The sequence below is a fragment of the Salmo trutta genome, chromosome 3 (genome assembly GCF_901001165.1).
Source record: "Salmo trutta chromosome 3, fSalTru1.1, whole genome shotgun sequence".
NCBI classification, from domain to species: Eukaryota; Metazoa; Chordata; class Actinopteri; order Salmoniformes; family Salmonidae; genus Salmo; species Salmo trutta.
Window position 1 is genome coordinate 40,843,271 of NC_042959.1, and position 144,179 is coordinate 40,987,449.

Sequence of the window (144,179 nt, forward strand, 5' to 3'; positions counted from 1 at the left end):
GAATAGCAATCATGACGGCAAATTTAGTGACGCTAGTTAGCTAACAGCAAGCAGACAATATTGAAATGCTCATGTTGGGTATGGTAAGCTAGCCAGATCAATACAATTAGTGGGTGGGGTGGTTAAATTGTGTATTGTTGTGCACTCTGTTGTAGGTGGTACAGAGTCTGATCCCATGTTGAAAAATATTTACAAGCTGACGGCTAAGATAGCTTAATTTACAGTAAGCATGGTATAAACATGAATTAGGTAGTGTTTGTGTTATGGGGTTATCTTAGTAAAACTCTTATCTAGAGTCATTCCACAGTGCCCTGCTGAAAAATACCCCAAAGCGGTAGAATTTTGGGTACACAACTATGAGGGAGCAGACACATCTTGCGGTTATGGAGCACAACAAGATTGTAGGACAGAAACCAGCAAGGGTGTCACACCCTGACCTGAGAGAGCGTTTTTTATGTCTCTATTTAGGTTTGGTCAGGGTGTGATTTGGGTGGGTATTCTATGTCCTTTTTTCTATGCTTTGTATTTCTTGTATTTTAGCCTGTTTTCCTTTGGGGTTTGTGGGTAGTTAAATTCTGTTTAGTGTTTTGCACCTGACAGAACTCTTTGGCTGTCGGTTTCTTGTTTTTTTGTTTAAAGTGTTCTATGTTTAATAAATTCATGATGAGCACTAACCACGCTGCGCCTTGGTCTACTCTCTTCAACGACAGCCGTTACAAAGGGACGCTGAAAGGTATAACATCAAGACTACAACAGTAATGACACAACCACCTCATTGTTCTCTCTGCAGATTCTGAAAACACTATACAAATCCATGTCTACAAAAAGCCCCTGCAAAAGGCTACTATTGACAAGAATGATCTGTCAATGGGCTGAGGGAGATTTACAGACAATACTTTGAGATGAGGAAGGGGGTTTGGTTGTGAAGGGTTGTGCTTAGACCAGCGTTTCCCAAACTCTGTCGTAGGGACCCCAAGTGGTGCACGTTTTGGTTTTTGCCCTAGCACCACACAGCTGATTAAATTTATAAACTCATTATCAACATTTGGTTATTTGAATCAGCTCCTGTATAGTCCTCCACAATTAATGTGCCACCAACCTCCTGTGTTCAGAACGACACCTGTTGAGGCATTGCAGGTGGATAGTGGGGAACTGTCACTGAGGATAAGGCAGACAAACTTGCATTAGCATACTGGGCGAGTTTGAAAGGTTGTTCAGAAGGACATCCTGTGGTCACGGCAACTGGGGAATGCAGGGAGCGAGGAGTGGGAAAGCAGAGGGCGTACAGGTGGGCAATTGGGCAGAAGGTGGTAGAATATGGACTGGGGGAGAGAGAGATGGGGCCGGCTATTGCATTGGGGAACTTTCCTCTGGCTGTTTTGTAGATGTGGACATGATTGAGGGCAGGAGAGAATGGGGTGAGGATGTGAGATGGTGTTTGGAGAGATATATAGATTTTATTTGTTTTTAATTAGGGACAGACGTTCCGCTAGCGGAAAGCCTTTTTGATATCGGACAGTGTGGTTAGATAAAGGAGAGTCTTGTCTTTAAAATGGTGTAAAATTGTCATATGTTTGAGAAATTGAAGTTATTGCATTTTTGAGGTATTTGTATTTCGCGCCACGCTATGCCATTGGATATTGGTGAGGCGTTCCGCTAGCGGAACGTCTGTCCCTCTAACCACATTGTCCGATTTCAAAAAGGCTTTACAGCGAAAGCAAAACATTAGATTATGTCAGGAGAGTACCCTGCCAAAAATAATCACACAGCCATCACACAGCCATTTCAAAGCAAGCATATATGTCACAAAAACCAAAACCACAGCTAAATGCAGCACTAACCTTTGACGATCTTCATCAGATGACACTCCTAGGACATTATGTTATACAATACATGCATGTTTTGTTCAATCAAGTTCATATTTATATCAAAAACCAGCTTTTTACATTAGCATGTGATGTTCAAAACTAGCATACCCACCGCAAACCTCCGGTGAATTTACTAAATTACTCATGATAAACGTTCACAAAAAACACAATTATTTTAAGAATTATAGATACAGAACTCCTTTATGCAATCGCGGTGTCAGATTTTAAAATAGCTTTCGGCGAAAGCACATTTTGCAATATTCTGAGTAGATAGCACGGCCAAAACAATCTAGCTAATTTGACACCCACCAAGTTTGGTGCTCACTAAACTCAGAATTACTATAAGAAAAATTGGATTACCTTTGCTGTTCTTCGTCAGAATGCACTCCCAGGACTTCTACTTCAACAACAAATGTTGTTTACGTTCCAAATAATCCATAGTTATATCCAAATACCGCCGTTTTGTTCGTGCGTTGAGGTCACTATCCGAAGGGTGACGCGCGAGCACATTTTGTGACAAAAAAATTCCAAAAATTCCATTACCGTACTTCGAAGCATGTCAAACACTGTTTAAAATAAATTTTTATGCAATTTTTCTCGTAAAATAGCGCTAATATTCCAACCGGGCAACGTTGTATTCATTCAAAGGCTGAGAAAAAAAAATGGAGTAGTCTTGTGGACGCGCATCTCCAGTGTCACTGTTCCCAGGCTGACCACTAACAAATTATCCTGCTGTTCTTCGCCCAGAGACTGCAGACACCCCATTACACTTTCTGGCGCCTTCTGAGAGCCAATGGAAGCCTTAGAAAATGTCACGTTACAGCACAGATGCTGTATTTTCAATAGAGATGCTACAGAAGGACAATACATTGTCAGACAGGGCACTTCCTGTATGGAATCTTCTCAGGTTTTGGCCTGCCATATGAGTTCTGTTATACTCACAGACACCATTGTCTATTTCACTTTCTTGGAGGAACAGGACTAGTGAAAATAATTTAATTTAGGTAGGCCGTGACTGGCCTCACACTCCAGTACAGTAGGTGGCGGTGTATGCACCTTAAAAGTTGGCTGTGATCTGCCAACCCAATTCCAAAGGATAGAAGAAGCTGTCCTTCAAAAAGTGATTGAGAAGGTATGCTGCTAACTACCCTTAGTTTTAAAACTATATTATTTATCAGTTGATACATCTATGACCAGTCCCTCAAACAAAATGTTGAGTGATGGCAGAAGTGGATGCTGAGTTCGAATCAAGCAGCGCATCAAGCAAATTTGGTGACGGCAAATGTTCAGAATGGAAATTGATGGTGGAAGTGGAGGCTGAGTCCGAATCAAGCAGCGTGTCGAGCAAAGTTGGTGAAGACGAATGTTCTGAATAGACAACAGTAGTAGCGAAAACTGGAACAAAAAGGTCATTTTTAAAATTGGAGTGGAGGATACGTGTATGAATGATAATGAATCGCTTCTTGTTGGGATGTGTTTGTTGAGTAAGGATGCATATGTGGGAACCCCGTTTGAGGTGTCAACATTTGCGAAGTATGTGCTTGGAAAGTGGAGTCTGTCAGAGTGACCAGAGGTGGTCTTATTTTTATTTAATTGTACATCTGAAGAACAGAGGAAGATTGCAGTGAGCCTCAAAAGAATCCGGACAACAGAAGTTTTGTGTTTTGACTTTGTAGTAGAGCACCCGTCAAAGGAGTCATCTCAGGGGTGACAATGGATGTTCAGGTTGAATACCTGGTGACAATTCCTGGTGTGGCTGGTGCCTGGCATCTGACCCACTGGGTGAATGGAGAAAAGTAAGAAAGTCTGTTGGTCAATCAAATCTCCTACGCGGAGGAGATGAAAATAACTGAGAAAGCAAGTCATTCTAGTGAAGATATGGTAGTGGACGCACCACAGCCTGTAGTAAATGTTTGCTGCCAGTCAAAAGACACCCTGTGTGTTAAAAAGGTGGATTTTGTGGCATTCATTGCCACCGTTATAAACTGTACGGCACAAGTCTTGTGGCTGCGGCAGAAAGGTTTTTGGGACTTAAGGATTTTACATCTGAAGACTTGCAAAGTTGTACTAGCGCCGGAAGACCCTCCCTCCCAGGTCCCCCTTGAGCCTGTGCAGGGATCAGATCTGTTTTAACAGAAAGTTGTTTGATTTAGTTTCATTCATTTATTTTGGGGTATTTTGTTCCATTTTTGGGAATCCTGTTTCCATTCCCGCACAGTAGGTGGCGGGATGCACATTAAATTGTGCGATCTCCAATGTACCATCGAAGAGGTCAGATAAAGAAGAACATTAAGACGAAGCAGCTGCTTTACAAGTGGGATGCACTGTTGAGCACTACATCCCAAGAGGTTCGTGCTGATTGTACGGAGATTGTGACAGCCGGTTAAATGGCGTCCCTTGAGAAGGCAAGAACAAGATGTATTTCAGGAGAAGTGCAGTATTATCATAAGGAGAGTTATACAGAGGAAGAATGGAGGGAAAAAGAGAGGCAGAGGAGGTCTGAGAGAGAGAGGGAGGAAGAGGGTGAGCTTGAGTCAGTTATAAATGGTGGGAAAAAAAAGGAGATGGTTTGTTAAAGAAGAATGGTAGAAAGTGTAAGCAGAAAGAGTTGAAGACAGAAGGAGAAATGGAAGTGAATGAGGGCGAAGTATGGGAGGTATTAGGCATGTTGAAGTTCTTGGAGCCTGAGGCTTGCACCAAGGGTCAGGATAAAGATGAGGAGTGAAGGTTTTGGAAAAAGTGGACCCTTGCCTTTTGGCTGATCCATTTGAGGTTTCAGGGTGGGTGAAAACAGAGTTGGGTGCTGTTGAATCGGTGAGGGTATCCAGATGTGGTATTGTGATAATTATATGTTTCTGCTGGTCAGAGGGAGCAAGCACTCCATGTTAAACGAATGGGGGCAAGAGATGTGAATTGTTTTGCTCTCAAGAAAAGGGTGCCATTGAAAGGAGTGAATAATGGGGTAACGGTAAATGTGAAAGCTGACCAACTGAAGGGGAAGATTCCCGGTGTTTGTGATGCTCGTCATTTGGTGCGACGCAAACAGGGTGGCGTGAGTGGAGAAACATGGTTGTTGTCTGTTCTTTTGAGTTTAGATGTTGTCTTTGCCTGACAAAGTGATGTTAGGATATATAAGTTATCCTGTACAAGCTTTTATGCCGACTACATTACATTGTTACAGGTGTCAAGCTTATGGGCATGTGGCAGCAGTGTGTAGGAGGGAGGCTCCTAGGTGTGCAGAAGAGCATGAGACAAAGGAATGTGTAGCATTGGGGAAAGTAGTGGTTTGTGTTAATTGTAGGTGTGCGCATGGGGCTGGGGATCAGAAATGTCCTGTATGAGAGGGGCAGGTTGAGGTTTCCAGGGTTAGAGTAGTGCAGAAGTTGTCATATGCTGAGGCAGTGAAGAAAGTAGAGGAAGATGGGTCAAGGGGGAGGGATCCTGAGAGGAGTGGTGAGAGTAGTCGATCAGTAACAGTACATAGGGATCCACCAACAAGGTATATATGTTTCATTAAGATTTCATTTTTGGCATTTATAGTAATGGTTATCAACTGTACAGCAGGGATGGAATGTAAGTTGCAGAAATTAGAGGTTGTGGTGGCAGCTGTAGAGAACTATTTGGGTGTGCGAGACTTGACATCAGAAGAGTTACAGGGTGTGTTAAGTGGTGGTGTCCCATCATTCCAGGCTGTCAGCCTGAAGTAGGACTAAATACATTTAAATAGTGGAGTATGGTATTTATTTTTATTTTTTTGTGAGTGTAATGCTAGATGCTGGGGTATTTGTTGTATTTTCTTTTTTTGTAGAAAAAAAAATGAAGCAAAGTATAAGGGAGTTATACTCCAGTCTAGTAGGTGGCAGTAATGCAACATTTATTGGATGCCAACGGCCTTTAAATTTCATCAAGAAGGACCATAGAAGAAGTGATTGAGGAGGTAGGCTGCTGTTAACCACCCTTAGTTTTAAAACTAGATAATTTATCAGTTTATTCATCTATCACCAGTCCCTTATACAGATGTTGAATTGTGTTGTTGATGTTATGTAAAAGTAAAGCTGATCCCGTTTGTAAACCAGGAGCTAGAGCTTGCGTAGAGCTTGTTCGCATTGCTAGCTAAATTAGCTACCTTTGTTGGTTGCTATCTAGCTAGTTGTCTTTGCTTTGTTAGCTAACTAGCTCATATGTTAATTCTAGCTAGCTCATGTTTTGATTCGCCATTGCGTTTATTAATTGTATTGTTAGGTGCATGTCATGCTTAATACACCGTGTTAATTTCCATTTTGTCGTGATAAATCAACGCTTGATGAGCTTCCCAGCTCAGACCCAGCTAATATTAGCTAACTAACGTTATTGTAGCTGACAAGCAGTTTTGTGATCACAGCAGCTAAACGTTAGTTGTCAGCTTACTAGCTAAAACATTTTTTTTCGTTACGTTAAGCAGATGAACACAGAAAGAGAGGGGTTGCAGATTTGATTAATTTTACAAGCTAATATGTTACAAGTTGTCAACAACATTGTGCTTTGACTTTGTGGTTAGGGAGTGGATCTCTCAGAATACTGTTAACGACAGACTATGGTTTGTGTTCTTCAGCAGCTGTGTTGTGTTTATAATGGTGTTGTGTTCATCAGCTGTGTTGTGTTCATAATGGTTTGTTGTGTTCATAAAGGTTAGTTTTGGCCAATGGTTTATTGTTTATCAGATGTGCGATGGCTTTTTATGTAAGTTAATTGGTTTATTTTTCTCTCACCAGATTATTGTTAAATTGGTCCAAGAACTTTGGAATCAGAGTTGGAACGGATGTAGATTTTTCAGTGTGTACTACTACTTAACATTTGACCATTTCTGATTTCACTCACACCTTCCCTGTCGCAACATGAGCAGTACAGTAAGTCCTCACATGTGCACCCAGGGCCATGTGATAACCCTCCAACACCTTCAGTTTAATTTTCACAGACATTTAGCAAAGGTGTCTGGTTTCTAAGAAGCAGTGCTTTGTTGTCACAGACACAGAGGAAAAGAAGGACTGGAGTCCCCTCAAGTTCCAGACACACGGCCAAGAGTAGCAGAGTCACCACAACCAGTGTGCGACCTCGTGCTGCAGCTTCAGCAGCAGTCCCAGAGACCATTGATGTGCTGGAGAGCAGCAGGACTAGTAGTAAGTAGCAATGGCTTTGTGTTTTTCTCTGTCATTTTGGTTGATAATGGATATTCTAACCTGTCTATTGGCTGTGCAGGTGAGGAGGTGGTGGACTTGACATGTGAAGGTTCTGAGTTGACTGTGGTTGACTTGACCAACAATGATTCTGTGGTGGTGAGTTTGTGAGCTTTCTTTATGCAAATAAGGATGTATACATATAACTGTTTTTAATGTGTTTCTAAGAATATGCTTTTGTCACTGTTGTAAAGACTGAAATGTTGACATATTTGTTTCTTTTCCACCACTGCGTGATTGCGAATGGGGAAACCAGGTTGTCGATGAAGGTAATTCATTGCTTTTCCTCAATCGCAACAATTATATTTAGATTAAAATATGTTTTGGTCCTCTAATGAAGTAAGCATTTATTACTATGTCAAGCATGTCTTTTTCTGTGAGTTTGTCTATCTGCTTGTGTCTATCTCAGGGACTCGTGGCAGACGTGAAGCTGACAGTGAGAGTTACGTACTGAGCAGTGATGAGGAGGAGGATACTAATGGAGGCCTCAGTGCCGACCTCCTGTCCTCTCTACAGGCCAGCAGTAGAGCCAGGTACTAAGCATATCAAACTTTTTTTAAATCAATTTTATTTTAAAATTGAAGCACATAAAAGCAACGTCATCCTCATCCATCCATTTATCCACCCATAATATTGGCCATGTGACCACTGAAATCAAGACCTTGAGTTAGGGTAGACTCTGATGATCTCTTGTCCTCCATAGGTCTACTCCAGGGACAGTCAGCTGCCCAGTGTGTATGGACGCCTATGCTGAGGTAAGCTAAGCATAATTCAACGTGTGTGAAGGTGACTATGTCAAACTGTAATTGCTGTGTAGCTACCAGAATGTGAAGTTGTCCCTTCAACTAAGATGGAGCTCTTTCTCTTCTTCCTCTAGATCATTGAAAGTGGGAGACTAGTAGTCTCCACAAAATGTGGTCACCTGTTCTGCAGTCACTGCCTCCGTGACTCACTGTTGAGATCCCACACTTGCCCAACCTGTAGAAAGAAACTGACCCACAAGCAATGCCACCCCATATACATCTGACATCAAACACCCATAAGACTCACCCTCACCAAACCTGCAAGACTTTTAATCATACCTTCTCATATCACTGCCCCCTACTGGACTTAAGAATCATTTTTTACATTTACATACACATCTGACCGATGTCATGCTTTTGTCTTTCTTCTGCAATGAAAGAAGCAGGAGCATAGGGACGCACTCTTATGCCAGCACACATTCACTTAGATTTTTGCAATTTTCTTCCACTGATTCTCCTACTGCTCTCCATTCATTTAATAGTGAACAGATAATTGTAAAGCTGCATCCCCAGTAACCACAACCAAGAAAAGAACTAAGCTCAGAATCTATTTTTTTTTTTAGCTCTTAAGAAGTCACATGTGATGTTGTATTGGTAGCAATCACATGTGACTGGCACTCAATTGCAATGAGAACTCAACTCTAAAGTAGAAATGTCTTTCGATTTTTATTGCTGCTGAGTAGGTGGGTGTCTGAATGGTGGGTGTTGCTTGAATTTGGTCATCACCATTGTAAATATTGTTGTATGTTTTGTATATATGGTTGAATGACAAGTTAAGGTGCGCCTAATCTGTAAGGTTCAATAAAACAAATTTATGATTGTAAAGGTTTGTTACATGTTTTGCTCACCTGACCCAGATAGTTTATTCTCACAGCCAGCATGTCTCAGTGACAGAGACTGTGAGAAGAGACAAGCCCAAACGTAGGACGTTGCATTGTTGAGCCCTCATGCTGACTTGCTAAATAGCATTTTTTAATTACATGTTTTCACTGACTTTACATTTAATTTGTAAACTTTGAATTATTTTATATTCTATACTACATATAACTTGGCTGACTCTGTTGTGACACGCATCCCTTCAAATGTCCACTAAGGGGCAGTATCTTCTTGCGCATGCATGGTCTGTTGTCCAATAATGATCGATGATAATGCAGTTTCCTCTCCATTCTCAGTGCAAGGGGTGTGTTGCTTGATTAACATATTACCAAACACAGGGTTTATTTCTTGGACCCAGAATAAACCTAGTCCAGGACTAAATTATCTATGGAGATTTTACATGGAGTGTGTTTTAGTCCAGAACTAGGCTTAATCTGAGTATGAACAACTGTCCCTTTCTCATATATATAATTTTCTCATATGTTGTTGACCTATTTCCTAATGTTGGCAAAGTGTGTATTTATAACACCCAAACCATACCATTTTAATAAATAATCAGTGTCATATTACATAATGAAAATAGAAGTTCAATTTATCAACTGTGTTATTACTTTGGAATTACATAATGCATTCAGTACATTTAATTAGTGTTTTATTATTATGAATATTATATTTTTGTTTAATTTTTATGACGTAGTCCATGATGTTAATAGCAGAACTGCCCTAAGCGAAAGAGTTAATTCTTGAAATGTGTTGAGTAGCTACTTGGGCTACTCTGTGATTGGGCAAAAATTCCGAGGTCGGATGGGCCGCAGTTCCCACTAATGCGGTCGATTCCTGGATGGCAAGGTATGTTAGCTCAATTATTGCAGTAAATTATTTAGATGTAAATGGTATTTGGGATTAAAAAAGAGACAACTGCTTCTCTTCCAAAATGGATAATGGTAGGAGTTAACTGTAACGCGTGCATAGGGCTTATTAGTTTTGACGCACGCTCGGTCCGGTGTATTGGTCTCGCACGAGCGTGATGTGATGACCGTCAATTTAAATAAAACTAGCCATATTTTAGCTTCATGTTTGACATTCACGTTTTACAGTGTTAATTTTCTTAGAGGGTAACATTGTATCCAGTAACTGAGCCACGAATACTTTGAGCGAAAGTGCGTGCAGTTCAACTTTTAGTGGACATTGATATGTTAATTATTTGGATTAAATCACCTTTATTGATGCGAATGTAAAGACAATGTAATCATGATAAACTTGTCATTAGTGGGAAATCGATTCAAGACAAATCATTGCTGCTGGACGTTTCAGGTAAGTCCCTAACTTGTATTAATATGAACGTGTTATTGGCCCTGATCACAATGTGATTATTTATAAACAGCTGATTTTAGAAGGATGCAGGTTTGTTGTAGACCTGTAATAAAAAATGCATACGTAGCCAATTGGAATACTTTTTAACTTTCAATTTATACTACAGATTATTACTTATGTATTACTAATAGAATAGTACACAACTGTATTGCATAAATCAATATTGTGTTAATCATAATTATAGTTCTGCTATATTACCTTACAAAGCTATTATTTGTAGTCCACATCTGAGTGTAGAATGTTTTAATTCCACTGATTCCCCATTCATGGATCTATGTGTGTATGAGAGTGGATGGGGCTTGAGTCCTTGCTTTCTAACATGTTTAATAAGCAGGTAGATTAGCTGTAGCCTATACAACAGCATCTACACTATATATACAAAAGTATGTGGACATCCCATCAAATTAGTGGATTTGGCTATTTCAGCCACACATGTTGCTGACACATGGAAAAAACATGAGCACACATCCATGCGATCTCCATAGCCCAACATTGGCAGTAGAATGGCCTTACTGAAGAGCTCATTGACTTTCAACGTGGCACTGTCATAGGATGACACCTTTCCAACAAGTCATATTTCGGCCCTGCTAGAGCTGCCCCAGTCAACTGTGTTGTGCTGTTATTGTGAAGTGGAAACGTCTAGGGGCAACAACAGCTCAGCCGTGAAGTGGTAGGCCACACAAGTCGACAGAATGGAGCCACCTAGGGCTGAAGTGCGTAGCGCGTAAAAATCGTCTGTCCTCGGTTGCAACACTCACTACCGAGTTCCAAACTGCTTCTGGAAGCAACGTCAGCACAGGAACTGTTCGTTGGGAGCTTCATGAAATGAGTTTCCATGGCCGAGCAGCCACACACAAGCCTAAGATCACCATGCGCAATGCCAAGCGTCGGCTGGAGTGGTGTAAAGCTTGCCTACAGTGGAAACACTTTCTCTGGAGTGATGAATCACCATCTGGCAGTTTGACGGACAGATCTGGGTTTGGAGAATGCTACCTGCCCGAATGCGTAGTGCTAACTGTAAAATTTGGTGGAGAATAAATAATGTTTTGGGGCTGTTTTTCATGATTCAGGCTCCTTAGTTCCAGTGAAGGGAAATATTAACGCTACAGCACACAATGACATTCTAGACGATTTTGTGCTTCCAACAGTTTGGGGGGAGGGCCCTTTACTTTTTCAGCATGACGATGCCTCTGTGCACAGAGTGAGGTCCATACAGAAATAGTTTGTCGAGATCGGTGTGGAAGAACTTGACTGGCCTGCACAGAGCCCTGACCTCAACCCCATTGAAAACCTTTGGGATGAATTGGAACGCCGAGTGCAAGGCAGGACTAGTCGCCCAACATCAGTGCCTGACCTCACTAATGCTCTTGTGGCTGAATGGAAGCAAGTCCACTCAGCAACGTTCCAACATCTAGTGGAAAGCCTCCCCAGAAGAGTGGATGCTGTTATAGCAGCAAAGGGGGGACCAACTCCATAGCAATGCCCATGATTTTGGAATGAGATGTTCGACGAGAAGATCTACACATACTTTTGATCATGTAGTATGTAACCCATTCTAAGACAATGAGAGGAGGATATGTGTAGTTCCCCAATAGCTGATGATATAACAGTCAATTTAACACTTGTTATGTTGATGTATTTGATCAAAGATTAAATGGAAAACTTTTAAATGGATTAAATGGATTTTAATTTTGGATTTCAAATTACTTGTTTGTTGTGCAAACTGGCAGAAATAATAACTCCTCTAACCAGAAACATAGGGACATATGGACAAAATAAGAGTTCCTCATTTGATTTAAGTTCATGAATAAAAAGCCTATGTTGCTTTTCCGGAAACTAATTTTATAGTGTTGGGGACAGACGTCTTGTGTTTTTCAGTCTGTTAAATGATTAACAACTTATTTTATTGTTACTAGTTTCGACTGTAATTCTGTTATATTTCCTCAATGCTTTGACTATGGCACTTCCAAAAGAAACTTCTGTGAGAAATATCATTTGGTTGTAAAGCATAATATACAGTAGCTTAAGATGTGATATGGATAATAACAATGTGTTCTTGTGCCTCTCCTCACTGTGAATTGACTTTTTTCTTTCTCTAAGATTTCAAGTGTTGAAGCCTTCCATCCAGAAAGAATGGGACTTTTATGCATTTGCCTGCTCATTTGTGAGATAATCCTGTTGTCGGACTGTGCACGAGGTGAGTAGTAATTTAGTAGTAATTTAGAACAATAATAACTGAAAGTGTTTTAGTGGATCTGTAGGCAACCATCTTCAAAAAGTGCCTCACCACAATGAATGATATCTACTACAAGCTGTACACAATTGTGGTTGTGTAACTCCAAGTTGGTGGTATAGTCCATTCAGGCCAAGGCCTATCTTCCATTTTCTAACAGACCTTGCCTAGATTACACAGACTTTGGGACAGTAACCTTTGGGATACCTGGTGTGCAAGTGTCAAGTGAGGCATGCTGATAGAGTGTAGTCCTGACCCTCCTGCTGCACAATCTGAGCTGTCAAACCTAGACTCAACATGCCGCTGGTCTTCTGCTCTGGCCTGCCTGTCTGGGGAAAGCAAAGGGGCATGGGGGGACCCAAACACACGGCGCCCAGGAAGATTGGATCGGTGAGAGCCCTAGCCTGAACAATGCAGCATTCACAATCACACAGTCGAGCCGTCATGGAGACGCTTAGGCAAAAGTAAACAGAGACCCATAGAGAGCAATGTGATTAGATTAGGCAATTATGTTTGTTTGCTGTGCAATGCCACAGCGTTTCTGACCATGAATGGAGCAACACGGCAAGGAGTGCTGTGGGCTTAAAAAGTAGAAGAGACAATTTGTCTTCCTGGTGATGTTATTGGAGGGGTTTACTCACTAGCTTAGCCTAGCTAGCGCCTTATTGGGTACACAGAGGGAGAGAGAGACTAAACGTTTCTCTATCATGATGGCATGCGGATATTAGAGCAAGGAATTGTTTACCTTTTTTATAAAGTCTGATATGACACGTTTGATAAGACAGTGAAAAGCAGGGTGGTTGTGTTGAAAACAAAATACCTCAGAGGTAATGAGACCGACCAATTTTCCAATTGAATGTCAGATACTTTGCGCTCTATTTTTCCAAACACTGTGATTTTGACGTACTGTGGTGGGTCAACAACAGCTACTCAACATATAGTAGAAAAGGTTGAGTCCACATCAACACACTTCTTCTCATGGAAAACATTGCCTGACATTATATCAATATTTTGTGACCAGAGTTTGATACCTTCATATGTGAACTTTAGCAGAAGAAAAGGAATGGACATTCAAAACTACAGGACAATTAATACTTTTTTTTAGGATTTTTTTTCCAGAGGAAGAGTCCAGGTTGATTGCTATGATATGGAACGTGGAAAAAAATTATCCCCCAACCCCATTTGAGCGCTCCCCTACTGACTAAGTTTGCTGTTCCTGGTGTGTCCTTGTTGCACGGGGAATGCAGAACATCACGTCAGATGACAAATATTTTCCGCTGCAAGCGGAAGCACAGTTTGGGCCCGGCTGCCATAGAGGCATGTGAACCGTATACGCTTATGCAATGATTCAGGGTCTAAGTCTGAGCAGCTGAAAGGTGAGGATTTTACTCTGTTTGGTGCATGCCTGAGAGAGAGTATTCATGCATAAATGTGGGCATTAATGTCTGTGCTAACTTTTATTTATTTATTTTTATTTAACCTTTATATTTAACTAGGCAAGTCAGTTAAGAACAAATTCTTATTTACAATGACGGCCTACCCCGGCCAAACCCTAACCCGGACGACGCTGGGCCAATTGTGCGCTGCCCTATGCGACTCCTAATCACGGCAGGTTGTGAAACAGCCAGGAATCGAACCAGGGTCTGTAGTGACGCCTCTAGCACTGAGATGCAGTGCCTTAGACCGCTGTTCCACTCGGGAGCTCGACTAAATGGGGAAAACAACAAAGTCATGGGATGGTTGCCATAACGCAATTTAAAAAAAATATGATCACAAATGAAATTCAACTGCATTCATTTAGGTATCACTCCTTTGACTCCTTTTGACGCACATGATTAAACTAAGTACATTTAAAACTCCATCCACACTGGAGACAATATGTGGTGGGACCCAGCTATAAGCACAGGATCTTGGTGCAGCAAAGGTAGACTAAATATTACAGCATTGCATTTAAACAAAGGCGACAGGCAGCCATATGGACGTGTGGGGGCTATTGGAGGTGGAACTGATGGGTTTGTAGGGGCCTGCTGTGCACTGTACAAACTAGGACCACCCTGCAGCTACATGCTGGTGTGTCAGTGAGAGGCAGCCTTCCAGGATTCATGATTGAGCATCTGGACACGTCTTCATAGAGCAAACAACAAAGTGGGCTGATGCTCTAAACACATACACTGAGAAGAAGTACTGTCTGTTTATCTAACTTTCTTGTATTTGTCTGAGCCTTCTAAAAGTCAATAGAAACAGATGAGGAGTAGCAGCACATTTGTAGAGTCTGCTCTTTCTCTCCCTCAATCTCTCCCTCCTTCCATCCTTGAGCTCCCGAGTGGCACAGCAGTCTAAGGCACTGCATCTCAGTGCAAGAGGCATCATTACAGTCCCTGGTTCGAGTCCAGGCTGTGTCACATCAGGCCGTGATTGGGAGTCCCATAGGGCGGCGCAAAATTGGCCCAGCATCGTCCGGGTTTTCCCGGGGTAGGCCGTCATTGTAAATAAGAATTTGTTCTTAACTAGCTTGCCTAGTTAAAGGTCAAATAATACAAAATAATAAAATAATCTCTCCCTCTCCTCCTCACACTGCAGCAGTTTATGGCTAGGTCTAAGCCAGAGGAAATGTGTGAAGTTAATTTAGAGTGTTGGAGAAACATAGCTGACCCATTGGGTAGCCTTTTGTCACTTCACAATCCTTCGTAGCTCTGTAGTAAACTAGAGAATATCGACAGAGCCTGGGGTGTGGGTTTAAACAAACAGTAGTTAAAGTTTCAATAGGGATCAATGCATATGTCTAGGTAAAAGGCAATGCTATTAACAATGATCATAAAGTGTGTATGTTGAGACGTGCCATAAAATGTAAATGTTGCAATGTTATAATAAATTCCTAAAGAAATGTACATGTAATGGTGCAAACAAAATGTAAGGCACAAAACCATCAGGCAAATCTCACACACAAACTGTTTTCCAGACGTGACAAACATAGCTGTGTGTGAGTAAGGAATGAGAGATCGGCTCCAAATTCGTCTCAATGAGGAGGATGGATCCATAGAGAGAGGCTGCTGTCAGACTACAGGCCATAAAGTGGTTATTAGATTGCCAAATGGTGTTTACACAGCCACCATCTTTCTCTCACCCCTTCTCATTAGCATTGGGCTGCTAATCATATTCCTTAGTAATGAAGCTGTATTAGACAGGAGGTTGTACATTGATTTAAGACTGGGAACAGCATGTTGATGATGTGGTTATTAGTAAATCCTGGCTGGCTTCAAAAATAACTGAATTGTCCCATTAAATGGGAGCTCAGATAAAGTTAGCTTAGCACCCCTGGTGTTTGATTTTAATGTGTCCATCAAGACATCTCACGGGTAGGTTGATGGGATAGGTGTCGTGTGTGTGTGAGAGACCTACGTAGCATGCAGAGGCGCATGGAATGTAGAGTAGTGTGCCTATATTCTGAGGAGAGCTCCCAACACACAAGCACACACACACACAGAGCAAGAGAAATGAGGCATTTTAATGAGCAGGACAGCAGAAAGAGGGGAGGCATTTTACTGAGCCTGAAAGCAACTGAACAAAGTCTAAAGTAAATGATCTCACCATTTCACCCCATCCAACCTTTACCATCAGCCTCCACCTGGTAATTGCTAAGGCAACATGACTTCACAGGACTGAGGCTACAAATATTAACTGTGCCGAGAGTACGATAAAAATAAGAGTGAGATGGACAAAAATCCATATTACTATTTATCATGATAATGCTAAATTGAACGATAAGTTTATAACAATGTGTACCACTTTCTAAACTTTATATATTACCCTTAAAACTACTACTACTAATTTGAATGTTGTAGCTTTCAATTGTCCCATAAACAATCACCCATATTAGCAAACTTATTTTATTTAAAACTTCACATTTCTCTAGTAGGGCCCTATACGTTATATATCGTAAAGAACAATATCAGCAAAATGTCCACAATAAGTGGTCGGTTTGGCCGGTGTCAATCATTTTCGGTTTATCATCCCAGCTTTAGTGTACACACACATAGCCTTTGCAGTACATTTGGATAGAGGGAAAGAGGGAGAGTTCTCCAGCCAACAAGTCCAACTGGCCTACTATTTTCCTCAGTCCTCCCTGTAATCCTCCAGTCTTGTCTGACATGACTTCCACTTGGCTAGCCAACCTCTGGGCCAATCAATGTTGCAAAAACATCAACCACTGAAACTAATGCAGTGTTACATCTAAAAAAAAATGTGCCTGTTAATTTGTGAATATATTGGAATTGTGCCACTCACTCACTCACTCACTCACTCACTCACTCACTCACTCACTCACTCACTCACTCACTCACTCACTCACTCACTCACTCACTCATTGAGCAGTGTCTTTCCAGCCTGAAATAGCCACAGCATAGACAGACACACATACTTTCACGGACCGATCAATGCATTGTGTTGTGCTGGTGACATAATGGCTTATTGTTGGGGGGCCTGGAGCCTTTGTTTGGTTAGTGCTGGAGGGGTCAGAGGGCAATGGAGAGGACCAGGGAAAGGCCCCAGATTGGATCAGGGAGTGCGCATACCTGACCTCTTACCAGAGGGGCTTACAATAACACATCAGTACTCCTGCAGGTTCTGCTTTTCTTCTCTCTGCATTCATTCATCCCCCTATTTTTCAGATATGTATGTATAGATGTAAGCATGTACTTCCTTCCTTCCCAGCTGTTCTCCTGGTCACATTACAAATGAGATGTTGAAAAGCAGTCCCTGGACTGGAGACAGCTCTCCTTGTTTTCTTTTGTATTTTGCATGTCAGTTTGTGTTGGGGCCTGTGCCCCTGAGCAGCTGTGTGTGTGTCCCATGTCAGAGAGACAGAGAGGAGAGGGCTCCCCCAGCTGAGAGAGAGAGATGCCATTCTGGGACCTAAACAAACAGAGCATTAATGTGGTTGATGGATGGCAGACATTGTGTGTCCTCTACACCAGTGGTTTTCAAACCACTACTCTTGGACCCCCAGATGTTTCACAATTTTGTTGTAGTCCTAAACTAGCTAACCTAATTCACTTTATCAAGGGCTTGATAATTATTTAAATCAGGTGTGCTTTGCTCTGGAATAGTTAATTTACATGGAACGGCTGGCGGTCCCAGAGGAGAGATTTGAAAAAGTGTCCATTGATGTGTGTCCATTCCCTAGAATCAGGTTCTATTTGTGACACACCCATAGATTGAGTCAGTTGCTCTCACTCTTCGCTGCCTGGTTTGTTTGAAGTGTGGGACCGACCCAGTGCCCCCTGTGCTGTCTTCCTGAACATCCTGAACCATCAGCCTTCACAGGCATTTATTTTGGTGCTGAGGTGAAAGGTTAGCTGTATATCCTAAAAAAAACATAACAGAGGTGATAAAGACATTAAATTACTGAGAGGCCATGTCTGATGTATGTCTGAATGACTTCACAGAGCCCCCCCCATAAGCCCAGGTTGTTTTCTCCGGTGAAGTCCTTAAATCAGGATATACGTCACTCTCGTCAGAGATTGTATTTCATTATTATTTTGTGTGGTTCTGTTTGGCTTTGTGATGGTAAGCTGTTGAGCAGCACTAGATGAGTGGACTGACAATAGTTCTGTGGTGTTTTTGCCCGTAGCCACATGGATTGCGGTTGCCCGCAGGCAGAGAAACAGAGGCAAAGCACACACACACGGCTTGTTCATTACGCCAGCTGTTGGGGTGGAATCCACACTGCAGTCGGAATGTGTAAGGAGTGTGAGAGTTATGGGGGTGGTTTAAAAGTTGGGAATTTGAAGGCTTTAGCAACCGAGGAACTTTTGCTACTAGCTGCAGTGTTGTGTCTTTTTCAAACAGGTAGTTGGGACACAAACCCAGCCAAACCCATTGACTCCAGACAGAAAATCTGAACCACCTGACTGGTCCAGGCACAGAATTTAGTGAAGGAACTTTACGGTGTTAGGGTGTCTGTCTGGAGTGTCTAGGCCTACACCTGTGGGATTCTTCATCTGTTGCTGCTTCTTAAATCTCACCCCCAGCCCCATGGTGGATCAGGCCTGATTAAATGACCATGTGATATGACCATGGCTCACTATGAAAAGGTGTGGCTGTCTTTTTTCCCCCCAGTTTTGGAATCCTTTGTCTACTGGAGGTGTCACTGTCTCAGTGTTGGTCTCACAGTTGGTTTGTCTTTAAGTTTAGAACAGCGCAATCTATTGCCTCCCCCAGTCTTCCTCAATAGGATTTGAATGGGCCTGAGAAACATGTTTCTCTTGAGCATGAAATGAAAGACTTAAGCAAATCCTCCACAGGGTATTCAAACTCTGCACATTTGATGTCCTCCCCATTTCCTCCATCTTCCTTTCTCTCATTCTCTCTCTTTTCAGCATTGAATTCAGTTGAAGTCCTCTATTAACAAAATAAAATACTCATATTTTGCCTCCGATTTCTCAACCATTATCACGCTGAGATTTATGTCTGAATCAACAATAGCTCTATTCTTCAGGGTCCCCATTTCTAAATATATTAGCAGGACCTCTAAGTCTTTTTCCTGGCCAGCTTCCCTGGGTTTTAGGACTTTAGTTTTGAGAAGGGGCGTGAGTGGGAGATGGATGGGAGAGCAGAGGGGGGTGCTGTGTGACAGCGAAGGAGAGGAAACAGATCGCTCCTCTACCGGGGCTGAACCTCAGCCTCTACTGACAATTATAAGTGGCACAATGACTGATTTATTTGAAGTGATATTCTGGGACCATCTGCACTGTGAGTGTCTGGGGCTGCTAATGGACACTTTGTGGGCCCCGGCATTCATGTATAGTGGTGCAAATCCACACTGGCCCGCAACACACAGTCACACTCCAAGGACAGCATCGTTGGTGCGGTGTGCGCCAAGTACTGCCATCATCTCATATCTGGAGTTTGACTATTCAAAATGTTAATGAGATCATATTGTGTACATCACTTCTCTGTCTTAACCTATTTTCTTCTAAATTACATGTTGTCAATGCTTTCTATGTAGATTTGAGCTGACTGCTGCACTTCATAGTTTGTATGTACACCTCATTAAGATGTCAGTGAGTGCGAAATGAGAAAGGAAGATGCGCCTCAGTGCTTGTCTCCATCTGTAGACACACATCATTTTTGTGTTTCCCTGAGGAACAGTTAGCCTCAGTGTGTCAGGGCCAGGTTGACCCTGCACTCAATTGACTGTGGTTTTGGATCATACCTTTTTGAACAGAGACCTGCGCAGAACAAATTGAGTTAGTCATGGCTGAGACTCAGTGTGGAATGTGGGAGGGAGGCAAGGGTCTGGGGTACATATGGGCATGAGGTGGTGAGATGTGGGGGAGATCAGAGGGTGGAGTTGCAGGGGGAAGGAATGCTTGACTCCTCCAACCAGTGGAGGAGTAGGACACGTGGGAGAGAGAGAAGAGGAAGCACATCTCCATTTGTACCAATTACGACCTGTATTTTATTGTGCATTTTAATTGAAGTCATTTTTGGTGTGTGTTTTGCTTTTTTTAATTTTTTTAATTTACTTTTTGACAATACAAAAACATTCATAGATAAAAACAATAGACAACTTAACATTTACAAACATACATTTCAACGAACATTAATGGCATACATATGAAAACAACCATTTGCAATATTCTACCTCTAATGTAAAATCCATATCGCTCAAATCTATTTGGATGAAGATACCTGGTAAGATTTATTATTTATTTACTATTATTTTTATGGTGGGAAAGTATGGCTGCTCTAGTCTAATAGTCTATGCCTAAATCAATATTGACCTTTGATTGCTGGAGAGGTCCATGGCAGGTGCTGGTGTAGTCTACTGGCCTATCAGGAGTGGGGGCAGAGCCGGGAGGGCCATGTGCCTCTCAGATAAGCCCCAGGGGAAGTGGGATCCAGCGGGCTCAATCCAAGCCACTATCAGGCCTCTGGAGGCAGCTGCTGTTATACGTTAACATCCCTGATATCAAGCCTCTGTCTTTGGAGAAGGACACTCCACGCCCCCCACCACCCAATTTCAGACACTCAATAACACTTTCATTATGGCAGGTATCTTTGTTTTTTTCACTGTTGCAGTGATTCAGCAGCATGTACAATGCATTCGGAAAGTATTCACACCCTGTTCCCTTTTCCACATTTTGTTACGTTACTGCCTTATTCTAAAATTGATTAAATTATATTTGTGCCTCATCAATCTACACACAATATCCAATGTGAAAACAGGTCTTTAGAAATTTTTGCAAATGTATTAAAAATAAAAAACAGATACCTTATTTACATAAGTATTCAGAGCCTTTGCTATGAGACTAGAAATTGAGCTCAGGTGCATCCTGTTTCCATTGATCATCCTTGAGATGTTTCTACAATTTGATTGGAGTCCACCTGTGGTAAATTCAATTGGTTGGCCAGGATTTGTAAAGGCACTCATCTGTCTATTTTTTATTTATATATATATATTTTTTTCTTCACACATCTGTCTATGTAAGGTCCCACAGTTTGACAGTGTATGTCTGAGCAAAAACCAAGACATGAGGTTGAACAAATTGTCTGTAGAGCTCCGAGACAGGATTGTGTCGAGGCACAGATCTGGGGAAGGGTACCAAACATTTCTGCAGCATTGAAGGTCCCCAAGAACACAGTGGCCTCCATCATTCTTAAATGGAAGAAGTTTGGAACCACTAAAACTCTTCCTAGAGCTGGCAGCACGGCCAAACTGAGCAATCGGGGCAGAAGGGCTTTGGTCAGGGTGGTGACCAAGAACCCGATGGTCAATATGACAGAGCTCTAGGGTTCCTCTGTGGAGATTGGAGAACCTTCCAGAACGACAACTATCTCTGCAGCACTCCACCAATCAGGCCTTTATGGTAGTGGCCAGACGGAAGCCACTCCTCAGTAAAAGGAACATGACATCCCACTTGGAGTGACTCAATATTTGTATGACCATAACAAGATTCAACAACTGAGACATAAACTGAACAAGTTCCACAGACATGACTAACAGAAATTGAATAATGTGTCCCTGAACAAAGGTGGGGTCAAACTCAAAAGTAACTGTCAGTATCTGGTGTGGCCACCAGCTGCATTAAGTGCTGCAGTGCATCTCCTCCTCATGGACTGCACCAGATTTGCCAGTTCTTGCTGTGAGATGTACCCCACTCTTCCACCAAGGCACCTGCAAGTTCCCAGACATTTCTCGGGGGAATCGCCCTAGCCCTCACCCTGCGATCCAACAGGTCCCAGACGTGCTCAATGGGATTGGGATCTGGGCTCTTCGCTGGCCATGGCAGAACACTGACATTCCAGTCTTGCAGGAAATCACGCACAGAACGAGCAGTATGGTTGGTGGCATTGGCATGCTAGAGGGTCATGTCAGGATGAGCCTGCAGGAAGGGTACCACATGAAGGAGGAGGATGTCTTCCCTGTAACGCACAGCATTGAGATTGCCTGCAATGACAACAAGCTCAGTCCGATGATGCTGTAACACACTGCCCCAGACCATGACGGACCCTCCACCTCCAAGTTGATCCAGCTCCAGAGTACAGGCCTCGGTGTAACGCTCATTCCTTCGACGATAAACGCGAATCCGACCATCATCCCTGGTGAGACAAAACCACGACCCGTCAGTGAAGAGCACTTTTTGCCAGTCCTGTCTGGTCCAGCGACGGTGGGTTTGTGCCCATAAGCGACGTTGTTGCCAGTGATGTCTGGTGAGGACCTTCCTTACAACAGGCCTACAATCCCTCTATCCAGCCTCTCTCAGCCTATTGCAGACAGTCTGAGCACTGATGCAGGGAATGTGCGTTCCTGGTGTAACTCGGGCAGTTGTTGTTGCCATCCTGTACCTGTCCCGCAGGTGTGATGTCCAGATGTACCAATCCTGGGCAGGTGTTGTTACACGTGGTCTGCCACTGTGAGGACGATCAGCTGTCTGTCCTGTCTCCCTGTTGCACTGTCTTAGGCGTCTCACAGTACGGACATTGCAATTTATTGCCCTGGCCACATCGGCAGTCCTCATGCCTCCTTGCAGCATGCCCAAGGCACGTTCACGCAGATGAGCAGGGACCCTGGGCATCTTTCTTTTGGTCTTTTTCAGTCAGTAGAAAGGCCTCTTTAGTGTCCTAAGTTTTCATAACTGTGACCTTAATTGCCTACCGTCTGTAAGCTGTTAGTATCTTAACGACCATTCCACAGGTGCATGTTGATTAATTGTTTATGGTTCATTGAACAAGCATGGGAAACAGTGGTTACAGATCTTCATTGTAAAGAGTTTAACCTCTCTAGGGTATGTGGGACGAAATCGTCCCACCTACTCAACAGCCAGTGGAATCCCGTGGCGCGATATTCAAATACCTTAGAAATGCTATTACTTCAATTTCTCAAACATATGACTATTTTACACCATTTTAAAGACAAGACTCTCATTAATCTAACCACACTGTCCGATTTCAGAAAGGCTTTACAACGAAAGCAAAACATTAGAATATGTCAGCAGAGTACCCAGCCAGAAATAATCAGACACCCATTTTTCAAGCTAGCATATAATGTCACAAAAACCAAAACCACAGCTAAATGCAGCACTAACCTTTGATGATCTTCATCAGATGACACTCCTAGGACATTATGTTATACAATACATGCATGTTTTGTTCAATCAAGTTCATATTTATATCAAAAACCAGCTTTTTACATTAGCATGTGATGTTTAGAACTAGCATACCCACCGCAAACTTCCGGTGAATTTACTAAATTACTCACGATAAACGTTCACAAAAAGCATAACAATTATTTTAAGAATTATAGATACAGAACTCCTTTATGCAATCGCGGTGTCCGATTTTAAAATAGCTTTTCGGCAAAAGCACATTTTGCAATATTCTGAGTAGATAGCTCGCCATCACGGGCTAGCTATTTTGACACCCACCAAGTTTGGAACTCACCAAACTCAGATTTACTATAAGAAAAAATGGATTACCTTTGCTGGTCTTCGTCAGAATGCACTCCCAGGACTTCTACTTCATCCACAAATGTTGTTTTGGTTCAAAATAATCCATGGTTATGTTCAAATATCCTCTGTTTTGTTCTTGCGTTCAAGACACTATCCGAAGGTTGACGAAGGGTGACGTGCGGACGCGTATCGTGACAAAAAAATTCTAAATATTCCATTACCGTACTTCGAAGCATGTCAAACGCTGTTTAAAATCAATTTTTATGCGATTTTTCTCGTAAAAAAGCGATAATATTCCGACCGGGAAACCCTGTTTTCGTTCAAAGACTCAAAATCTAAAATGGACTCTTCATGTGCACGCGCGGCCCCGTCTCATTGTTCTCAGATCGACCACTTACCAAATGCGCTACTGTTTTTCAGCCATGGGCTGCAAAGTCATCATTAAACGTTCTGGCGCCTTCTGGGAGCCTATGAGAGCCTCAGAAAGTGTCACGTTACAGCAGAGATCCTTTGTTTTCAATAAAGAGAGTGTAGAAGGCCAAGAAATGGTCAGAGAGGGCACTTCCTGTACAGAATCTTCTCAGGTTTTTGCCTGCCATATGAGTTCTGTTATACTCACAGACACCATTCAAACAGTTTTAGAAACGTTAGGGTGTTTTCTATCCAAATCAAACAATTATATGCATACTCCTGCCCAGTAACTAGAATATGCATATAATTATGCTAGTTCTAAACATCACATGCTAATGTAAAAAGCTGGTTTTTGATATAAATATGAACTTGATTGAACAAAACATGCATGTATTGTATAACATAATGTCCTAGGAGTGTCATCTGATGAAGATCATCAAAGGTTAGTGCTGCATTTAGCTGTGGTTTTGTTTTTTGTGACATTATATGCTAGCTTGAAAAATGGGTGTCTGATTATTTCTGGCTGGGTACTCTGCTGACATATTCTAATGTTTTGCTTTCGTTGTAAAGCCTTTTTGAAATCGGACAGTGTGGTTAGATTAACGAGAGTCTTGTCTTTAAAATGGTGTAAAATAGTCATATGTTTGAGAAATTGAAGTAATAGCATTTCTAAGGTATTTGAATATCGCGCCACGGGATTCCACCGGCTGTTGAGTAGGTTGGACGATTTCGTCCCACATACCCTAGAGAGGTTAAACTCTATGGGCTAGCGTCCCACCTAGCCCATAGAGGTTAACACAGTGTCCAAAGTAAGGCCAGAAGTATACAGAATGGTGTCGTCTGCGTAGAGGTGGATCAGAGACTCACCAGCAGCAAGAGCGACATCATTGATGTATACAGAGAAGAGAGTCGGCCCAAGAATAGAACCCTGTGGCACCCCCATAGAGACTGCCAGAGGCCCGGACAACAGGCCCTCCGATTTGACACACTGAACTCTATCAGAGAAGTAGTTGGTGAACCAGGCGAGGCAATCATTTTAGAAACCAAGGCTATGGAGTCTGCCGATGAGGATGTGGTGATTGACAGAGTCGAAAGCCTTGGCCAGGTCAATGAATACGGCTGCACAGTATTGTTTCTTATCGATGGCAGTTAAGATATCATTTAGGACCTTGAGCGTGGCTGAGGTGCACCCTTGACCAGCTCTGAAACCAGATTGCATAGCGGAGAAGGTGCGGTGGGATTCAAAATGGTCGGTAATCTGTTTGTTGACTTGGCTTTCGAAGACCTTAGAAAGGCAGGGTAGGATAGATAGTCTGTAGCAGTTTGGGTCAAGAGTGTCCCCCCCTTTGAAGAGGGGGATGACCGCAGCTGCTTTCCAATCTTTGGGAATCTCAGACGACACGAAATAGAGATTGAACAGGCTAGTAATAGGGGTTGCAACAATTTCGGCAGATCATTTTAGAAAGAAAGGGTCCAGATTGTCTAGCCCGGCTGATTTGTGGGCGTCCAGATTTTGCACCTCTTTCAGAATATCAGCTGACTGGATTTGGGAGAAGGAGAAATGTGGAAGGCTTGGGCGAGTTGCTGTGCGGGGTGCAGTGCTGTTGACCGGGGGTAGGGGTAGCCAGGTGGAAAGCATGGCCAGCCGTAGAAAAATGCTTATTGAAATTCTCAATTATAGTGGATTTATCAGTGGGGATGGAGTTTCCTATCCTCAGTGCAGTGGGCAGCTGGGAGGAGGTGCTCTTTTTCTCCAAGGACTTTACAGTGTCCCAGAACTTTTTTGAGTTTGAGTTGCAGGAAGTACATTTCTGCTTGAAAAAGCTAGCCTTGGCTTTTCTAACTGCCTGTGTATATTGGTTTCTAACTTCCCTGAAAAGTTGCATATCACGGGAGCTGTTCGATGCTAATGCAGAACGCCACAGGATGTTTTTGTGTTTGTTAAGGGCAGTCAGGCCTGGAGAGAACCAAGGGCTATATCTGTTCCTGGTTCTAAATTTCTTGAATGGGGCATGCTTATTTAAGATGGTGAGGAAGGCATTTAAAAAAAATAACCAGGCAACCTCTACTGACAGGATGAGGTCAATATCCTTCCAGGATACCCGGGCCAGGTTGATTAGAAAGGCCTGCTCACTGAAGTGTTTCAGGGAGCGTTTGATAGTGATGAGTGGAGGTCGTTTGACCACTGACCCATTACGGATGCAGGCAATGGGGCAGTGATCGCTGAGATCTTGGTTGAAAACAGCAGAGGTGTATTTAGAGGACAAGTTGGTTAGGATGATATCTATGAGGGTGCCCCTGTTTACGGCTTTGGGGTGGTACCTGGTAGGTTCATTGATAATTTGGGTGAGATTGAGGGCATCAAGCATAGATTGTAGGATGGCTGGGGTGTTAAGCATGTCCCAGTTTAGGTCACCTAGCAGCACGAGCTCTGAAGATAGATGGGGTGAAATCAGTTCACATATGGTGTCCAGAGTACAGCTGGGGGCCGAGGGTGGTCTATAGCAGGCGGCAACGGTGAGAGACTTGTTTTTAGAGAGGTGGATTTTTAAAAGTAGAAGTTCAAATTGTTTGGGTAAAGACCTGGATAGTAGGACAGAACTCTGCAGGCTATCTCTGCAGTAGATTGCAACACCGCCCCCTTTGGCCGTTCTATCTTGTCTGAAAATGTTGTAGTTAGGGATGGAGATTTCAGAGTTTTTGGTGGTCTTCCTAAGCCAGCATTCAGACACGGCTAGGACATCCGGGTTGGCAGAGTGTGCTAAAGCAGTGAATAAAACAAACTTAGGGAGGAGGCTTCTAATGTTAACATGCATGAAACCAAGGCTATTATGGTTACAGAAGTTATCAAAAGAGAGCGCCTGGGGAATAGGAGTGGAGCTAGGCACTGCAGGGCCTGGATTAACCTCTATATCGCCAGAGGAACAGAGGAGGAGTAGGATAAGGGTACGGCTAAAAGCTATGAGAATTGGTTGTCTAGGACGTCTGGAACAGAGAGTAAAAGGAGCAGGTTTCTGGGGGCCATAAAATAGCTTCAAGGTATTTTTTACATTTACGTAATTTAGCAGACGCTCTTATCCAGAGCGACTTACAAATTGGTGCATTCACCTTATGATATCCAGTGGAACAACCACTTTACAATAGTACATCTATATAAAAAAATGTTTTTTGGGGGGGGGTTAGAAGGATTACTTTATCCTATCCCAGGTATTCCTTAAAGAGGTGGGGTTTCAGGTGTCTACGGAAGATGGTGATTGACTCCGCTGTCCTGGCGTTATGAGGGAGCTTGCTCCACCATTGGGGTGCCAGAGCAGCGAACAGTTTTGACTGGGCTGGGCGGTATAATGTACAGACAAAGGTATGGTAGGATGTGAATACAGTGGAGGTAAACCTAGGCATTGAGTGATGATGAGAGAGATATTGTCTCTAGAAACATCATTGAAACCAGGTGATGTCATCACATGTATGGGTGGTGGAACTGAAAGGTTGGATAAGGTATAATGAGCAGGGCTAGAAGCTCTACAGTGAAATAAGCCAATAAACACTAACCAGAACAGCAATGGACAAGGCATATTGACATTAACCTCTCTGGGAAATGTGGGACGCTTGCATACAACTATTATATCCCATTTTAAAGATACACTTCTCCTTAATCCAACCACATTGTCCGATTTCAAACGGCTTTATGGCGAAAGCATAACATTAGATTATGTTAGGACAGCGCCGAGACAAGAAAAACCACACAGCCATTTTCCAAGCAAGGAGAGGCGTCACAAAAACCAGAAATACAGCTAAAATTAATCACTAACCTTTGATGATCTTCATCAAATGGCACTCATATGACTTCATGTTACACAATACATGTATGTTTTGCTCGATATATTTCATATTTATATCCAAAAAAACCATTTTACATTGGTTTGTAATGTTCAGAAATGTTTTGCCTCCCAAAACTTCCAGTGAATGAGCACATCAATTTACAGAAATACTCATCATAAACGTTGATAAAATATTAAACTGTTAATAAAATAATTATAGATACACTTCTCCTTAATGCAACCGCTGTGTCAGATTTAAAAAAAACTTTATAGCGAAAGCACACTTTGCCTTAATCTGAGTACAGCGCTCAGACAACAACAACAAGCAATACAGATACCCGCCATTTTGGAGTCAACTAAAATCAGAAATAGCATTATAAATATTCACTTACCTTTGATGATCTTCATCAGAATGCACTCCCAGGATTCCCAGTGTGTTGGTGTGGTGGGAGCTCTGCTCAGAATATAGGCACACTACTACTGCTCTACATTCCATATGCCTTTGCATGCTAGGCCTAGGCTAGGGAGACAGAATACTTGGGTTATTTGTAGCCTACTCACGGCACAGTTACTCTTTGGGGCCCTGGTCCTGTGAAGTCCTGTTGCCCTATTAAGTAATAAGTAGAGGCCGATGGTCAAGGTTGGTTGTGGTGGAATTAGTTTGTTCAGTTGCTTCCCAGCTCAGTAAAATCGAGAGTTGGATGGGCTGATACTCATGGAGGGTCATTTTTAGCTACCCCCTGTGAAATACTGTATAAAGCCCCTATAGTGGCAGTGTAATAGTAGTTGTGGCCTTTAACACACTCTTCCTGCAACAGCTTTCCAGCTCCTATCCCTACTACACCCAGGTCACAGGCCTGGGAATTATCTGGACATTTTACATAGTTTTTTTATCACTCCGTTCCCTTCGAATACTTCTGGATAATTGTCATTCTGACCCAAGTTTTCTTCAACTGGGTTCCAGTAAAAGACTTAATAACCTTTTGGAAGAATGCTATCCATTAAACTCTACCTCAGGATATTGGCTTTTTGGTTGCTCTTTTAAAATGCTTCTGAATCTGTTCATCTTTTTTTCACTGATTTTTCAGTGCATGTTCCAGGTCTGATTGCAACATTTCTTTATTTTGCAATCTGTTTTGTTAACCCTAAAAAAAGACAGGTGTGTTTGTAGATGAATAGATTTTGGACAAAACAAGTGGTAATTGTGGGGGCTGGATTACTTCCAGTTCTCCGTTAACTCACTGCCATTACTCAGAGCTAGGACAATGGAGTTGGTATTGAGAAAGACCTCCTTGTGATTCTCTTGACATGGCCAGGCTTTTTGTCCAATGAATCCTATGGACACATGGCATCTTGTTTTCCCAAACAGGCAGTCGGAACGTTCTTACTCAGACAAATCAATAATGCATCACTTAAACAGCGCACATCATGACAGGGAAAAAATGGTGGAGTGGAGCATCACAGGAGCACTGATGTTTAATTTTGACTGCCTGAAACACGGACCTCAGACCTCGCCCCCTTTCTCAAAACAGCGAGTGGAACTTTAAGGATGGAATTTGCTGACTGGTCAGTGTGGCAACATGATCCGCTCAGTGCCCAACACCCCTCAGCTTTCCCAGAACCCTGTGCTAACACTGAGTCCATCCACCAGCCTAGAGCCGCAGGGCTGCTAAAGGGGGAAGGAGACGCAGGCTGGATTCATATGTCTTTTTCTCTCCCTCTTTCTGTCCCTCTCCCTCTATTCCTCTCTCTCTCCCTCTCACCCACCCTCTCTTCCTCTCCTTCTCTCTCTCTTATTTCTGCCATGTAACAAATATCAAGCGGTCAGAGAGGCACTGTAGTAACTACACCATGTGTGTTGATTGCAACTGATTATTATTCATTTATAATTCAGGAGGATCTCTGAAAAATTATTTTCAGATAAGTCACTTCAGTAAAGGTGTGAATAGTGGACACTCTGAGGAAAGTGTGGCTGTGATTTAAGTTCCCAGTGCTTAATGTAAACGTATCCACCTCCCAGCCCCGGGCTAGTGTTAACTGTTATGCTTTACCAATTGGGAACAATTGACCTATTGACAGCGGTTGACATTACCTGTCTAAAGGAGAGGCAGTGCGGTCTGTCTAAATGTGTAGTCATCACTCTGCCAGGTCACCCTAGGCTATGGGGAAGGAAGGAGTAAAAAGAGCGAGAGAATGAGGCTCTCAGGGGGTGTTTAGAAAGCTATGGGTAGATAAAAGAGAGAATGTGTGTCTTGGTTTTCCAACCAGGTGACGATTGTGGTGGGCCTTTCTGTTGGGAAATGAAATGTGCTGAAATGTATTGTCCTACCATCGTTCCCTAGCCTTTGTCTTTGCATTTGACCAGAGCCATGGGCCCTGGCCAGAAGTAGTGCACTGAATAGGGTGCTATTTGGGATGGAGCCTGCTCTGATGGGAGGGAGAGTGAGACCAAAAAGAGTGCTTGCTGGCTGGGCGCGATGGTCTGGTCTGTCTGAGATACAGTATGTTGCTGTTGGCTCTGCAAAGCCCATGGTGGCAACATGAGAAATCCCACCAGTCCCTCATTCCTCCCCTCCCCAGGGGAAGGTAAAGGTTAGAGACCCAATCATCATCTTTTCCTTTCGCCCCTCTGTCATCTTTTCTCTGCTCTCTTGGACCACTTCAGCAGACAGTCACAATAATCTGGGAGCTCAAGGAATTGATGTCAGTGAGCACTGTCCCTAATATGACCTTTACACCCACCTGGGATATTGATGCCTTATTAATACCTAAGGGTTGAAACGTTGTATAAATAAAATCACCTGGGATCATGAACAGCAGTGTGCAGAGTTGTATTTTTTATATTTCATGAGTTCACCTATAAACCTGCAAAAAGTACCTAGATGTGTATATGTTTTTTAGCTTTTGTAGATCGAGGACTGGGCTGGGTTAACCTCTCTGGGCCTACTCAACAGCCAGTTGAATCCTGTGGCGCGTTATTCAAATACCTTAGAAATGCTATTACTTCAATTTCTCAAACATATGACTATTTTACACCATTTTAAAGACAAGACTCTCGTTAATCTAACCACACTGTCCGATTTCAAAAAGGCTTTACAACGAAAGCAAAACATTAGATTATGTCAGCAGAGTACCCAGCCATAAATAATCAGACACCCATTTTTCAAGCTAGCATATAATGTCACATAAACCCAAACCACAGCTAAATGCAGCACTAACCTTTGATCATCTTCATCAGATGACAATCTTAGGACATTATGTTATACAATACATGCATGTCTGTTCAATCAAGTTCATATTTATATCAAAAACCAGCTTTTTACATTAGCAGGTGACTAGCATGTGACTAGCATTCCCACCGAACACTTCCGGTGAATTTACTAAATTACTCACGATAAACGTTCACAAAAAACATAACAATTCATTTAAGAATTATAGATACAGAACTCCTATATGCACTCGCTATGTCCGATTTTAAAATAGCTTTTCGGTGAAAGCACATTTTGCAATATTCTAAGTAGATAGCCCGGCATCACAGGGCTAGCTATTTAGACACCCAGCAAGTTTAGCACTCACCAAAGTCAGATTTACTATAAGAAAAATGTTATTACCTTTGCTGTTCTTCGTCAGAATGCACTCCCAGGACTTCTACTTCAATAACAAATGTTGGTTTGGTCCCAAATAATCCATTGTTATATCCAAATAGCGGCGTTTTGTTCGTGCGTTCAAGACACTATCCGAAAGGGTAAATAATGGTGACGAGCACGACGCATTTCGTGACCAAAAATTTCTAAATATTCCATTACCGTACTTCGAATCATGTCAACCGCTGTTTAAAATAAATTTTTCTGCAATTTTTCTCGTAAAAAAGCGATAATATTCCGACCGGGAAATAGTTTTTTAGTACAAAGAGAGCGAAAGTAAAAGCATGGGATCCCCTCATCATGCACGAGCTTCAGTCTGATGGCCCTCTGATAGAGCACTTGCCAAAAGCGCTAATGTGTTTCAGCCTGGGGCTGGAATTACATCATTCAGCTTTTTCCCGGGTTCTGAGAGCCTATGGGAGCCGTAGGAAGTGTCACGTTACAGCAAAGATCCTAAATGTTCAATAAACAGAGGCAAGAAGCCTAAGGAATGGTCAGAGAGGGTACTTCCTGTTTGGAATCTTCTCAGGTTTTTGCCTGCCATATGAGTTCTGTTATACTCACAGACACCATTCAAACAGTTTTAGAAACTTTAGGGTGTTTTCTATCCAAAGCTAATAATTATATGCATATTCTAGTTTCTGGGCAGGAGTAGTAACCAGATTAAATCGGGTACATTTTTTATCCAGCTGTGCAAATACTGCCCCCTATCCCCAACAGGTTAAGAGCTAAGGAGTTTACATGTTACGCATTGTGTAAGACCCGTGCCAGTGTTTCAAAGTATGCGCATGTATGCAAGATGACTTTTTCTTGAGCAGATGGTCAGGGGGCCCGGGACATAATTACAAATAATTGTAGACTGCAAGTTGACCGCAAGAAGCCCAAACAGAGATAACATTTGACTAAAACATTATCATTGAGTTGCACCTCCTTTTGCCCTCAGAACAGCCTCGATTTATCGGGGCATGGACTACAAGGTGTTGAAAGCGTTCCACATGGATGATGGCACATGTTGTCTCGAATGCTTGCCACAGTTGTCAAGTTGGCTGGATGTCCTTTGGGTGGTGGACCATTCTTGATACACACAGGAAACTGTTGAGCATGAAAAACTCAGCAGCGTTTTAGTTCTTGGCACACTCAAACTGGTAAACGCCATGGGACCATGCAGCCATCATACCGCTCAGGAAGGAGATGCGTTCTGTTTCCTAGAGATGAACATACTTTGGTGCGAAAAGTGCAAATCAATCCCAGAACAACAGCAAAGGACCTTGTGAAGATGCTTGAGGGAACAGGTACAAAATATCTATATCCACAGTAAAATGAGTCCTATATCGACATAACCTGAAAGGCCGCTCAGCAAGGAAGAAGCCACTGCTCCAAAACCACCATAAAAATAGCCGGACTACGGTTTGCAACTGCACAGATCGTACTTTTTGTAGAAATGTCCTCTGGTCTGATGAAACAAAAATAGAACTGTTTGGCCATAATGACCATCGTTATGTTTGGAGGAAAAAGGGGGAGTCTTGCAAGCCGAAGAACACCATCCCAACCGTGAAGCACGGGGGTGGCAGCATCATGTTGTGGGGGTGCTTTGCTGCAGGAGGGACTGGTGCACTTCACAAAATAGATGGCATCATGAGGGAGGAAAATTATGTGGATATATTGAAGCAACATCTCAAGGCATCAGTCAGGAAGTTTAAAGCTTGGTCGCAAACGGGTCTTCCAAATGGACAATGACCCCAAGAATACTTCCAAAGTTGTGGCAAAAAAAAAAAAAAAAAGGACAACAAAGTCAAGGTATTGGAGTGGCCATCACAAAGCCCTGACCTCAATCCTATAGAACATTTGTGGGCAGAACTGAAAAAGTGTGTGCGAGCAGGGAGGCCTACAAACCTGACTCAGTTACACCAGCTCTGTCAGGAGGAATGGGCCAAAATTCACCCAACTTATTGTGGGAAGCTTGTGGAAGGCTTCCCGAAACGTTTGACCCAAGTTAAACAATTTAAAGGCAATGCTACCAAATACTAATTGAGTGTATGTAAACTTCTGACCCACTGGGAATGTGATGAAAGACGTAAAAACCGAAATACATCATTCTCTCTACTATTATTCTGACATTTCACATTCTTAGAATAAAGTGGTGATCCTAACTGACCTAAGACAGGGAATTTTTACTAGGATTAAATGTCAGGAAATGTCAGGAATTGTGAGTTTAAATGTATTTGGCTAAGGTGTATGTAAACTTCCGACTTCAACTGTAGATTCACCTGGTCAGTCTATGTCATGGAAAGAGCAGGTGTTCCTAATGTTTTTTCACTGCTTACATACTTTGGAACAGATTTCCAAAATAAAAATCACTTGGAGCTGATTTGCTGGTGTTTTTGCAATTTTTTATGTCCAATATTGAAACATTGTTTTTTGCTCTGAACACTTGGGGGGCCAAATAAAATCACCAGGGGGCAAATGTGGACCACCAGTTGGGGAACCCTGCTTGAGAGGGAGCACAGTGTCATTGCCTAGGGAACTAGTGCTATTTTGCATCCCATGTCTATAGTCACCCAACAAAATCCAGGTTGTCAAGTTGGCTATTGTAAAATTGCAAATTTGCACACCGACCTTTGAAAAATGTGTTAATCTCATAAATGTATTGCTGTTTTCAACATTATTTTTCAATCATGCAATTCATTCCAGTGTTGTGTTTTATTAGTGATAACATATTGTAACCTATGGTAGGGGTAACTATGGTCTAGGAAGGTGTGGTAGGGTTAACCGATGGTCTAGGACAGTGGTACCCAACCTTTTTTGGTTACTGTACCACCAACTGAATTTTGCTCAGCCCGGAGTACCTCTGATGTACCCCCTCATGTGCGTCTTACCAGTAGCGCTATGGACTTATGAGTCTTCTCAAGTACTCCCGTGGATAGGCCAAGTACCCACAGGGTTCCTAGTACCCCTCGTTGGTAACCCCTGGTCTAGGATGATGTAGTAGGGTTTAACCTACAGTCTAGGGTGACGTGGTAGGGTTAATCTATGGTCTAGGATGGTGTGGGAGGCCTATCAGTTATCACCAGGCTCACCCTGAACTCCTCAAAGTGAAGACTCTGGCTCAGAGGACACATTAGCTCTAAGTCCTGCTTAATAATCAAAAGCATTCCACAGATCCCAACTCCCCTTCTCCAAGCCCTGATGCATGCCAGCAACAATATTGTGCATTGGACTCAGACCAAAGGTCCCTATCTGACTCACTGGCCAATAGACAGTGTATCTGCTGGGTAATTCTTCTTCCTCTTCAAGACTATGATCAGAGCCCAGACTCACAAGGATACAAGGACAGTCAGACCTCATTGACAATGTTGTCGTTGGTCAGTGGACATAGCCGAAAGGAATTATACTTTTGTTGTCATTAGTAGACATTCCAGACATGCGTGTCCCTTCCCTGCATACCTTAAGCCAGTATGCCATGAAAGGGAAGAAAGATAAATGGTAGTCTGCAGCTTAAAGAGAGATCTATTGAGAGACAGAGGAAAACAGGAGGCTGCTGCCTCTTTAAGGTACTTTAGATCCCGAGTGGAGCCAGCAGCAGCAGCATAGGGTAATGCATTTAGGTTGAAATGGACAAAACAGATTGTGTTTTAAAAGGTCCAGCCTGCAATTTCCTCTCCCCACAATTCCCTCTGCTCCCCCTCTAACAACTTTCTCTCACTCACTCTCTATCTCTCATACACACACACACACACACACACACACACACACACACACACACACACACACACACACACACACACACACAGACACAGAGACAGACATTTACATAAACACATCCACACAGATCCTAAACTCACTCTGACAGACAATCTCATTAAATAGTTTTTTGGTAGTTTCTGTGTCATTCCACCAGAGAGAGTTAAAAAAAAATATTCCAGGGCCTCCCGAGTGGCACAGCGGTCTAAGGCACTGCATCGCAGTGCTTGAGGCATCACTACAGCCCCGGGTTCGATCCCAGGTTGTGTCACAGCCGGCTGTGACTGGGAGACCCATGAGGCGGTGCACAATTGGCCCAGCGGTTAGGGAAGGCCCTGGATTTCCTTGTCCCATTACGCTCTAGCGACTCCTTGTGGCGGGCCGGGTGCCTGCAAGCTGACTTCGTTCGCCAGCTGGACAGTGTTTCCTCTGACACATTGGTGCATCTGGCTTCCGGGGTTAAGCGAGCAGTGTGTCAAGAAGCAGTGCGGATTGGCAGGGTCGTGTTTCGGCGGACGCATGGCTCTCGACCTTCGCCTCTCCTGAGTCCGTAGGGGAGTTGCAGCGATGGGACAAGACTTTAACTACCAATTTGGATATCACAAAAAAGGGGTAAAAGTACAATTATTTTTTTAAATAATAAAAAATATTCTAGAGCCAGTCCCTCCAACGTAAAGGAAAGCTCCTCAAAAATGTGTCTAATGTATGTTCAATTCGTCACTCTTGGCAAAAGAGGAGTGAAAAGCAGGGTTGTGCTTCTGTGATCTCTGGGAGGTGTGGTGATGTGGTACGGTTTTGTTGGGCCCCAGAGGCTCTCAGTATGAGCAATTCAATGGCTGCAATGAATTCCTGACTTTGACTAATTTATTTTCACACTTTCAAACATCCATCCGTCAAAATGGCGGTTCTCGTGCTCTCCTGTGAAAACAGTAGAGCGCTATCATCTTGGCAAGACTGGTAGTGCCCCCTCTAAACATTTTCCATAATTCTCTCTAGGATTATTCACGCATGATACCCATTTCTGTGACATGATTGTCTGAAACAGATTTGAGGATGAATGGACATGATAGGAAGGTGACAGTCAAAGCTGAACAAACATTGTATTGCTTGAGATTTTTTTTCTTTTCGCTTATGTTTCTCATCAAAGGCTTCATTGGACTGCATTTCATGCCAGTCATATCAATCAAATCTGGAATTAGCTTTAGGCTAATGGGCATTAGCATGACTCACAGCATGGTAGAGAGAGGGAGCTCTGGTAAGTGGTACTCTGGGGGGTTAACCCTGGAAGAATCAAATAACCACGGAGCACATTGTAGTGATACTGGCACACGCGCACACACACACACACACACATAGACACACACACACACACACACACACACACACACACACACACACACACACACACACACACACAAACAGAGTAGTAAGACCAGCACACAAACAACCCAGTGAGATCCACCCAGACACAGCACGGTAGGTGAGGAGGGTGACATGGCCAGCTGACAAGGGACGGTGGTTACCATTTCCCCACAGACATAAACAGTGACACTATCAATGTCCTGCCTCCAGACTCTGACGGGTGAGCCATGCAGTGTGTGGACTGGAGAAGCCAGCACTAAAGCCTCTCTCCGCACATCAACACGGCACAGCCAGCTCTATGGATGGCTAACACTAACCACATTAAACACTAGTTGTCCTGTAGTCAAACGTTTAATGTTAGCATTTTTCTTAGATTTATTTAACTTTGGCTATTAAAAAGGTTGACATTGGATGGTACGAGGGCTCAAGATGTGTGAGTTACGAGGCAGTAAAGGCTTGTTAACCTCTGGGGCCCAGGGACTGAACTCTGTGTAAATGTTACTGTGTATCAGCGTGATGTGATTTATGCAGAAAGATGAGCCAGGATTCAGACATGCTGCTCACATGGATCTGTTTTAGACTGCTGGGATCCATATCCAGCATCACATTTATTTAAGAGCAGAGAATGGAGATGAAAGAAGACTGATCCCTTCTGTCTTTTCTTTTTGTCTGTCTGCCTTTCTCCCACTCTCCTATGCATACTCTCCCTTTTTTAAATCACCCCCTCAAATTCCCCCTCTCCGCTCCACCTTTCATTTAATCTTAACATCTCCTCACAGACACACTTTTTCTAATTCTCAAATCAGGACACACCAGCTTCTGTTTAAGGTTGATGTTTTCATGGCTGGAACTTGATCTCAGTTCAGATTATAGTCGTTACCAGGCTCTGCTTTGTTCTGTTCTGTATGGCGGCCAATCTCTACCTGAAGTAGGACACTGTAGCTACATATTACTGATTGATTCAGTTTTCTGTAAAATACTGTATGTCCCATTGTAACACTCTTACATCTCCCTCTCCTGTCCCAGGCCCTCCCCGCGTGGCAGAGAAGATCGCCCACCGGCAGACGGTGCGGATCGGGCGCACCATGAAGCTGCAGTGCCCAGTGGAGGGCGACCCGCCACCCCTCATCATGTGGACCAAGGACGGCCGCAACATCCACAGCGGCTGGATGCGCTTCCGGGTGCTGCAGCAGGCACTGCGCATAAAAGATGTGGAGGCCGAGGACTCAGGCACCTTCATCTGCAAGGCCACCAATGGCTTCGGCAGCGTCAACATCAACTACACCCTCATCGTCATTGGTGAGTCCCCTCCCCATCCACCTAGCCTGATCTCAGATCTGCTGTCTTGGGGTGTGACAATGACCATAGGAGTTTGCAAGACAGTGAACAGATCTAAGACCAGGCTTCCATCCACTACCACACAGTCCAGTATCTCCTCCTCTCCCTGGATGGGAGCAAAGTGGCTCTAATATGTGTATGATTACACATGTCTGCTCTGCCATTGGTTAGTGGTTATAGTCATATCATGCTCATCAGTGGAATGGCTCTTCTTCCACATTCATGCTGTTGGAGAATCACAATCACCACCGTGACACCAGGCCAAGAAACGAGTGAACTTGACTTGAACAATAAGACACAGAAATACCCCTACATCTCTCCTCCTGTATTGTTCTCTGTGAACAGACAGGTCTAAAGAAACATGATAGGAAGAAACTGTCGTCTATTTTAGAAGAGAATAGCATACTGTGGCAGTCTAGGGGAGTCAGAGGTGAAATTCACAATAAAATAAAACATGCGGAGACCGTTTTGCGGTGCTTAAACCAAAGTTGCGGGGAGGGGCAGCAGTCGTGGCAAACTGGGGAGTAAACCGTTGATAATACCCCACCAACACAAGGAAAGTTTTTACCTGCTTCTTTGTGGTGGGCTAAGGCCAGGTTGAAAGAGCCTCCACCTTTTGCTGCTGAGGTCTCAATCTGGGGACCCAGCGGCACTTCTGGAAGCCTTGGGGAGGGGGGTACACCAGATAGGGCAGTCACTCTCTCCCGGGGAGGGGCATGCCACTGCTTTAGCAGGTTCAAGTGATATAACTAGGTGGGTTTGCATCGCCCTAGTTGCTTTACTTTGTAGTTCACCGCATTCACTCATTCTTCACTCGTTCCTGGCCACCTGGCCACTTGACCTTGGAGCATGTGTTCCTGCATCAGAGGCCAGACTCTCGCCATGTAGTGGCGCATCTCCTCCGCGTATTCAGTAACTGACTGGTGAGGGGAAAGTTGTTGCTCCCAGGCCTATTTTGCCAGGTCCAGCATGCCCGGGCCTGTCTGCCGTACAGGAGTTCGAAGGATGAGAATCTCATGGATGCCTGTGGGACCTCTCTGATGGAAAACAGAACAAAGGGTATTAGCTGGTCCCAATTTTTTCCTTCTGCGTCAATGGCTTTCCTTAACACAAGCCCATCGGTTTGGGGATGCTACGCAGAAATACGGATTTGGCTTACCTTTAACATCCTGCGCATTTCATTTCATTACCCGGGACATGAAGCACGATACTTTATCGGTCAGGACTTCTTCTGCAATCCCCACCCGACTGAAGAGAAGGAACAGTTCCCGTGCCACGGCACGGACGCTGGCGGCACGTAGTGGGATGGCCTCAGGATGGCGGGTGGCATAGTCAATGATTACCAAGATGTACCTATGTCCTCGATTGGACTTGGGCAGAGGTCCCACTATGTCCATGGCTATCCTCTGAAAAGGGATCTCGATCATTGGTAAAAGGATTTTGATAGGTTACCTTTTGGGGCTGTTTTCTGGCATTCGGCACACTGTCGGCAGTAATCCTGGACAGCCCTCTTCACTCTGGGCCAGCAGTGTCACAGGGGTCGTGAAATGGAGACCAAGACGCAGCGTGGATAGTGCTCATTTTCAATGCTTTTAATGACGACACTTGACAAAACAAGAAAACGACCAACAACAGTCCCGTCAGGTACTCTGACTAAAACGGAAAACAACTACCCACAACCCCAAAGGAAAAACAGGCTGCCTAAGTATGGCTTCCAATCAGAGACAACGAAAGATTCCTGCCTCTGATTGGAAACCATACCCGGCCAAAACATGGAAAACAAAACATAGAAATAGAATACTAGAAAAACCCCACATATAAACAGAAAACCCAAAACCACCCAACACAACCACCTGTCACGCCCTGACCACTCTACTATGGCAAATGACCTCTTACAAGGGTCAGGATGTGACAAGTAGAACCAAGCCAGTATCCGATCATAGGTTTTCTCCACTCCTAGGTGTGCTCAAAGCAAAGGTATAGTACTTTGGAGATGTAAAATTTGGGCACCACCATTTTGTCTCCCACTTTCACAACCTGATAAAATAAATTATTTTTGACCGCAAAATTTGGAAAGGCACGATCACTCACCCCATCTACTGGTTTTCCACCGACAGCTCTCATCCTCGCCTGCCCCGGGTTGGGATCGGTGAGTTGGGCACTGCCGAACTGTCCCGGGGAAGTTCCCTTTCCCTCCTCGGCAAAGGGAAACTCTGAAAACATTTCACCAGGGTAGTTCTCCTCCTCGGGGTTCTCTTTATCTCGGTCGGTGCCGGGGAGAGCCGAGGGGGGATCGGCTGGGGCCTCCACAGAGTCTGACGAGATGGGTGGGGAAGCAGCAGCACAGGCTGGTATGACGCTTCTATGTCGGGGAACCATTCCCCTTTTCCCCAAGCTGTTCTCCTTGGGGCTGTAACCCCTCTGCTCCAGAATCTCTGGAAAATTGGGCCTAGCCCAGTAGGACATCTACTGGGATTTTCTTTACTACCCCAGCTACAATCACAAAGCTACCTTGAGGGGTTTGCACCTCCCTCGTGGCAGGTGGGGTAACTTTTCGTATCTCCATGCATACAAGCCACTGTTATGGGTGGCCCTAAGGGGTCGGCAGCAAATTGATTTGGTTTCAGTAATAGGAGTCAGTCTTGAAGTGGGGTTCAAATAGGCGTCTCCCTTTCTACCACGTGTTCGTTCAGCCTTGACTTCAGGCCTACTGCTTCACAACATCTCTACACTAACTTGGTGATTTTCAAACAAAGCGACCAGGGCGTCAACTGACGGGGGGTTGCTTTGGGCACCATGGCGCTTTGCGTCAGTGGGGAGGCCCCAGATACATTGGTCCATTACCAGTCGATCTATTGCTGATGGCACATCCTCTGAGGTAAGCCAACTTCTAGTTAGTCTAACCAGCTCGGTTATCTAAGGTCTTACCGGGGCGTGGACATCATAGGCCCAGGAGTGGAAGCGATGGGCCCGGGTTGGTAGGTTGTGCCCATAATGGGCCAAGATGGCAGTTTTTAGAGCAGCATAGTTGTTGAAGTCCGCCAGTGCCAAGTCCCTCCAGGCCCTCTGGGCTTCTCCAGTCAGAAAGGGGCCACTTTACCAGTCCAGTCCTCCTTGAGCCATCGCTCTCTCTCTGCATTGCGCTCAAATACCAATGCCATCTTCAGCAGTTAGTTTGGTGAGGACATTGCCTGGTTCTGTCATTTGGTCCGGCTGTACCACGCCTTGGCTAAGATGTGTGACTGCCTCCTGAAGGGCAAGGAGGCTTTGGGCTTGCTACATTTGGGCTTGCACCTGCTGAGTTACAGCGTCTTCCATGATGGCCATCTGCTTCTTATTTTATTGGGAGTTCAGAGCATGGAAGGGTTGTGCCCACATTCTCCACCAACTGTGGCAGTCAAGGGGAATCAGAGATGAAATTCTGAATAAAATAGACAGTGGGAGACCTTTTTGCGGTGCTCAAACCAAAGTTGCTCTTTAATAAAGGTTGGGGGAATAGGGAGGGGAGTAATACAATTAAAAGGCCTCTCAGGTAACGGGTGGGTCACTCTGTGTCCGGCGTGGCGGCACCTCGGACCGCCTGTGTTAATGAACAAAAAAGAGAGAGAGAGAGAGCAATGAGTCCGGGGTTTCAAACCTTGATCTCAACTTGTGCCAACTCAGCTCTCAACTCAGCTGGTGCAAGCCCAAAGCCTCCTGAGATTGCATCATCTGTGCATCTTTGGGGTGGTATGCAAATTGGAGTGGGTCTAGGGTTTCTGGGATAATGGTGTTCATGTGAGCCATGCCCAAACTTTCAAATGATGCGACTCTAATGATGATTTAAAAAAAAGTTAATTGAAAGGCATGAGCTCTGCTTTGTTTTTGTGCAGGCTGTACACTCTCCCATCAGTCTCTCATTCACAATTTCACAAGCACTTGCTAATGCCTCGAATTTCCCGGCGGCATCCCCTTTGTGTGGTCGTAATGCACCCCAAAAGAAATCCATGCCTTATGCGGCCAGTGGCTGTTGTCCACATTTACTTTTCGTCAGCCAACAAGATCAGTATGCCAAATGAACAGCAAAAGCACTAACCTATGTCAATCTACAGTTGTGGCCAAACGTTTTGAGAATGAAACAAATATTAATTTTCACAAAGTCTGCTGCCTCAGTTTGTATGATGGCAATTTGCATATACTCCAGAATGTTATGAAGAGTGATCAGATGGATTGCAATTAATTGCAGTCCCTCTTCGCCATGCAAATGAACTGAATCCCCAAAAAAACATTTCCACTGCATTTCAGCCCTGCCAGAAAAGGACCAGCTGATATCATGTCAGTGATTCTGTGTTAGAGAAGGCTGGAGATCACTCTGTAATGCTGATTGAGTTTGAATAACAGACTGGAAGCTTCAAAAGGAGCGTGGTGCTTGGATTCATTGTTCTTCCTCTGTCAACCATGGTTAAGTGCATGGAAACATGTGCCGTCATCATTGCTTTGCACAAAAAAGGCTTCACAGGCAAGGATATTGCTGCCAGTAAGATTGCACTTAAATCAACCATATATCAGATCATCAAGAACTTCAAGGAGAGCGGTTCAATTGTTGTGAAGAAGGCTTCAGGGTGCCCAATAAAGTCCAGAAAGCACCAGGACTGTCTCCTAAAGTTGATTCAGCTGCGGGATTGGGGCACCACCAGTACAGAGCTTGATCAGGAATGGCAGCAGGCAGGTGTGAGTGCATCTGCTCGCACAGTTGAGGCGAAGACTTTTGAAGGATGGCCTGGTGTCAAGGGCAGCAAAGAAGCCACTTCTCTCCAGGAAAAACATCAGGGCCGGACTGATATTCTGCAAAAGGTACAGGGATTGGACTGCTGAGGACTGGGGTAAAGTCATTTTCTCTGATGAATCCCCTTTCCGATTGTTTGGGGCATCAGGAAAAAAGCTTGTCCGGAGAAGACAAGGTGAGCGCTACCATCACGCCTGTGTCATGCCAACAGTAAAGCATCCTGAGACCATTCATGTGTTGCTTCTCAGCCAAGGGAGTGGGCTCACTCACAATTTTGCCTAAGAACACAGCTATGAATAAAGAATGGTACCAACATCCTCCGAGAGCAACATCTCCCAACCATCCAGGAACAGTTTGGTGACGAACAATGCCTTTTCCAGCATGATGGAGCACCTTGCCATAAGGCAAAAGTGATAACTAAGTGGCTCGGGGAACAAAACATCAATATTTTTGGTCCATGGCCAGGAAACTCCCCAGACCTTAATCCCATTGAGAATGTGTGGTCAATCCTCAAGAGGCGGGTGGACAAACAAAAAGCCACAAATTCTGACAAACTCCAAGCATTGATTATGCAAGAATGGGCTGCCATCAGTCAGGATGTGGCCCAGAAGTTAATTGACAGCATGCCAGGGCGGATTGCAGAGGTCTTGAAAAAGAAGGGACAACACTGCAAATATTGACTCTTTGCATCAACTTCATGTAATTGTCAATAAAAGCATTTGACACTTATGAAATGCTTGTAATTATACTTCACTATTCCATAGTAACATCTGACAAAAATACCTAAAGACATTGACGCAGCAAACCTTGTCGAAATTAATATTTGTGTAATTCTCAATACTTTTGGCCACGTCTGTACTATCCCCATAGTACAAAAGTTGACCATTTCTGTGCGAGAAATCAGTATTCCAAACATAGTCTGGGAAATGTATTTTTTTACCTTTATTTAGCTAGGCAAGTCAGGCGATAGATCCCAAATTAATACAACCACTAGCAACAAAAAAAACTTTTTTTTATGCAATGTGGCTGACGCAACAGATCAGAACGTTTAGCTTAAAATGTTGAGAAAACTAATAGGCTTTTTCTTTACATTATAAATGCAGCAATGTGCACACAGCAGTAGGCTATTTGCGCGAATGTTCCATTAGCGGGAAAACACCATTTATCAAAAGTGACCGCAAATGCAATTATGCATGTAATGCTTTTATTATAAAGGTGCGTTTTTTGGTGAAAATTATCTTCCCCAAACTTGAAACTCACACGCTGCTTATGTATGCCATTTAGGCTTTACACCCCTTGTAAAGCGGATTGTGCCTAATTTTAAGAAGTTATTTGGCCACTTTAGTTGTGATACAAACCTTATCAAAACATATAGGCCTATGGGCTAGGCTACATGAGGTGTGCGACTATGATTTGAAAGTCGCAAGAAAAAGGCATTGTTTCTTGCGTTACGCTTGGCATCGTTTATAAGTATAATATATATTTCACAAGTGATAGGCTAATAATGTCACCCATCAGACTATTTATTATTATTTATTATTATTATTTATTTAATCTGGTCTTTACATATACTAAATAATATATGTGTGACATTTGTTTTGATTTAGAATGAACCATTATCATGCACCTGTCTCAAAGCAGGGGTAGGGGAAAAAATACATGTCATCTATGCACTTAAATAACGTATGGAGGACGCTTTTCCCGTGGTTCATTTTCATGCCAGCCAGGTAGGCTATACTCCTGTTGTAAAGATAAGCAATGTGTGTGCTTGCATATGAGTGAGTGTGATTATATTTAACTGTGTGTGTTCGAGGCCAGTGTGGAGCGTGTTCATTCCTACTGTCAGGGTTTGATCTTGCAGGGTTGTTTTCTTTAGCCAGTCCTTATTCACTAGTTTGACTAGTGTCCTAACAACTCAGGGAAATGTTGTAATGAACATGCTCTGACAGATGTCTGTAGACACATAACTAATATCATAAAAAGCCAAACTGGCATCAATTATTGCTGTGTTTGGAAACACAAGTCCTCGATTAGTCTAAACAGTACCGATGTTACAACATCAGGAACTGGGCTTTAGCGTACGTAGTCCCTGGCTGCTGGGCCAGAATGGCTGCCACTGGGACAAAGGAAGTAGGGTAATCCACTGACCCACCCTCAGCCTCACATTGTCTACGTCCCAAATGGCATACCTTTCAAATGTTGAGTTGCACCCCCTTTTGCCCTTATAACAGCCTCAATTTGTCAGGGCATGGACTCTACAAGGTGTCGAAAGCGTTCCACAGGGATGCTGGCCTATGTTGACTCAAATGCTTGCCACTGTTGTATCAAGTTGGTTGGATGTCCTTTGGGTGGTGGACCATTCTTGATACACACGGGAAACTGTTGAGCGTAAAAAAACCAGCAGCTTTGCAGTTCTTGACACACTCAAACCGGTGCGCCTAGCACCTACTACCATACCCTGTTCAAAGGCACATAAATCCTTTCTTTCCCATTCAACCTCTGAATGGCACACATACACAATCAATGTCTCAATTGTCTCAAGGCTTAAAAATAGTTATTTAACCCCTTCATCTACACTGATTGAAGTGGATTTAACAAGTGATATCAGTAAGGATCATAGCTTTCACTTGGATTCTCCTGGTCAATCTATGTCATGGAAAGTGCAGGTGTTCCTAATGTTTTGTACAGTGCATAGTGCACTACTTTTCACCAGGGCCCATAGAGAAAAGGGTGCCATTCGGGACGCAGAGATAGGCCCTGTTCACTGCCAGGCCCATATTAGCGTGGCTAGATTGATTGGCCTTTTATTTGTTGCCCTAATCCACTAGCTGTAATTCTAGACAAAAGGAGCAGAATTGAGGGGCGAGCGCTTCCAAAGGCTATGAATGGGGTGTTTGTGTTGGGCCTGTGCTGTGGTCATTTGGCATTGGCCGCAGTGTGTGGATGCACATGCCTATTATGGTGCCTGAATGAAGAACATGTCCAATAAATGTTATATTTAATCAGTAAAATGGGTATTGTACTCGTAAAATGTTGGCATGAATCATGGTAAGGAAATGCAAGAGAGAGAAAGAAAGAAAACTAAGGTTTAAGGAAGAGCGGGAAATGTTTGGGGAAGTTAAACCAAGTGAAAAGAGGGCTGTGAATGGCTGAGTAGGAGAGAAAAAGGGAGAGCGAGAGAGAGAGTCTGAATGGAGGACTGCAGTAGTTCTGTGATGCTGGGAGGCCGGGCCCCAGCGATGGCTGCCTGGGCCTGTGAGGTGTGGAGAGAGGCAGCTGCCCAGATGACCTCATCAGCAGCTGCTCCTCCTGCCTTCTCCCCGCCCCCTCCCCCTGCCTGGGCCTGGGTGCTCTGGGTGCCAGCCTACCTTTGAAGTGCCGACACGGGCCTGGAGATGTCGTTTAGTCAGGCCTCTTGAACTCCTTGTTTTCTAATCTCATTGTTGGCTCGCTTCCTCTCATGTAACCCAAGCCCAGCCGGCATGTTGTTCATGTGGCAAGAATGAGAGGTGTTCAATTTGAGGTCCATATACAGTATATTGCAGTCAGAGAACGTACACGTTAACTAAGATCCCTACAGAGGTCTACTTAGTATGGAAATAGACAAGTGTATTTTCATTAGCCTAACCAATCTGCTTGGTGAACTCTGAATCAAACATGAGAATATAGATGAATCTATGCTTTTCTTCTGTACTCCCAATAATGATCGTGCATGTTTGGTTGTTGGAAAGGCAAAGTCTAACCCAAACCTGGACTAAAAGAGCCTTGTTGTTTTTATCTGCAGTTTTTTTCCCCACCTTTTCCCCATTGTGGCTCAAGTCTCTGGCTGCCCTTCCAACTCTTGCTTCATGGACCACATTGAATTTGTATAAGTATTTTCACAGTTCTCCTTTTCCACTTTATTGTATTTGATCACACAAACATCTACTATTCGACCCAGTTACAGAAGCCAGTCGGGAGAGTTATGTGACAACACTTGTTCATAATTTCTTTCTCCTTGCATATCTGTTTTTACTGAGTGCAGGATATCAGTGTGCTGGCAAATGGGACCACGGGGAGTCAAAGCCTCTCTGATTATATACAGGCGTCAGCCACGGGACCAGCAAGGCTGATGATAGTCTGTTATGACTATAGGGCTCAAGTAACGTTTGCTCGCTATTATGGCCCAGCTTTCATTTACATGTATATTCAAATATTATAATTTGCATTTATAAGAAGTGTAATAACCCAGTAACAAGACCATTTAGTAAGTATAGTGAGTATTGTGCATGGATGGTGTATGGATTTATTATAGACAGTGAGCTGGTTGATGGACCACAGGAGGAGGCACAGCAGACTGAGTTGGCTTTTTTTAACCCTTATTTTACCAGGTAAGTTGACTGAGAGCACATTCTCATTTACAGCAACGACCTGGGGAATAGTTACAGGGGAGATGAGAGGGGGTGTATGAGCCAGTTGGAAGCAGGCGATTGAGGGGATAGCAGGTATTACAAATACATTTTTCATGTTTTGCTGATTTCTGACCATTGCATTTGGCCCAGTCTTTCAACCAAATGAGTGGGAGGTTGTACATATGTCTGCCTCTATAGAGTGAGTCACCCCAGCAGCATTATTTCAATGTTATGTTGAAGATTGACTGGTTAATGAGAGGAGTCTGTTGGAGCCCTGCCCTTCCTCCATCCAGCTGGTAAAGGCATCTCTGTCCATCGGTCAGTGGCAGGCCCTGCCCTGGCCTCCCTCCCCTTCCCCTCCATTGTTGGGTCACTCGCTGGTATTTCACTTCCCTCCCTCCCGCTCCATCCCCTTCAACAGTATGTGTGTGAATGAATGTCCTACTACTACACTCTGCAGGCTGCCATAAGATGTATTTTTCCTCTTGCCACCCGAGCATCCCGGTTTGTTTAGGGAGTGAATGTTATTTACAATAACCGTTGCATGGAGAAATTCGGACCTCTCTGAAATGAAAATGGGTGGCCCTCCCTTCAGCAAAATATATTTGACCTAAACCCTCCCTGAACACTTGAAAAAAAAATAAGCCGGTGACCCCTATACCCAAATGAATAATTAAAACATAGTGGATAGCAGAGAACATGCCTACCATTTACCCTCACTTCTTAGATAGACCAGAACCTTATATATGCCTTTATAGAAACTGTTCTTTGTACTGTAAGCATTACATGGCAACGCAGGAATTTTGATAGTGCATAGGGCTGCGGGCCAGAAGGTTGTGGGTTCACAGACCACAGTGGACAACAGTAGGGGGTGGAAATATCTACTTTATAGTAAAAGCATTGAATCTATCATATGTGCAGGTTTGTGAAAAAATTGCCTGTTCATAAACATTTCATGCAATTCAAGGTAATTTTACATGTTAGCAGAATCATTTTTTAACACCACAGAAATTACAGGCTAAGAATGGAGAGAGAGAGAGGCCTATGTTCATCTTTCTCCAATGTCAAATCAGTGTGTATTGTTTGCAATGAAACTGTCCCCGTTTGCAAATAATACAAATCGGAGTCGTAATTAGGAATCTGAGATTGGTACTTTCAAATGTTAGGTCTACCTTTCCACCCCAGACAGAGTAGGCCTACCGACGCAGAAAAATGTAAGCTTTAACTGCTTGCTACTCTTCTTCCATGGCTTACCTTAACCCGATGAGAGAAGGTCACAAGTGTTTCCCTAAAAGCTGTCTGGTTTTAAACAGCTTCTATTGTACAGAAAGTGAATATCTAAATCAGTTGATAGTGAATTAATTAGATTACTTCCAAAGCAAAATAAAAAAAAATGTATCCTTGGCTGTAGAAGGTTGTAGCTCAGCCTCAATGTCAAAGAAACTAAACAATGATATCCCCATATGTGTCGGAGTCATGTTTTTCCCGGGTATTTTACAGCTTGTTTCTAGCATATAGCATCGCAGACCAAAATGCAACGGATCTGTTTTTTATAACAATGGATAGGCCTGTGATTTTTGCCATTTTCTTAAATAAAAGCTAGGCCTATGGCATACCCTTACAAACCCCCTCAATTCAAGTCCCGGGCCTGGTTTTCCAAAAGCATCTTAAGGCTAAGTTCATTGTTAGAAACTTCGTAAGAGCACCTTTACAATTCCAAGCCGTTTCCCAGAACCGTCTTTTTTAGCGATGCACTTGAAGTCGCTCGTAATCTAATGCCTGCCTCAGACCACTCGTAGAACAGCTAAGAGCGTTGTTTGCCCTCCTGCGTCACTTAACGCACAGAAAATCTCTGCTAAACATAGAATTAAGATGTTTATCTGTCTCATTGTGACCTCCGAATATTTCATAGTTGAATATAAATAGCCTGAAAAGTTTGCAATGTTATAAACAAGCGAAGCAAGGATAAATAAAATATAAAATCTGAAAACCGAGATGAAAAAATTATATAAAAGCTAGATTATTAGGCTAAATATTGATATCACTTTCATGTATGTGCAATCGATAGACCTACCTAGTATTAAACCATTAGGCTACATCTGAGCTGCTTCAATATTCGTCTCTATTAGGCCTTTGTCGGCACCGACAAAGATGGCCGCCTCGCTTCGCGTTCCTAGGAAACTATGCAGTATTTTGCTTTTTTATGTGTTATTTCTTACATTGTTACCCCAGGTAATCTTAGGTTTTACTACATACAGTCGGGAGGAACTATTGGATATAAGAGCAACGTCAACTCACCAACATTACGACCAGAAATACGACTTTCCCGAAGCGGATTCTCTGTTTGGCCCACCACCCAGGACAATGGATCGGATCCCAGCCGGCGAGCCAAAACAACGGCGCCGCAGAAGAAGGGGCAGACGGAGCGGTCTTCTGGTCAGGCTCTGTAGACAGGCACATCGCGCACCGCTCCCGAGCATACTACTCGCCAATGTCCAGTCTCTTGACAAGGTAGACGAAATCCGAGCAAGGGTAGCATTCCAGAGAGACATCCGAGACCGTAACGTTCTTTGTTTCACGGAAACATGGCTCACTCGAGACACGCTATCTGAGTCGGTAGAGCCACCTGGTTTCTTCACACATCGCGCTGAAACAAGCATCTCTCTGGTAAGAAGAAGGATGGGGGTGTATGCCTTATGATTAACCTGTCTGGGGTATGTGGGACGATTTCGTCCCACCTACGTAACAGCTACTGATATTCCAGTGGCGCGATTTTTGAATCGTTAGAAATACTATTACTTCAATTTCTCAAACATATGACTATTTTACAGCTATTTAAAGACAAGAATCTCGTTAATCTAACCCCACTGTCCGATTTCAAAAAGGCTTTACAACGAAAGCAAAACATTAGATTATGTCAGCAGAGTGCCCAGCCAGAGAAAATCAGACAGCCATTTTTCAAGCTAGCATATCATGTCACATAAACCCAAACCACAGCTAAATGCAGCACTAACCTTTGATGATCTTCATCAGATGACACACCTAGGACATTGTGTTATACAATACATGCATGTCTGTTCAATCAAGTTCATATTTATATCAAAAAACAGCTTTTTGCATTAGCATGTGACGTTCAGAAAACGCATAACCCCCGGCAAACTTCCGTTGAATTTACTAACTGTTTGCTAAATTACTCACGATAAACGTTCACAAAAAGCATAACAATTATTTTAAGAATTATAGATACATTACTCCTCTATGCACTCGATATGTCCGATTTTAAAATAGCTTTTCGGATGAAGCACATTTTGCAATAATCTAAGTACATAGCCCGGCATTACAGGGCTAGCTATTTAGATACCCACCCAGGTCAGCATCCACCAAAATCACATTTCCTATAAGAAAAATGTTCTTACCTTGCTTGTTCTTCATCAGAATACACTGCCAGGACTTCTACTTCAATAACAAATGTTGGTTTGGTCCCAAATAATCCATCGTTATATCCAAACAGTGACGTTTTGTTCGTGAGTTCTAGAATGCTTCTTCCCGGTTTCGCGCATGGCGCATTGGCGTGTCAAAAATGTCTAAATATTCCATTACCGTACTTCGAAGCATGTCAACCGCTGTTTAAAACCAATTTTTATGCCATTTATGTCGTAGAGAAGTGATAATATTCCGACCGGGAGTATGCATTGAGCCTAAACAGCCGAATAAAATTTCTCCTCAGAAGCGACTCATGCACGCGCATCATTCAAAGGTCCTCTCAGCATCCACTTACAAAAGGCGATAATATGTTTCAACCTGAGGCTCCCTCGTAAACCTTCAGTTATTTCGCGGGCTCTGAGAGCCTATTGGAGCCCTGGGAATTGTCACGTTACAGCTAAGATCCTTACTTTTCAATAAAAAGATGCAAGACGCACGACTCCTTGTCAGACAGGGTACTTCCTGCTTGAAACCTTGTCAGGTTTTTGCCTGCCATAGGAGTTCTGTTATACTCACAGACACCATTCAAACAGTTTTAGAAAATTCAGAGTGTTTTCTATCCAAACCTGAACAATAATATGCATATTCTAGCTTCTGAGTTGGTGTAGGAGGCAGTTAAAAATGGGAACATATTTTTCCAAAATTCTCAATACTGCCCCCTAGCCCAGACAGGTTAACGAGACGTCTCGTGATCATAACAACATACTGGAACTCAAGTTATTTTGTTCACCTGACTTAGAATTCCTCACTATCAAATGCCGACCGCATTATCTACCAAGAGAATTCTCTTCGATTATAATCACAGCCGTGTATATCCCCCCCCAAGCAGACACATCGATGGCCCTGAAAGAACTTCATTCGACTCTATGTAAACTGGAAACCATATATCCTGAGGCTGCATTTATTGTAGCCGGGGATTTTAACAAGGCTAATCTGAAAACAAGGCTCCCCAAATTCTATCAGCATATCGGTTGTGCTACCAGCGCGGGCAAAACCCTAGACCACTGTTATTCTAACTTCTGTGACGCATATAAGGCCCTCCCCTGCCCTCCCTTTGGAAAAGCTGACCACGACTCCATTTTGTTCCTCCCAGCCTATAGACAGAAGCTAAAACAGGAAGCTCCCGCCCTCAGGTCTGTTCAACGCTGGTCCGACCAATCGGATTCCACGCTTCAACATTGCTTCGATCACGTGGACTGGGATAGGTTCCGCATTGCTGCAAACAACAACATTGACGAATACGCTGACTCGGTGTGCGAGTTCATTAACAAGTGCATCGGTGATGTTGTACCAACAGCGTCTATTAAAACATTCCCCAACCAGAAACCGTGGATTGATGGAAGCATTCGCGCAAAACTGAACACGCGAACCACTGCTTTTAATCAGGGCAAAGTGACCGGAAACATGACCGAATATAAACAGTGTAGCTATTCACTCCGCAAGGCAATCAAACAAGCTAAGCGTCAGTACAGAGACAAAGTAGAGTCGCAATTCAACGGCTCAGACACGAGAGGTATGTGGCAGGGTCTACAGTCAATCACGGACTACAAAAGAAAAATCAGCCCTGTTGCGGATCATGATGCCTTGCTCCCAGACAGACGAAACAAGTTTTTTGCTCGCTTTGAGGACAATACAGTGCCACTAACACGGCTCGCTACCAAAACCTGCGGGCTCTCCTTCATTGCAGCCAACGTGAGTAAAACATTTAAACGTGTTAAACCTCGCAAGGCTGCAGGCCCAGACGGCATCCCCGGCCGCGTCCTCAGAGCATGCACAGACCAGCTGGCTGGTGTGTTTACAGACATATTCAATCAATCCTTATCCCAGTCTGCTGTCCCCACTTGCTTCAAGAGGGCCACCATTGTTCCTGTTCCCAAGAAAGCAAAGGTAACTGAGCTAAATGACTACCGCCCTGTAGCACTCACTTCCGTCATCATGAAGTGCTTTGAGAGACTAGTCAAGGACCATATCACCTCCATCCGACCTGACACCCTAGACCCACTCCAATTTGCTTACCGACCCAATAGGTCCACAGACGACGCAATCGCCATCACACTGCACACTTCCCTAACCCATCTGGACAAGAGGGATACCTATGTAAGAATGCTGTTCATCGATTACAGCTCAGCATTTAACACCATAGTACCCTCCAAACTCGTCATTAAGCATTAAGACCCTGGGTCTCGACCCCGCCCTGTGCAACTGGGTCCTGGACTTCCTGACGGGCTGCCCCCAGGTGGTGAGGGTAGGTAACAACATCTCCACCCCGCTGATCCTCAACACTGGGTCCCCACAAGGGTGCGTTCTCAGCCCTCTCCTGTACTCCCTGTTCACCCACGACTGCGTGGCCATTCACGCATCCAACTCAATCATCAAGTTTGCAGACGACACTACAGTGGTAGGCTTGATTACCAACAACGACGAGACGACCTACAGGGAAGAGGTGAGGGCCCTCGGAGTGTGGTGTCAGGAAAATAACCTCGCACTCAATGTCAACAAAACAAAAGAGATGATCGTGGACTTCAGGAAACAGCAGAGGGAGCAGCCCCCTATCTACATTGACGGGACAGTAGTGGAGAGGGTGAAGAGTTTTAAGTTCCTCGGCGTACACATCATGGACAAACTGAAATGTTCCACCCACACAGACAGCGTGGTGAAGAAGGCGCAGCAGCGCCTCTTCAACCTCAGGAGGCTGATGAAATTCGGCTTGTCACCAAAAACACTCACAAACTTTTACAGATGCACAATCGAGAGCATCCTGTCGGGCTGTATCACTGCCTGGTACGGCAGCTGCTCCACCCATAACCGAAAGGCTCTTCAGAGGGTAGTGAGGTCTGCACAACACATCACCGGGTGCAAACTACCTGCCCTCCAGGACACCTAAACCACCCGATGTCACAGGAAGGCCAAAAAGATCATCAAGGACAGCAACCACCCGAGCCACTGCCTGTTCACCCTGCTAACATCCAGAAGGCGTGGTCAGTACAGGTGCTAACATTGAGTGGCTGCTGCCAACATACTGACTCAACTCAAGCCACTTTAATAATGGGAAAATTGATGTCAATTTATCACTTGCCACTTTATATTATTTATATTAGATAATGTTTACATAACCTACATTATTCATCTCATATGTATATTTTGTACGCCATACCATCTACTGCATCTTGCCATCTTGATGTAATTAGATGTATCACTAGCCACTTTAAACAATGCCACTTTATATAATGTTTTCATAACCTACATTACTCATCTCATATGTATATACTGTACTCTATACCATCTACTGCATCTTGCCATCTTGATGTAATGTATCACTAGCCACCTTAAACAATGCTGCTTTATATGTTTTCATACTCTACAATACTCACCTCATATGTATGTACTGTACTCCATACCATCTATTACATCTTGCCTATGCCGTTCGGGCATCACTCAAGTATATATTTTTTATGTACATATTCGTATTCATTCCTTTACACTTGTGTGTACAAGGTAGTTGTTGTGGAATTGGTAGATTACTTGTTAGATATTATTACTGCATGGATGGAACTAGAAGCACAAGCATTTCGCTACACTTGCATTAACACCTGCTAACCATGTGTATGTGACAAATACATTTGATTTGATTTATAGGCTATTAGCTAAAAGCTCACACATTTCACAGTAGCCTAATCAATAATCTAAAGGTCAACATATTAGGTCTATGGCAACGTCGCTTAACTTGCTACTTAATTTTAATTATTCTGTTTAATTGTAGAGTATCTGTAGGCCTACTTGAAGCTCAATTCCTGCCTGCCATTAGGCTACAATGATTTATTGAGTAATTACAAAAACTATTGTCATCCTATTTCTAGGTCACATTGATACACTATATATACAAAAGTATGTGGACATCCCTTCAAATTAGTGGCTTCGGCTATTTCAGCCACACCCCTGACTGGTGTATAAAATTGGCCATGCAATCTCCATAGACAAACATTGGCAGTAGAATGGCCTTACTGAAAAGCTCATTGACTTTCAACGTGGCACTGTTATAGGATGCCACCTTTCCAAAAAGTCCATTTGTCAAATTTCTGCCCTGCTAGAGCTGCTCCGGTCAACTCTAAGTGCTGTTGTGGTGAAGTGGAAACATCTACGAGCAACAACAGCTCAGCCGCGAAGTGGTAGGGCACACAATCTCACATAACGAGATCGCCGAGTGCTGAAGCGCGTAGCTCGTAAAAAGTGTCTGTCCTCGGTTGCAACACTCACTACCGAGTTCTAAACTGCCTCTGGAAACAACGTCAGCACAAGAGCTGTTCGTTGGGAGCTTCATGAAATGGGCTTCCATGGCCAAACAGCCGCACACAAGCCTAAGGTCACCATGCACAATGCCAAGTGTCGGCTGGAATGGTGTAAAGCTCGACTTCATTGGACTCCGGAGCAGTGGAAATGCAATCTCTGGAGTAATGAATCACGCTTCACCATCTGGCAGACCAACGGACGGATCTGGGTTTGTCGAATGCCAGGAGAACACTACCTGCCCAAATGCATAGTGGCAACTGTAAAGTTTGGTGGGGGAAGAATAATGGTCTGGTGCTGTTTTTCATGGTTCGGGCTAGGCCCCTTAGTTCCAGTGAAGGGAAATCTTAATGCTACAGCATACAATGACATTCCGGACAATTCTGTGCATCCAACTTTGTGGCAACAGGTTGGGGAAGGTCCTTTCCTGTTTCAGCATGATAATGCCCTCATGCACAAAGCGAGGTCCATACAGAAATGGTTTGTTGAGATCAGAGTGAAAGAACTTGACTAGCCTGCACAGAGCCCTGATCTCAACCCCATCAAACACCTTTGGTATGAATTGGAATGCCGACTGCGAGCCAGGCCTAATCGCCCGACATCACTAATGCTCTTGTGGCTGAATGGAAGCAAGTCCCCACAGCATGTTCCAACATCTAATGGAAATTCTTCCCAGAAGAGTGAAGGCTGTTATAGCAGCAAAGGGGGGGGCAACTCTATAATAATGCCCATGATTTTGGAATGAGATGTTTGATCAGCAGTTGTCCACATACTTTTGGTCTTGTAGTGTATTTTATATAGCGAACAAGGCAATGAGCGACTTTGGCTTTATTTATTGTTACTCACAGTTTACACAAACTGAAGAAATGCAGAATTTACATAATCAAACATTGCATTCTAAATAGCATGAGAGAACACTGCGAATACATAACACATGGCAAACAAAACATTAGTAACATCTGCTCTTTCTATGACAGAATGACCAGGTGAAAGCTATGATCCCTTACTGATGTCACCCCTTATTGTTCCACTTCAATCAGTGTAGTTGAAGGGTAGGAGACAGGTTTATGAAAGATTTTTAAGCCTTGAGACAAATGAGACATGGATTGTGTATGTGTGCCATTCAGAGGGTAAATGGGCAAGACAACATATTTAAGCTCTTTTGAACGGGGTATGGTATCAGGTGCCATGAGCACCGGTTTGAGTGTGTCAAGAACTGCAACGCTGCTGGGTTCTTCACAATCCTCCTGAACTGCCACTGTAGGCCTACACAGCACCTCATTGGTTAGGCAGCACAAAAAAAAGTTTTGATCAGCAAGAGCAGGCTGGGGCTCAAGGTTGGAATATCCATTGCCGACCCCAGGAAGAGTAGCTGCTGCCTTGGCTAATGGGGACGCATAATAAATACAAATTGCCAAATTGCAAAAAAAAATATTTGCACCATCCCAGCAGTGCAAAAGAGTCAGGAAAAAAAGTACATTTTCTTAGAAATATAATTTTGCTCTGTGCTTATCCGAGCATGCACTTCGTAGCCTATAGCTATGGATCTTTTGATTGAGACAATACTAAATAGCCTATAGGCACACTTCATATTGCGCGCCCAGCAGAGAATCAGAGATGAGGGGCGGCATTGTGCACACAGCGATATATAGCCTATATAGAAACATTCTAAAACAATAAGACACATTAAAATGTCATAAATTACATGACCCTCCCATGGACTAGATAAACAAATATATACTAAACCCTCCCCTTGACTGAAATTAAAAAAGAATGACCCTTCCCCATTTTCCTCCAGGTACCCATTCTGTAAATTTTGATCCATCACTTTACTAATGCCTTCCTTTGGCATCCATTTGTTTTGACTGGGGATTGTTCAGTTGGAGGAGGAGGCTCACATAACAGGAGGACATGGGGATTTGGAGTTCTACCATCAAACAGGCCTGGTTAAAGAACAAAATTGTTCCTCTAAGCTACAGTGTCGAAGAGAGATGGAGAATGGCTTGATGATGGGACCCACAACTTGTACTGTACTCAATGCTACTTCTCACATTTATGAAGTTGTATACTGCACCATCGTGAATGGCACTATTGGATTTATTGGTGTGATGTGATAACAATACAAGCGTGACTAGAACTGAGTGTTGGATAGACACGTGTGTAAGGGAGCTGGTTGGAAGTGACAATGTGGTGATTTTTGCAGCTTGCTCTGGCGCTAGAAGCACATACTGAGCAAACATCTGGGACTGATCCTGGACCAGGAATAAAAGATAGGCAGATAGACTGTATATATGTTTCTATGTACGTACCTGGTTCTCTTAGGATTAAACCAGGGCTTTTACTGTAGTCTAAAGATAATGGGAAAAGATGTGTACCTGTACCAGCCTGTCTACGGTATGGTTCAGTAACCAAACTTTACTATTTATGATTACGGCATTCTGTTGATCCCATAATACAGGATGTTTTTTGCACATGCCGCTAGTGGAATGGAGTGTAGACATATGACTACGATGAAAGTGATAACCGTTACCAGCAGCAATATTTGTTTTCCTTTTCAAATTACATTTATTTATAAAGCCCTTCTTACATCAGCTGATGTCACAAAGTGCTGTACAGAAACCCAGCCTAAAACCCCAAACAGCAAGCAATGCAGCTGTGGAAGCACGGTGGCTAGGAAAAACTCCCTAGAAAGGCCAAAACCTAGGAAGAAACCTAGAGAGGAACCAGGCTATGAGGGGTGGCCAGTCCTCTTCTGGCTGTGCCGGGTGGAGATTATAACAGAACATGGCCACGATGTTCAAATGTTTATAGATGACCAGCAGGGTCAAATGATAATAATCACAGTGGTTGTCGAGGGTGCAACAGGTCACCACCTCAGGAGTAAATGTCAGTTGTCTTTTCATAGCCGATCATTCAGAGTATCTCTACCGCTCCTGCTGTCTCTAGAGAGTTGAAAACAGTAGGTCTGGGACAGGTAGCACGTCCGGTGAACAGGTCAGGGTTCCATATCCGCAGGCAGAACAGTTGAAACTGGAGCAGCAGCATGGCCAGGTGGACTGGGGACAGAAAGGAGTCATCAAGCCAGGTAGTCCTGAGGCATGGTCCTAGGGCTCAGGTCCTCTGAGAGAGAGAAAGAAAGAAAGTAAGCGAGAGAAAGAGAGAGAGAATTAGAGAGAGCATACTTAAATTCACACAGGACACCGGATAAGACAGGATAAATACTCCAGATATAACAGACTGGCCCTATCCCCCCGATACATAAACTACTGCAGCATAAATACTGGGGGCTGAGACAGGAGGGGTCGGGAGACTTTTCAGGAGTTGAACTAGATACGAGTCTCTGAATTCTACAAATGTCATATTCTTAAGGTCACATTTTGTGTCCAAACAGGGATGTGCCTGACTGATATTGAATCATGTTTTTCTTCAGATAAAATAAACACTTTTTTTCTTGAGGACAGGTTAATCTGACCAGAATGTGACTGCTGCTGTTCAGAGTGCCTGACCGCCTGGCGAAATGTTTGTTTACACTGGTGATTGTCGGAGTGAGGGGTCAAGGTCACTCTCTCTGCCTTCTATATGTCCGTCCTCCATGTATACAACTGTGATAGGCTCTGGAACGGTCTGTTATTCATTGTTAGTAAGAGTATTGCTAAAGGAACTGGAATTTGTGGTACTAGAGCTGCTCATCTTAAATACAAGATATTCACACACTATTGGTGATATGTTTTACATATGTTGAGTTGTAACAATTACTGCATATGGTAGACAACTTTCTGAAACATTTAGTGTATGATCCCAAGGGTGTCCTGTCACACCATTGTAATTCTCAGAATGTTCTTCTCAGCACAGGCAGGCGCTCTGTATCCATGTTCCACGGCATACAGACCTTGAGTCTGTACTGAAAAAACACAGAGAAATACATTTTAGTTTGAACAGGAAGGTAAATCAACTGGAAGCAAACTTTCTGGGCCTGCCTGTTCTCCTTAATCACGCTCTCTCTCCGCACCATGACACAAGTATCAAATTCCACAGCTGTCTCGGTGCAGAACCTAAGAAAAGAGATCATATTACGACCAATATCACAACCTTCATGAGTGCTCTCCACGATATTCCATTAGATGTTGAATAAATTGAAAAGAGCTCTGAGGCATTGACTCAGGTTTCTGTACTTTAATTGAGAAATCTGGTGTCTCTTTGACAGAGAGAAGAAAGAGCCCAAAGTGTTGGCAGGCTGGATAATGCAGGGGCTGACCGGATCTGAAGCCCAGAGGCAGCAAAAATACGTAGAATTATACTGTGAATGGAGTAGTACACGGCGTTGTACGAGATCTTCTGTTTCTTGGCAATTTCTTGCATGGAATAGCCTTCATTTCTCAGAACAAGAACAGACTGACGAGTTTCAGAACAAAGGACTTTGTTTCTGGCCATTTTGAGCCTGTAATCAAAACCACAAGTGCTGATGCTCCAGATACTCAACTAGTCTAAAGAAGGCCAGTTTTATTGCTTCTTTAATCAGAACAACAGTTTTCAGCTGTGCTAAAACTGCAAAAGGGTTTTCTTATGATCTATGCGCCTTTTAAAATGATAAACTTGGATTAGCTAACACAACGTGCTATTAGAACACAGGAGTGATGGTTGCTAATAATTGGGCCTATATATATTGCATCCTAATATTGTACAATGTGTGTTGCTTCATTGGCCTGGGCTATTGTTTGTTTGAATTCAACGCCAGATTAATCTCAGTTTGTCAGTGTGATTTCTTGATCTGGGCCTGAATGTAGGGCCTCAAACATTGCGGCTGCTCATGGTCTCCCTCACTCACACACACACACAGCTGAGGGTTGATTGTTGGGGGTTGTAAAATTAGCATTTCCATGGTCTGCACTCAGATCCTGTGGCCAGGTTACACAGGCGTTTTACTCTAATTGGCTATTTTTTTTGTCAATTTCGCTGATTTTCATTTGATTTTGACTTCATGCGGAAGGGAAAATACTTATTTGAAATGAGGTAGTGTGTGGGTAGCTGACACCCCACCGCCTGCCTCCCCTTCATGTGCTAACAAGGCCTGTGTGGCTGGATTAATGTGTCTTCACTTGTGCTCCACTGATCCTCACTGGCCATGTGTCCACACTCCACATGCCTACCTGCCATGCTGGAGGGGTGGTTGGAGCAAAGGGGTGGTCAGGAACCAGGGGTTGACTGACAGCCTGTAGTAGGGAGGGATCAAGAAGTTGAACAGGGTTATAGAGTATGCATCCCAAATGGCACCTAATTCCCTATATAGTCCACTACTTTTAACTAGAGCCCTATGAGCACTGGTCAAAAGTAGTGCACTATAAAGGGAATAGCGTTCCATTTGGGACATAAGCCCTGGAAGGGGAACAGTGTTTCAGTGAGATGCAGAGCTGTGGAAGTGGACAAAGCTTCTGCTCTCCCTCATGTTAGAATTCACTAACCTTTTACTCACAGCGTAAAAGTGAGGAATGCCATGTCTTGCAGGAGAAGTATACATGCAATAAGCTGCACACATCCCTCAGATCTTTTTAGTGTAACTTCGGCATTGGGTACAGTACATGCCAGTCAATTAAAAAGCAATATTCCCTGCAGCAAATTCATCCCCAGACCATAGTAATATTGTATTGTTTAGTTCATTATAGTCAGATTGTTGTGCCTACAGTACAATCTCAACTAGAGCTTTGCTATCCTGTCCACTAGCTGATAACAATGCATCGTTGGAGAGATCAGAGGCTGAATTCAAATAATGATTGTGCTGTTATACAATACATTGCCTACCCGCATAATAATGAAGGCAGAAAAACATTTACAAAATATGAATTCAGATATCTTTGTTACATAATTGGTCTTGCCTAAATTAAAAAATTCAGAGTTAGCCTACATTATAGTGAATTTGTATTTGATTTTGAATAGCCTAGTAATAGGGCATTTTTTTTCATAATTAATAGGCTAACACATTACCTTTAGTTACAGAATATCTCACTCCTTCATTTCTTTCTCCAGCGCGCAAAGGGGCTGTCAACTGTTTAATGAAATATGTTTTATTGTGTATCGATGTTCCCAAACAGATTTGGTTCACTTTGGTTTTCCAAATGAACCACTGGGTGGCTGCAAGAACAGGGTTGGAAAGCCCATGGCATACAGAGTTTGGGCTGAATATCACCTGTTACACAGTGAAATAACCAGAGTATCCTACCCAACATGGAATGAACCGGCGGGAAAGTGGGCTCCATTCGGTATTTGAGTGTCTCTTGCCCCTGTTCCAGCCCATTTGATTATGGGTCAATCTAAATAAACACATTTTACATATTAATAAAGACAAGATTATATTGAGAATAGTCTGATGGGTGAAATAATGATCAGTTGATGAGAGCTGGAGAGAACAGCATGTGCAGGCTGAGGCAAGGAACATAATTCAAGCTTTTTTTGCGACTTTCTCAAATCGTCAATAGCCTATAGTCGCATCATGCAGCCCATATATCTTTTGATCTCTAAGGCATTCTAAGGTTTGTATCATTCACAACTAAAGTTGCCAAATAACTCTAAATCTAGCATATAGGACCCTTTTCAAAAGATCACTTTTATGCTCAGTGGTCACTCTAGCTCCAGAATGTAAAATATATAATTTATATTTTATTAAGCTAAGTTCAATTATAATCTTCTTGCTATACAATCATATAATATAAAATAATGGCATGGGACTTGTCTGCTAAATTAACAAGCCTACAGCCCATGGCATGGCTGTGAAGTAACACAAACATAGGCACAGACACATGCATACAACATGATAACATACACACTATACACACATGTACACAGGGACTTTTCATTGTAGATATGTGGTAGTGGAGTATGAGCCTGAGGGCACACACTTAGTGTGTTGTGAATTCTGTAATGAATGTATTGTAATGTTTTTAAAATTGTATAACTGCCTTAATTTTGCCGGACCCCAGGCTCCCGAGTGGAGCAACGGTCTAAAGCACTGCATCTCAGTGCTAGAGGCGTCACTAAAGACATTCTGGTTCGAATCCAGGCTGTATCAGAACCGGCCGTGATTGGGAGTCTCATAGGGCGGCGCACAATTGGCCCAGCATTGTCCGGGTTTGGCCGGTGTAGGACGTCATTGTAAATAAGAATTTGTTCTTAACTTCTATGGGCTACGTCACCCGTGGTACACACTATCAACAGCCAGTGAAATATCAGGGCGCGAAGTACAAAACAGCAAAAATCTAATAATTTCCTTTTCTCAAACAATCAACTATTTTACACCATTTTAAAGATAAACGTCTCGTTAATCTAACCACATTGTCCGATTTCAAAAAGGCTTTACGGCGAAAGCATAAAATTAGATTATGTTAGGACATAAACTTCACAAGAAAAACCACACAGCCATTTTCCAAGCAAGGACATGCATCACAAAAACCAAAAATACAGCTAAAATATTCACTAACCTTTGATGATCTTCATCAGATGGCACTCATAGGACTTCATGTTACACAATACATGTATGTTTTGCTCGATAAAGTTCATATTTATATCCGAAAACCCCATTTTACGTTGGCGCGTGATGTTCAGAAAATGTATACCCACCAAAACCTCCGGTGAATGAGCACATCAATTTACAAAAATACTCATCATAAACGTTGATCAAATTTACAACAGTTATTGAAAGAATTATAGATATACTTCTCCTTAATGCAACCGCTGTGTCAGATTTTAAAATAGCTTTACGGAGAAAGCACATTTTTCAATATTCTGAGTACATAGCTCAGCCATCAAAGCAAGCTGTACAGATACCCGCCAAGTTCTGGGGTCAACTAAACTCAGAATTAGGATTATAAATATTCTCTTACCTTTGCTGATCTTCGTCAGAATGCACTCCCAGGACTCCTACAAGAAATATTATTTTTGTTCAAAATACTCCATATATATGTCCAAATACCTCCGTTTTGTTCGTGCGTTCAGATCACTATCCAAAGGCATAACGCGCGAGCGTAAATCCAGACACGAAAAGTCAAATAGTTCCATTACCGTTCGTAGAAACATGTCAAACGTTGTTTACAATCAATCCTTAGGGTCTTTTTAACATAAAACGTTGATAATATTCATTAGCGTATTCATTACAGAGGAAAAAGAAGGAGCGGCGCGCCAAATGTGCCCGCGCAGTAAACAACTCACTGGTCCCATGCAGTCCACTCATTGACTGAGCTCCTATTTTCTGCCCAGTAACAGGAGAAGGATGAAACACGTTTCTAAAGGCTGTTGACAGCCAATGGAAGCCTCAGGAAGTGCAACGTGACCCCACAGACACTGTAGTTTCGATAGGGATTCAAAAGAAGTACAATTCTCAGATTTCCCACTTCCTGGTTGGATTTTTCTCAGGTTTTTGCCTGCCATACGAGTTCTGTTATACTCACAGACATCATTCAAACAGTTTTAAAAACTTCAGAGTGTTGTCTATACAAATATATTTGACTCTGGGCCCGAGTATTAGGCAGTTTACTCTGGGCACGCTTTTCATCCGAAAATGAAAATACTGCCCCATATACCTTAAAAAGTTAACTGACTTGTCTAGTTAAATAAAGGTTAAATAAACAAATGTATATGGTGCATAGTGATATAACATACAGTAGGCCAACTCATATTCTGTTCTTCTGAAATATCTTTTCTTAATATCAAAATGTTTCTTTAGACCTGCCGAAAATAGATCATGTATTTATTATGATGGAGTATATTCAATTGATTTATTAGACTTTTTGAATGTAGATGTTCCACAGGCACACATCAGCAGCTTGTATGCGTGGAGGCCTGGAGATGCTAAATGTGTTTATGTTCATCAACAGTCAATTACTGTGAGAGCGGCAGTTTTTTGCATGACAATAACCGGCAAACAAAATTTCATGACTGTCACATCCCTAGATCAGACTCCCGTAGAAACAGCACAGAGGAAATGAAGATGGCATTTGAAAACAACCCAAATGTCAACATGGCAGTCCGAAGGGGTTGCCATGCCAAAGGTGGAAGTTTGGCTTCAGGTTTCAAAGGTATTTGCAAGCAGTTATTCAAAAAGCCGGAAAAGAAAACGGCAACAGACCAGTGAGGCAGGGACAGAGCCCCACTGCACCCCAGCACAGGGGCCCTGACTTCCATTTCACGCCTGCCTGTTCCTGTGGCCCGGAGAGGGGGCTGCACTGTCATGGGTCAACGCGCCCCACATCACGGTTCTGCATCATTTCACCAACCATAGAAAGACGGAAACAAGCTAGAGAAATGGAGGAAAGTAGAAAGAGTCACATTCCTTTTTGTTTGTTAGAGCTGCAATGCAGGCAGACATCAGCTCTGGAAGTCTAGAGATACTAGCTCAACCTCTTCAGAGCAAAGCCAATGCTGTTCACTGAATTATTTTTATTTATTATGGATAAGGCAGCAGCTACTCTTCCTGGGGTCCGGCAAAATTAAGGCCGTTATACAATTTTAAAAACATTACAATACATTCATTATAGAATTCAGAACACACTATGGGTGTCCGAGCTGTGTGCTAATATTTTAAACAGACAGCTTGGTACCTTCAGCTTGTCAACATCTCTTACAAAAACAAGTAATGAGGAAGTCACTCTCTTCCACTTTGAGCCATGAGAGATTGACATGCATGCCATTAGTGTTAGCTCTCCGTGTACTTTTAAGGGCCAGTCGTGCTGCCCTGTTCTGAGCCAACTGCAATTTTCCCAAGTCCCTCTTTATGACACCTGACCACACAACTGAACAGTAGTCCAGGTGCGAGAAAGCCCAGGCCTTTTTAATGCTTACTGAATTTTTTTACATAAATGTTCATTAGAATAAAGAGAGTTGATGCACCTTCAAAGCTGATCTATACTAGTTGTCCGAGCCAGGCAGTGGGCCTTCCCTGGTGGTTAATGGGCTTATTAATTTGTAATGCTTAATTGTCCCATCATTCCTGAAGTGGCAGGTCGTTTGTCTGCCCCTCGGGGGCTCCTGCGGCTCTATTGAGAGCTTAAATAGAACATGTAGTCTTGGAGCCCAAACCTTTCATTTGGGCCAGCCACAGAACAGCTCTCCCTAAGCCTATTTGCTGTCATTCTGCTTTAATGGATTCCTCATCCAGCCCTCTCCCTCGCAGACCCGCCACTCAAAGGGAAGAATTCCTCCCTGGCAGAGCGCTACATGCTTCAGCTGCAGTTGGAAGTCTCCTTTCTCTCAGGAGTTGAATTGGTTTCGGATCTTTGGTTTTCTTCTGTTTGTATCTGCTCTGTTTGAGAATAGGGGCTGTGTTGTATGTATTAAAATGGGGGCCAGGGTAAGTCAAGCTCATACGAACGCTCCCTAATGAAACTTAAGTAGCCTATCCACAGTTTTGACTGAAATTCTCCATTACAGCATTAACATTTGTCATGCAGTTAGCATGATATGTCTTTTTTTGTTCTCAGTAAGTCTGACCAAATGTTGAAGAAGGGTAGTTCAATTTTAGATAGGGGCTTGCTGGAGGGAGTGAGAGTGTAAATGTGTCCATCTGTAGCTCATCTCCCTTGAACCATCGTGAATATGGGCATTCCTCGCCAATGTGATGCACTGTGAAAATCTCACATCAACAAAAGCCCGTCAACATCCAAGCAAATGCCGACCCATCAAAAGATAGAAAGCATCTCAATCCAAAGCATACTTCCTATAAACAAATTAAATTCCATTCATCCATTCTAACAGGTCGTCCAGCACTCAAACTTCATCAACCCCCCAAAACACTTAAAACGGGACCAGGGTTAGCGGAGAGGTGCAGGAAGGAACAAGGTTTTCAGGCCTGTGAATGGGACAGGGGCATTTGTCTGTGATTAGAACACTAAGCACAGAGACATTTATGTGCTGAAAGGAAAACTTAGCTCATTATGTGGTGCTGAGGATTAAGATTGTCCACTATTGTTCCCTGGGGAGATACCAGGGGCTTGGCCCACAGAGGGAGGGACCTGTCCTCCTTTGAGCCAGCAGCCATACACCTACCCTGAGTTTCCCCCCTTTTGAAAAGGGCCACAATAGGTTGTCTGTGGCGGCTAGGTTGTATGGTGGAGGAATCTTTTCTCATTGGAATTTTTTTTTTTTTGTGTGTGTGTCCTGCTTGTTGTCCTTTGTGATTCTGCAGGGTGAATATCAGCCCAAATTCTGCAGTGGTCCAACCTGAATAGAAAAGAAACAAGCGGAGTGTGGATGGGGGGAATAGGCATAGCAATTAGTAAAGACATGTTTGAAGAGAGAGCACGGTGCACACAAAAGGTTTCTTTTGAAGTTTCAAAAACTTTTGTCCTGCATCCTCCATTCTTCCATCAAAGCACAGCAATTGTGCATAATGTTCCTTTTTGGTACTCCTATGTACCTGAAATGTTTGTCCCTCAATGCCCAAGAACCAGCAGTTACTTGTCTGAATTTCTTTTAGTCTTCTTTAGTTCATGTGCAGATTCTCCGGCTCAACAAGTCTTTTCATTATGTTTCCTTTATGAGGAAAGGTAGATGTAAAGCAACTTTAACATTCCTTTAGAAGTCCAAACACACAGCACGAATTCAGAATTCAACTACTTTTTCTTTCCGATGTTGATATAAAGGTCTCCTTTTTAAAGTTACCATTCCATATCTGGGTGTGAGTATAGCTATGCAATTACTCCTTTAATTAGTTTGTTACACAAACATAGAAATCAATCCCCAGTGCCTCAGCTATCGGACGTCAGTTTTATCAGCAGGACATTGTGTTGAAAGTAATAGCTGGAGTCAACGGGAATGAAGGCTTGTTTTTCACATTCTTCTATCCTAAGCGCATTTCAAAACGTTCTGCTCATTCAGTATACCCACGTACAATTCACTGTAATTGTTCTCAATTAATTTCAACTGCAAATGTTTGCATTATTCAGAGATTTAAAATAGTTTATGAAGGTATGTCAGCCTGCATGGCAAAGACATTCTACTTGAGTGAGAGCTCTGCTTTGATGTGGTTTGTAGCTTCCACTTTCTGATTTGTTAGATCTAATTAAGTGTGACTCCTTGAGTATGTACTGTACACGTCTGGCAGAGGGAGGAAAGCTGTCATATGGTGGAAAGTGAAAGAGTAAGGCTTTATAAACATGTTGTACCGAGTCAAGTACAAACCACAAAGTAGAGTTCATTCAGCCCTCATCTCCTCCTACTAGTGTCTAGCACTCAAGTAATAATGCATAGAATAGTTTAACGATGTAGAATAGTACAAATTCTGAGTTATTGTTTTGCTGTAATCACATTCATCAAAGGGATACTGTCAGCAGTAACCTCGACACAGTGAAGGATGCCAGATCTTTTAACCTAGGGCTTTAGTCTTTGGCTGCCTGTTGACTTTGAAGTGTGGGTTGCATAAGCCAGTCTCACATTCCAGAACTGATTTTATAGTACAGTATAGTACAGACTGTTTATCTATCTCTTGTCCATGCACCTAAAGTACGTGTTAACAATTTGTGACATGTTAATATAAAATATGTTTGTCAGTGTGTTCAACTTTTGTTTGTTGTTTGGCAGTCTGCATCTATCAGATTGTATCAATATGATTTGTAATAATATCCATGTCCTGCATATTACCCATTTTCTTAACTTTATGTTAGATTTAGAAGGGATATCAATATGTACCCTGCTTCTCTGAATTGTCTTTCATTTCTCAGTAACAGGAACCCCAATCCTGGAACCCTGTTCCTTTTATGGAGCCTTAATATGTTAAAATTATTTGGATGGAACTGGAGAGGGAGTTTAACGTGCAGGGGCTGAATGTCGGTTTCAAAGTAAGTGTGGGGCGATTGATATGTGAGATATGTTAATTTTGTAAAGCCCCGTCCTGACCTTGATGTTTGCTACAATTACACTGAAGCAGCTGGAATGATGAGCGGGAGTGTCAAAGAGAAGAGACAGGGACACACGTCGCAGGCAGCGACCACTGAAGACAACTGGGAATTTCCTCATGCCACTTCCCTGCACATATGTAGCGCCCCCTACTCAACAGCCAGTTGAATCCCGTGGCGCGTTATTCAAATACCTTAGAAATGCTATTACTTCAATTTCTCAAACATATGACTATTTTACACCATTTTAAAGACAAGACTAGCATCACAGGGCTAGCTATTTAGATATTTAGACACCCAGCAGGTTTAGCATTCACCAAAGTCAGATTTACTATAAGAAAAATGTTATTACCTTTGCTGTCTTCGTCAGAATGCACTCCCAGGACTTCTACTTCAATAACAAATGTTGGTTTGGTCCCAAATAATCCATAGTTATGTTCAAACAGCGGCGTTTTGTTTGTGCGTTCAAGACACTATCCGAAGGGTAAATAAGGGTTACGAGCATGGCGCATTTCGTGACAAAAAAATTCTAAATATTCCATTACCGTACTTCGAAGCATGTCAACCACTGTTTAAAATCAATTTTTATGCCAATTTTCTCGTAAAAAAGCGATAATATTCCGACCGGCAAAGCCTGTTTACATTCAACGAGAGAGAAAGTAAAAGCATGCTATCCCCTCATGCACGAGCCTCGTCTAATGGCCCTCTGATAGAGCACTTGCCAAACGCGCTAGTGTGTTTCAGCCTGGGCCTTGAATTACGTCATTCAGCTTTTTCCCGGGTTCTGAGAGCCTATGGGAGCCGTAGGAAGTGTCACGTTACAGCAAAGATCCTCAGTCTTCAATAAAAAGAGCCAAGATGGACAACAACTTGTCAGACAGGCCACTTCCTGGTCAGAATCTTCTCAGGTTTTTGCCTGCCATATGAGTTCTGTTATACTCACAGACACCATTCAAACAGTTTTAGAAACTTTAGGGTGTTTTCTATCCAAAGCCATTAATTATATGCATATTCTAGTAACTGGGCAGGAGTAGTAACCAGATTAAATCGGGTACGTTTTTTAGCCGGCCGTGTAAATACTGCCCCCTATCCCCAACAGGTTAAAGCATCAGCATGCTTCGGTTCAGCTGCCGCCTAGCCAAACTCCGATAAGTCAAGAAATCTGTCATTAATTTTGATGTTTCTGCTGAGAAATCTTAGTTGTGCAATTTTACAGCAAATTAAGATGTTTGGTGCAGTGTTTCTCTAGTGAACAAATGTGCATGAAAACGATTAGTCTCTCTTTGAATGACAACAAACACTTAATTGAAGAATCCCTACTGTTGACCAATCACCGACGAAGGGACATAGACTTTGGCTACCGACTTCTGCTTACCTCAAGAAAATGTTTGTGTGCACGAACAGCCCGAAAAAACCCTTGCCGAAGACCAAAACGAACAAAAACATAACAAAATGTTGTCATAATATACAGTACCAGTCAAAAGTTTGGACACACCTACTCATTCCAGGGTTTTTATTTATTTATTACTATTTTCTACATTGTAGAATAATAGTGAAGACATCCAAACTATGAAATAACACATATGGAATCATGTAGTAACCAAAAAAGTGTTAAACAAATCAAAATATAATTTAAATTTGAGATTCTTCAAAGTTTGATGATAGCTTTGCACACTCTTGGCATTCTCTCAACCAGCTTAATGAGGTAGTCACCTGGAATGCATTTCAATTAACAGGTATAACCTTGTTAAAAGTTAATTTGTGGAATTTCTTTGCTTGATGCATTTGAGCCAATCAGTTGTGTAGGGGGAATATACAGAAGATAGCCCTATTTGGTAAAATACCAAGTCCATATTATGGCAAGAACAGCTCAAATAAGCAAAGAGAAACAACAGTCCATCATTTTTTATTTTACCTTTATTTAACTAGGCAAGTCAGTTAAGAACAAATTCTTATTTTCAATGATGGTCTAGGAACAGTGGGTTAACTGCCTTGTTCAGGGGTAGAATGACATATTTTTTTACCTTGTCAGCTCTGGGATTCAAACTTGCAACCTTTCGGTTACTAGTCCAATGCTCCAACCACTAGGCTACCTGCCGCCTCATTACTTTAACCTGTTATGGATAGGGGGCAGTATTTTCACGGCCGGATAAAAAACGTACCCGATTTAATCTGATTATTACTCCTGCCCAGTAACTAGAATATGCATATAATTATTAGCTTTGGATAGAAAACACTCCAAAGTTTCTAAAACTGTTTGAATGGTGTCTGTGAGTATAACAGAACTCATTTGTCAGGCAAAAACCTGAGAAGATTCCTTACAGGAAGCGCCCTCTCTGACAAGATCTTGTTCTTCTTGTCTCTGTTTATTGAAGACTGAGGATCTTTGCTGTAACGTGACACTTCCTACGGCTCCCATAGGCTCTCAGAGCCCGGGAAAAAGCTGAATGATATCGAGGCAGCCCCAGGCTGAAACACATTTGCGCATTTGGCAAGTGGTCTATCAGCGGACAATGGAACTCATGCTCGTGCACGAGACGACACCATGTTTTTATTCTATCGTCTTTGAACGGATACAACGACTCCCAGTCGGAATATTATCGCTTTTTTAAAAATGGCATAAAAATTGATTTTAAACAGCGGTTGACATGCTGCGAAGTACGGTAATGGAATATTTAGAATTTTTTTGTCACGAAATGCGTCGTGCTCGTAACCCTTCTTTACCATTCGGATAGTGTCTTGAACGCACGAACAAAACGCCGCTGTTTGGATATAACAATGGATTATTTGGGACCAAACCAACATTTGTTATTGAAGTAGAAGTCCTGGGAGTGCATTCTGACGAAGAACACCAAAGGTAATAACATTTTTCTTATAGTAAATCTGACTTTGGTCAGGGCTAAACTTGGTCGGTGTCTAAATGGCTAGCTGTGATGGCTGGGCTATCTACTGAGAATATTGCAAAATGTGCTTTCACCGAAAAGCTATTTTAAAATCGGACAAATCGAGTGCATAGAGGAGTTCTGTATCTATAATTCTTAAAATAATTGTTGTGTTTTCTGTGAACGTTTATCGTGAGTAATTTAGTAAATTCACCGGACGTTTGCGGGGGGTAGTTCTGAACGTCACATGCTAATGTAAAAAAGCTGGTTTTTGATATAAATATGAACTTGATTGAACAAAACATGCATGTATTGTATAACATAATGTCCTAGGGTTGTCATCTGATGAAGATCATCAAAGGTTAGTGCTGCATTTAGCTGTGGTTTTGGTTTTTGTGACATTATATGCTAGCTTGAAAAATGGGTGTCTGATTATTTCTGGCTGGGTACTCTGCTGACATAATCTAATGTTTTGCTTTCGCTGTAAAGCCTTTTTGAAATCGGACAGTGTGGTTAGATTAACGAGAGTCTTGTCTTTAAAATGCTGTAAAATCGTCATATGTTTGAAAAATGGAAGTTTTCGGATTTTAGAGGAGTTTGTATTTCGCGCCACGCCCATCATTGGATATTGGAGCAGGTGTTCCGCTAGCGGAACGTCTAGATGTAAGAGTTAAGACATGAAGGTCAGTCAATCTGGAAAATTTGAAAAACATAGAAAGTTTCTTCAAGTACAGTCGCAAAAATCATCAAACGCTATGATGAAACTGGCTCTCATGAGGACCTCCACAGGAAAGGAAGACCCAGAGTTTCCTCTGCTGCAGAGGATAAGTTCATTACAGTTACCAGCCTAAAATTGCAGCCCAAATAAATGCTTCACAGAGTTCAAGTAACAGACACATCTCAACAGCAATTGTTCAGAGGAGACTGCGTGAATCAGGCCTTCATGGTCAAATTGCTCCAAAGAAACCACTACTAAAGGACACCAATAATATGAAGAGACTTGCTTGGACCAAGAAACACGAGCAATAGATATTAGACCGGTGGAAATCTGTCCAAATTTAAGATTTTTGGTTCCAACCGCCATGTCTTTGTGAGATGCAGAGTAGGTGAACGGATGATCTCCGCATGTGTGGTTCCCACTGTGAAGCATGGAGGAGGGGGTGTGATGGTGTGGGGGGGTTTTGCTGGTGACACTGTCTGTGATTTATTTAGAATTCAAGGCACACTTAACCAGCGTGGCCACGCAGCATTCTGCACTATCATATGTTTTTCAACAGGACAATGACCCAAAACACACCTCCAGGTGCAAGGGCTATTTGACCAAGAAGGAGAGTGATGGAGTGCTGCATCAGATGACCTGGCCCACACAATCACTCAACCTCAACCCAATTGAGATGGTTTGGGATGAGTTGGACCACAGAGTGAATGAAAAGCAGGAAACAAGTTCTCAGCGTATGTGCTCAAATTGGTCTTATGTAGCAAAATGTGAAATTGTTTTTTTTATATTGGATAAAAGTAGAGACTCAGAACTACAAAATTGTATATCATACACTGCAATTGAGGAACAATGGCAAAGTAATTCTGCTTTGAAAGTTGATCAACTTGTAAACTCACAATTCAGAAAAGGGCCTTTGAAAGTTTTGGTATTTACTGGAGTGCTCTCCTTTGTCTACACCCATTCAGCATTGTTCACACCATCTTAAGCCAGCCCCAACCATCTCTTTAAGGATTCACATGTGGAGGTCATGCTAAACAGTGAGTAGTGTAGTAAAGATTAAGACTAAAAGTGGTAGTAGCCTACAATAAGGAACAATTCCAGGTAAACATTGTGTCCAGATAATTTTTTTTATAAATATTAGATGACACTTACGCAGACACACTTGTCTAAATGGATGGGTAATGTGAAATGCTATCACCCCCAGCCACATCCAGTGGTGGAAAAAGGACTAAATTGTCATACTTGAGTAAAAGTATAAATCATTTCAAATTTCTTATATTAAACCAGACGGAACAATTTTTAATATATATATATTATTTATTTTTTTTGACGATAGCCAGGGGCACACTCCATCACTCAGACATCATTTACAAACAAAGCATTTGTGTTTTGTGAGTCTGCCAGATCAGAGGCAGTAGTGATGACCAGGGATGTTCTCTCTAAGTGTGTGAATTGGACACAAGTACTTTTGAGTGTCAAGGAAAATGTATTGCGTAAAAAGTACATTATTTTCTTTACGAATGTAGTGAAGTAAAAGTTGACAAAAATATAAATAGTAAAGTAATGTACAGATACCACAAAAAATGACTTAAGTAATACCTTAAAGTATTTTTACATTTACATTTTAGTCATTTAGCAGACGCTCTTATCCAGAGCTACTTACAGTAGTGAATGCATACATTTCATACATTAAATTTCATGCATTTATTTTTTATTTTTTGTACTGGCCCCCCCGTGGGAATCAAACCCAGAACCCTGGTGTTGCAAACACCATGCTCTACCAACTGAGCCACAGGGAACCTACTTTACACCACTGCCCAAATGCCTTCACACCAGTACATTAGCATACTATATATACTGTTACACATGCACGTATCACATAGTATTTCATACATAAGTTAAGGCTTAAACCTGAGTGAGGTGCACATGTACAGTACGTAAACAGAGGCATGAGCCATATATTTATGTGGTGGACACTTGATACGGTCACATGATATTGTTGTGGTATGTCACAAAATCATGTTACGACCACACATATCAATATTTATTATATATCAATATTTTGCTAAGTGGATGGTCTCTACAGAAGGTGTAAACGGTAAAGCCAAATGGTTACTTGCATAGTAGCAATATCAGAAATAGATGGTGTCAATATAAATAAAATATACAGTATGTACAATAACAATAGCAATAACGATAGTGATAGACGAGGTAGTTGTATGCATACAAACAGGGTTAAAGTGGCTGAGCAGCAGGATAAAAAAAAATTGTAGCAGCAACGTATGGTGTGTGTGTTAGGAGAGAGTCATGTAAATCGAGGCACTGCAGATAGTGCTGATGACTGGTCAGTCCAAACCACACATGAACAAAGGAATCTATATTCGGAAAGCCTGTTTCTGTCCTGCCCTTGACTTTGGTGCAGGGCATGTGATGTCCATAGCCTCTTTGTCGCATAACTCCCTGATCTTGTCAAAAATATAGTTTGTCTAGTTGTGTCCAGTCCAGGTAGACCTTTTACAGGCAGACCATCTATGGGAGGAAGGATGTCAGCATTGCACAGCAGCTGAAACCTGGTCCCGACAGTCCGAACGCTCCTTGGCGACAACACCAGGCTCCAGAGCATCGAAGCTGTATAACAGGGAATAACAACAAAGAATCTGAAGACATTACAACTCTGCACAACATCAATTCACCTCCCAAGTTTAGATTAGAATAACCTCATATAATGAAACTGATTTTTTACCTGAAGTGCTGGTATTGCTTGATCTGTGGCAGTGGCCTGAAGTACGGAGTCAGGTGTTGTTGCCAGCCATTGCTTTCCACCAGCACCGTACCATCCTCCAGTCCAACCAGTTGTGGGATGTTGACCCCTGTCACAGTGCTGTCCTTCACAACACCATCAATCTCAGACAAAGTGTTCACTCTGGTCTTTCTGAAGCGCTGCTTGATGAGGCCAAAGCACCAGTCAGGGGCAAACTTGGTGTGACCTGTGATCAGGAAGTGAAGGTCCAGATTGTGGTGGAGCTTGTGCATGGTCCACCAGGCACAATACCAGAGCACAAACTTGTTCTTGTTTTGGCGACTGCAGTTATCACAATTCAGGTCCACACGTGTGGTTCTTGTAGTTGATGACTGTGCTGCTGCCTTTGCTTGCTTGGTCCAGCTCTCTTTTTGATGACTGTATGACTGGTGGATAAGAGTCAGGCGTGTTCTACTGATTGATGCTGATATAGAAATATTTTAGCATTATTATACAATAGATGCGAAATGGCATTCTGAGACATCGCTACACACAGTTTATACAGGTAATGTTAGCTACTATAGCTAGCCAGCCATCTAACGTCAGCTGGCTAGCTAACAACAAGCTTTAACTAGCAATACAAACTGATTTTTATAGCTAGCTAAAGTTAACCAATAGGTTCAATGTTAGCTAGTTAGCTAGCTAACATTAGGCTATAACTAGCAATGCGAAATGGCATTCTGAGAAAACTACACTAACGTTACACACACTTCATACACAAGTTAACCTGTTATGGCTAGGGGGCAGTATTTTCACGGCTGGATAAAAAACGTACCCGATTTAATCGGATTATTACTCCTGCCCAGAAACTAGAATATGCATATAATTAGCTTTGGATAGAAAACACTCCAAAGTTTCTAAAACTGTTTGAATGGTGTCTGTGAGTATAACATAACTCATTTGGCAGGCCAAAACCTGAGAAGATTCTGTACAGGAAGTACCCTGTCTGACCATTTCTTGCCCTTCTTGATTATCTCTATCCATTACAGAGGATCTCTGCTGTTACGTGACACTTCCTACGGCTCCCATGGGATCTCAGAAGGCGGCAAAAAGCTGAATCGTGGCTTTGCAGGCTCTGGCTGAAAAACATTAGCGCGTTTGGATAGTGGCCAGTAACAGTACTATGAGACTCAGACTCCTGCACGAGAGGATAGCATGCTTTTATTTCCTCTCTTTTTGTACGTTTACACGCTTTCCCGGTCGGAATATTATCGCTTTTTTATGAGAAAAATGGCATAAAAATTGATTTTAAACAGCGGTTGACATGCTTCGAAGTACGGTAATTAAATATTTAGAAATCTTTTGTCACGAAATGCGCCATGCTCGTGACCCTTATTTACACTTCGGATAGTGTCTTGAACGCACTAACAAAACGCCGCCGTTTGGATATAACTATGGATTATTTTGGACCAAACCAACATTTGTGCATTCTGACGAAGAACACCAAAGGTAATCAAACTTTTCTAATAGTAAATCGGAGTTTGGTGAAGGCTAAACTTGCTGGGTGTCTAAATAGCTAGCCCTGTGATGCCGGGCTATCTACTGAGAATATTGCAAAATGTGCTTTCACCGAAAAGCTATTTTAAAATCGGACATATCGAGTGCATAGAGGAGTTCTGTATCTATAATTCTTAAAATAATTATGTTTTTTGTGAACGTTTATCGTGAGTAATTTAGTAAATTCACCGGAGGTTTGCGGGGGGTATGCTAGTTCTGAACGTCACATGCTAATGTAAAAAAAGCTGTTTTTTGATATAAATATGAACTTGATTGAACAAAACATGCATGCATTGTATAACATTATGTCCTAGGGTTGTCATCTGATGAAGATCATCAAAGGTTAGTGCTGCATTTAGCTGTGGTTTTGTTTTTTGTGACATTATATGCTAGCTTGAAAAATGGGTGTCTGATTATTTCTGGCTGGGTACTCTGCTGACATAATCTAATGTTTTTCTTTCGCTGTAAAGCCATTTTGAAATCGGACAGTGTGGTTAGATTAACGAGAGTCTTGTCTTTAAAATGCTGTAAAATAGTCATATGTTTGAAAAATTGAAGTTTTCGGATTTTAGAGGAGTTTGTATTTCGCGCCACGCCCATCATTGGATATTGGAGCAGGTGTTCCGCTAGCGGAACATCTAGATGTAAGAGGTTTTAATGTTAGCTAGCAAGCCAGCCACCTAACTTTAGCTGACGTTAGCTAGCTAACAACGAGCTTTATCTTGGGGTCTTTCATTTAGACATGTCACATTAACGTTAGCTAGCTAGCTATAAGGAAATATAATCCCAATCCATAGAGTAATGTTACTAGCAATACAAACCGATTGTCATAGCAAGCTAAAGTTAGGTTCATTGTTAGTTAGCCAGCCAGCCATCGAACTCCAGCTGGCTAGCTAACGGCAAGCTTTAGCTTGCAATGAAAACAACTTTCTGACAAAATTAGAAATTTATAATATCTGAATCTGTAGCTAGATTCTTACCTGTATACGTGGATGAAAGCTTCACGGCAGACTGCAACCCATTTTATAAGACATCTTGTGTTTCCGTTTAGTTTGCACAGCTTGTTTGGCCTGTTTTGTTCCACTAATTTCAAACCGTGTTATTTTCAGAGTGAGAGAGTCAGCATTGCATGGCACGATTGTCATCCAGAAAGTAGTCCATCACAACTTATTCCCACAGACCTTTGGTGATAGCGCTTGATAAATTCAGGGCAGCAATTTTATTGAGAGCAGTAGCAGTTCTCCATGGCTAACGTTATATATTTCGGGAAAAAATGCAGTATAAAGGATTATCAATGTATTACGAGCAGCTCATTTTATAGACACAAGATGCAACACTGCAGACCAATCCAAACCCATCTCTCGGCATGTCCAGCCCACTCATTATCTCAGCTAATCATGGCTAGCGGGAAGGTTGCTGTCTTTCTCTGTGGCTAAACTAACTAAGCTCGTAATTTAACAATGTATTCATATTTACAGTTGACATACAAGTTTGATATTAAGGCACATGAAAGTTCACCTGTTCGAGAAGGCATTTCTGCCAAACAACCCATATTGATGTTTTTTTTGTTTTTTTTTTACATTCTAAAGGCTCTCCTGTGAAGGCTCTCTTGCGGCATACGCCTAGTTTCCTGAATCGGGTCACATATGTGGGAACTCCTTCAAGATTGTTGGAAAAACATTCCAAAGTGAAGCTGGTTGAGAGAATGCCAAAAGTGTGCAAAGCTGTCATCAAGGCAAAGGGTGGCTACTTTGAAGAATCTCAAAAATAAAACATATTTTGATTTGTTTAACACTTTTTTGGTTACTACATGATTCCATGTGTTATTTAATAGTTTTGATGTCTTCACTATTATTCTACAATGTAGAAAATAGTAAAAAATAAAGAAAAACCCTTGAATGAGTAGGTGTGTCCAAACGTTTGACTGGTACTGTATGCATAAACTGTTTCAGATGGGAAGCAGGCCGACACCTTGAGAGGCTTCCGTGAGACAAACAGAGGCCTGTAAGGAGGAATTCAGTCGGTTCCCTTCTTGAAGTGTATCCATGTGGGACCTGGGTGGTTGAGTCTATCATCCTCGTGTGGGGGTTGGATCAGTCCATCATCCTTATATGTCAGAGGGCTCATGGATCCATTGTATCTTCTCCAGCCCATCCATATACCCATTTTAGGCAAATCTTTGGCTTTCATATGTGACCCTGAGTAAAAGACGTGTGAACGTGATATGAAGCAGCCCCTGCACACAGGCATGAGGAAAATGTGCTTTCCAAGTGAGGCAGAAGCCAGGCTTGAACAGAAACCAAGATTTGAACAGTGAACTAAAACAGGCTTTTGGCTTAATCCCAATACCCCCATCGTTTTCCAGTGTCCCTCCATGGGGGAGTGGCACTTGAAAATGGAGCAACAAGTGGTAGAGAGAGCTAATTTAGGACGAGGGAATGGGACATCACTCTCACAACAGAATCCGCCCACGGATACCACTCAATTCATTTATTACGAGAGTTGTGTTTTTCACAATGTGGCAGTAATAGCTTTCCTTACATGTGACCAACTGGCTCAAATCGGTCTTATGTAGCAAAATTTGAAATAGTGTTTTTTACATTGGATAAAAGTAGAGACTCAGAGCTAGAAAATTGTATATCATACACTACAGGTGAGGAACCTCACTTTTGAGAAAATGGCCTTTGAATGTTTTGGTACCTACTGGAGAGCTCTTCTTCATTTACACCCATTCGGCATCGTTCACACCCTCTTAAGTTTTAGCCCCACCCATCTGTTTAACCTCTCTAGGGTAACAGCCAGTGGAATCCTGTGGCGCATTTTTCAAATACCTTAGAAATGCTAATACTTCAATTTCTCAAACATATGACTATTTTACACCATTTTAAAGACAAGACTCTTGTTAATCTAACCACACTGTCCGATTTCAAAAAGGCTTTACAAAGAAAGCAAAACATTAGATTATGTCAGCAGAGTACCCAGCCAGAAATAATCAGACACCCATTTTTCAAGCTAGCATATAATGTCACAAAAACCAAAACCACAGCTAAATGCAGCACTAACCTTTGATGATCTTCATCAGATGACACTCCTAGGACATTATGTTATACAATACATGCATGTTTTGTTCAATCAAGTTCATATTTATATCAAAAACCAGCTTTTTACATTAGCATGTGATGTTTAGAACTAGCATACCCACCGCAAACTTCCGGTGAATTTACTAAATTACTCACGATAAACGTTCACAAAAAGCATAACAATTATTTTAAGAACTATAGATACAGAACTCTTCCATGCACTCGCTATGTCCGATTTTAAAATAGCTTTTCGGTGAAAGCACATTTTGCAATATTCTAAGTAGATAGCCCGGCATCACAGGGCTAGCTATTTAGACACCCACCAAGTTTAGCCCACACCAAAGTCAGGTTTACTATAAGAAAAATGTTATTACCTTTGCTGTTCTTCGTCAGAATGCACTCCCAGGACTTCTACTTCAATAACAAATGTTGGTTTGGTTCAAAATAATCCATAGTTATGTTCAAATATCCTCGGTTTTGTTAGTGCGTTCAAGACACTATCCGAAGGGTAAATAAGGGTGACGCGCCCGACGCGTTTCATGACAAAAAAATTCTAAATATTCCATTACCGTACTTCGAAGCATGTCAACCGCTGTTAAAAATCAATTTTTATGCCATTTTTCTCATAAAAAAGCGATAATATTCCGACCGGGAATCTGTGTTTTAGTACAAAGAGAGAGAAAATAAAAACATGGGGTCGCCTCGTGCACGCGCCTCAGTCTGATTGTCCTCTGATAGACCACTTACCAAAGGCGCTAATGTTTTTCAGCCAGGGGTTGGAATTACATCATTCAGCTTTTTCCCGGGTTCTGAGAGCCTATGGGAGCCGTAGGAGGTGTCACGTTACAGCAAAGATCCTAAGTTTTCAATAAACAGAGCCAAGAAGCCCAAGGAATGGTCAGAGAGGGCACTTCCTGTACAGAATCTTCTCAGGTTTTTGCCTGCCATATGAGTTCTGTTATACTCACAGACACCATTCAAACAGTTTTAGAAACTTCAGGGTGTTTTCTATCCAAAGCCAATAATTATATGCATATTCTAGTTTCTGGGCAGTAGTAATAACCAGATTAAATCGGGTACGTTTTTTATCCGGCCGTGTAAATACTGCCCCCTAGCCCTAACAGGTTGGGTTGATCGAAGCGTTTTGTCCTAAAACAACAGCAGTCAAGAACCCAAGCTAACTGGCTCATGTTGGCTAGCTTGCTAGCTACTTCCAGACACAAATGAAAGAGCAGCTCACTGACCATTTTACCCACCCTAGCAGAGATGGTTAGGCTGTTTTTATGTCATCCAGAGCGTTGGTGACTGCAACTGTGCTGCTGGCAACAATTTACACTTTTTTGACAACATTTACTGACACCGGCCATGTTCAATGGGTGTTGAGCATTCGTAAAATCGTCAGTTATTCTGTGCTCTAGCACGCTCAGAGGAGAGTGCTCTGAAATCGGAGTTGAAATCCAGAACGAATTTACCAGCTCCGTCTATCAACAGTTGTCGCAGTGACATTCTATTGAAATGGTTACTTGCATAGTGGAGCCTTTTGTTAAGACGTGTAGCTAGCTAGCTAAACACTGAACCATAATCCCAACTCATGACGTTACTACCCTGCATGAATCTGCAGGTAGTTAACCAACCACGTTCAATGTTAGCTAGCTAACATTAGACTATAACTAGCAAAGCAAATGGCTCTGAGATACGAATAATATTACTACACAGATCATACATGTGATGTTAGCTAGCGAGCCAGCCAGCTAACGTTATCTAGCTAGCTAGCTAACAGTACACTTTAACTTGATATGAAAACGACTTTCTGACAAAATTAGAAACGTCTCCGGAGTGGAGCAGTGTTCTAAGGCACTGCATCGCAGTGCTAGATGTGCCACTAGAGATTCTGGGTTCGAGTCCAGGCTCTGTCGTAGCCGGCCGCGACTGGGAGACCCATGGGGCGGCGCACAATTGGTCCAGCATTGTCCGGGTTAGGGGAGGGTTTGGGCGGCAGGGATGTCCTTGTCCCATCACGCTAGCGACTCCTGTGGTGGGCCGGGTGCAGTGCACACTGACACAGTTGCCAGGTGTACGGTGTTTCTTCCAACACATTGGTGCAGCTGGCTTCCGGGTTAAGTGGGCATTGTGTCAAGAAGCAGTGGTTGAGTTGTGTTTTGGAGGACTCATGACTCTTGACCTTTGCCACTCCCGAGTCCGTACGGGAGTTGCAGCGATGAGACAAGATTGTAACTACCAATTGGATACCACGAAAAAGGGGTAAAAAAAATTATAAAAACATTATAAAATACAATTTCAAACGTGTAATATCTGATAATTTTGCTAGCTTGACTTGGACTGGAATGGACGCTTCTGCCTGTTACGGATGCCATCGTTGCCCTAACTTAGTTTGAAGATGTAATCTTGAGACAGTTGTTTCTCCATATCCTTAGCTATCATACTTCAATTCCACTGATTTCAAAACTCGGTCCTCCAGAAAGTGGAGAGCACCACTTATGCAGTTCTACTACGGGATATATTTTTTAAAAAGCAGCATTAGACAGGATTACCTACACATACTGACCAGCTCAAATAGACAGAAGCGTGCTACACAGCAGACCAATCCGAGCTCATCTCTCGGCTTGTCTAGCCCACTCATTATGTCAGCCAATCATGGCTAGCGGGAATGTTGCTGTCTTTTACTGTGGCTAAACCAACTAGGCCCGTAATTTAACAATTGTATTCGTATTTACAGATGGCATACAAGTTTAAGGCACATGAAGTTCTCATGTTCCAGAAGGCATTTCTGACAAAAAAATGCATTTTGATCAACAACAAAAAGTTTCCGTTCAAATGGCTGTCCTGTGAAGTAGTGATGCGCGACATATGCCTAGTTTCCTGAAATGAGTCACATATTTCTCATGCAACAAATATGTACTTCCCATATGAACAGCTGAACAACAATGTGCCCGTAATGTATCCACCCTCTGGATGAGAGTAGTAGAGTAGTAGTGAAAACAGTGTTTAATTCCATAGCAGTTTGACTTGAGGCACTGGTACCGCTTGCCATGCGGAAGAAAATAGAATAATCTATGGCTTGGGTGGTTGGAATCTTTAACAATTTTATAGCTGTCCTGGATGGCAGGGATCTCGACCCCAGTGATGTACTGGGCGGACCGCACCACCCTCTGTAGTGCCATGCGATCGAGGGCGGTGCTATTGCCATACCAGGCAGTGATGCAGCCAGTCATAATGCTCTCAATGCTACAGCTGTAGAACTGTTTGAGGATTTGAGGGCCCATGCCAAACCTTTTCAACTTCCTGAGGGGGAAGAAGCGCTGTCGCATGTGTTTGGACCATTTTACTGTAAGTCTTAAGTGATTTGGACACCGAGGAACTTGGACATTAGAAGCTCTCGACCTGCTCCACTGTGGCGCCGTCGATGTGGATCGATTCGTGCTTGCTCCCCCGTTTCCTGTAGTCCATGATCAGCTCCTTGGTCTTACTGATGTTTTGGGAGAAGTTGTTCTGGCACCACGCTGCCAGGTCACTGACGACCTCCCTGTAGGCTGACTCATCATCGCCGGTGGTCAGGCCTACCATCGTCGTGTCATCAGCAAACTTGATGATGGTGTTGGAGTTGTGTGTGGCCACGCAGTCGTGAGTGAACAGGGAGTATAGGAGGGGACTAAGCACACATCCCTGTGGGGCCCCTGTGTTGAGGGTCAGAGTGGTGGAGATGATGTTGTCTACCCTCATCACCTGGGGTCAGCCCGTCAGGAAGTCCAGGATCCAGTTGCAGAGAGAGGTGCTCAGACCCACAGTCCTAAGCTTGGTGACGTGCTTGGAGGGGACAATGGTGTTGAACACTGAGCTGTAGTCAATGAACAGCATTGTTACATAGGTATTCTTCTTATCTATCTAGGCAGTGTGGATAGCAATCGAGATTGCATCATCTATGGATCTGTTGGGGCGACATTGCAGGTGTTGACCTGATTAAAGACCTTTTTCCCTCACACCCGGCACGATGTCGTTGTTGTCAAAGCGTGCATAAAATGCATTAAGTTCGTCTGGTAGAGAGGCAGCGTTGGGCAGATCACGGTTGGGTCTTCCTTTGTAATCTGTAATGGACTGTAGCCCCTGCCACATCCGGTGGACGTTGGAGCCTGTGTGGTATGACTAGAACTTATTGCTATATTTTTTTGTTTGAGGACTTTGTTTGAGGTCATAACATGACTTCTTGTACTTATTCCTGTCCTCGGCCATAGCCTCAGGGTTGTTTGTCCACGATAGCTCTGTGTGCGATAGCCCTGTCCTTTAGTTCAGCGTCAACCTCAGTGTTAATCCAGGGCTTTTAATTGGGGAAGCAGCGAACCCTCACTGTGGGGACAATGATGCCTATACATTTTCTAATGAAGCCGGTGACGGAGGTGGTTAGGTCATCAATGTTATCGGCGGAGTCTCGAAACATATTCCAATCAGCGCTAGCAAAGCAGTCCTGTAGTATAATCTCTGATTCTGGTAACCATTTCTCAAACGGAGCGAGTCACGGGTACTTCCTGTTGAATTTCTGCTTGTAAACAGGAAGCAGGAGTATGGAGTGATGATCTGATTTGCAGAATGACGGACGAGGGAGGGCCTTGTATGCTTGCTTGTGGGTAGAATAACAGTGGTCTACGACTATATCGTCCCTAGTGGCATTGGAGACGTGTTGATGGAAGTTGGGCATCGTGTCTTAGTGACCCAGAATTTCTGGCAAGCAGAACATCAGCCTCTGGATGTAGGTTTTCTTGCTTGTTTATAGCCTTGTAAAGTCATGGCCAAAAGTTTTGAGAATGACACAAATATTAATTTTCACAAAGTTTGCTGCTTCAATGTCTTTAGATATTTTTGTCAGATGTTACTATGGAATACTGAAGTATAATTACAAGCGTGTCAATGGCTTTTATTGACAATTACATGAAGTTGATGCAAAGAGTCAATATTTGCAGTGTTGACCCTTCTTTTTCAAGACCTCTGCAATCCGCCCTGGCATGCTGTCAATTAACTTCTGGGCCACATCCTGACTGACGGCAGCCCATTCTTGCATAATCAATACTTGGAGTTGGTCAGAATTTGTAGGTTTTTGTTTGTCCACCCGCCTCTTGAGGATTGACCACAAATTCTCAATGGGATTAACGTCTGGGGAGTTTCCTGGCCATGGACCCTAAATATCGATGTTTTGTTCCCCAAGCTACTAAGTTATCACTTTTGCCTTATGGCAAGGTGCTCCATCATGCTGGAAAAGGCATTGTTCAACACCAAACTGTTCCTGGATGGTTGGGAGATGTTGCTCTCGGAGGATGTGTTGGTACCATTCTTTATTCATAGCTGTGTTCTTAGGCAAAATTGTGAGTGAGCCCACTCCCTTGGCTGAGAAGCAACCCCACACATGAATGGTCTCAGGATGCTTTACTGTTGGCATGACACAGGACTGATGGTAGCGCTCACCTTGTCTTCTCCGGACAAGCTTTTTTCCGGATGCCCCAAATAATCGGAAAGGGGATTCATCAGAGAAAATGACTTTACCCCAGTCCTCAGCAGTCCAATCCATGTACCTTTTGCAGAATATCAGTCTGGCCCTGATGTTTTCCTGGAGAGAAGTGGCTTCTTTGCTGCCCTTCTTGACACCAGGCCATCCTCCAAAGGTCTTCGCCTCACTGTGCATGCAGGTGCACTCACACCTGCCTGCTGCCATTCCTGAGCAAGCTCTGTACTGGTGGTGCCCCGATCTCGCAGCTGAATCAACTTTAGGTGACGGTCCTGGCGCTTGCTGGACTTTCTTGGGCGCCCTGAAGCCTTCACAACAATTGAACCACTCTCCTTGAAGTTCTTGATGATCCGATAAATGGCTGATTTAGGTGCAATCTTACTGGCAGCAATATCCTTGCCTGTGAAGCCCTTTTTGTGCAAAGCAATGATGACGGCACATGTTTCCTTGCAAGTAACCATGGTCGACAAAGGAAGAACAATGATTCCAAGCACCACCCTCCTTTTGAAGTTTCCAGTCTGTTATTCAAACTCAATCAGCATGACAGAGTGATCTCCAGCCTTGTCCTCGTCAACACTCACAGCTGTGTTAACTTCTTGGGGCTATGTGGGACGTTAGCGTGCCACCCGTGGCGCACCCTATCAACAGCAGGTGCATTTCAAGAGCGGCAAATTTGAAACCTAATAAATGTCAAAATTCAAGTTTTTCAAACATACAACTATCTGACACCCTTTGAAAGATAAACATCTCCTTAATCTAACCACGTTGTCCGATTTCCAAAAGGTTTTACGGCGAAAGCATAAAGTTAGGTTATGTTAGGAGAGTACATTGACAATAGCTGTGTGTACTGTATTGTCAATTCAAAGACAGGCGTCACCAAAACCATAAAATCAGCTAAAATTATGCACTAACCTTTTACAATCTCCATCAGATGACACTCCTAGGACATTATGTTAGACAATGCATGCATTTTTAGTTCTATCAAGTTCATATTTATATCCAAAAACAGCGTTTTACTATGGCGTTGATGTTCAGGAAATCGTTTCCCTCCAATAACCGGCAGTCAAGTCATCGCAACAAAATAATGAAATAATATTAGAAAACATTGGTAAAATATTATATTGTCATTCCAAGAATTATAGATTTACATCTCTTGAACGCAATCGACTTGCCAGATTTAAAAATAACCTTACTGGGAAATCACACTTTGCAATAATCTGAGCACTGCGCCCAGAAAAATACGCTTTGCGATATTGACTAACCGCCATGTTGGAGAGATCTAAAATCGAAAATACTATGTAAATAATCCATTACCTTTTGATTCTCTTCATCAGATGTCACTTCCAGGAATCCCAGGTCCATAACGAATGTAGTTTTGTTCAAAAAAGCTCATCATTTATGTCCAAAAAGCTCTGTGTTGTTAGCGGACTTCACTTCACGAACGGAAAAAATATATTTACGTTCGTTCAAACATGTCAAACGTTGTATCGCATAAATCATTAGGGCCTTTTTTAACCAGAACATGAATAAAATTCAAGGCGGACCATTGGGTTCTCTTTTAAAACGTTTCGGAATGAGAGTACCCAGGTGTCTAATGGGTCATCACCGTTCCAAGGCTCTTCTTCGGTCAGATCTCAGAGTAGAAGACTCAAAACACTTTGTAAAGGCTGGGGACATCTAGTGGAAGCAATAGGAAGTGCCAAAACATTCCTCAGCCCCTTTGTTTTTCAATGGTATAGGCTTAAAGTCAATTCAACACATCAGGTATCCACTTCCTGTCAGAATCTGTCTCAGGGTTTTGCCTGCCAAATGAGTTCTGTTATACTCACAGACACCATTCAAACAGTTTTAGAAACTTTAGCGTGTTTTCTATCCATATATAATAAGTATATGCATATTGTAGTTACTGGGTAGGATTAGTAACCAGATTAAATCGGGTACATTTTTTTATCCAGCCGTGAAAATACTGCCCCCTATACCCTAACAGGTTAACGAGATAACCACTGACATGATGTCAGCTGGTCCTTTTGTGTCAGGGCTGAAATGCAGTGGAAATGTGTTTTGGGGGTTCAGTTCATTTGCATGGCAGAGAGGGACTTTGCAATTAATTGCAATTCATCGATCATTCTTCATAACATTCTGGAGTATATACGAATTGCCATCATACAAACTGAGGCAGCAGACTTTGTGAACATTTATATTTGTGCCATTCTCAAAACTTTTGGCGACGACTGTACAGTTTTTCTTATCCAGGGGTGGAATGTATACAACAATCACGTTAACAGCTGAAACTCCCTCAGGAGGTATTCCAAGATGGGTGAACACTGGGTCAACACTTCCACCGCGCTGAAGTTAGCACACCAGTTGGAGTTGATATAGAGGCAACCCAGAAAACCTTAGAATATTGCATTTTTGAGAGTCCCGTTGGTAGCAAATCCGCAATCTGCGGTCATCCATCTTATTATCGAGTGACTACATTGGCCAGTAGACTGGAGGGAAGAGGTGGCCGGTTTTCCCTTCATCTTAATATTGCCAGGATCCATCCCCTCTTGCCTCTGTAACGCCGGCATTTCCTCTTGGCGAACCTGAAAATTGGTCCGGAATTACAGAGAGAGCCCAGGGCAGATGAGTCCAAGTTGAATCCAGAATTGGGGAAAGTAAAAGTTCTTGTCGGTGGTAAGAAATAGTAGTGGATACATTTCGGGAAAATAAAGTAAAAATAAACAATAAAAAAACGGTGCCATCTTGGTTCGTTATAAAGTAGCTGTCGTGTTTTCGCCCCTACTTTCTTATCATTGGCTCTATGGCATCGGCTCTATGGCCTCAAGACAAACCCTTCTTATCAGATTTTGACGAGGTTTGTCACGCATAAAAACTAAATGAACCTAGCAGGTGTAAAAGAAACCCCTGAAGCTAGATCCCCCTACATACTGATCTTGACGAGAACAAAACGGTTATCTTTTGCACTGTTCAACCAATCCAGTAAATGTGGATGAGGAGTTAACAATTTCTTTATTTAACCAGGTAAGCTAGTTGAGAACAAGTTCTCATTTACAACTGCGACCTGGCCAAGATAAAGCAAAGCAGTGCGACACAAACAACAACACAGAGTTACACATGGAATAAACAAGCGTACAGTCAATAACACAATAGAGAAAAAAGTCTATATACAGTGTGTGCAAATGGTGTGAGGAGGTAAGGCAGTAAATAAGCCAAAGTAGCGAAGTTATTACAATTTAGCAAATTAACACTGGAGTGATAGATGAGCAGATGGTAATGTGCAAGTAGAAATACTGGTGTAAATAAAAACAATATGGGGATGAGGAAGGTAGATTGGGTGGGCTATTTACAGATGTGCTGTGTACATCTGCAGCGATCGGTAAGCAGCTCAGATAGCTGATGTTTAAAATTAGTGAGGGAAATATAAGTCTCCAGCTTCAGCGATATTTGCAATTCGTTCCAGTCATTGGCAGCAGAGAACTGGAAAGAAAGGCGGCCAAAGTAAGTGTTGGCTTTGGGGATGACCAGTGAGATATACCTGCTGCTACGGGTGGGTGTTGTTATGGTGACCAGTGAGCTGAGATAAGGCGGAGCTTTACCTAGCAGAGACTTATAGATGACCTGGAGCCAGTGGGTCTGGCGACGAATATGTACCAAGGGCCAGCCGACAAGAGCATACAGGTTGCAGTGGTGGGTGGCTTTGGTGACAAAACGGATGGCACTGTGATAGACTGCATCCAGTTTGCCGAGTAGAGTATTGGAAGCTATTTTGTAAATGACATTGCCGAAGTCGAGGATCGGTAGGATAGTCAGTTTTACGAGGATATGTTTGGCGGCATGAGTGAAGGAGTTTTTTTTTTGCGAAATAGGAAGCCGATTCTAGATTTAATTTTGGATTTGAGATGTTTAATATGAGTTTGGAAAGAGAGTTTACAGTCTAACCAGACACCTAGGTATTTGTAGTTGTCCACATATTCTAAGTCAGAACCGTCCAGAGTAGTGATGCTAGTCGGGCAGGCAGTTGTGGACAGCGAATGGTTGAACAGCATGCATTTGGTTTTATTAGCGTTTAAGAGCAGTTGGAGGCCACGGAAGGAGTGTTGTATGGCATTGAAGCTCGTTTGGAGGTTAGTAACCTCTTACATCTAGACGTTCCGCTAGCGGAACACCGCTCCAATATCCAATGATAGGGCGAAATACAAACTCTTCGAAAATCCGAAAACTTCCATTTTTCAAACATATGACTATTTTACACCATTTTAAAGACAAGACTCTCCTTTATCTAACCACACTGTCCGATTTCAGAAAGGCTTTACAACGAAAGCAAAACATTAGATTATGTCAGGAGAGTACCCAGCCAGAAATAATCAGACACCCATTTTTCAAGCTAGCATATAATGTCACAAAAACCAAAACCACAGCTAAATGCAGCACTAACCTTTGATGATCTTCATCAGATGACACTCCTAGGACATTATGTTATACAATACATGCATGTTTTGTTCAATCAAGTTCATATTTATATCAAAAACCAGCTTTTTACATTAGCATGTGACGTTCAGAACTAGCATTCCCACCGAACACTTCCGGTGAATTTACTAAATTACTCACGATAAACGTTCACAAAAAACATAACAATTATTTTAAGAATTATAGATACAGAACTCCTTTATGCAATCGCGGTGTCCGATTTTAAAATAGCTTTTCGGTGAAAGCACATTTTGCAATATTCTGAGTAGATAGCCGGCCATCACAGGCTAGCTATTTTGACACCCACCAAGTTTGGTACTCACCAAACTCAGATTTACTATAAGAAAAATTGGATTACCTTTGCTGTTCTTCGTCAGAATGCACTCCCAGGACTTCTACTTCAACAACAAATGTTGGTTTGGTTCCAAATAATCCATAGTTATATCCAAACGGCGGCGTTTTGTTTGTGCGTTTAAGACACTATCCGAAGGATAACGAAGGGTGACGCATGGACGCGTATCGTGACAAAAAAATTCAAAATATTCCATTACCGTACTTCGAAGCATGTCAAACGCTATTTAAAATCAATTTTTATGCGATTTTTCTCGTAAAATATCGATAATATTCTGACCGGGAGTCGTTGTTTTCGTTCAAAGACTGAAAATGTAAAATGGCCTCTTCATGTGCATGCGCGCGCCCGTCTCATTGTTCTCAGATCGACCACTATCCAAATGCGCTACTGTTTTTCAGCCAGAGACTGCAGAGTCATCATTCAACGTTCTGGCGCCTTCTGAGAGCCTATGGGAGCCTTAGAAAGTGTCATGTTACAGCAGAGATCCTCTGTTTTGGATAGAGATGACAAAGAAGGCCAAGAAATGGTCAGACAGGGTACTTCCTGTACAGAATCTTCTCAGGTTTTGGCCTGCCATTTGAGTTCTGTTATACTCACAGACACCATTCAAACAGTTTTAAAAACTTTGGAGTGTTTTCTATCCAAAGCTACTAATTATATGCATATTCTAGTTTCTGGGCAGGAGTAATAACCAGATTAAATCGGGTACGTTTTTTATCCGGCCGTGAAAATACTGCCCCCTATCCATAACAAGTTAACACAGTGTCCAAAGAAGGGCCAGATGTATACAGAATGGTGTTGTCTGTGTAGAGGTGGATCAGGGAATCATCCTCAGCAAGAGCGACATCGTTGATATATACAGAGAAAAGAGTCGGCCCGAGAATTGAACCCTGTGCAACCCCCATAGAGACTGCCAGAGGTCCGGACAAGTGGCCCTCCGATTTGACACACTGATCTCTGTCTGAGAAGTAGTTGGTGAACCAGGTGAGGCAGTCATTTGAGAAACCAAGCCTGTTGAGTCTGCCAATAAGAATACTGTGATTGACAGAGTCGAAAGCCTTGGCCAGGTCGATGAAGACAGCTGCACAGTACTGTCTTTTATCGATGGCGGTTATGATATCGTTTAGTACCTTGAGCGTGGCTGAGGTGCACCTGTGACCAGCTCGAAAACCGGATTGCACAGCGGAGAAGGTACGATGGGATTCGAAATGGTCAGTGATTTGTTTATTAACTTGGATTTCGAAGACTTTAGAAAGGCAGGGCAGGATGGATATAGGTTTATAACAGTTTGGTTCTAGAGTGTCACCCCCTTTGAAGAGGGGGTTGACCGCGGCAGCTTTCCAATCTATAGGGATCACTGACGATACGAAAGAGAGGTTGAACAGATTGGTAATAGGGTTTGCAACAATGGCGGCGGATAATTTTAGAAAGAGAGGGTCCAGATTGTCGAGCCCAGCTGATTTGTATGGGTCCAGGTTTTGCAACTCTTTCAGAACATCTGCTATCTGGATTTGGGTGAAGGAGAACCTGGGGAGGCTTTGGCAAGTAGCTGCGGGGGGTGCTGAGCTGTTGGCCGGGGTTGGTGTAGCCAGGAGGAAAGCATGGTCAGCCGTAGAGCAATCCTTCTTGAAATTCTCGATTATCGTGGATTTATCGGTGGTGACAGTATTACCTAGCCTCAGTGCAGTGGGCAGCTGGGAGGAGGTGCTCTTATTCTCCATGGACTTTACAGTGTCCCAAAACGTTTTGGAGTTAGAGCTACAGGATGCAAATTTCTGTTTGAAAAAGCTAGCCTTTTGAAAAAGCTAGATGGTGTGTCACATTTTTAATGTCCAAAAGCGGATGTTGCCTCAAAGGCACTTTTACCATTTCCCTTGAAATCCGGAGTATCTGGTTGTTAGGGACTCGGCAGAGGCTATAAGGAAATGAACAAGAATCAGCTGGAGCTTGTGTACATGGTCGTCACTAGTTACCACAGCATAAAGTCATAATAATGGCAAACTCTCTTTCTGTGTCGCTACCGGGAAACCAATGAGGCGACGTACAATTGGTCAAGCGTCGTCCGGGATAGGGGAGGTTTTGGCCTGCCGGGATGTCCGGCTTCCAGGTTATGCGACCAGTGTGTCAAGAAGCAGTGCGGCCTGGCAGGGTCGTGTTTCGTAGGACGCATGGCTCTCGACCTTCGCCTCTCCTGAGTCCGTACGGGAGTTGCAGCGATGGGACAAGACTGTAACTACCAATTGAATATCAAGAAATTGGGGAGAAAAAAGGGTAAATAACACCAGTCTCGACGTCAACAGTGAAGAGGCGCCTCTTCACTGTTGACGTTGAGACTGGTGTTTTGCGGGTACTATTTAATGAAGCTGCCAGGTGATGACTTGTGAGGCGTCTGTTTCTCAAACTAGACAATCTAATGTACTTGTCCTCTTGCTCAGTTGTGCGCTGGGGCCTCCTACTCCTCTTTCTATTCTGGTTAGAGCCAGTTTGCGCTGTAATGTGAAGGGAGTCGAACACAGCATTGTACGAGATCTTCAGTTTCTTGGCAATTTCTTGCATGGAATAGCCTTAATTTCTCAGAACAAGAATAGACAGACGAGTTGCAGAAGGAAGTTATTTGTTTCTGGACATTTTGAGCCTGTAATCAAACCCACAAATGCTGATGCTCCAATTACTTTGTCACATAGGGCCATGAAGGTTCGGATAGCTTTTTTCCCTTAATAAATAAAATTATCACTTAATAACTGCATTTTGTGTTTACTTGGATTATCTTTGTGTAATATTTACATTTGTTTGATGATCTGAAACATTTAACTGTGACAAATGTGCAAATAAATAAGAAATCAGGAAGGGGGCAAATACTTTTTTACAGCACTGTATGTAAACTTCTGACCCACTGGGAATGTGATGAAAGAAATAAAAGCTGAAATAAATAATTCTCTCTACTATTATTCTGACATTTCACATTCTTAAAATAAAGTGGTGATCCTAACTGACCTATGACAGGGGATTTGTACTTGGATTAAATGTCAGGAATTGTGAAAAACTGAGTTTAAATGTATTTGGCTAAGGTGTATGTAAACTTCCGACTTCAACTGTATATATACACTGCTCAAAAAAATAAAGGGAACACTAAAATAACACATCCTAGATCTGAATGAATTAAATAATCTTATTAAATACTTTTATCTTTACATAGTTGAATGTGCTGACAACAAAATCACACAAAAATAATCAATGGAAATCCAATTTATCAACCCATGGAGGTCTGGATTTGGAGTCACACTCAAAATTAAAGTGGAAAACCACACTACAGGCTGATCCAACTTTGATGTAATGTCCTTAAAACAAGTCAAAATGAGGCTCAGTAGTGTGTGTGGCCTCCACGTGCCTGTATGACCTCCCTACAATGCCTGGGCATGCTCCTGATGAGGTGGCGGATGGTCTCCTGAGGGATCTCCTCCCAGACCTGGACTAAAGCATCCGCCAACTCCTGGACAGTCTGTGGTGCAACGTGGCGTTGGTGGATGGAGCGAGACATGATGTCCCAGATGTGCTCAATTGGATTCAGGTCTGGGGAACGGAAGGGACAGTCCATAGCATCAATGCCTTCAACTTGCAGGAACTGCTGACACACTCCAGCCACATGAGGTCTAGCATTGTCTTGCATTAGGAGGAACCCAGGGCCAACCACACCAGCATATGGTCTCAAAAGGGGTCTGAGGATCTCATATCGGTACCTAATGGCAGTCAGGCTACCTCTGGCGAGCACATGGAGTGCTGTGCGGCCCCCCAAAGAAATGCCACCCCACACCATGACTGACCCACCGCCAAACTGCTGGAGGATGTTGCAGGCAGCAGAACATTCTCCACGGCGTCTCCAGACTTTCACGTCTGTCACATGTGCTCAGTGTGAACCTGCTTTCATCTGTGAAGAGCACAGGGCGCCAGTGGCGAATTTGCCAATCTTGGTGTTCTCTGGCAAATGCCAAACGTCCTGCACGGTGTTGGGCTGTAAGCACAACCCCCACCTGTGGACGTCGGGCCCTCATACCACCCTCATGGAGTCTGTTTCTGACCGTTTGAGCAGACACATGCACATTTGTGGCCTGCTGGAGGTCATTTTGCTGGGCTCTGGCAGTGCTCCTCCTTGCACAAAGGCGGAGGTAGCGGTCCTGCTGCTGGGTTGTTGCCCTCCTACGGCCTCCTCCACGTCTCCTGATGTACTGGCCTGTCTCCTGGTAGTGCCTCCATGCTCTGGACACTACGCTGACAGACACAGCAAACCTTCTTGCCACAGCTCGCATTGATGTGCCATCCTGGATGAGCTGCACTACCTGAGCCACTTGTGTGGGTTGTAGACTCCGTCTCATGCTACCACTAGAGTGAAAGCACCGCCAGCATTCAAAAGTGACCAAAACATCAGCCGGGAAGCATAGGAACTGAGAAGTGGGAAAATACCCTAAAGATTCTAAAACTGTTTGAATGGTGTCTGCGAGTATAACAGAACTCAAATGGCAGTCAAAACCCTGAGACAAATCCTAACAGGAAATGGAAATCTGATGTGTGGAAATCACTTCAAACATTTGCCATTGAAACACACAGGGGCTTATTAATCGTTTAGCACTTCCTAAGGCTTCCACTAGATGTCGACAGTCTTTACAAAGTGGTTTGAGTCTTCAATGTTACAAACTGACCCAAAGAGAGGCTGTGGAACTTGGTCACAGGGGGAGGGCCATTTACCATTATGATGCGGCCGCCCATGGCTACCCTCCCCTTTCGAAACGTTTAGAAAGACAATGCAATCGTCCCCCTTGAATATTATTGAAGCTCTGGTTGAAAAAGGCCCTAAAGATTTATGTTATACAACGTTTGACATGTTTGAACGAACTTAAATATATATTTTTTGCACATTCGTGACGAGAAGTCCCGCGCACTACGGTACATTTTGAGTTGCCTTCGGAACGCGCTAACAAGAAGAAGCTATTGGGACATAAATTATTAACTTTTTCGAACAAAACTACATTTGTTGTGGACCTGAGATACCTGGAAGTGCCTTCTGATGAAGATAATCAAAGGTAAGGGAATATTTACAATAGTATTTTTGATGGTTGATGATTCCAAGATGGAGCTAACATGAATCGCCTAGCCTATTTTTCAGAGCATATCACGTCGTTTATTGCAAAGTGTGATTTCCCAGTAAAGCTATTTTTAAATCTGGCAAAGCGGTGGCATTCATGAGATGTTAATCTATAATTCTTTGAATGACAATATTACATTTTAACAATGTTTTCGAATAGTAATTTTGTAAATTGTAGCGCTGATTCACCGGAAGCATTTGAGGGAAAAGATTTTCTGAACGTCACGTGCCGATGTAAAATGCTGTTTTTATATATAAATATGAACTTTATCGAACAAAAAATGCATGTATTGTGTAACATGATGTCCTAGGAGTGTCATCTGATGAAGATTGTCAAAGGTTAGTGTTGCATTTAGCTGTGTTTTGAGTATTTGTGATGCATCTAGTTGCTTTGAAAATGGCTGTGTGATTATTTCTGGCTGGTTACTCTCCTAACATAATCTAATGTTTTGCTTTTGCTGTAAAGCCTTTTTGAAATCGGACAACGTGGTTAGATTCAGGAGAGGTGTATCTATAAAACGTCCCACCTTGCCCAGAGAGGTTAACTAACCTCCAAATGAGCTTCAGTGCCATACAACACTCCTTCTGTGGCCTCCAACTGCTCTCAAATGCTAGTAAAACTAAATGCATGCTCTTCAACCGATCGCTGCCCGCATCCGCCCGACTAGCATCACTACTCTGGGCAGTTCTAACTTAGAATAGGCGGACAACTACAAATACCTAGGTGTCTGGTTAGACTGTAAACGCTCCTTCCAGACACATATCAAACATCTCCAATCCAAAATTAAATCTAGAATCGGCTTCCTATTTTGCAACAAAGCCTCCTTCTGTCACGTCCTGACCAGTTAAGGGTTATTTGTTGTTGTAGTTTGGTCAGGATGTGGCAGAGGGTATTTGTTTTATATGGTTCGGGGTGGTGATGTAGGGTGTTTTATTTATGTATTCCGGGGGTTTTGGGCACTGCTCTGTGTTCATGTATTTCTAAGTTAAGTTTAGTTAGTTGTGGGTGTAGGTTCTAGGTTTGTTTTCTATGTATAGTTAATTGGGGTAGGACTCCCAATTGAAGGCAGGTGTGTTGAGTTGCCTTTGATTGGTAGTCCTATATATTAGGGTGTGTTTGTCTTTGTGTTTTGTGGGTAGTTGTATTTCGCACTGCTAGTCTTCATTTAGCCTGTGAAACTGTCCTTCGTTGTTCTTGTTGTTTTCTTGTTTTCTCGTGTTCAACGTCATTTTATAAATTAAGATGATGAACACCAACTCTGCTGCGTATTGGTCCACGTTCTCAGACGACGATTTTTCTATATCGTCGTAAGATGAAGAAACTTGTGACAGAACTACCCACCATACCAGGACCAAGCAGCGGAAGAATTCTGGCGAGGACTGGGGAACACGGCGGGTAAGGGAGCCCGAGAGGCAGCCCCAATAATTTTTTTGGGGGGGGCACAAGGGCTGTTTGGCGGGGTGAGATTGGAGCCCCAGCCCAGCTCCCCGTACCCTTGTAGGTCAGAGACAGACTGGACAGGTCCCGTGCTTTGGGGTTGGGGCTGTGGGGAGGCCTGGAATTTTCAGGCCGGTAGGCACAGTACCAGCGCCCCGCATGTGCCAGGGCGAAGTGAGCATCAAGCCTGAAGGGGTGATGCCAACTCTGCGCTTAAGACCACCAGTGCGCCTCTACGGTCCGGTGTTTCCCGCTATACGCACTAGCATGAAGGTGCGTGTCTCCAGGCTGGCACGTCCAGTACCAGCCCCACGCATCAGGCGTCTAGTGCGTCAGCCCAGCCTCGCCAGTCAGGAGCTGCCAGAGCTGCCCGCCAGTCAAGAGTCGCCAGAGCTGCCCGCCCGTCAGGAGTCGCCAGAGCTGCCCGCCAGTCAGGAGTCGCCAGATCTGCCCGCCAGTCAGGAGTCGCCAGAGCTGCCCGCCATTCAGGAGTCGCCAGAGCTGCCCGCCATTCAGGAGTCGCCAGAGCCGCCCGCCAGTCAGGAGCCGCCAGAGCCGCCCGCCAGTTAGGAGCCGCCAGAGCCGCCCGCCAGTCAGGAGCCGCCAGAGCCGCCCGCCAGTCTGGAGATGCCAGAGCCGTCTGCCCGGAGATACCAGAGTGGCCCGTCTGCCCGGAGATGCCAGAGTGGCCCGACTGCCCGGATCAGCCAGAGTGGCCCGACTGCCCGGATCAGCCAGAGTGGCCCGTCTGCCCGGATCAGCCAGAGTGGCCCGTCTGCCCGGATCAGCCAGAGTGGCCCGTCTCGCCGGATCAGCCAGAGTGGCCCGTCTCGCCGGATCAGCCAGAGTGGCCCGTCTCGCCGGATCAGCCAGAGTGGCCCGTCTCGCCGGATCAGCCAGAGTGGCCCGTCTCGCCGGATCAGCCAGAGTGGCCCGTCTCGCCGGATCAGCCAGAGTGGCCCGTCTCGCCGGATCAGCCAGAGTGGCCCGTCTCGCCGGATCAGCCAGAGTGGCCCGTCTCGCCGGATCTGCCAGAGTTGCCCGTCTGCCCGGAGCTGCCAGATCCGGAGCCACCTCCAATATAGGTGGGTTGGGGAGGGGGGGTGTAGCACAGTGCCGTTGTTGACGGCAGCCACCCTCCTTTCCCTCCCTTTAGTTTAGGGGATTTTTTTGGTTTTTTGTTATTTTTTTGGTTATATATGAGGTGCATCCGGGGTCTGCACCTTTAGGGGGGGGTACTGTCACGTCCTGACCAGTTAAGGGTTATTTGTTGTTGTAGTTTGGTCAGGATGTGGCAGAGGGTATTTGTTTTATATGGTTCGGGGTGGTGATGTAGGTAGTAAGGTGTTTTATTTATGTATTCCGGGGGTTTTGGGCACTGCTCTGTGTTCATGTAATTCTATGTTAAGTTTAGTTAGTTGTGGGTATAGGTTCTAGGTTTGTTTTCTATGTATAGTTAATTGGGGTTGGACTCCCAATTGAAGGCAGGTGTGTTGAGTTGCCTTTGATTGGGAGTCCTATATAATAGGGTGTGTTTGTCTTTGTGTTTTGTGGGTAGTTGTATTTCGCACTGCTGGTCTTCATTTAGCCTGTGAAACTGTCCTTCGTCATTCTTGTTGTTTTCTTGTTTTCTCGTGTTCAACGTCATTTAATAAATTAAGATGTGAGCACCAACTCTGCTGCGTATTGGTCCATGTTCTCAGACAACGATTTCTCTATATCGTCGGAAGATGAAGAAACTTGTGACACCTTCACTCACGCTGCCAAACATACCATCGTAAAACTGACTGTCCTCCCGATCCTCAACTTCGGCGATGTCATTTACAAAATAGCCTCCAACACTCTACTCAGCAAACTGGATGGTGTCACCAAAGCCCCATATACCAACACTATACTCAGCAAACTGGATGGAGTCACCAAAGCCCCATATACCACACACCACTGCAACCTGTATGCTCTAGTCGGCTGGCCCTCGCTACATATTCGTCACCAGACCCACTGGCTCCAGGTCATCTATAAGTCTCTGCTAGGTAAAGCTCCGCCTTATCTCAGCTCACTGGTCACCATAACAACACCCACCCGTAGCAGCAGGTATATCTCACTGGTCATCCCCAAAGCCAACACTTCCTTTGGCCGCCTTTCCTTCCAGTTCTCTGCTGCCAATGACTGGAACGAATTGCAAAAATCACTGAAGTTGGGGACTTATATCTCCCTCACTAACTTTAAGCATCAGCTATCTGTGCAGCTTACCGATCGCTGCAACTGTACACAGCCCATATGTAAATAGCCCATCCAACTACCTACCTCATCACCATATTGTTTTATTAGCTTTTTTGCTTTTTTGCACACTAGTATTTCCAGTATTTCTACTTGCACATCATCATCTGCTCATCTATCACTCTAGTGTTAATTTGCTAAATTGTAATTACTTCGCTACTATGGCCTATTTATTGCCTTACCTCCATTTTCACACACTGTATATAGACTTTTTCTATTGTGTTATTGACTGTACATTTGTTTATTCCATGTGTAACTCTGTGTTGTTGTTTGTGTCACACTGCTTTGCTTTATCTTGGCCAGGTCACAGTTGTAAATGAGAACTTGTTCTCAACTGGCCTACCTGGTTAAATAAAGGTGAAATAATGAAAATAAAAATAATTGAGATTGCATGTCCTTTCTCTCCCTCTGTTCCAATTACCTCTCCTTTCCCCTTCCTTACCTGGTTTTGAGGTAATGCAGGGTTCTGCATTCTCCTCCCAGGCTCACTGTAAATAAAAGGAGAACGGAAATGTGGGAAACAGATGATTATGCACATAGTAGCTCCATCTAGCTTGTTCTTTGGGACAGCTAAATACAATCAATGCATGGATCACTCCCAAACAAACCTAAGTAGCTACTGTATTTAAATTCTCTTTAATTGTATTTATTTTCACAACGGGTGAGTTGAGGTTCAATTGCAAATGCAAGTAACTGCTTTTCGGGTAATGCACAAACAGCTAGTTTTTTGGGCCTGTGTAACAAGTCAGGTGTGGGACACTGTGAAACAGGATAAAATATATCTGCTTAACATATCTGCTAAACATTCATATAAACATATTCACTAATACATTAGCTTCTTTCTCAATGACATACTTCACATAGCTTCACATGACATACTTCACATTAAATTTGTGATTACACTCAAATATGGTCTGATGGTGGGGTACAGAATCACTAAAATAATAGCCTTGTGTTAAATAGGCTACAACAGTACATACAATGTTATATTTATACAGGCTACTAGTAAAACAAATTATAAAAGAGGCATACATATTCATGTAACAAAAATCCATTGACTAGCTAACACAGGGGCTAAAAATAGTTACAGCGAATTGGGCAGGTTAGTGCTAAGCTAGTTATCAGTTAGCATTGGACAGCCAACTACAAACTTCATAATATATAACTGGTTAAAATACATATAATTGGCATGTCTCATATTAAAAAATTAAAATACTAATAATGTGAGCCTTAATTTGTGCTATTAAAACCATTAGGGGCTAAACATATGAATCATAAAAATAGAATTCATTGCAGCCACCATTTTGTCTCACAGGCTTACATGCAAAGCAAGACAGCAGCTAGCCTGGCTTAATTCAGTAAGTTTTCACTCAGTTATATACTCTGCGAACTTGTGCACTGCTGTATGATTATGCAAAATACAAGTAAGACATAGTACATCTAATCGATTCTTAAAAAGTTCTGCAGCTGCACCATTAACAGGATCATGACTGGCTGCATCACCGCATTGTATGGCAACTGCTTGGCATCCGACCGCAAGGCGCTACAGAGGGTAGTGCGTACCCCCAGTACATCACTGGGACCGAGCTCCCTGCCATCCAGGACCTCTATACCAGGCGGTGTCAGAGGAAGGCCCTAAACGTTGTCAATGACTCCAGCCACTCAAGTCATAGACTGTTCTTTCTGCTACCGCACGCCAATCGGTACCGATGCATCAAGTCTTGAACCAACAGGATCCTGAACAGTTTCTACGCCCAAGCCGTAAGACAGCTAAATAGTTAGTCTGGGTAACTATTTGGTTCACTATTTAACTATCTGCATTGACATTTTTTGACTCATCACGTTACGCTGCTGCTCCTGTTACTATCTGTCACTTTATTCGTAGTTATATGTACATATCTACCTCGATTACCTCATACCCCTGCACATTGACCCGGTACTTGTACCCTTGTATATAGCAAAGTTATCGTTACTCATTGTGTATCTATTATTACTTTAGTTTTTTAAGTGTTTTACTTTTTTATTATTTCTCTATTTTCTTACTCGCTGAATGGTTAGGAAGGGCCCGTCAGTAAGCGTTTCACTGTTAGTCCACACCTGTTGTTTAAGAAACATGTGATGAATAACATTTGATTTGCTTTGATTTTGATTTATCTAACCAAAATTTACCTTCTGATTATGTCGGAGCACTAGATCTGTTGATCGCTGGAGTCAGGTGTTTAGCACAAAGACTTTCAGAGGCCCTGAAAAAGAGATTAAGGTTTTTCTTCTTCTTTGAGGTTTATTGGCAGACTACAACCTATAAGGTGTATTGCTGCCACCTACTGTACGGGGTAGTTCGTGGGACTAAAATTAGAAGAACGAAGGGGGCATTGTCAGGGAACACCTCCTTGTCAGGAAACGCCAGCATTCAGACCCTTCTTAATTAGAGGGCTGGAAAGTCAATACCCCTAGCTCAAAGTTGAATTGGAACACCACTCTGACTTGATGCAGCTCGCGGGACCGCGCAAAACGGAGGGGGAGTGCTATGGGGGGTATTGGGATTGAGCCTTTTAGTGCGGATACACACAGAACATAATACTTAACTGCAGGTTTCAGAACTTATAAAATGCATCGGACTTGACATTTATGACCAACGAGATGGGACCACGTGTACCCGGAGATGTTATTTTCGCGAATGTTGACATTATAGTTTTACTTAGTAATGTTCATGCTTCGAGGATCTATTCTTTATATACATTTTCTACATTTTCATCTCACCAATCAACCACAGCATCAATTCCAAATTGATCCATGCAATATGATACCATTCCATTACAATTTAAAGATACTGTACATTAAAGTAATAGATACAAAAATGTAAGAGTAACCATGACATAGCACGTTTCAATACTGAATAGGGATCGGTTTGCAGTGTTCCATGTCAAAAGATCCTGCACATTAATCATTAATCATACTGTGTATTTGAACAATGTTAAATAAGAGTGAATTAGAAAGTGTTTAATCATCTAAACGCTGAGCTACTTTAGTTTGATTTCTTCCTCTCACTAAAAAACCCAGCTTCCATCCTCTTAAACTACCATACGTGGGACAACAAAAGGATATTTCTTCCCTAAAATGACAGTCAAGGACAGTGTGTTTGCATCCCAGCTGTGTGTGCTGAACCCGACAGCTCACAGGACTCTGTACACATTGGAAACTGAGGTGCAGCAGGTCCTCTTTCCCCTCACACAGGTGGCAACAATTGGGATACAGAGCCCAATGATGGCAGGAGATCAAACCCAGGTTCCGATGCAACTAAGTGCCGAGCTCTGCTTGCAGTTACAAAAACACACACACATAGGCACACACACATGCAACATACGGCATAAAAGCTGTGTTTTCCTTTTGTCTGAAAGATTGCAGTAGAAATCACTGAAATACTAGTCTGTTTGTGTTGACTTTAAACATAGAGAGCTGAACCTCTCAGTCCTTGAATGGGCTCCTGGATTGCTCTCTGTTTGCTTCTGGATTTAGAAGGTACTTATACAGTTGGCATTTGTAAGGGGTCCGACTGAGTTGTTAAAATAGCAGGTGTTTATCGTGGGGTCCCTAACAGTCTGAGTAAGGAAAAGTTGTAGCTGTAGCTTAAGTTACCATCCCTGACTGAGCCACTGCCATGTTGCACTAGGCTGGCTCTCAGAATGTCAGCTCCAAATACAGATGTAGGTACATTGGTATCATGCTGTTTTGATTAAATGGAACCCATCCCCTATCTGTTCAACAGATGGGGACAATGCACTTATGATCATCACAATGTTACACTATTTCTTACTAGTGCTTTAGTTGTGGTCTGGATACCAGTCTTTTTAGCTAACATTCCACTCCTGTCATTTGCCAAAGAATGTTAGCTAATGTTAGCTGAAAAGGTACCCAGGCTACTTTAGCTGTTAATTTGTAAGTTTGCCGTTCCTAGCTGCTACAGGGAGCTTCAGAGCAGCTGGGTCCAAGCTCATATAGGGCAGTGGTACAGGGCACAGAAAAGATAGCCCAGGGGCCAAGAGTCAGCCCAGTATGCCAAAGTGCAGCTTGTTTTGGCCCTCTGTCTCTGCTGGTGCTGAGGTCCCAGAGAACCCTGGCCTGAGGTAGGACGTTGCGTGGTCCAAGTCGTTCCCCCCTCTGTGCCGGTAATCCCTAAAAGAGTAGAGGAAGTGCTTAATGCTGGGTCAATCCTCCGCTCGACAGAATAAGGCATCCCTAAGTCTGACTTGCGCTTCCTTCCCGTGGACCCATGTCAGAGAGCAAGGCACCCTGGGGAATGCACATGGATTACCTTATGAAATGGGCTGAACACTGGAAACAGTTCACAGAATGTTTAAACGTTCATATTTCGGACGGAGATGGAACTCAGAAATTGCACACGCGTAATCACATTTAGTAAATAGTATTAGTCCTAAACTTTGTTGCCTTGGCTCAGTCTAAAATAACTTTAAAAGAAGCAAGTATCAAGTGGACACCTTAGTGAAAAGGAATGTTTAAAAACATGTCAGAAAAAGAGATTCACTGTACCTTCATGTCTTTTGTTAAAGACACTCGCTCTACAAAAGGAAGGTAAAAAAATTGTGGAGCAGTGGAGGCTGCTGACGGGATGACTGCTCATAATAATGGCTGGAATGGAGTCAATGGAATGGTATCAACAAAGCGTGTTTGATACCATTCCATTGACTCCATTCCAGCCATTATTATGAGCCGTCATCCCCTCAGCAGCCTCCACTGCTCCACAATTTTTTTTTTACCTTCCTTTTGTAGAGCGAGTGTCCACTGTTGTGGAGGGCCTCTGCGAATTGAGTCATTCAATGCAAGCCAAGCATACATAGTTTGGCCATTAAAAGCGATTCAAACTCACACACCTAGGACATTTTGTGAAATGTCAACATTTAATAGCGCCGAATCAGTAAGTTTAATGAACTTTGAAAAAGATGCATCTGGTGCGATTTTGACTGTATATATCCTCAACAGGTTGTTAATCTGTCGGTCTTTCTGTGTTGTTCATTCTTTTGTATGCGTGTAGTGGGTAATGCATTAAGGTCTGTGCTGTGACCAAGGCTCGTAAATTTCCCCCTCCGTTAAGAGCCAGCCGTTAATACAGACCTGTGTAACAGCACCGAACTGTAATTTTTTCCATAAGCTAGGCTCTAGAGTTGTATAAATCAGAGTGCTGGGGGTGAATACTGTAGCTAGTGCTGCACACTGTCAATCCTCAGGAGCTTTGAATGTGTGGAGTTGGAATAACAGTCCCTCTCGGATTTCACTCTCTAGTTTCTGCTCAAAAGGCAGAAAAGATGACAGTAATTAGTGTGGCTTTGAGATAAATCTAATTAGTTTGAAGCTGGGGGGGTAACCTTGGTCCTGCAGGGACTAGGTGCTATTTTCATAGTTTGGTTAAATGTCTGTGTTTAGTTGGGTGTAATGCTTTTGTCCGACCACCTTTGCGTCCATGGGTTATTATCTGATCTTGGTACATCAATCTAAAACATGTTGTGGCAACGCTCTGGTTCTGAGAGTTTTTAGCCTTTCACCACTCAAGCCACAATTGAACTGTGAAGAGGTGGCTTGGCCGTGTCTCAACTGCTTGCCAGTGAATAGAAGTGGGCAGTAGACACTGACCCACCCACCCTCTTGCTACTAAACTAGACTGTCCAAACTGAGATCCAGTGTCTCTAAATTAAAATCCTAGAAGGACATGACCCTGTTGGAAAACAGAGCCCTACACCAACACCGGACTCAGGGATTTAAATTTCTGTTGACCAAACACCTGGCCCTCTCGAGCTACCAGCCTCTTTACCTGGCAGACATAAAAGCAAGTACACTGTGGGGTTACACAAACAGGCCTGTCACAGGGCACCCAAACAGTAAATGTGTGAAATGCAGCACACTGTTGTGCCTGAAGAAAGGGGGAAATTAGTTTGTTTTTTTGAGAAACCTGACATCCCTCATACTGCATGTCTTTGTTTGACTTTCCGTAAATCAGGGAGAGTTTTTGATGGGCGGGCTGCCGTGGGTGAGGGGGGGGGGTTGATTTTCTGCAGGCATGGAGTGATGTTTGGATGAATATCAAGAAATCTATTGCTATTTCATGGAGGCTATATTACTGTATGTTTTTCTAGGCAAGAAATGTGGCTTTTGATTAGAGGGTAGGGATCTGATCAAACGAGGGTGCGTGTTGTTATTGAGTACAGCTGAACTTGAAGGAATGATTTTCAACATGTTCTCTGTGTGTGTGCTCAGATGTAAGTGCACAGTGTAATCAAAATAACCTGTCATAGTGCCTTTAGTGTTTGAATGTGCATTAGACAGACTTGAAGAAAGGGTACTGTGGAGGGAGGGAGTGTAGGGGCCCACTGTAGGGGCCTAGAGTGTAAGGAGCATTACTAAGTGATAATAAAGCTGTCAGATGCCCTATCATCAGTGGTGCTCTCCTCTCTTCTGAACATGCCGGTCATGTGGTGGAGGGAGGAGCGGGAGGGGATGGTGTAACCAGAGTACCATACAGCAACTCATGTTACCACTTAGTCAGATATTACCATCCAGCACTATAAAAATACTTTCTTCGTGTTCTTCTATTTGCATTTCAAATATATTCTCAGTCCAAATAGCTGAATTCAAAGACGTTGTCTTCAAATCAATGCACGTGGAGCTCGCAGGTGGTCCAAGACAGTTCTCGGCTCGCTCTTTTCACAAGCCTCGCTTTTTGATTGAGATCTTCAGCGCAGGCCAGCCAGTCCAATATTAGCACAGATGGCCACTGACAATAGATAAGTAATGTATCTGTTTAAACAAGTTTCCATTGGTTTACCCAGTCCCACCTGTTGTAATGTCTGATTCTTGCTTCTCTGATGAATTGCTCTGTGAGAATATGGCCACATCTTGAAGTGGTTTTGTGGCGTGAAGTATGGCAGATCTGTTTGGCATTGACTCATTGTTAATCCATCTCCTGGAGTGAGATACTGGGGGTGGCAGTACAAAGCTTTGAGCAGGATGAGTCACAGAGATGAGATAGGAGATATGATCTGGGGTCTTCAGCATCGTGTCCCATGTTACTGGACACTGGATTCTGGTTCTGTCCTAATCCCACTCCTACAGCCATTAGAGCGTATTGGGTCACAGCTAGAGCTGTAAAGGAGGTTACAGTGAGTTATAAATCAGAGTTTTTTTTCTCCCACTGACCGTAATGCTAAGCTAACTTTGTCTGTCTTGTCTCTCTCTCTGCCTGTAGATGACGCCAGCACTGGGAGGGATGGAGCTGGAGACGCAGAATACAGTACTGACCTGTCAGGGAAATTTGGTAAGACACTGAGCACTCTCTCTCTGACCTTTATCTCTTGTTTCATCTGACCCTAGTTCATTTAGAAACAGGGCATTCTCTTACTGCTGGGCATGTAGTGGCCCGTACTCTAGTTAGGGGGTATATGTCTAGTTTTGCATCTGGCCACACATGGCCCCACTCTGCCCTGTGTGTGCTTCTCTGACACACACACACACAAATAACCCCCCACTCACCCCAACAGCAGGGTACTGTTTGCTTTGGTAATTGCCTCTGACATGCCAGAGAGCAGGCTATTTAAGTGAAGTGTGATTGGGGAAACATTCCATCTCTCCCCTCTCTCTCTCTCTCTCTCTCCATTGGCTGCCCCCTTGGACTCAGTGGCTGCAGAATGTAGCCGTATTCTACCCTGATCAAAGGCGGGCTGCCATGAGTATTTTTGCACTGTAAAGTGTGGTGGTGAAGTGCTCCCACTGAGCTGTGGCCCTCTCTGCTCTCAGCTCTCTAGAAGGCCAGACCAGTCTTATCAAACTGGAGTCCACTACTGTATTTATTTTCTCCCATTGACTCAATCTCAACACAGTTTATATACAACAAGCGTTGAACAGCTGAGTGAAACTTGTTTTGTGAATGTGCCCCTTGGCAGGTTATATTATGCTGAGTAGTGCTACCATACCAGAAATACTGTTGGGTGTTAGAAAAGTTGTCAAATAAACAGACCTTAATTATTTTCGAAGTCATGCAGCGTGATTCATTGCAGTATTTAATAGCTGTCTGATGTGCATACCATTATAAAACTTGTAAAAACATTCCTGTGATGTTTTCCCCAACAACACTATTTCTTTGATTGTAAACGCACTTTATTGTAAACAACCCTTTCTTTGATCGCAGTCCGACCACGCTTCACGCAGCCAGCCAAGATGAGGAAGCGCGTGATAGCCAGGCCAGTGGGCAGCTCAGTACGGCTGAAGTGCATGGCTAGCGGGAACCCTCGTCCAGATATCGTGTGGGTGAAGGACAGCAAGCCGCTGACCCCTGGGGAGGTGGGCAAGGGCCGTAAGAAGAAGTGGACTCTGAGTCTGAAGAACCTGACCCCTGAGAACAGCGGGAAGTATACCTGCCACGTTTCCAACCGGGCTGGAGAGATCAACGCCACATACAAAGTGGAAGTCATCCGTAAGTTTGGTCACTTACTTTCAGTATAGATTTATTAGTTGTTGGTTGATTCATAGACTTGGGTGAATGTTGAATGGTATGGTGGGATTAGCATTGAGCTAGGGTTGAAGTAGAGTATTGATGCAGGGTGTTGAGTTTGGAGGTTGGGCATGAACTAGTGTTCACTGGTCAGATTGGTTTATAGATGAGTATTGAGGATGGGGTTTGGGTTTAGGTTGGTAGTGGTTGATTTGAGTGTTGAGCTGTGAGGTTGGGTTAGAGCCGGGCTGGCTTGGTGTGGTGAGTCTCAGGCTTCCTCTCTCTATCGCCATCTGCTCCTCATTATATCCCAGCTGTGTGCTGACTTCAAAAACACATGTTTCTACCAAACACAGAAGCGGTGAGGATGAAGTGAATGCAGCTTGTGCTTTCTCGTGTCAAATGTGGCATTTTCTCCATCAACCTCATCCTATTCTAGTCACAGCGCGGAGAAAGAGATGAAAGGAAAGCACTGAACATGGCAATAACTTTGCTGTTAATATGAAAACTATCTCCTTTGTCTTTCCATCATAGAGCGGACAAACTCCAAGCCCATCCTGACCGGAACTCATCCGGTGAACACCACGGTAGACTATGGTGGCACCACCTCGTTCCAGTGCAAGGTACGCAGTGACGTCAAGCCGGTGATTCAATGGCTGAAGCGGGTGGAGCTGGGGAACGAGAACAAGTACAACTCCACCATCGAGGTGGGCGACCATCGCTTCGTGGTGCTGCCCACGGGAGATGTATGGTCCAGGCCAGATGGCTCCTACCTCAACAAGCTGCTCATCACCCGCGCCAAGGATGAGGATGCTGGCATGTACATCTGCCTGGGCGCCAACACTATGGGCTACAGCTTCCGCAGTGCCTTCCTCACCGTGCTGCCAGGTGAGTGGAACACCCTGCTACACCCTTACCTAGTTACACCCTGTTTAATCATAACACTCTCTGACCCGATATAGCACCCTACTACACCCTTTCATTCTTAGTCTGTTACATCTTGTTGAACCATAACACCCTGCTACACACTTACCCTCTTACATTCTTACCCTTTTACACCCTGTTTTACCATAGCTACACTCTTACCCTGTTACATTATTACTCTGGGTACACCCAGTTTAACTATAAGACCCTGCTACACCATTACCCTGTCATATCCTGTTACATCCACAACCAAACAAAACATGGCCTCATGCACAACTGAAGTGCTCTTTTTGTAATGGTTTTATTTTCTACTGTATGTATTCTCCATCAAGTTTTAATAGTGACATTTGACCAAGCTTCTCATAACTCCTCAAATTTCCTCTTCTCTCCGCTCCAGACCCAAAGCCTCACCACATCCCCGTCCCCACAGCCATCTCCCCCAGCCTGCCCTGGCCTGTGATCATTGGCATCCCAGCCGGTGTGGTGTTCATCCTGGGTACTGTTCTGCTGTGGTTCTGCCAGTCCAAACACCATTGCTCCTCTGGAAGGGTAGTTACCACCCACGCCTCACAGCGCCCGCCCCACCGGGTGCCAGCCTGCCCACCACCTAGCGGGGACAAAGACTGCCTAGGCTCTCTCACCTACGAGGAGTACATTACCCAGCAGCAGCAGCAGCTCCTTCTGGCCCAGGGAGGCAACGGCCTGGAGGTCCCCAAAGTCTACCCAAAGATCTACACGGACATTCACACACACACCCACTCACACGTGGATGGCAAAGTGCACCAACACCAGCACATTCACTACCAGTGTTAGTTGCCACTGTCTCGACAGGGATGCTCATATGTACAAAAGCCCTAATTAATGCAGTGTTGGGTCGGCTCCCACCCCCTACACCTTCGCCTCCTCCACGTGCCCAGTCCTGCCTTGATCCTACAGACCCAGACAAACAGTCTGAGCCCGGGTGCTTCACACAAACCCCCTAACTGCTACATACTGTTCTGTACTGAACAAAGCCAAAGGGAACATGGATCCAGTCAGGATAGAACCCTCCATGAGGTACAGAACAAGGGACATGGCAATGCCGTTCAGGAATCCCACATGTAATATTGTGAGTCTGAATGGAGTAACATTTCATACAGACATTTCACATTAAACTCCACTCTGCAGAGAAATAGCAACATTTGTTTCTCTAGTCTAGAACAATATGAGCAAACTCACAGTGGCTGAAATGAGTGAATGTATACATTTAGCTATGTCTCATATAAGAGTCTTTACTCTGTATGAAAATGGCAGCATTTCCTGCAACCCCCCATCTCCTCTCTGGCCTGCTTTCATGTGCAGTGAATTTGGAAGGGGCTAAGAGGATCATGTACATTAGCTCTGGATTTTTGTCAGATGCACAACCTCAGCGAGTAACAAAAGGAGTAAGGTGCGATGTAAAGTGTTTGCAGATTTTATGGTTTGGTGTTGGATTGAATCAGAATCCTCATGTGCCATCCTGAGTACCTCAGAAGCAGGTCAACCAGCAGAGACAAAGTGTGATTGAGTAAACAAAGGTCGAATGTATTCTGTTTCTCAAAATGGTTATCGTCAAGGAAAATGACCTGCAAGGCATTACAATATATATTTTGTCTATTGTATGTGTACGTGAATGGAAAATGATTTATCTGTAGTAGGAAATGGTATGAAATCCTTTAATGAAGGTTTCTTTACTGGAGGTAAAGGTCCCTAAAGCGTGAAACACACAGAGAATCTTACTACCAATAGACTGCCGATAGCGTTGAACCTGACGTTTCTACTTGTAGAATTGCAATACTGTTCAGTGGCCAATGACTTGACTTTGAGCCAATCAGAGAGCATGAATCCCCACGTGGGGAATCCAACGAGTGACAACAAAAAGGAAAAAAGAGGGCATTTTCTCCGTACATCCACGGTTATGGGCCAGTCACACTTCATATGCAACGTAGGCTATGGACTGGTAGCTAGCTAAGTGCACAGACTAGAGGTCTTCACGGGTCCAAAATGTTCTGAAATGCACCTGGGGCTTTCCCACCCTGACCCGATATAAATACATTTTTATTTAAAGACCCGTTCCGAACAGACGCGACGACAACGAGACCCGTTCCGAACAGACCTGGTCGGAGCCAGACCCGGTTCGATCCGAGTAAGGAAAGCAGCAGAAAAGTAATTTTTTAAGCTACTTTATTAACCGGAGCTAATAAAGCGTGAGGGGAGAGAGAGGTGCCGCTCTAGCAGGTGGTGGAGCATGGAGGGAGAGACAGCAACCAACCAAGCCAACTCACGCGATAGTAGACTAATAGCTTCCATAGCTAGGTTATTTATCATCAAATATGATTACGTAGTAGTTGTCTTGACTGCATCAAACCAGGAAAAGCTAGCTAACTTTAGCCAGCTAGGCTAATTGAGGTTGCGGGCATGTGCTTTCTCTTCCTACAGGTACAAATAACAACAATTCCATTCAGAATATTAAGTAGCAGCCTTCCCGTTGGCTCTTGGTTGTTGTAGCCTAACCTTCTTCTTTAACTTTTAATTCCGTCATTTTTATTCCATCTTCCATTGATTAGATATCTCCTAAATGTGCCACACACTTTTGGTTCTACGACTGAATAGTCTATTGCCGCTTTGATGACTTATGATTGGCCAACAACAACAAGCTACATGCGCCACGCTCCACTCTCGTGAAAAACAGCATAAATGATCAACATTTCCCTCTCTCTCTACAGAGTCGCAATCGGATATGTACAGGCTCTTCCGAACAAGTCAGTTAAAATTACACATACCGTAGGCCTTTGACAATCATATCAGATCAGGCCCAGACCAGTGATATTATTTAGAATTCTGGATCCGGACCCGCTCGGGTCTTGGGTATTTAGGTACAGGTGGATCCTTGAAGACCTCTTGCACAGACGCATTGCACACAACACTGAAGACTTCTTCCAATTTACTAACCACTGTAGCTAGTATTGAAATTATAATTAAATCACAATGGATTCATTTACATGAAACAGCTGCCTGTGTTAGCTGTCGAGTTAGTGCAGTGTCCTTAGCTAGCTATGTTGTGCTAGCTTGCGAATATACTGACTTTAGCTAACTAGCTAAACATGTGGCTATGGGCTGGCACTGGCACTATGGGATTATGGAGAGTGAATTAAATTGGGCTGACCCGGACCTCCTGGGCACCCAATCACAAAAGACTCATTCAATTATTGTATGCTCGTCCCTACTTACCACAGCCACAAAGTCATACAGGCTGCCTATTCTTACAATTTATCATATTAAAATGTGATTTTAAACCTGTACCTGATTCCACAACCTTAACCATAAACACAATCTTAACCTTATGCCTAACCTTAAATTAAGGCCAAAAACAAATGTTGCTTTAAATGAATTTTTACTATAGACAATGTTGACTTTGTGGCTGTGGTAACTGAATTCTCAGGTGACAATCTTTCTTTTTGTCTCTTGTCCTTTAGATGTGTGTGTATAATGTGTGCATAACTCTGACCACTATATGAAAGTGTGTAATATGTCTTTGACTGCTCATGTAATGGCACCCTTTTTAAGCTTTGGGAAGGGAGACGGAAAGCTTGCCAAAAACCAAATAACAGTATGTCAAGATTGCTGCATTGTCTGTGAAAAGTGTCCTCAATCCGAATTGTTCATTTGTTTTTTGTTTTATCCCAGGGTTTATGTGTCAAAGCTAATGGACTGCCAGATTATTAATCCATGCACTTATTCCAAGTATGTTGATCGAAGTAGTGTTAAAGTTAAGGTATTGCCTTCAGCTTTCTTTTGAGGAATCCAGGACCATGGAATATCCCATGTCGAATTGACTTAAAAATGTAAATCCTAAGTAATTGTCTAGACTAAGACAGTGTATTTAATTTATTTTCATAAGCAAGATAATTTCTTCTCCTACAATTGAGCATTATGTAATTTTTGTATCCCAAAAAAAGACCAACTCATCAGTGGATTACATTTTGTCTTATAGTTACAGTGTAAGCTATATAGCAAATACGTAAGTGTACAAAATATTTATATGTGCCGTTCAGATATATGGTAATCTTTGTATTGACAATCTTGTACAGTCTATTGTCTTTTAGGTAAAAAAAAATATTTTTGTCACATGGAAACATTTTAATCATTTTATTATCACCATTAAAATGATAGTAAATCTTCACAATTTGTGTTTGATATTAAGTTGTTCAGTAAATAGTGCTGTGTATAATGTATTGTGAGAGTTCAGTGACCAGCCGGAGGAAGACGACACAACAGCACCCTCCTCAGGGGATAAGTACTCAGTGTAAAGCCAATTAGTACACAGCTGGGCCCACTAATTGCTTTGTGTCTTCCTCTAAATAGGTGTGCCAGGAGAGAAGCTGGGGGAGGATTGGGAGTAGAGACGGGGATCTGTGAGGACGGCGGTTTTTCCTACCTCAGAGAAAGCTTCTGTGACTGGGCACCTTGTCTCTCTGTTAACATAGGCAGGCTTTAGGTAGAGAGAAGTGTGCCTCCTGTTTTGTGTAGATGATAGTCTAAGACAGGAGTAGCTGTTTGTTGTTTTGTTTTCCCTTTTTGGCCACAGCATTTTGGTCAACGGCTTAGTTTATGTTTATTTGTTTTGTTACTCTGGTGTTTCAGTGTTGGACGTTCCCTGATTTATTTTGGCCGGCAAAAGAAGACCCGTTTAGTAAATGTTACAAAAGAAAAGGAGTCACAACCACTGCCTCTGGTCTGTTCATTTCATGCCTCCCGCCTGTGTTAGGGTGCTTTGGACAAGCTGAATCATTCACAACTGGTGGAGAATGCAGATACTTTGAGGCAAGACCACAACCTTTCCCCTTTCCGGTGGCTGTGGTTTATATATATTTTTTTAATTATAGGAAGCCCACTACACCCGCTGATAGGCATGAGTGAAGAATTGCTGCGTAGGCTAATGGCCTGCGCTATCGCCCAACAGGAGACCTTAGACCTTCTCTGGTCCGAAATAGCAGACCGCCCGTCTCCCAGGGACAATAGGATGCCCAATGTCAACGTGCTGATTCCATGTCTGACGGAGGACGACGATGTGGAGGCCTACCTTCTGGCCTTCGAACGAATGGCACAAAGATAGAGATGGCCTCAGGACGAATGGGCGGGCCGCCTGGCTCCCCTGCTTACAGGCAACGCCCCAGGTGTACTATGACATTGAGGAAGGGGCTGCCGTGGATTATTCACGTCTGAAGGTGGAGATTCAGTCCCGCTATCAGCTGAACCCCAGAGACTGGGCCCAGAGGTTAGCAGGATAGTCGACAAGGCCAGGCCAGCACCGAGCCCCATAGTCAATACTTTTAGTAAGGTCATGCCTCAGGGCCCTATACAGTGTTTCAAGTGCACCACATATGGTCATATGGCTGGCTAGACACTGCCCCAGTATAGACACCGCTATGCCCATTGAATCATCAGCCAACCCACGTGACCAGGTGGAATGTCCCGCACCACAGGTATGTTGGCATGTGAAGCTGGCCCCAGCTCAGTGTGTGCCAGTGTGCGTAAGAGGGAGGACTGAGAGGCCTTGCTGGATTCGGGAAGCATGGTGTCTCTGGTACGGGAGGTCCTGGCCAACACGCCCCGTCTCGAGGCGGAAACCGCCATAGCCTGCATCCACGTGGACACCAAACGCTACCCCACAGCCCGAGTCAGCTTCCATTACCCCTGCCGAGAAGACCACCTGATCTACGGGGTTGTTCCCCAAATGACGGTACCGGTGCTACTGGGGAGGGACTGCCCCCTGTTCAAGCTTCTGTGGAGGAAGGCGGGGCGAGGGAGTGGCCCCGATAGATCACGCAGACAGACACAACTCTAATCGCCAAGCAATGGCTCACTCAGAGCTCACCCAGAGATGCCCTCGATGGCGCACACTGCAGGGGAAGGGATGAGATGAAGCTAAGGAGGCGTGGCAGGGCAAATGGGATTCCTCGTCAGACCAGGGGGAGGAAGGAGACTCCCCGATGACCGTCTGAGGCACTTGTTCCAGGAGACCGCGAAGGAAGACACCTGGTGGGGATCGAGAGCGACCCGGCGGGAGCCGGTTCTAACCAGACCACCGTCCTGAGTCAAGTCGACGAGCTCCAGAGGGAACAGTTACGCCAGGTGTTTGAGGAGTCATTGAGGGAGAGCACCTAGAGGGGGTTTGGCATGGAGTCATCCAACCAGGAGCGCCCCCTCCCTCGCCCCAAAACGCAGAACTTCACCCTGTCGGAAGAGCTAATGGGCCAACACCGGGACCCCGGCCTTCACATGGTGATGCGGTAGGTGAAGAGGATAGATGGGAGGAGTATCGGCTCGGAAGGTGAGGTAACCACTCCTTATTACGCCATCAAACAGGGTCTCTTGTACTGGGTGGCCAAATGTAGAGGGGTAGAACAGGAATGTAGAGGGGGCACCTCAGGGAGAATACCACCGAACGGTTGCTGGGGCGTTTCTATTGGCCGAGGATTACCTAAGATGTCGCTAAGTAATGAAAATCTTGTGACACTTGCCAACGCACTGCTCCAAAGCGAACATACCGTAACTCTCTTATCCCTCTCCCAATTATTAAGACCCCGTTTGAGCACATAGCCATGAACCTGGTGGGACCCCTTCCGCATTCTGCTTGCAGACATGAGAATATCTTGGTGGTGGTGGACAATGCAACGAAGTCCCCAGAGGCTATTCCCCTGAGGTTGATGGCAACAACAGCCATAGCAAAGAAACTGTATCTTATGTTCTCCCGAGTGAGCCTCCCGGCTACCATCCTGACCAATAAGGGCACGCCATTCATGTCCAGACTGATGAAGGATCTGTGTCAAACAAATAAGGACCGGTGTGTACACCCTGAGAATGACGGCTTTGTGAATGGCTGAATAAAACCATAACAAGCGTGCTATGCCAGGTGGTGAACAAGGACAGGAAGACTTGTGATATGTTGTTGCCCCACCTCATGTTTGCGCTCCGGGTGGTCTCCCAGGAATCCACGGGCTTCTCGCCTTTCAAGCGGCCCTGTCGCGGCATCCTTGACTTATTCAAGGAGGCCTGGGAGAATCAGCCTTGCCAGTACCATTCCCTCATCGAGCACGTCACCTTCGTGAAGGACTGAATGGCAGCGATATGGTCGGTGGTGAGGGAACACATGGCCAAAGCACAGGAAACTCAAGCCCCGGCGCACAATAGAACGGCTCAGCCACGACAGTTCCGCCCAGGAGATAAGGAACTCCTCCTCATCCCCACGCTGGAAAACAGGCTCCTGGCTCAGTGGCAGGGCCCATATGTGGTGACAGAGCAAGTGTCTCCGGTCAACTACAGAGCCAGCAGCATACCACCCTGCATCCCACTGCTGGCTTACTTCTGAAGCTAAGCAGGGTTGGTCCTGGTCAGTCCCTGGATGGGAGACCAGATGCTGCTGGAAGTGGTGTTGAAGGGCCAGTAGGAGGCACTCTTTCCTCTGGTCTAAAAAAAAAAAAAAATATCCCAATGCCCCAGGGCAGTGATTGGGGACACTGCCCTGTGTAGGGTGCCGTCTTTCGGATGGGACGTTAAATGGGTGTCCTGACTCTCTGAGGTCATTAAAGATCCCATTGTACTTATTGTAAGATTAGGGGTGTTAACCCTGGTGTCCTGGCTAAATTCCCAATCTGGCCCTCATACCATCATGGCCACCTAATCATCCCCAGTTTACAATTGGCTCATTCCTCCTCTCCCCTGAAACTATTCCCCAGGTCGTTGCTGTAAATGAGAATGTGTTCTCAGTCAACTTACCTGGTAAAATAATGATGAAATACATTTTTAAAAACAGGGTGAGTCAGCCCGGACGACAGTGCAGATATACCACATCAACCTGTTGAAAGGCTATGTGGATGAGAGGCACAGGTGCTTATGGGACTTATAAGGCAGACGGAGAGGAACATCTTCCAGAAAAGGTGCCTTTTAGCACCACTCTTACGGCTCAGCAGACGCGAGATCTTGAAAAGGCTGTCCACCATAACCAACGGGTCTTCTCACCCCTTCCGGGGCAAACCACCTTGCTCTGCCATCGCATAGCCACTGAGCCAAGGAAGAAGGTCCATCTCCAAACCTACAGGGTACCAGAGGCACGCCGGGAGATGGTACGGAAAGAGAGGAGGGAGATGTTGAAGATGAGTGTCATCGAGCCGTCCACCAGCAAATGGCCCAGCCCTATCGTGCTGGTGCCAAAACCAGATGGGTCTATTCGCTTCTGCAACGATTTCAGAGCCCTCAACGCCATCTCCAGGTTCGACGCCTACCCCATCCTGAGGGTCAATGAGCTGATCAAGCTGCTTGGGAAGCCTGCTATATGTCGACCCTTGACCTCACAAATGGGTACTGACAGGTGCCTCTGGCCCCCGAAGACCACCACAAAACCGCCTTTGCCAGCCCGGATGAACTATTTCAGTACGTTCGCCTCCCCTTCGGCTTGCATGGAGCGACTGCCACCTTCCAGAGGCTTATGGACATGCGGTTACGTCCTCACCAGGCCTTTGCCACCGCCTACATTGACGACATGGTAATACACAGTCAGGACTGGGAGGACCACCTCCGCAAGCTACACTCTGTGCTGGCCAGCTTGGAGGCGGCCGGCCTGACAGCCAACCCAAAGAAGTGCCACATGGGACTGAACGAGGCTGAATACCTCGGCTACACCATTGGCAGCGGTCTGATCAAACCTCAGGTTTGATACGACCTCTCAGTGGTCCGCTCGTTCCTGAGCCTAACAGGTTACTACAGGCGGTTCATCCCAAGCTATGCCACCATTGCCACCCCACTGACCAACATGACTAAGAAGAGGAACCCGGTGAGGGTGGTATGGACATCAGAAGCCGAGGGGGCGTTCCTCCACCTCAAAGACACGCTGTGCTCGGAGCTGGTGTTGAGAGCCACAGATTTCCACAGCCCTTCACTGTCCACACCGATGCCCCCAGCACCAGCTTGGGGGCTGTTCTGTCCCAAGGGGACGGGTGGAGGAATGTCCCGTCCTATACATAAGCTGCAAGCTGTCCCAACAGGGAGCAGAAGTATGCGACGATAGAGAGGGAGGCACTGGCAATTAAGTGGGCACTGGAGTACCTGAGGTACTATCTCCTTGGGAGGGGATTCCGGCTGGTCACAGATCATGCGCCCCTCCAGTGGAGGGCGGTCAAGCAAGACACGGACAGCCGAATAACAAGATGGTTCCTGTTGCTTAAACCCTTTAATTTCCGGGTGGTTCACCGATTGGGGAGAGCCCACGGCAATGCAGATGCGCTATCTTGTCGAGACCCGGAAGTCTCGTCTGGAGGAAGACGACACGACAGCACCCTCCTCAGGGGATAGATACTCAGTGTAAAGCCAATTAGTACACATCTGGGCCCAATAATTGCTTTGTGTCTTCCTCTATGGCAAGAAAAAGTATGTGAACCCTTTGGAATTGCCTGGATTTCTGCATAAATTCATTAAATTTGATCTGATCTTCATCCAAGTCACAACAATAGACAAACATAGTGTGCTTAAACTAATAACACACAAATTATTGTATTTTTCTTGTCTATATAGAAAAAAAGGCACACCACACCAACATCAAAACCTCATCCCAACTGTAAAGTATGGTGAAGGGAGCATCATGGTTTGGGGCTGCTTTACTGTCTCAGGGCCTGGACTGTTTGCTATCATCGACGGAAAATGAATTCCCAAGTTTATCAAGACATTTTGCAGGAGAATGTTAGGCTATCTGTTCGCCGATTAAAGCTCAACAGAAGTTGGATGATGCAACAGGACAATGACCCAAAACACGTAAGTTAATCAACAACAGAATGGCTTCAACAGAAGAAAATACGCCTTCTGGAGTGGCCCAGAGTCCAGACCTCAACCCGATTGAGATGCTGTGTCATGACCTCAAGAGAGCAGTTCACATCAGACATCCCAAGAATATTGCTGAACTGAAACAGTTTTGTAAAGAGGAATGGTCCAAAATTCCTCCTGACCGTTGTGAAGGTCTGATCCGCACCTTCAGAAAATGTTTGGTTGAGATTATTGCTGCCAAAGGAGGGTCAACCAGTTATTAAATCCAAGGGTTCACATACTTTTTCCACCCTGCACTGTGAATGTTTACACGGTGTGTTCAATAAAGACATGAAAGCGTATAATTGTTGGTGTGTTATTCGTTTAAGCAGACTGTTTGTCTATTGTTGTGACCTAGATGAAGATCAGATCAAATGTTATGACCAATTTATGCAGAAATCCAGGTATTTCCAAAGGGTTCACATACTTTTTCTTGCCACTGTAGGTGTGCCAGGAGAGGAGCTGGGGGAGGATTGGGAGTAGAGATGGGGACCTGTGAAGACGTCGGTTTTTCCTACCTCAGAGAAAGCTTCTGTGACTGGGCACCTTGTCTCTCTGTTAACCTAGGCAGGCTTTAGGTAGAGAGAAGCGTTCCTCCTGTAACAGTTATGTGTAGATGATAGTCTAAGACAGGAGTAGGCGTTTGTTGTTTTGCTTTCCCTTTTTGGCCACAACCTTTTGGTCAACTGCTTAGTTTGTTTATTTGTTTTGTTACGCTGGTGTTTCAGCGTTGGACGTTCCCTGTACTGGAGTTATTTTGTCGGGTGAAAGAAGACCCGTTTAGTAAACGTTACAAAAGAAAAGGAATCACAACCACTACCTCTGGTCTGTTCATTTTGTGCCTCCTGCCTGTGTTAGGGTGCTTTGGACAAGCTGATCCGTTCACAGTATGCATGCATATCAAGTTACTTTTATATAATCACTTTTTCTAAGTGAGGGAAGGAGAACAGAACAAAAATCAGCAAGCATCAGGATCGCCATTAGCCGCTGCAAAAGCATCAGCTACTCTTCCTGGGGTCCACATGAAACATGACATAATACATAGCACAGGACATTACAATACTAGATATATAAAATCTCTTCGCAGTCCCATTTGTGCAGTAAGGTGTTCTTTTATCTGTTTTTTGAAACTGGTTTTATTGCTAGCTTGAGTTACTTGGGCTGGCAGAGCGTTCCAAGTAGTCATGACTCTATTTAATACTGTGCGTTTTCCAGCCTCTGTTATGGACCTGAGGACTTTTGCATGTCTTGTGTTGTACCGATGAGTGTTCAAACTGTGTGCCAACGGCTTGAACAGACAGTTCAGTACCTTCAACAGATCAGTACCTTGCACAAAGGCCAATAGTAATGCAGTCGATCACTCCTCAATTTTGAGCCAGAAGACACTGACATGCAAGTTACTAAACTTTCCCTCCGTGTACATCTAAGTGCGATACGTGCCGCTTTGTTCTGGACCAACTGCAATTTACCTATGTCCTTCTTTGCCGCACATGACTACACAGCTGGGCAGTAGTCCAGGTGCAACAAAACTAGTGCCTGTAGGACCTGTCTGGTCAATTGAGATGTCAAGAAGGCAGAGTACCTTGAGTGCCCTTCCCTATAAGCATGCTGAAAGTGTTATGAATTTTTTTTCTTATCAAATAACATTTTATTGGTCACATACAAGTGATTAGCAGATGTTAGTGCGGGTGTAGCGAAATGCTTGTGCTTCTAGCTCCGTCAGTGCAGTAATATCTAACAAGTAATATCTAACAAATTACACAACATATACCCAATACACACAAATCTAATTAGGAATGAATTAAGACTATATACATATGGACGAGCGATGTCAGAACGGAACGGACTAAGATACAGTAGAATAGTATAGAAAACAATATATACATATGAGATGAGTAATGCAAGATATGTAAACATTAAGTGAATGAGATACCGTAGAGTAGTATAGAAAACTGTATATACATATGAGATGAGTAATGCCAGATATGTGAACATTAAGTGACTAAGGTACAGTGAATAGTACAGAATACAGTATATACATATGAAATGAGTAATGCAAGATATGAAAACATTGAATAAGATACCGTAGAATAGTATAGAATACAGTATATACATATGAGATGAGTAATACCAGATATGTAAACATTATTAAAGTGACTAGTGTTCCATTCCTTAAAGTGGCCAGTGATTTCTAGTCTATGCCAATAGACAGCAGCCTCTAATGTGCTAGTGATGGCTGTTTAACCTGTTTGGGATAGGGGGCAGTATTTTCACGGCCGGATAAAAAACGTACCCGATTTAATCTGGTTACTACTCTTGCCCACAAACTAGAATATGCATATAATTAGTAGATTTGGATAGAAGACACTCTAAAGTTTCTAAAACTGTTTGAATGGTGTCTGTGAGAATAACAGAACTCATATGGCAGGCAAAAACCTGAGAAGATTCCAGGCAGGAAGTGGCCTGTCTGACAATTTGTAGTCCTTCTGTTGCATCTCTATCGAAATTACAGCATCTGTGCTGTTACGTGACACTTTCTAAGGCTTCCATTGGCTCTCTAAAGCAATTAGAAAGCGGAATGACGCGTCTCCTGTCTCTGGGCAAAGTACAGCAGCAGAGTTTGTAAGTGGACTGCCTGGGGACAGTGCGCATTCACGAGACCTCGCAATTTTTTTCTTTCACTCTTTGAATGAATACAACGTTGCCCGGTTGGAATATTATTGCTATTTTACGAGAAAAATAACATAAAAATGTATTTCAAACAGTGTTTGACATGCTTCTAAGTACGGTAATGGAATATTTAAAAAAAAAATTGTCACGAAATGCGCTCGCGCATTACTCTTCGGATAGTGACCTGAACGCACAAACAAAACAGCGGTATTTCAATATAACTATGGATTATTTGGAACCAAAACAACATTTGTTGTTGAAGTAGAAGTCCTGGGAGTGCATTCTGACGAAGAACAGCAAAGGTAATACAATTTTTCTAATAGTAATTCTGAGTTTAGGTTGCCCCAAACTTGGTGGGTGTCAAATTAGCTAGCCGTGATGGCTGAGCTATGTACTCAGAATATTGCAAAATGTGCTTCCGCCGAAAAGCTATTTTAAAATCTGACATAGCATTTGCATAAAGGAATTCTGTATCTATAATTCTTAAAATAATTGTTATATATTTTGTGAACATTAATCGTGAGTAATTTAGTAAATTCACCGGAAGTTTGCGGTGGCTATGCTAGCTCTGAACATCACATGCTAATGTAAAAAGTTGGTTTTTGATATAAATATTAACTTGATTGAACAAAACATGCATGTATTGTATAACATAATGTCCTAGGAGTGTCATCTGATGAAGATCATCAAAGGTTAGTGCTGCATTTAGCTGTGGTTTTGGTTTTTGTGACATATATGCTTGCTTTGAAAATGGCTGTGTGATTATTTTTGGCAGGGTACTCTCCTGACATAATCTAATGTTTTGCTTTCGCTGTAAAGCCTTTTTGAAATCGGACAATGTGGTTAGATTAACGAGAGTCTTGTCTTTAAAAGGGTGTAAAATAGTCATATGTTTGAGAAACTGAAGTTATAGCATTTTTGAGGTATTTGAATTTCGCGCCACGCAATTCCACTGGCTGTTGACTAGGGTGGGACGCAAACGTCCACCTTGCCCAGGGAGGTTAAAATCAGGGGTGGAAAGATTACTGAGTACTACTCAAGTACGCCCACACTAGTAGAAATCCACTTGTTTCATGCTGAAAGACGATGGCAAAAGCTTACCCATGATGTTGCTTCATTAAATAATACCCGCAAAACACCAGTCTCAACGTCAACAGTGAAGAGGCAACTCCGGGATGCTGGCCTTCTAGGCAGAGGTGCAAAGAAAAAGCCATATCCCAGACTGGCCAATAAAAATAAAAGATTAAGATAGGCAAAAGGACAGACACTGGACAGAGGAACTTTGCCTAGAAGGCCAGCATCCCGGAGTCGCCTCTTCACTGTTGACGTTGAGACTGGTGTTTTGCGGGTACCATTTAATGAAGCTGCCAGTTCAGGACTTGTGAGGCGTCTGTTTCTCAAACTAGACACTCTATTGTACTTGTCCTCTTGCTCAGTTGTGTTCCGGGGCCTCCCACTCCTCTTTCTATTCTGGTAAGAGCCAGTTTGTGCTGTTCTGTGAAGGGAGTAGTACACAGTGTTGTACGAGATCTTCAGTTTCTTGGCAATTTCTCGCATGCAATAGCCTTCATTTCTCAGAACAAGAATAGACTGACGACTTTCAGAAGAAAGTGCTTTGTTTCTGGCCATTTTGAGCCTGTAATTGAACCCACAGTTTTCAGCTGTGCTAACATAACTGCAAAAGGGTTTTCTAATGATCAATTAGCCTTTTAAAATGATGAACTTGGATTAGCTAACACAATGTGCCATTGCAACACAGGAGTGAGGGTTGCTGATAATGGGCCTCTGTACACCTACGTAGATATTCCATTAAAAGAAATCTGCTATTTCCAGCTACAATAGTCATTTAAGACATTAACAATGTCTACACTGTATTTGTGACCAATTTGGTGTTATTTAATGGACAAAAAATGTGTTTTTCTTTATTTTAACTAATTTCTACATTGTAGAATAATAGTGAAGACATCAAAACTATGAAATAACACACATGGAATCATGTAGTAACCAAAAAAGTATTCAAGAAATCCAAATTTGTTTTATCTTTGAGATTCTTCAAAGTAGCCACCCTTTGCCTTGAAGCAGCTTCAGAACCAGCCATAGAGCCAGCTGGCTAATCTTTTGAATACGGTGTAGTTACAAAAAAAAGCAGCAACAACATAACATTAGCTACCTAGATAAGGTTAGCAAGATAGCTAGCTAATTAGATAAGGTTATGCTCACTATACTGGCAGCTGTCAGTGCCCTATTTGTTTATGTTTATCAACTCCATGTGGAAATCCCCACACCCAATTTGTGAATATGTATAAGTAGCCTTCGTCATTCTTCGGAGGTGTAACCTAAACGTGTATTTCCTCTCTAGTACAGGAAATTACGTTGAAATAGTGGAGGCAACTTCCTCTTGGGGGTCCTTTAAAAACTGTTATTTTTTTTTTAAATCCTCAAATAGAAGTACAATTACTGACTTTGAAAAATACTCTGAAAAGCTACTCAATTACAGTAACAAGAGTAGTTCTAATTTGTTACTTCAAAATTCTGAAAATAAATAAGTAATCTAAACAAACAAAATTTAAACATGGGAACAGAGATCATTAAAAACTTGAATGTACTATTTATAATGCATTTTTGCTGTTAAAAAATGGGGTAGTCAGAGCAACAGGTAATCTAGCTGTCTGTCAGTATTTTTGTTCTAGATGATAGATGAACAAGTCTTACGTGCGGACTCAGGTTTGAGAAGCTCTCAGCAGGATGATTCAGGCAGACCTGTGCTGTTGAAAGACATTGGTGTTGAGTTCACAGCTGGTCAATGAGGATGACAGAGTGAAGAGGTGGCATCAATGAGAATTGTCTCATTCTGGAACAATCAGTGACATTATGTAGCATCGCTACTTCATCCTTCAAAAGAGGACTGTTGTTGATTGATCTTGAGAATAAAAAATATATTTAAGATGATTGTGAATGGGAGCTTTAAATCCAAATCACTAATATATTTTGATACTGATGGGGGACATGCTTTGATTCAAATGTTTAACAATCAAATGTGCTGAAGAAAGCGTGTGAACCAATGTACCAGATTTCTGTGCACTTGTGCAAATGCCAACTGTATTGTGGTGATGAAAAAGTGTCCAGAGGTCTTTACTGGTCCTCACTGAAAGGAAGCGTCAGGTGAATGAAGTCAGCGTCCATGAAGGACACACCTGTGAATACCTGGCAGAGAATAAACCCCTCTGTTTGCATACCTCCCTCTTTTCACATTGACATCCAGAATGGCCTACACATCAACAAAGCTATCATTTAAAACTGGGAAAATATAAAACACACAAAAAAGCTAAAGAGGTAGTGGTTTACCCAAATGTTTACCTTGCAGGTGAAACGAGAGGGATGCAGAGTGAGAAAAGAATTCTGTGTGATGGGAAAGTAGCCAAGGCCTTTAAAGTCTGCCACGGAGCCGTGACAAAAGCGGCCTAATCTCAGTGTTGTCTTTCGGCCTTTCTTCACACATCCTGCCAAGCTGTCTGACAGGAAAGGAATCTTTCCACAGCCCCGCTGACATCACTCAAGCATGGGATGGAGTCAGGGCCTTCAAAGGCCCTTCACATGCGGGACATCTGTGTGAGTGTGTGACTAAGAGGACATGAGTGGGCCCGCCACAACCACCCCACCCTTTACCTGCTCCTCTTTTTACTCATAGACCACCCTAGAGGCAATATATATTCTTCCAAATACAACAAATCCAAAATGTTGATCCTTATCCCCAAAAGTTGTATTCAAATTCTCCCCTAAACAAAAGTGTTGAAATCAGATGCTGAGTCCATGGTAGTATAGTGGATTATAGTGTCACCCACTGGCCACTGGTTCACATCACAGGTAGCTGGTGTCAGTAAGACAACTGAGCCTGAACAGTAGTGTAAGGGTAAACACATTTTACCCAGTATTGTTTTTTGCTTGCCAGTTTACCTACCTTTTGTGGACAAATGCATTCAAAGTATAGGGAGCATAACTTTTTGTCAGCTAATTATACTGCAAATCATAACCTCTAAACATGCCAATCAGATGAGTGGTTTGTTAATGATTGATGACTCAGTGGTACAGTAGTTACAGTACAGATTTTGTGATTTCAGTGTCTTACTGGCCAATTCATTACTGAGAGATCCATTTGATTGTTTTGTTAAAAAAATATATTTGTTATTGTGACAAGCTGAATGAATCAATGAATCAATTAAATAACACTGTATGTAGCCATTAAAATGACAATGTACACGCAACAGTACAAACACACCCAACAGATTACAGCTTCAAAACTCTTCTTAACCCTGTGTAGTGGGTTCATGAACTTCTTTGAGGAAAAGATCATGATCATTAGAAAGTCAATTATGGACCCCTCTTTAAATCTGTGTATTCCTCCAAAGCTCAGTTGTCCTGAGTCTGCACAACTCTGCCAGGACCTAGGATCAATGGAGACACTCAAGTGTTTTAGTACTATATCCCTTGACACAATAATGAAAATAATCATGGCCTCTAAACCTTCAAGCTGCATACTGGACCCTATTCCAACTAAACTACTGAAAGAGCTGCTTCCTGTGCTTGGCCCTCCTATGTTGAACATAATAAACGGCTCTCTATCCACCGGATGTGTACCAAACTCACTAAAAGTGGCAGTAATAAAGCCTCTCTTGTAAACAGACAAACCTTGACCCAGAAAATATAAAAAACTATCGGCCTATATCGAATCTCCCATTCCTCTCAAAAAATGTAGAAAAAGCTGTTGTGCAGCAACTCACTGCCTTCCTGAAGACAAACAATGTATACAAAATGCTTCAGTCTGGTTTTAGACCCCATCATAGCTGCAGTTGTGAAGATGGTAAATTACCTTTTAATGGCGTCAGACCGAGGCTCTGCATCTGTCCTCGTGCTCCTAGACCTTAGTGCTGCTTTTGATACCATCAATCACCACATTCTTTTGGAGAGATTGGAAACCCAAATTGGTCTACACGGACCAGTTCTGGCCTGGTTTAGATCTTATCTGTCGGAAAGATATCAGTTTGTCTTTATGAATGGTTTGTCCTCTGATAAATCAACTGTACATTTCGGTGTTCCTCAAGATTCCGTTTTAGGACCACTAATGTTTTCAATATATATTTTACCTCTTGGGGATGTTATTCGAAAACATAATGTTAACTTTCACTGCTATGCGGATGACACACAGCTGTACATTTCAATAAAACATGATGAAGCACCAAAATTGCCCTCACTGGAAGCCTGTGTTTCAGACATAAGGAAGTGGATGGCTGCAAACGTTCTACTTTTAAACTCGGACAAAACAGAGATGCTTGTTCTAGGTCCCAATAAACAAAGAGATCTTCTGTTGAATCTGACAATTAATCTTGATGGATTAACAGTCGTCACAAATAAAACTGTGAAGGACCTCTATGTTACTCTGGACCCTGATCTGTCTTTTGACGAACATATCAAGATTGTTTCAAGGACAGCTTTCTTCCATCTGCGTAACATTGTAAAGATCAGAAATTTTCTGTCCAAAATTGATGCAGAAAAATCAATCCATGCTTTTGTTACTTCTAGGTTAGACTACTGCAATGTTCTACTTTCCGGCAACCCGGATAAAGCACTAAATAAACTTCAGTTAGTGCTAAATACGGCTGCTAGAATCCTGACTAGAACCAAAGAATTTGATCATATTACTCCAGTCCAGTGCTACACTGGCTTTCTGTTAAGGCAAGGGCTGATTTCAAGGTTTTACTGCTAACCTACAAAGCATTACATGGGCTTGCTCTTACCTATCTTTCCGATTTGGTCCTGCCGTAACATACCTACACGTACGCTACGGTCACAAGACGCAGGCCTCCTAATTGTCCCTAGAATGTCGAAGCAAACAGCTGGAGGCAGGGCTTTCTCCTATAGAGCTCCATTTTTATGGAATGATCTTCCTACCCATGTGAGAGACGCAGACTCAGTCTCAACCTTTAAGTCTTTATTGAAGACTCATCTCTTCAGTAGGTCCTATGATTGAGTGTAGTCTGGCCCAGGAGTGTGAAGGTGAACGGAAAGGCACTGGAGCAACAAACCGCCCTTGCTGTCTCTGTCTAGCCGGTTCCCCTCTCTCCACTGGGATTCTCTGCCTCTAACCCTATTACAGGGGCCGAGTCACTGGCTTACTGGTGCTCTTCCATGCCGTCCCTAGGAGGGGTGCGTCACTTGAGTGGGTTGAGTCACTGACGTGGTCTTCCTGTCTGGGTTGGCGCCCACCCCCTTGGGTTGTGCCGTGGCGGAGATCTTTGTGGGCTATACTCGGCCTTGTCTCAGGATGGTAAGTTGGTGGTTGAAGAAATCCCTCTAGTTGTGTGGGGGTTGTACTTTGGCAAAGTGGGTGGGGTTATATCCTGCCTGTTTGGCCCTGTCTGGGGGTATCATCGGATGGGGCCACAGTGTCTCCCGACCCCTCCTGTCCTAGCCTCCAGTATTTATGCTGCAATAGTTTATGTGTTGGGGGGCTAGGGTCAGTCTGTTATATTGGAGTATTTCTCCTGTCTTTTCCGGTGTCCTGTGTGAATTTAAGTATGCTCTCTCTAATTCTCTCTTTCTTTCTTTCTTTCTCTCTCTCTCTCACTCTCAGAGGACCTGAGCCCTAGGACCATGCCTCAGGACTACCTGGCATGATGACTCCTTGTTGTCCCCAGTCCACCTGGCCGTGCTTCTGCTCCAGTTCCAACTGTTCTGCCTGTGGCTATGGAACCCCAACCTGTTCACTGTGATTACTATTATTTGACCATGCTGGTCATTTACGAACATTTGCACATCTTGGCCATGTTCTGTTATAATCTCCACCCGGCACAGCCAGAAGAGGACTGGCCACCCCTCATAGCCTGGTTCCTCTCTAGGTTTCTTCCTAGGTTTTGGCCTTTCTAGGGAGTTTTTTCCTTGCCACCTTGCTTCTACACCTGCATTGTTTGCTGTTTGGAGTTTTAGGCTGGGTTTCTGTACAGCACTTTGATATATCAGCTGATGTAAGAAGGGCTATATAAATAAATTTGATTTGATTAAATTTCAGACCAATACATCCTATTCCACAGCTCATCTCTCCACATTCAAGAGTACAAACATTACCAAGTGATTTGATACTGCAGCTAAGTCACTTGTGCAGGGCATTGAAGTGGATCAGAGATGTCTTCGTGTGCCATCATGATGGCTGGCGCTTGGCGGTGTTATGGTGGAGGGCAGGTGGCCCCCAGAGAGGACATGGCCAGGGAAGACATGAAGGAGTATCTGTAGGCCGACGGGGGCTTGAACATGGGCGTTTCCCACCCTGTGTCCCTTCGATAAGGCAGGTTAGGGGTAATTTGCAGCTCTGACAGATGCCAGGGAGGAAAGAATGCAAAGCATCAATGTTAATTTATTGTGTCAAGGCACACTGGTGTATAAATCTTAAGGTTATGATAATGATCTGATTATAACAAGTGATACTTGACAGTGACCGAGCGAGTGGTTGACCAGGCTGTTCTGACTGGTCGATCGATGTAAGACGGTACCTAAAGATACAATATTTAGAATTCACACACCACAAGTTCAGCAACACCCTAAATATTGAATGCTAAAACTCACATATAGTGCTTACAGTCAGATTCATAGAAGAGTCTACTAACCGCAAACGGAAACAGCTAAAAACCTTAATCAGAGCCAACACACAGAAGTTGAATCCATTGAAACGTTGTGCTCTTTTCTAAGCAGTGAACAGCTCCACGTGTGTCTATCTATCTGACTGTCTATGAGTAGAGTACACACTTAGAAAATAGGTTTCCTCTAGGGTTCTTTGGTAAGGGTGATGGTTATATGTGGAACCATAAAAACTCAAAGAACCCTTTGAGCCCTTCAATGTTTTTTTGCAGTTCAGACAAGGGTTCTTTAACCTTTTAGTGATAATTAAAATGTAGGAACGTTGTTTGCTCACAGCTCTTTTTGTGCAACTGTGAGTAAGAGTGTCATTCTAGTGTATCTAATCTGTTGTGTTATGTCATTGTTATGCAAGGCCTTGTGTCAATTGAGAACAGTTGACTAAATCATTGGTTCTCAAGTCTCTCTTCGGGGTCACCCAGCCATTCCAGAGCTAGCACACCTGATTCAACTTGTGAATTAATACAATAACACCTATGGATATATAATATGGCTAACAATATATATTTTTTTACTTCATGGTTCTTCAAAAGGTTCTTTGATTTTTCCCTCATTAAAAAGTTATTTACAGCACCACAGAAATTCCATTTAGAGCCTTCAAAAAAGGGTTCTATACAGCACCAAAAAGGGATCCGTTATAGGCCACTGGTTCACAAACAGTGGTGTAGTGTAGGGTAAACACATTTTACCCAGTATTTAATATTTTTGCTTGCCAGTTTACCTACCTTTTGTGGACAAATGCATTGAAAGTATAAGGAGCATAACTTTTTTTCACCACGACAGGTGATCAGAGTGTTTATCCTAAACAGCAAATGTGGGCAAAGAGAATCATTTATTTGCGATAAGTCTTATAAGTCTTTCTGTAATCATACAATAACTAAATGCTTTGTGATAAGAGTTTAAGAATGGAGGAAATTAAATGTAATTTCATTTTAAAATGCAGATATTGTCATAATTGTTGAAGCCGTGTTGAATGGACCAAACTGCAGGCGGAATGTGGATACTCATCTTTTAATGTAAAGAATAATAAATTAAAGCAAAGTATACACAGGAAAACAATAAATATGAAAATCACGACAGGCTAACATGCTTACTACAAACAAAAAGACTAGCAGTGTCAGCACAACCACCCACAAACCCAAGTGACAAACATACTCCTAAATATATGACTCCCAATCAGGAACAACGATCACCAGCTGTCCCTGATCGGGAGCCACACAGACCCACATAGAAATTCAACACCCAGAACACACATACACAGACATACTCTGCCACGTCCTGACCAAAACTACACAACAACACCCTCTGCTGGTCAGGACGTGACAGATATGCCCATATTTGTGGACACATTGTGACATTTTTGCTCCCACCATCAGAAAGTTTTATTTTCCTTTCTGAAGTGGCACAACTAATTTGTAAGCCCTACAGGGAGAGAGAACGCACTGATTTAGATTTCTTTCTGCCTCTCTTTAACACAAAATTCACAGTGAAGCTCAAAGTGTTCATGCACATTTCTCATGTACAATAGCATCTGTTCACACCTGATTCCCTTTAAATTGTGGCCATTCACAACATGAAAGCTACCAAAATGGCGCATGTTGCTGTGGGCAACATAGAAAACACAGATTATACAAAGATACCTGTCTGGACAGGCACATCATGACAAGCTACACAACTAATGGGTTTCCTATTACATTCTGTTATCAGTAATGATCATTTTATAAACATGCTTACTGCTCTAATATCTTTGTTAGTCAACAAATTGGTTAAGTAAAATGTAACTTATGCTGTGGAAAAGAGACAAATTAGCAGTGTCATAAAGTAGTGATGAGTGCTATGGGCTTGTTGTGAGTTGTATATAATGGCCTGAAAACTGTGACCACATTTTTAGACAGGTCCAGATTATGACCCTTGACAGTTTTTGTCTTCGAGTCAGAAATTCCACTACACAGGGCCCAATGCGGGTACAACATGCCCAAGTCTGTATTATCTTGTTTTAGTAATCTAACTATTTTGTCTGACTATGCTTTTAACACGCTCCCTTTCAACTCCTCTTTATTGCATGTCTTGTAGTGAAGTGAATAATGTACTCTGTGCATCTGTGCAACACAATTAAGGCATTGTTCAATTTCAGTTGAATATAAATGAAACACGTCTCCATGAGGGGGTAATTCAACGATTGGCCTATGAGAGGCTCATCAAGCTGGAGTCAGCCATATGTAGGCCTTATGCCTACGTCCCTTAGATTACCAATTTGGTTTCTGCTTGGCACATTGGGGACCTCTGACTAATTTAGATCTGAAGCCGTAGTAGGAAAGTAAAGTTCCTATTGTTTAAATCTACAACAGATTTACCCCAGAAGCAAGAGGGGATAAGGTTTTTCCTAACCCTATCACAATTCAGGAGAAGACCCAGATGCAGACAGTGTCGAAGTAACAAAAGTTTATTACTAGAACTGGGGGCAGGCAAAACGACAGGTAAAGGTCAGGCAGAGGTCAGTAATCCAGGGTGGTGTGACAAGGTATAGAACAGCAGGCAGTCTCTGGGGTCAGGGCAGGCAGAGGTCAAGAATCCAGGGTAGTGTGACAAGGTACAGAACAGCAGGCAGGCTCAGGGCAGGCAGAATGGTCACAATGAGGAAAACAGGAAATAGAAATACAGGAGCAAGGGGAAAACCGCTGGTAGGCTTGACGAACAAAACGAACTGGCAACAAACAGAAAACACAGGTATAAATACACTGGGGATAATGGGGAAGATGGGTGAAACCTGGAGGATGGGTGGAGACAAGCACAAAGACAGGTGAAACAGATCAGGGTGTGCCAAACCCAACATGATAGTCTGTAGCCTGTCACCTCTGAGTGAGATAGGGGCACCAAGTGTATGTACAGTTGAAGTCGGAAGTTTACATACACTTTAGTTGGAGTCACTAAAACTCGTTTTTCAACCACTCCACAAATTTCTTGTTAACAAACTATAGTTTTGGCAAGTCGGTTAGGACATCTACTTTGTGCATGGCACAAGTAATTTTCCCAACAATTGTTTACAGACAGATTATTTCACTTATAATTAATTCACTGTATCACAATTCCAGTAGGTCAGAAGTTTACATACACTAAGTTGATTGTGCCTTTAAACAGCTTGGGAAATTCCAGAAAATGATGTCATGGCTTTAAAAGCTTCTGATTAACTGATAGGCTAATTGACATCATTTGAGTCAATTGGAGGTGCACCTGTGGATGTATTTCAAGGCCTACCTTCAAACTCAGTGCCTCTTTGCTTGACATCATGGGAAAATCAAAAGTAATCAGCCAAGACCTCAGAAAAAATGGGAGACCTCCACAAGTCTGGTTCATCCTTGGGAGCCATTTCCAAACGCCTGAAGGTACCGCGTTCATCTGTACAAAATGTATTATGCAAGTATAAACACCATGGGACCACGCAGCCGTCATACCGCTCAGGAAGTAGACGCGTTCTGTCTCCTAGAGATGAATGTACTTTGGTGCGGAAAGTGCAAATCAATCCCAGAACAACAGCAAAGGATCTTGTGAAGATGCTGGAGGAAAAGGTACAAAAGTATCTATATCCACAGTAAAACGAGTTCTATATCAACGTAACCTGAAAGGCCGCTCAGCAAGGAAGAAGCCACTGCTCCAAAACCGTCATTTAAAAACCAGACTACGGTTTGCAACTGCACATGGGGACAAAGATCATACTTTTTGGAGATATGTCCTCTGGTCTGATGAAACAAAAATAGAACTGTTTGGCCATAATGACCATCGTTATGTTTGGAGGAAAAAGGGGGATGCTTGCAAGCCGAAGAACACCATCCCATCCGTGAAGCACGGGGGTGGCAGCATCATGTGAGGGGGTGCTTTGCAGGAGGAGGGACTGGTGCACTTCACAAAATAGATGGCATCATGAGGGATGTATTGAAGCAACATCTCAAGACATCAGTCAGGAAGTTAAAGCTTGGTCTCAAATGGGTCTTCCAAATGGACAATGACCCCAAGCATACTTCCAAACTTATAGCAAAATTGCTTAAAACCTCTTACATCTAGATGTTCCGCTAGCGGAACGTCTGCTCCAATATCCAATGATGGGCGTGGCGCGAAATACAAACTCCTCTGAAATCCGAAAACTTCAATTTTTCAAAAATATGACTATTTTACAGCTATTTAAAGACAAGACTCTCGTTAATCTAACCACACTGTCCGATTTCAAAAAGGCTTTACAGCGAAAGCAAAACATTAGATTATGTCAGCAGAGTACCCAGCCAGAAATAATCAGACACCCATTTTTCAAGCTAGCATATAATGTCACAAAAAACAAAACCACAGCTAAATGCAGCACTAACCTTTGATGATCTTCATCAGATGACACACCTAGGACATTATGTTATACAATACATGCATGTCTGTTCAATCAAGTTCATATTTATATCAAAAACCAGCTTTTTACATTAGCATGTGACGTTCAGAACTAGCATACCCCCCGCAAACTTCCGGGGAATTTACTAACAATTTACTAAATTACTCATGATAAACGTTCACAAAAAGCATAACAATTATTTTAAGAATTATAGATACAGAACTCCTCTATGCACTCGATATGTCCGATTTTAAAATAGCTTTTCGGATGAAGCACATTTTGCAATATTCTAAGTACATAGCCCAGCCATCACGGGCTAGCTATTTAGACACCCACCCAGTTTAGCCTTCACCAAAATCACATTTCCTATAAGAAAAATGATCTTACCTTTCCTGTTCTTCGTCAGAATGCACTCCCAGGACTTCTACTTCAATAACAAATGTTGGTTTGGTCCCAAATAATCCATCGTTATGTTCCATCAGCAATGTTTTGTTAGTGCGTTCTAGACAATATCCGAATGGTAAATCATGGTCGTGCGCATGGCGCAGAACGTGACAAAAAAATTCTAAATATTCCATTACCGTACTTCGAAGCATGTCAACCGCTGTTTAAAATCAATTTTCATGCAATTTATCTCGTAGAAAAGCGATAATATTCCGACCGGGAATCTGCGTGTCTGTAAACTGAGGGAAAAACCGAAAGACGGGGGCGGGGCAGGTCACGAGCCTAAGCCTTTGTCCTCTGATAGACCACTTAGCTTTTGCTCTCGTGTGTTTCAGCCAGGGCTTTGAATTACGTCATTCCTGTTTTTCCCGGGCTCTGAGAGCCCATTGGAGACGTGGGAAGTGTCACGTAACAGCAGAGATCCCTTGTAATAGATAGAGAGAATCAACAAGGGCAAGAAATGTTCAGACAGGGTACTTCCTGAACAGAACCTTCTCAGGTTTTTGCCTGCCATAGGAGTTCTGTTATACTCACAGACACCATTCAAACAGTTTTAGAAACTTTGGAGTGTTTTCTATCCAAAGCTAATAATTATATGCATATTCTAGTTTCTGGGCAGGACTAATAATCAGATTAAATCGGGTACGTTTTTTATCCAGCCGTGAAAATACTGCCCCCTAGCCATAAGAGGTTTTAAGGACAACAAAGTCAAGGTATTGGAGTGGCCCTCATAAAGCCCTGACCTCAATCCCATAGAAAATCTGTGGGCAAAACTGAAAAAGCGTGTGCGAGCAAGGAGGCCTACAAACCTGACTCAGTTCCACCAGCTCTGTTAGGAGGAATGGGCCAAAATTCACCCAACTTATTGTGGCAAGTTAAACAATTTAAAGGCAATGCTACCAAATACTAATTGAGTGTATGTAAACTTCTGACTCACTGGGAATGTGATGAAAGAAATTAAAGCTGAAAGAAATCATTCTCTCTACTATTATTCTGACATTTCACATTCTTAAAATAAAGTGGTGATCCTAACTGACCTAAAACAGGGAGTTTTTATTAGGATTAAATGTCAGGAATTGTGAAATACTGAGTTTAAATGTATGGCTAAGGTGTATGTAAACTTCTGACTTCAACTCTATCTGTGTATGTGTGCATGCATGTGTGGGGGGTGGGGGGATATATATCCATGACACATGTGCATGTGATTATGTTTGTGTACTATGTGTACATGTGTGTCCAATATAGAGCATATCTTGTGGCTCCACTTTACTCATCACAGGGTGCACAGCACAGGTATTTAGCATGACTCATTTTAAGTGGAAAATCAGCTGCCAATCAATGTGAATGGAAATTTAATTCACTGTGCAAAGGCAGAAAACAAATTATCAGCGAAAGATTTTTGGGCATTTACAATTCACTGAAAAGAACCGAATGTGTCCAAATTGAGGATAGGTGGTACTTTGAAATATTCTGCCAAGGGACCTGTACATAATAGCTTTGTGTTTTGGCAGAAAAATTGTTTTAGACTGAATTCTAATAAGACAAACAAGGTTGTTTTTTTTGGTTCATCAGCCTACAGAAGACTTTGTTCTGCCAGATCAGATCCATGTTCCTGCCATGCTTCCTGTGCATCATCATGCTTCATTTGCAACCCACAGCTGCCTGCGTACATGTAAATGAATGGGCCATCTCCCTCCATGACTGGTTAAGCACCCACTGACCTCAGGGTGTCATTAATCCATGTCATCATTAATCCATGTCATCATAAGTCTGTTAAAAGCTTTAAGGAAACATTGAAACCACAGGAAATAATCATAATGTGCTTCCAAGGTCTCCTATATATTTTCCCTGAAAGGTAGCAGGTCACTGGTAATAGATGGCTGATTGAGAAGGGAAGTGTAGCTTTCTGAGTCAATATGCTCAATAACTGCCCTCCTTACTAAGGCGGTTCAATCTAACACTCACCCCGCAATGTAATGTTACCCACAAACTACAGCTTTATGTAAATCCTAAAAGCAGTTGTGATGCTCATAAAAAGGCAAAATGCTCATAAAAATCAATCAAGCGGCCATGGAGGTTGTTATAATGTATCGTATCTGCCATTTTAGACAAGCTATTTGAAGAAATAACACAATTTTGCTGCCCACAGCTCTTCACACGGTGCCTTTATGATTAATTGACCAGTGCCTGGGGGGGACAGGCAGCAGACACCCCAGAGAGAGCAAAGCTGGTCCTGGGTGAGTCATGCTGGGGGCTAATGGAATGCTTGGCAGTTGGACTCACTGTGGCTGTCAGCAAATTATACTGCAAATCACAACCTCTAAAAATGACAATCAGATGAGTGGTTTGTTAATGATTGATGACTCAGTGGTACAGTAGTTACAGTACAGATTTTGTGATTTCAGTGTCTTACTGGCCAATTCATTATTGAGAGATCCATTTGATTGTTTTGTTAAAAAAAATATTCGTTATTGTGACAAACTTCAATGAACCAATTAAATAATACTATATGTAGCCATTAAAATGACAATGTACACGCAACAGTACAAACACACCCAACAGCTTCAAACCTCTTCTTTACCCTGTGTAGTGGATTCAATTTCAGACCAATACTTCCTATTCCACAGCTCATCTCTCCACAGTGAAGAGTTCAAACATTACCAAGTGATTTGATACTGCAGCTAAGTCTCTCGTGCAGAGCATTGAAGTGGATCAGAGATGTCTCCGTGTGCCATCATGATGGCTGGCGCTTGGCGGTATTACGGTGGAGGGCAGGTGGCCCCCAGAGAGGACATGAAGGGGTGTCCGTAAGCTGACGGGTGCTTGAACATGGGCGTCTCCCAACCTGTGTCCCTACGATAAGGCAGGTTAGGGGTCATTTGCAGCTCTGCCAGGTGGCTGGGAGGAAAGAATGCAAGGTTTCAAAGTTATTTTATTGTGTCAAGGCACACTGGTGTATAAATCCTAAGGTTATGATAATGATCTGATTATAACAAGTGATACCTGACAGTGACCGAGCGAGCTGAGTGGTTGACCAGGGTGTTCTGAAGATACAATATTTAGAATTCATACACCACAAGTTCAGCAACACCCTAAATATTGAATGCTAAAACTCACATATAGTGCTTACAGTCAGGCTCATAGAAGAGTCTACTAACCACAAACAGAAACATACAGAAGTTGAATCCACTGAAGCGTTGTGCTGTTATGCTAGCAGTGAACAGCTTCCACGTGTGTCTATCTATCTGTCGGACTGTCTATGAGTAGAGTACACACTTAGAAAAGAGGTTTCCTCTAGGGTACTTTGGTAAGGGTGATGGTTATATGTGGAACCATAATGACTTAAAGAACTCTTTGAACCCTTCATCATTTTTTTTTCAGCTCAGAAAAGGGTTCTTTAACCTTTTAGCGATAATTACAACGTAGGGTCGGTAGCTCATTACAATATTTTGGGACGTGGATTGCTCACAGCTCTTTTTGTGCAACCGTGAGTGAGAGCGTCATTCCAGTTTATCTTATCTGTTGTGTTATGTTATTGCAAGGCCTTATGTCAATTGAGAACAGTTGACTAAATCAGTGGTTCTCAATTCTCTCTTCGGGGATCCACAGCCATTCCAGAGCTAGCACACCTGATTCAACTTGTGAATTAATACAATAATAACACCCTATGGATATATAATATGGCTAACCAGAATTTTAAAAAACTTTATGGTTCTTCAAAAGGTTCTTAGATTTTTTCCTTATTAAATTTTTTTTTTATAGCACCAAAGAAGTTCCATTTAGAACTTTCAAAAAAGGGAACAGCAACAAAAAGGGATCCACTATAGTTACAAACCAAATAACCATTATTTGGCACTATATAGAACAATTATTTGTGTATGTGTGTACAGTGGTGTAGCAGATGTACCCATCCAGCCTGTTTCCAACTCACACCCTCACCACGTAGATCCCCTGAACGCAGCTCACTTTCCAGCCCACTTTCCAGCTCACACTCTCAAACACCTAGATCCCCTGAAAGCAGCTCACTCTCCAGATCCCAATCACCTTAATTCTAATCACCTGTTCACACACCTGTATGTCATTACCACACACTATTTAGTTCAGTTCTTTGCACCCCATCACTGTGAGGTATTGTTTATTTTGTGACACACATCTTTCAGAGTGCTGGGTTTCCTGTGATTTACGCATCCTGTGTATGATAGTTTTGCCTGCCTCACTAACGACGCCTATTCCCTGCCTTTACTTCAGCCTATCGGATTTCCTGTTATCTGCCTAGTGCCTGATCTGCTGGACTATGTTACTAGCCTTTTCCCTGCCTGTACTGTTGCCATTTTGGACCCCCTGTGTATGACCACCTGCCTGCCCCTGGACCCAGCTACCTGCCTCCTCCTGTAGTCCTTTGCAATAAACACCTGCTGCGCCTTGCGCTTGAAACCAGCACTCTGTCTCCCTTCATGTTCATTACACAGCCATCCTGTGGAGGACTGATGAAGGACAGCCTTTGGACACTTCCAGAGATCTCCGGCTGTTCAATGGAGAGGAAGACTTCAGTTTGTACAAACATACGTTTCTATCATTAAAACCAATGACCGTTTCAGTATGCTGTAGCATTCATCACTGGCACAAACATCAAATAATGATTTGGATTCAGGGTAAACATCTAATTTACTATTAAACAAAGTAAGCATTTGTAGTGCAATAATTCAATGTCAAAATGAACCATATTTGAATTGAAAAGGTTCACATACTTTCCTAACCAGACCCCTGCCATCCACTTCAATGTTTTCTGCCCTGAGGGGAAATCACATAACATGGCATGTGACATTTAATTCTCATAGAACCCAGGAAGAAAGATTATGGAAATGCTCACTCAGACATAATGTTCACAAGCCTTCCCGGCTTATTCAGGTGAGACTGGTGTGCTACTGCAGGGCAAAACCAAACAGCAGGTCAGGTTAGTGTCAGCGTAGGGTGGGAGAGAGCAGCAGAGAGTCACAAGGTGCCATTAATACTAACGGGTTAATCTGAATAAACAATATGTTGATAACAAATTAGTCCCCTCCATGGTCTCATGTTTGAGAAACAAAGCTGACAATAGTGACACCTTGTGAGTAGAAAGCAGTAACACCTATAAAGACCTTTGATGCTGAGAGTGCTCTCCAGCTTGGCAATATAGGCATTCTGCGCTATAATTTTTCTGGAAAATATATCTTTTTAAATTGTACTGAGCAGTCATTTACACAGTGCTTTCAGAAAGTATTAATACCCCTCAACATATTCCACATTTTGTTGTGTTACAGCCTGAATTCAAAATGTATTAAATTCATTTTTTTTCTCATCCTTCTACACGCAATACCCGATAATGACAAAGTGACAATGTGTTTATAAAAATGTTTGCAAATTTATTGAAAATGAAATATCAAATTTACTGAAGTATTCACACCCCTGAGTTAATACTTTGTAGAAGCACCTTTGGCAGCGATTACATCTGTGAGTCTTTCTGGGTAAGTCTCTAAGACCTTTCCACACCTGGATTGTGGAACATCTGCACATTATTCTTTAATTTCCGGCCACTCACGAACATTCACTGTCTTTTTGGTAAACTAGTGTATATTTGGCTTTGTGTTTTAGGTTATTGTCCTTCTGAAAGGTGAATTAATCTCCCAGTGTCTGGTGTAAAGCAGACTGAACCAGGTTTTCTTCTAAGATTGTGCCTGTGCTTAGCTCCATTCCGTTTCTTTTTATTCCTGAAACTCCCCAGTCCTTAACGATTACAAGCATACCCATAACATGATGCAGCCACAACTATGGTTGAAAATATAGAGAGTGATACACAGTAGTGTGTTGTATTTGATTTGACCCAAACATAACACTTTGTATTCAGGAATAAAAGTGAATTGCTTTGACACATTTTTTTGCAGTATTAGTTTAGTGCCTGTTGGAAACAGGATGCATGTTTTGGAATATTTTTATTCTGTACAGGCTTCCTTAATTTCACTCTGTCAATTAGGTTAGTATTGTAACTACAATGTTGTTGATCCATCCTTAGTATTCTCCTGTCACAGCCATTAAACTTTAACTGTTTGGCCCATGGTGAAATCCCTGAGCGGTTTCCTTCCTCTCCAGCAACTGAGTTAGGAAGGACACCTGTATCTTTGTAGTAACTGGGCGTATAGATGCACCACCCATAGCGTAATTAACAACATCACCATGCTCAATGTCAGCTTTTTTTTACCCATCTACAAATACATGCCCTTCTTTGTGAAGCATTGGAAAAACATTAGAAAACCTCCCTGGTCTTTGTGGTTGAATCTATGTTTTAAATGCACTGCTCATGTCACGCATGTCGTCGTAGAGAGAAAGGGACCAATGCGCAGCGGGTTTCGTGCTCAACATATTTATTTATAAAATAATGCGAACACCACAGAAGAAAACAATAAACAAACTAACAACATGAAACAGTGAAAGCAGGCTCAACAAAAAGCAGTGCTCTCAAACAACTACCCACGAAAAACAAAGAGAAAAACACACCCTACTATATAGGACTCCCAATCAAAGGCAACTCAACACACCTGCCTTCAATTGAGAGTCCAAGCCCAATCAACTAGACATAGAAACACAGACATAGACCAGTGACAAACCCCATAATACATACATAAACTACCCTCTGCCATGTCCTGACCAAACTACAATAACCAAATATACTCTATACTGGTCAGGACGTGACAGTACCCCCCCCCCCAAAGGTGCAGACCCCGGAATGCACCTACACAAAACACAGAAAACCCCCAAAAGAGCCAGAAAAATCCCCTAAACAAAAAGGGAGGGAAGGGAGGGTGGCTGCTGTCAACGACGGCACAGTGCTACACCCCCCCCTCCCCAACCCACCTACATGGGAGGCGGCTCAAGTGCGGGACGTGAACTCCGCTCCATCCCTGACGTAGTCCACTTAACCTGACCTCGCCCAACTGGCGGGCGATCCTTGCTGCGCCCGGCTGGCGGGCGGCGATGACTGCACCCGGCTGGCTGACGACCCTTGCTGCGCCCGGCTGGCGGGCGACCCTGGCTGCGCCCGGCTGGCGGGCCACTCTGGCAGATCCGGCACGGCGGGCCACACTGGCAGATCCGGCACGGCGGGCCACTCTGGCAGATCCGGCGCGGCGGGCCACTCTGGCAGATCCGGCACGGCGGGCCACTCTGGCAGATCCGGCGCGGCGGGCCACTCTGACAGATCCGGAATGGCGGGCCGCTCTGGCGGCTCCGGACAGACGGGCCGCTCTGGCGGCTCCGGACAGACGGGCCGCTCTGGCGGCTCCGGACAGACGGGCCGCTCTGGCGGCTCCGGACAGACGGGCCGCTCTGGCGGCTCCTGACAGGCGGGCGGCTCTGGCGGCTCCTGACTGGCGGGCGGCTCTGGCGACTCCTGACTGGCGGGCGGCTCTGGCGACTCCTGACTGGCGGGCGGCTCTGGCGACTCCTGACTGGCGGGCGGCTCTGGCGACTCCTGACTGGCGGGCGGCTCTGACGTCTCTTGACTGGCAGGCGGCTCTGACGGCTCCTGACTGGCGGGCGGCTCTGGCAGCTCCTGACTGGCGGGCATCTCTGGCGGCACCAGAGTGGCGAGGCTGGGCTGACGCACTAGATGCCTGATGCGTGGGGCTGGTACAGGATGTGCCAGTCTGGGCACACGCACCTTAGGGCTAGTGCGGGGAGCGGGAACAGGCCGAGTCAGACTGGGCTGACGCACCTCAAGGCTCGTGCGTGTAGCAGGAAACACTGGACCGTAGAGGCGCACTGGCGGTCTTGAGCGCAGGACTGGCATCACCCCTACTGGCTGGATGCCCACTTTCCCCTGGCACATGCGGGGCGCTGGTGCGTCAGCCCAGTCTGACTCAGGACGTGACAGCTCGATTAAGGAACCTTACAGATAATTATATGTGTGGGGTAAAGAGATGAGGTAGTCATTCATAAATAATGTTAAACACTATTATTGCACGCAGAGTGAGTCCATGCAACTTATTATGGGACTTCTTAAGCACATTTCTACTCCTGAACTTATTTAGGCTTGCCAAAACAAATAGGTTGAATACTTATTGACTCAAGACATTTCAGCTTTAATAAATATTTTAACATTTCAAAAAACATAATTCCACTTTGACATTATGGGGTATTGTGTGTATGCTAGTGAGAAAAAATTAGGGATGCATGATATATTGGTAAACATATCGGAATCGGACGATATTAGCTAAAAATGCCAACATCGATATTGGCCCAATGTCTAGTTTAACGCCGATGTGCAAAACCGATGTCAAAGCTAACGTGCATACCTATATAACACAGATAGATGAGAACATTTTTGTATATAAAGTAGGTTCATGACGTAATGACGCCACGTAACATTTTGCGCAAAACATCATTCTTAACCTCTTACATCTAGACGTTCTACTAGCGGAACACCTGCTCCAATATCCAATGATAGGCGTGGCGCGAATTACAAATTCCTCAAAAATCCAAAAACTTCAATTTTTCAAACATATGACTATTTTACACAACTTTAAAGACAAGACTCTCCTTTATCTAACCACACTGTCCGATTTCAAAAAGGCTTTACAGCGAAAGCAAAACATTAGATTATGTCAGCAGAGTACCCAGCCAGAAATAATCAGACACCCATTTTTCAAGCTCGCATATAATGTCACAAAAAACAAAACCACAGCTAAATGCAGCACTAACCTTTGATGATCTTCATCAGATGACACTCCTAGGACATTATGTTATACAATACATGCATGTTTTGTTCAATCAAGTTCATATTTATATCAAAAAACAGTTTTTTACATTAGCATGTGACGTACAGAACTAGCATTCCCACCGAACACTTCCGGTGAATTTACTAAATTACTCACGATAAACGTTCACAAAAAACATAACAATTATTTTAAGAATTATAGATACAGAACTCCATTATGCAATCGCTATGTCCGATTTTAAAATAGCTTTTCGGTGAAAACACATTTTGCAATATTCTGAGTAGATAGCCTGGCCATCATGGCTAGCTATTTTGACACCCACCAAGTTTAGCCCTCACCAAACTCCGATTTACCATAATAAAAATTGGATTACCTTTGCTGTTCTTCGTCAGAATGCACTCCCGGGACTTCTATTTCAATAACAAATGTTGGTTTGGTTCCAAATAATCCATAGTTATATCCAAATAGCGGCATTTTGTTGTGCGTTCAAGACACTATCCGAAGGGTGACGAAGGGTGACGCGCCCGACGTGTTTCGTGACAAAAAAATTCTAAATATTCCATTACCGTACTTCGAAGCATGTCAACCGCTGTTTAAAATCAATTTTTATGCAATTTTTCTCGTAAAAAAGCGATAATATTCCGACAGGGAAACCCTGTTTTCGTTCAAAGACGAAAAAATAAAAACATAGTGTCGCCTCGTGCACGCGCCCCAGTCTCATTGTTCTCTGATCGACCACTATCCAAATGCGCTGATGTTTTTCAGCCAGGGCCTGCAAAGACATCATTCACCGTTTTGCCGCCTTCTGAGAGCCTATGGGAGCCGTAGGAAGTGTCACGTTACAGCAGAGATACTCAGTTTTCAATAAAGAGAGTGTAGAAGCCCAAGAAATGGTCAGAGAGGGCACTTCCTGTAAGGAATCTTCTCAGGTTTTTGCCTGCCATATGAGTTCTGTTATACTCACAGACACCATTCAAACAGTTTTAGAAACTTTAGGGTGTTTTCTATCCAAAGCCAATAATTATATGCATATTCTAGTTTCTGGGCAGTAGTAATAACCAGATTAAATCGGGTACATTTTTTATCCTGCCGTGCAAATACTGCCCCTTACCCTAGAGAGGTTAAGCTAGACAACTCAAAGACGAAATACATTAACGCCAAGATAATGGAATTCATTGCGCTTGACAATCAACCGTTCTCTGTCGTGGGTGATGTTGGCTTTCGCCAACTGGTCGAGCACCGGTACACGTATTTTTTTGGTACTATTTTTCAGATGCTGCCCTACCAGAGTTACACAGTAATAACGTCACTGCTTTTAGCTTCACGACTGACATTTGGACCAGCGATATCAGCTCTATGAGTATGCTGAGTCTGACAGCACAGTGGGTCGTCGAGGATTTCGTACTGAGGAAAGTCGTATTGGATGCTCATGAATATGCTGGTTGTCATACCACTGCTGCCATTTCAATGGCATTTGAGAACATGTTTGAAACTTGAACACACTAGCTAGCTCCATTCAAACAACTGACTCGAGAAATAAGCTAATCAACTGCGCCTGCAGCAGACGTGATACCTTCTGTCATTGGCATTGAAACACCTGCTCTACAAAACCGGCAAGGATGTAAACAAATGTGCACAAAATTTGAGATATGCTTTATGTGCGTATGGAACATTTCTGGGATCTTTTTTTCAGCTCTTGAAACATGGGACAAACACTTTACATGTTGCGTTTCTATTATTGTTCAGTGTCGTATTCGTATTCTAATTCCTAATTCTAACGCCACAGATTCTGTCACATAACAGTGGAGTGCACATGCCCATTCTGACTTTGTCAATGCTAAGCTAACCAGTTAGCTAGCAGCTAGTGTGCGACGTTAGTGCTGACTAGTTTCTATGGAGTGAAGATGGTCCCTTTTCCTGATGAGATGGATGTTTTTACTGTTTTTACTGACAACAGTTTGCCCCGGCAACAAAACTGCCCACACAGGCTGTGAACAAGCGATTTGGTGACATTCTCTCTTTACTGTGTTGCCACCATGCTCAATGCTATGTACAAGGACCGTTACTTTGATGCAGAAAAGAAACAGGGTTTACGTGAAATGTTACATACATAGCTGGACAAGATGGAAACGGACACAGTGACAGTGTGCACCGAGGAAGAGGCCACGGACAGACAGAGCTGAAACTTCACTGCTTGACATGTATGATGCAATCCTGGTTGAGAATGAAACGACTGAACAAAGGAACAACGAAACAGCACAGCAAGTAAGTGAAAGAAATATGTTTTACTGGTAATGGGTATATACGTAAATGCCAACAAAATGTGTGTGTGTGTGTGTGTGTGTGTGTGTGTGTGTGTGTGTGTGTGTGTGTGTGTGTGTGTGTGTGTGTGTGTGTGTGTGTGTGTGTGTGTGTGTGTGTGTATGTGTGTGTGTGTGTGTGTAACCTTTATTTAACTAGGCAAGTCAATTAAGAACAAATTCTTATTTACAATGACGGCCTACCCCAGCCAAACTCGGACTACGCTGGGCCAATTGTGCGCTGCCCTATGGGACTCCCAATTACAAACGGTTGTGATACAGCCTGGATTCAAACCAGGGACTGTAGTGACACCTCTTGCACTGAGATGCAGTGCCTTAGACCGCTGTGTCCATGTGTGTGTGTTAACTATTTAACTATACTTGAATGCTTAAAAGGCCTCTAAAATGTTAAATATTGGTTATCGGTATCGTTTTTTTTGGGCAAGGAAAATATCGGATATCGGTATTGGCCAAAAATGTAATATCAGTGCATCACTACAAAAAAGCTCAATTGAATACATTTTAAATTCAGGCTGTAACACAACAAAATGTGGAAAAAGTCAAGGGATGTGAATACTTCCTGAAGGCACTGTATGTGGTACTGAATTATGCTAATGATTTGCATTCTTACTTGGACATTTGCTGGATTTCTTGCTTCATCTTGAGTAAAACTTCTTCCAACTTTTCATTCTAAATGGGTTGGGAAAACATTTGCACAGATATTTGAGAATGTAACACCACAAGATATAGGCTACCATTAAACTATCATTGGTTTAATAATAATAATAAGAGGTACAACTAAAAGTCCCTTACCCTCTTCTGGTAATGCACCAACAGCCTCTTTTGGTGCCTTGCCTGGAATAGTAACACCTACAGTATTAGGGTAGATATACAGTGAGGGAAAAAAGTATTTGATCCTCTGCTGATTTTGTACGTTTGCCCACTGACAAAGAAATGATCAGTCTATAATTTTAATGGTCGGTTTATTTGAACAGTGAGAGACAGAATAACAACAACAAAAATCCAGAAAAACGCATGTCAAAAATGTTATAAAATGTGATTTGCATTTTAATGA

At 43.3% G+C, this 144,179-nt stretch overlaps 2 protein-coding genes across 5 annotated transcripts; both read left to right on the plus strand.

The window, feature by feature from the left end:
• The first annotated feature begins 5,730 nt into the window (after positions 1-5,730).
• On the plus strand, positions 5,731-8,709 carry LOC115175118 (E3 ubiquitin-protein ligase RNF4). Of its 2 annotated transcripts, XM_029734335.1 has the most exons (8): positions 5,731-5,805; positions 6,620-6,754; positions 6,874-7,024; positions 7,104-7,180; positions 7,338-7,350; positions 7,491-7,614; positions 7,785-7,836; positions 7,959-8,709. In XM_029734335.1, the coding sequence occupies exons 2-8, from the start codon at positions 6,743-6,745 to the stop codon at positions 8,106-8,108; spliced, it is 579 nt and encodes a 192-aa protein (XP_029590195.1). In that variant the 5' UTR covers positions 5,731-5,805; positions 6,620-6,742; the 3' UTR covers positions 8,109-8,709. The 2 variants fall into 2 exon arrangements, with proteins under 2 accessions (XP_029590195.1, XP_029590188.1); XM_029734328.1 differs by lacking the exon at positions 5,731-5,805 and having other exon boundaries at positions 5,828-6,754.
• A 729-nt stretch (positions 8,710-9,438) lies between these two features.
• LOC115175106 (fibroblast growth factor receptor-like 1) lies at positions 9,439-111,219 on the plus strand. 3 transcript variants are annotated; one of them, XM_029734298.1, is made up of 8 exons: positions 9,439-9,609; positions 10,031-10,074; positions 12,235-12,331; positions 37,322-37,594; positions 104,850-104,918; positions 105,789-106,073; positions 106,626-106,979; positions 107,413-111,219. In XM_029734298.1, the coding sequence occupies exons 1-8, from the start codon at positions 9,585-9,587 to the stop codon at positions 107,826-107,828; spliced, it is 1,563 nt and encodes a 520-aa protein (XP_029590158.1). In that variant the 5' UTR covers positions 9,439-9,584; the 3' UTR covers positions 107,829-111,219. The 3 variants fall into 3 exon arrangements, with proteins under 3 accessions (XP_029590158.1, XP_029590167.1, XP_029590175.1); XM_029734307.1 differs by lacking the exon at positions 10,031-10,074 and having other exon boundaries at positions 9,547-9,609; XM_029734315.1 differs by lacking the exons at positions 9,439-9,609; positions 10,031-10,074; positions 12,235-12,331 and adding an exon at positions 13,136-13,743.
• Positions 111,220-144,179: the final 32,960 nt, after the last annotated feature.

Coding starts and splice junctions, on each gene's coding strand:
- LOC115175118 (XM_029734335.1), top strand. Junction 7,025..7,103: donor GGAGAGCAGCAGGACTAGTA/GTAAGTAGCAAT, acceptor TTGGCTGTGCAG/GTGAGGAGGTGGTGGACTTG. Junction 7,837..7,958: donor GTATGGACGCCTATGCTGAG/GTAAGCTAAGCA, acceptor TTCTTCCTCTAG/ATCATTGAAAGTGGGAGACT.
- LOC115175106 (XM_029734298.1), top strand. CDS start 9,585: ATGCGGTCGATTCCTGGATGGCAAG. Junction 104,919..105,788: donor TGACCTGTCAGGGAAATTTG/GTAAGACACTGA, acceptor CTTTGATCGCAG/TCCGACCACGCTTCACGCAG. Junction 106,980..107,412: donor CTTCCTCACCGTGCTGCCAG/GTGAGTGGAACA, acceptor TCTCCGCTCCAG/ACCCAAAGCCTCACCACATC.